This window comes from Salvia hispanica, chromosome 2, assembly GCF_023119035.1.
Source record: "Salvia hispanica cultivar TCC Black 2014 chromosome 2, UniMelb_Shisp_WGS_1.0, whole genome shotgun sequence".
Lineage (NCBI taxonomy): Eukaryota > Viridiplantae > Streptophyta > Magnoliopsida > Lamiales > Lamiaceae > Salvia > Salvia hispanica.
Genome location: NC_062966.1, coordinates 30,487,982 through 30,630,067, shown reverse-complemented (window position 1 = coordinate 30,630,067; position 142,086 = coordinate 30,487,982). Strand labels below are relative to the sequence as shown.

The following is a 142,086-nucleotide window of genomic DNA, read 5'->3' as shown; positions in this document are numbered from 1 at the left end:
TTACATTCGGACATACTTGAATAGTTGAATTTGATCATGCAGTCAAAGTTCAGCGTCTAAGAAACCATAGCAATGAATAATTGTTAGTTAAATCTCAACATTTCCATTTTCCATCTTGTTGCTAGCCAACTTTTTAAGTGGGGTCAAACTTAAAATTCATCCAGGTTTTTTTCATACATGTGTGTGTGTAACTTCGGAAAAAATGTTTTATAGATCCTTATAAATTTTACATACTAAAATCAATAATGTTTCTATGATTCATTATTTTCTAAAAAAGATATATACACATAACATGTAATTTGGGCCTAAATGACTCCCTTAAGTGAAAAATGTTTGCTTCACGAAAATATTACTACTTCACAAGGGCAGCCCATTCTCGACTATTTTGGTACTGCTTAATGGGCTTTGTAAAAAACTAACTGATACTAATAATGTTAAAATGGCCCAAATCAAGAATTTAATAGTTTATGACTGAGTCCAATGATTACCTTTACAAAATTTCGAAAATTTCTTAAGATTTTTACGAAAATTATGATAATTCCAATTTTAGGTATTAGGGTTAGAAACGGAGAACCACATAATGAGATACAAACTTTCTAAATTATTAAATAAAAATGGAAAATGCACGCTATAATGTGTTAAAATGATTGGTGTTTAGTGTGTGTTTGCTAATCTCATTAATCTGATTACATATGTCACTATGGATAATAAATTAATATTTTATTTGGCATGATTGCAATTATATTATTGACGTAGTCAGAGACCGTATGACACGTCGGAGGCCAATAATTCTTCTTGGAAGTTAGAAAAAAAGTGCTGTCAATCACTTGTTTATTCATGATTTAGAGCAGAGCACCCCAAATTATAATCATTTTGTACTACCACCCATAAATTACCTAGGAATTTAAATGCTAAGACGACCAAATTTTTTTTTCACTACACAATATAAATTCATTTTTTGTTACCCCGTCTACAAAATTACTATCTCTACTATCATTATAGACATAGTGGGTAAGTCTATTAGAAATTATATAAAAGAGGCTGAATTATTTAGGCAGCCTAAAATTAAATGTGATAAATAGCAATTATGCGGCATGCCGAAATGTTCAAGTGTTCCCTATTGATGCACGTGGCACTATATGGTCCATGCGGTTACAATTTATTTAATAGCAAATAGTAATAATTATCATTGACTCAGAGCTGTCATTTATTTAAGAAAATAGTTGCTTTTTATGATTTTAAAATTTTTAATTGGATGCATCATCGTTCCATTTTATTACTAGTATTTATTTATTCACAATAAAACAGTCAAAAAACAATACCGGCTGATTTTTATTAGCTACCCATTGAATTGTTGGCCCCAATCCATCCAAAATTAATTTTTACCCTTTTCCAAGTTGGGCTAGGGTTATAAGACTCATTCCATTTCCTAACAAAGAGTGATTTTTCAAGAAATGGTCTTTGAGTTTTACAAAAGTATATAGTGATACAAAAACAAGTGAAAACAATTTTTCCCGATATATAATGTATAAAATCTAGCTTGAATGAGTGATTTGTATCAATAGAGCAGGGCTACTTGTCTAGTATATAAAACATAAATATTGATTCTCATTTTATCCACGAGCAAGTGCCATTTTATAATTAAGAATAATGTTTGTAACTTTTGCTCGAGGAATAAATGCAAAATTATTTATACCGTAGCTTCTTTCAGAAAAGCAGATTTCAGTTAGGGGTCTATACATATTCCCTATAGAAAAAAAGGATGCTAAAACCCCTTAGAAATGGATAGAAATAAAATCAAGATATATCTGTAATTATGATTAGGAGCAAGCATTCAGTTTCAAATTAATTTTTGCCAATTTTGAATTGATACAAAAAAAAAACTGAATTTTGAGGGAATATAAATCGAAGAAAACCCAAAATAAAACATTTAATTGCTATATGTATTAGGTTAGAAATATTTGAAAAAATTCCAATGTTATTTGAACATAATGTTGAAAATATTTAAACAAATTACACACTCCGTATATTATTAAATATACTTCAAATATTTGGATTTCTCGTTTTTAAAAAACCAACCAATCCGAAATTTTGAATTTGGAAGAAAAATCTAATCCGATTCGAAAATTTGAAAAATCGAACCGAATTTAATATTTGGGTTTGATTTGGTTAAATTATTCAGGTGAAATTGCTCACTGCGAGCATTTATTATATTCCTACCTATATTATACCGATGCCTATTAATAATTAAAATTTTATCTACTAATTACTTAAAGACATGCGTCTCTCCGAATCTCTTTTCTCTTTAAGTTTTCTCTATAATTTAATTAAAAATTTTCATATTAAATTATAATTATAAGAACTACGTAGTACTTATTTAACCACAGCATCAGCATATAAAAGAATATCTTAATATTCTATTTCACTTTGGCAGTGCCTTATGCTTTATAGGCTAATAACGGAAATGTATTTTAAATACAATAATTATTTAAATACGATATTTATCTTAAATTAATAGTGTATCCACGCCTTCGATGAATCTGATAAATAAACTACTTACTCTGCTAAGACAGACGTAGAGAATTGGAAGATTTCCGAAGATGTAACTTAATTATGGAAAAAGACTCGGATAACTAAGTGGTTATATATTTGATGTAGCAATACTTATTTAATCCATTTTCTCAATAATTGACGTGACATAAAACTAATGACAATACAATGATAATTTCCCGAAGGGGAGTTGGAATTGTATATAAATGATCAAATTTTAAGATTTGACAGTTGGTTTCATAATCAAATCTTGTAACCTCCAATTAGAAGAAAAAGTATCTCATTCTCCACTCTTAATCACCATTTATTCTAAATTTCATTTTCTCATCCTCTTTATATTACAATTTGTTTATCTTTTCAGGTGGGATAAACTCTGACAAGCTGAGCGTATCGTATTATTAACCAAATAATAGTTGGAATAAGTTATTGAAATCAATGAACACATCCATAAAATCCATATTTTGATCGTTTATCATGCATAGGAAAGGATCCATCATATTGCCATAATTGCTAGTACAACTATAAAATATTCTCGTTCATTCACAATAGATGTTTCATTTTCTTTTTAAGTTTGCACTTAGAACATGTTATATTTCCTTTTTCGAAAAAAGTTATCTCACACGTTATTATATATATAATTAGTAGTAGTATTATTTTTTCTCTATCTACTTAACACACAAAACAATATCTCCTTTAATCTCATGCTATTATCTGAGTATATCATCTATTATGAATAAAGAGAGTAGTAATTTTTTAGAATTTGAGAAGGAATATTTAATCAAACTGCAAAAGAACATTTGCTCATCCTATTCCAAAGGCCTCTAAGAATAGATTTTTGCGACGAGCAAGACGAATGCAAATGAGTTTGAATATTATTTACAACAAAAATAATAATAATAATTTTTTTAATGTAGCTAAGTTCACAATGAACATAGTTATGATTTTTTATGTTTGATATATTTCAAAGCACGGCCTGAGAAATATACATCACATTGTAGTTGTTATACCATACTTTAAATAATCACATAGCAAAACATCAACCAAATAGTGATGATTGCATATTTGCATTTTTAATTTATATTTGGGTGATGATAGTAAATAATGAACTTGGCCTTATATTCCCTAGACCTTAAGTAATCAAGAAAATTAAATGCATTACATGCATCACCCAACTAATTTGTCATATCATATACTATTTCAAACACTAAAAAGATTCCCCACCTTCGATGCTACCCATAATGATTAAGATGAATGAATTTAGCTAGGCAGTAAACCGGAATTATTCATCTATTTTAGATTTTTATTGAAAAATTAAATTTAAGTAAATGGAATTCGACCACGCATATGCATTTTCACACGAATAAATAACAGTAGTCAGTACAGAAAGAATAAATGAAGCCCTCGATATGGAAATGATTAAAGATAGTTATTGAATATAAGAGAAAATTTTAGGTGCTTGGTGAAGTCAGAAGTGAGGTCTTTTTCACGAATAAAATATTATTTAAATTAAATTCACCTCACGTTTAATTATGGGTTTTTCAATCAAAGGTCGGTTTTTTAAATTTCTTTGGTTTGCCGAAATTCACGGATTTCTTGTGAAGAGGGATAAAGTTGTATGTATACACATGCATTGAAAATTTGAAATATTAATAGAATTTTTGATTAATTAGTCCTACGCTTCTTAAAGTTATTAGTAATTTAAGGTTATATACATGCAAGTGTGTTATTTAAATTAATGTTGTTTTACTTGCAAAGTACTATTGTTTAGATAATTAGACAAAGTATCGTTTTTATCGAGGTAATAATCTTACAAGTTGAATTATTATTTACTACTTCTAGAGGTTAATTGGTGGATTCTTTGATTTGGAATTGCGTATTTGTTGTAAAACTACTCTATTATGAGATTCGAGCAAATGGAAACATAAAGGTGGGAATGACCTTTTTGATGAGAATACAAAGGTATGGTGGATTTCTTTCAATGTCTAGCATTATTTCAAAGGTGGAATAGTAGTTGAATAGTAATTACTTTTTATAATTAAATGAAAATGCAATGTTTGGACTTTTAATCTGGTCGTTTTGGTTAAGATGGGCTAACACTTGCATCTACCTCATTTCTCTACACATCACAATTGAATAAAAGGAATATGAATCGGACATGACATTGTTAGCTCAAAAAAGGGGATAATCGAAGGTGACATATGCCTAACATTGCAGTTCAAATTTGAAAAACACATCCATTTCACTTAGTTGGAAATGAAAAGAAAGAGGAAGAAAAAAGAATTAATATCACAATAAATTAACACGTCTCTTCCATTGACCATTTCACTTGGCTTTTGAGGCTAATTATTGACTTCTTCTCTTAACTTAAGAATCAATCACTACAACTTGCTCTATCCTCTAATTAAAATGGTGCGAAAAAATAAGCCAATTACACCTCTGTGTATAACTAAATTATGAATTTAATATTTGCATGTGCATCACTTTTTGCTCTATTAATAAAAGAATCAATTGAATAAACGGTTGCGTATGAAATCAATATTTCCGTGAACTTCCCAATAAAAATTCACAGAATAATCTTTTTGAAAACAGCTCAAAAGATAAAGGCTGAATTGAATTTTAACTCATTCCTCACAAACATCTAATTTTATGAAAAGGATCAATCATTTTTTGTGTACTTCTTTTTATTACTACAACTATTATTTACAATTCTAGTGGCAAAAGGAAAACAGAATGGAATTTTGTTTTTAACTTGTGGGTCGTTTTTTCTACTTATTCTTTTGTTTTTCGGAAAATAAAAAATTGGCCTTAAACTTACTTTATATGTTGAGATGGGACCTTTTGCCAATTCCCAAACTAACATGGCAACATGTCAACTAAAGAGCCATACATGCCACGTGGTCAAAGTCCCACATCATTTTTCTAATTACAAGATATATAAGTATATATTAATTGGAAATACTTAAATTTATTAAGAATGAAGAACATTTTTTACTTATCCAATTGCAATACATCACCTTGTAGGTTGAATGCGTCCACCCAAGTTCAAATTTCATGAGGGGCGAATATTTCAATTTTTTAATATAATTAATTTCACGCCGAATTAATTGATTTTATTTATCTGGTGCAAAATTATTGTATTAATATTACGAATATTTAGCATACTATGTGTTTTTTTTAATCAAAGTCAATATTCAATTGTAAATTATTTTCCGCTACTTTTCCATAGTCGTCAATGGAGAGAAGGAGAGTTGTGACATCTTCTTTAGCATTATTTGTTTGGAATTAATAGTTAGTAAAAGTCGTGACGGCAATATAGTGTGTTGTATGAGTTTTTCGCCTTTTTTTATTTTTACACGAATATATATATTTTTTAATTTATTTTCGAAACAACGAGTTTTGATTAGTGCGAAATTATGCAATTAGTCCAAATAAACCTTTCTCACGTCGCCCAAAAATAGGTCACATGATGTCGCCACGTGGTGGAAGGGGATTGGAGGGGTGGAGCCTCGAGATTAATTATTAAGTAGTTAGTGCACGCCAGAATCTTATTTGTGTGTGTTGAAAATATTAAAATACTAATACATCTAAATTACATAGTGGGAATTGCTTGGTTTTGAAGATTGTTTTTCATCTCATCTCATCTCTTTTCTTTTCCCCAAATTTTAGTGTATTTGTTTTTTCTCTCTCTTGTAAATTTTGGTGGTAATATTCTATCATTTCTATGTCTCCCAAAAAAAGTTGTCTGTGCACGTGAGCCCTGTTTTTACATTAGGTAGCAGGTAGCTTCTCCTACTTTTTACTGCAAAGGTTAAAAATTTATCGAGTGGAGTACTAATATTTATGGAGACAAAATTAAAATACAGCAAATCTATGTGACCAAATTTTGTACAACCAAAATCTAGTTTATTTGACCAAAAATAGGTTTATTTATGCATTTAATTAAAATATTTAGATGCATATATAATACATGGAAAGTGCATAATATTATGGTCATATATTTATAATTTTTGTATAATTTTTTTATTTTTTTAGAATCATAAATATAATTAGTGCATACTTTAATTTAAATATTAAAAACAATAGAAAGAAAATTCAAATATAAATATAAAAAATGAGGTTAAAGGCTAATAAGTCTTTTTAACTTATCCACTTACCATATTTATAATTTTAATATATAACTAATCCATCAAATTATTAATATAACCTTATTTTGGTTGTACAAAATTTGATTGTTTATCATTACTCATTTAAAATAATGTACACAACTATAATTTCATGAACTTATAGAAGCACGTTTCGATAGTTACTAGGATTCTTCCTATTGATTGATTGCCGTCTTACTATTTTAATGTATCTTCTCATCATACATTTTTGGAATTTTGACCTTTTGATGTAAATTTTGACTAGGTTGAATTAGATTGGGAGGGTAGAATATAGATTATTTAATTAAGATAATGTTAATGGATTTCAGTGACGGTGCAAGTCTTTATTTAGATAATACTACCTACGAGTAGTGTTTTATGTTGAAATAATATTATATTGATGTAAAAAAATTGTTCACATTGGGTTGGATAAAGCGTCTTATGTTAAAAGAACAAAAAAGGACTAATAAATTTAGAATTAAAAGACATTATGATGAAGCAGTGTATCTAATTATATCGAAATGAAAAACATGATATATAGTGATAATTATAATGCCTATGCGTACAGTTAGAGATCTAAATTTCAAAAAGTTATTGTATATGTGTAAAAATCAGCACTTGAATTAGATTAATCTCTGGCTTTGGAAATATGTTCAATTAAATAAATCTAATACTGATATAATGTCAATCTAATGATGCTTTAAAAAAGAGACGTGCTTAACAAATGTCACTTCCGTAGTGCTATAATCACATGATAGTGTAGTAGTACTAGTATTAGCTAAAGTTAAAGTATAATTAATTATATAGTCGAATATTAAAATTATAATTTATATTCAAATGGGACTTAAAGCCGGCTCAGGCGGAAACTCTAACACCTGTTATTCTTACTAATTATTTTACTCTGTGCTTGGTTATGCAAAAGTTAATTAGGGATTAAGAGAGGCGACCATTTATTTAATACAGTATGCCTTCAATGAAAATTAAATAAGAAGGCTAATAGTTTCTGTCGGTATTGTATGCTTGATAATAATATTCGTGAATACAAAACTAAATTTTGTTTTCTTGGATAAAAAAGGGTGGCACAAATGAATTTTCCAAGAAAAATTTTTCCTTCGGAAGATTTCATACAAAATACTCAAACAAAATAAAAAATTAAATCCAAATTAATTGAATAATAGTATAAATAATAGTACTGTATTACTCATATTCTTAGGGCTCGTTTGATAAGAAAGATGGGATATAACAAGATTTGTTAAATAAGATAAAAAATGTGGGCTTCGTATCAAGATAAACTCGGATGAAGGTTTTTTTCATTGTTGTTTGGTAGACAAGAAATTATCTAGATTTGTATTAATAAATCATAATAAATGAGGTAGAAATGCTATCCGACCAAATTTGTGAGATACATATCTTTGTATTTTAAGAAAAAATTTGCGGCTCGGATGGGTTATAGAGAAAACCACGGGCTGACATAATAGGTTAACTATGATATCAAACACTTAGAAATAGTCATATAAGTATCTATATCTAGGCATTACTACCTTATCAAACGGACCCTTAGTATATAGGAGTAGAGTAGTATATGATAAAATTTTCTTTTCTTTTTTATGACATCGAGAAATGGCTACCATCATCGCCGTGTGTATATACAAGGAATTGGTTGGAGTAGATACAATTTGGAGACATTAAGGAGCCATATTAATTTTTAAAATATAATAACATAAGATACTGACTTAAAATTCAAATTAGAAATAAAAATGGTCCTCAGTTTATGGAAAATTCAAGGAAAAGGCTGCATGCGTACTAATATATATCTCGCAAATTCATATATGTATCAAAAATTGAAAATTTAAGTTATTTTAAACGTGTTTTTGTCCCTTGTTGGTCAACCGCTTTATAAGTCAGACAGTTGAATTGAAACACGTTTGTTGATTTTTTTTTTCTTTTTTTGTAAAATGTTTAGATGTTATTTAAGCAAAAATAATACTCACTCCCTCTCTAAAAGAGTATGGACATTTGATTCGACAAGGGTTTTAATGCATAATTAGAAAAATAAGAAAAAATAAAAAGATAGTTTTTAATATATTGTTAGTGGAGAATGACTTTCATCTCACTAGAGAGAAAGGAGTTTCCAAAATTGGAAAGTTCATATTTTTTAAAGACAGACTAAAAAAATGTAGTTCATACTTTTAAAGAACGGAAGAAGTATTTAAAACCCTAATTTCTCTTATTTCATGCATCATACATAATGTAACGATTGATCATGCGTAACATATAACATTAACATATTTTAATTTTGACAGCAGCAATTATTATAGACTATTCAGAATTTATTTATCTAATGGGAACTAACCCATACATAAATATATATAGATGGAATTAATCAATAAATATCAAAATCCTATAACTAAAACCCAAATCAAACCATTAGATCAAAAATGAATATTCTCTCAATCACATGTTCTATTTTTAAGACACATAAATTAAGAAAAGTTAAGAATATGTGGAGTAATATATATATTAATAATTATTTAAAATTTGTACATTGACTTGCAGGGTTTGCTAATCATGACAAATTAAACATTAATTAATATTTATTATTAATTCCAAAAAAAATTTATATTTGATTAGAAATCTTTGGATTAATAAAAAGTAAATACTAATACGTAGTTCTAAAAAATAATTCGTTAAAATTTAAAGAAAACCCCTTCTCTTACTGCTTTAAATCGCAAAGTTCAAATTGGAGCAACTATAGTCGTCTGAATTCTGAATAGTCAGGCCACAAAAAATAAGTGACAATAGATACTCCATACTAGTACTCCTACTAAATTACTAATTGTGCATTTAATATGTCGAAATTCAAGATATAATATAATTTATTTTGTAATGAATGATTTATAATAAGAATTGGTAGGACCATAATCATAAAAAAAAAAAAGATAGAAAAGATTGCTTGGAACCACATTCACAACTATACATAATCGTTGCTATCTTTTCTTGTTTGCTTATAGGTATATAATATTGGATTAAAGTTGTAAAATAGCCGCTTTCACAGTCAGATTATCGTGATATACACAAATAGATCACATATCCAACCATATGTACTTTTAATACTCCCTCCGTTCAACTTTAAGAGTCCCGATTTACTATTTTTGGATGTCCCACTTTAGGAGTTCCGATTGGAATAGTCCATAAATGATATTAGACCCCACATTCCACTAACCTTTTTCCACTCACATTTCATTATAAAACTAATATAAAAAACTATGACCCACGTTCCATTATCTTTATTCACCAACTTTTCTTTACATTTCGTAATACTCGTGCCGAACTCAACCGGGACTCCTAAAGTGAGACGGGTGGAGTAATATTTAAACATCATATAAAAAGTTTCAAATTTATTACCTACTTCTACGTCAATGAGACTATAAAATTTACAAATATACTCCAATGATTCTACATTTTGTCACTCATTCATTAGTGATTGAGAGAGCAAAATGTGCATACGTCCCTCGTGAAACGAATAATGCGTCCAGATATACACACTTTGGAGAAATTATATTTTTGCTATAATATTGAATTGTATATTTTGTAATTTGTAGTATTAAATAATTTAGATTAGTCATAGGCCATTTCAATTGATTTGTCACATTTATTCATATAGCATAAAGTTTGGTGGACTTGACTAATGGACATAAATTCGATATAATTATATTTTCCATATATAAATTTTTACTATTTTCTTTTGTACTTTTTTATTTAGTTGGGTGGGCGGTTTGGGGAAGGGGCGCCTAATAATACAAAGAAAGAATGTGACGCATCAAGCAAACCAAACTTTTTAATTGGTTCAATTTCATGACCAAAATATAATTACAATGGATAATTTTTCTTATGCAATGCAATGCTATTGTGCTGCAATTTTAAAAAAATTATATTTTATTTTTCGTTGTTATAATTCTTTTTGTTTGTAGTTGTGTCCTTTTCGAGTATTTCAATTATTAATTACCACAATGTGAAATCAATTTATTAGGAAAAGGGAGGGAAGGAAGTAAATGGCAATGTACCTATAACATTTATGACTGTTATAGTGAAAAGGCAAAAATCATTTTCACCACCCATATGTGTATATATATGTATAGAATATAATACTGGGAACAATCAAATTGAATGCATCTAATAGGAATAGACCAATTACCGATATAGTGTCCCTTGTCCATTCAAATATTTCTTAACTAGTTAGGCAGATAAGATTGGAAAAAGTAAAAAAAAAAGTTTGATTTACTAAATATACATTCAATTTTGATTGATAACATAAATAGACTTAATGGTATCATATTGACCATATAACTATTTATATATAGGCTGATTATAACATTGAAATGATTGATTGAGAATCCGCATCTACATCCACCAATGAGAGCTGGCACATAGCTAAATAATCATACATATCTCAAAAAACTATCTCCATTTATTTGAAATTCATGATTCCAAATCTTCCCATATTTATCATATTCCTTCTAATACTTCTGGATATTTTACAATTCAAATATGCATGAAACTACATAAAAAATATAAAATGACATTGTCATACCCGTGTTAGAAAACCTTGAATTTGTTGGGCTGTGATTTATTTTGTTCTAGAGTTTTGAAGTTTGAATGCACATTTTAGTCGTTACTTAATTATAGCATTGACCTAGCTAATTAAGTAGCGTCTAGGATTTGTGTCCTTGGACAGTGAGGTGGTCAAAATTATGTGCTGCTTTTATTTTTCTTTTTATGACTTGGATATTTGATCTCATCTATTAAGATTTCAGAGATTCTTTTTTGGAAATATTCATGGTTTGAAAAAGGTAGGATGAACTATAACCAGGTGAGGAATTCCAAGAAAACAAGTAACCGATACAATTTAAAAAAAAAAAAAAAGCTTTTAAGTAAAAAACGTGTAAATTATTATGTCACATTTAAGATAGTATAGTAATTTGGTACAGGAATAATTAAAAGTCTATGTTAATGTTATGGGGGTGGACGTCTGCATTAAGTATTTGAATCGTTTGTTCAAAATATAGTACACTATATTTAATTAGAATTTATATCTTTTTATTATAATTTATTAATTATAATTAATATTGAATTGGAGCACTTGGCTGTAAGCGTATCTCTAAATATACAATATTTAGTGCTTAATTATATTGCGTATGTAGTGTATAAAATTAGGCTCATTAAACACAATCAAATAAAAAAAATATTTGTAAAATACTTTTGGTTGGACGAAAATAGTGTCGAAAGTAGTACAGAGGTGTCGAACCCAGCGGAAGGTTGCTACACTGAAAAGTCCGTAAAATAAGATAAAATATGAAAGAATTTGAGTTAAACCAAATAAAAGTAAATTTAAAATCAAGAAGAACATAAGTATATGGAAAACTATGGCAAAACCTAGGCGACGAGAACTACTCCTAACATGCTTCGGATCGCTTCAATACATGCACTGATCGCTTCAACACATGCAAACTGATTGATTAACATGCTTCCGATTGCTTCAACACATACCTAAGTTAATTACATGCAATTGAGCATCGTGTTTATTTACCGTTTTCTCTCCGCTGAAAACATCAAGAAATGTAGTTGTATGATTAACCGATTCCCCTTTCAATTGTGCAATAGACGTCAGACTAATTTCTAAAACGGATAAATACTATGATTTGCCCTAAACTATCCAGTGAACTATATTAAATCTAGAGTTTATAATCTTTATATTGCTCCTAAATCCAAATTAAAGAGGCATAAGATTATAGGTAATTACTGTAATACTATTATATTGCAAACATAATAACATAAATAAAATAAGAACCATATAGAGGAATTAGTTTGCAAGAGTGGTACACGAACATCACACGCAAGTTTGTGGTACGATTACAAGACACACGGCCCAGGTGCATTTGTGCGGCTGGGAGACACAAATGAGACACAATTCGGTGTGGCTCGTCAGTCGTCATCTAGGCACACAATCTGTGTCATACTTCTAGACTCAGCTCACATTGCGCGGTGACATCACTTTTAATCAGGGCCGTGTGGTCTGTCTAACATTCCACATGGTTCGTGTCTTAAGACTTAAGTATGTTTTGGGTTTTGGCATTTTTCTTGGTACAAACTTCATGTACTCTACATTCTCAGGCCACGACTTACTAGATTAAATTGTGATAAGAATGAGTCCATAAAACACTAAAAAACTAGCATAAAATCTAAGAGAATTTATTATTTAACCTTCTAAATGAATTTATAATTTAATGATAGATGACAAAAATAAAATGCCTGGCATATAATGGAGTTTTTAATAAGTTGCCATTTTTGCCTGTTCATTACAAACACTTTTGAGTTTCTTTCACATTGTTTTTCTTCATATTGCAGGTTTCATGTGATGCAAGTTCTATTTCTTCATTTGGTCACATTCCACCAAATCTTTATTATTATTAGTTATTTTAAGAGACACAAATGTTGTTTTGAGTCATGTGACGAGCACGTTAGCACAGATAGGTTGTTCGATCAAAATGGTAACTAGCATTCGCCAAATCACATTGTTAATGTGCCACAAAATTAAGTCACATGCCTAAATTGTAAAGCTAAATCTTGTAACCATTGATACAGTATATCGAGCATATAATTACATCAACACAACACTTTTACAATTCGAAAGAACTATGAAATTTAACACAAGAACAAATCACAAAGTCTATATGACATAGAAAATACATTGAATTATAATTGTACATGAGAATTGAGATTCGTATACTCCTATCAATCATCTTAAAAATAAGAAGCTCAATATATAAAATATGTTTGCACTATGAAAATACTATTACTATCAAACTACGTTAATAAATATTATTATAATACTCTCACAATGCAAATGCTGTATACATTAAAATATTAAATACAATGCTCTAATATTTTTGCCATAAAAAATCTTGTAACACCAAGCCATATGTATAATCTTAATGCCTATTATGTAGTAGTACTATATTCTTCATTTTTGAACCCCTTTTCCCAAAGAATATAAAATCTACTAACATTTGCAATTCAAAAACTATACAACGAGCCTGAATTGGAAAGATTGATTAAATTAGAATCATAATCTTTTAATTAGAAATATACAAATGTTCAATGACCCATTGAACATTTTTTGAGAAAGTAGAACAACATTATAATAATTTTTTAAATCAGAAATATACAAATATCCCATTGAAGGTTTTTGAGAAAGTAGAGAATATTATAATAACTCGCAATTTTTCTTAAAATGTTAAGTCAAATAATATCACAAACTTTTCTAAATAAATTTCTTCACCGATTATTACTATCAATACAATATTAACAAAGTGAAGATGTGGAGAAAATGGGTTCAAGCGAGTCGATAACACCCGTGTGGCAATCGAGTATCGCCGGACGCCGGTAGCCTATGGAGAAGAAGCAAACCCTAGCTGTAACGGCCCCACACCACCTCCCCTCATTAAAAACAAAATTACGAAAATAAAATAACGCAAACATAAAGAAAAAGAGACGAAAAACAATCTACAACGTACACATTCAATAATATTAAATGAAAAGAATCTAAAAAACTTGATTGCAATAAAATAGAAGCAAAATTCTTCATGCTTTGCTACCAGTCAATGCACAAACTATTACACTTGTATATAATATAATAATTCTATTGTGATTTTGCGAATTAGGTACAAATTTTCTTTGCTATTAAAACCTGATTAATAATTGGGTTAAGTCCTTGCATCCTAAGATAGAAAGATCCTCTTTTTAGCCGTTTCAGATGTAAATTAGATTTTTTTTACCATCTGCCTGAATAAATCGCCTGTGTTAAATCGGGGAAATTTACATATATAAAGGGAAAGGGGAGAAAGAGAGAGAGAGAGAGGAGAGAGGGGGTCCTCAAAGATTATGCCCCAAAGCCAAAGCCCAAAGCCTTTGCTTTGATTTTGCAGAGAGAATCCAAAGGATTTCTCAAACAAGAAGGCCAAGAACTCAACTGCTTCCACACACCAGCTTAAATACAGATAGATAAAGAAAGAAAAAAAAAGAATAGTATGCATAGATACCTCTGAAGGGAGAGAAACAAATTTGCTAGTTTCTTCTCTCTGCTTATCCAACACACATGTAAGCTCTCTCTCTATCTCTCTAATTAATTGTGTTGTTTTGAATTGTTATGAGGACTATTTTGTTGCCTATATTGCTTTATTGTGAGTTGTGATTTTTTTAGGATGTGGTGAAAAAATTCATCCCCTTTTATTGGACTGTTTGATAGATCTAATTTTGATTTTGTAGTAAGTGATGTAGGGAAACCAATGCAAGATTGAATGCCTTTGCTTTTGCTTTCCCTAAAATTGGAGAAATGGGTATTGGTTGATCTAATTTTTGAGATCTAATCTTAAGTGGTTTCTGCTTTGGGGTTTCTGCATGTTTGTTCAATTGATCAAAGTTTGAATCTTTATGGTGTTCTTTAGTCTGGGCCTTTTCTATTTCTTGAGTAATTTTTCTGCTTCATTATTCGTTTGGATTAAAGTTTGAATCCTTATGGGGTTCTTTAATCTGGGCCTTTTTCAATTTTCTGTAATTTTCCTCTTTCATTATGCATTTAGATTAGTTATATTGTAGCTTTTGTGAAACGATCAGTTTTTTAATTTGTGCGTGTGAAATTGAGTAGCTATTTTGACCCTGATTAACCGGTTATGATTATTATTGAAATTGGTTTATTGAAGATAAGTTATCCCCCCTCAGATATTCCTTCTTGAACAATACTTTTTGAGAATTTGAAGGGATGAATGAAACAGAATCTTGGTAAATATTTCTCTATTTCTGTATGTAGATGAGCTCTCTGTAAAAGACTGTTTCTTTATTTTTTTACATTCTGATTAGGGATTTATGGTTTTTTGGTTATTTGACAGTGGAGTGTTTTCTAGTCTAAGAAAAGAAAGGAAGGAAGGAAGAAAGAGGATTTGTATTTATTTTAACTGAGGAAATTGCTCCTTTTGGGGGTTTGCATCCAACGATATGCTGGAAAACCGGGCTTGTTTGGTGTCGAGGGACTATTCACGTAGTTGTGAGCGAAACGCCAGTTGGCCTTTCGTGAGTTTGAGGTTGGAGAAGGCCGAGATTCCGCAGACAAAGCGGCCACTGAGCGATATAAATAGAGGTGAAGAGATTGAAGTTGGTGTTGTGAAGTTTCCTAAACTCTCCACTGATCAAATGGATTCTACTTCACCGATCGGTGGGATGGTAAACGCTGCCCTGGCTCAATCTGCCTCGGAGCCTAGGAGTAGGCGTCACGCAGGTGATAATTCTGACACTACTTCATTAATTGGTGCCATTGGTCGCGACCTCTCCATTAGTTGTCTGATCAAGTGCTCGAGAGCTGATTATGGGAAGATTGCATCCTTTAATCGGAGCTTTCGGTCGCTTATTAGAACCGGGGAGCTGTACCGACTGAGGAGGCAGAATAAGGTGGTCGAGCATTGGGTCTACCTGTCGTGCCAGCTCTTGGAATGGGAGGCGTTCGACCCTAACCGTTGCAGGTGGATGCGCTTGCCAAGGATGGATCCTAACGATTGTTTCGTGTTCGCAGATAAGGAATCTCTGGCTGTTGGAACTGAGCTTCTTGTTTTCGGGAGGGATCTCATGTCTCACGTGATTTACCGTTACAGCTTGCTAACCAACACATGGACTACAGGGATGAGAATGAACGCGCCTCGTTGCTTGTTCGGGTCTGCCAGCCTCGGGGAGATCGCCATCTTGGCCGGCGGCTGCGACTTGAACGGCAGCGTCCTCAAATCCGCGGAGCTCTACAACTCCGAGTCGGGGACGTGGACAACGCTCCCGAGCATGCACAAACCGAGGAAGATGTGCTCCGGGGTGTTCCTCGACGGGAAATTTTATGTCGTCGGAGGGATCGGAGGAGCGGACAACGCGCTTCTCACATGCGGAGAGGAGTACGACTTGGCTACTCAAACCTGGACTGAAATACCTAACATGTCCCCGGTGCGTACAGGTGCGGCAAGGGATAACGAGCCACCTGTTACATCCGAGGCGCCACCATTGATCGCTGTTGTAAATAATCAGTTATACGCTGCGGACTATGCGGATATGGAAGTTCGGAAATATGATAAAGAAAACAAGATGTGGGTGACGGTAGGGCGACTGCCTGAGCGCGCTGATTCAATGTATGGGTGGGGTTTGGCATTTAGGGCGTGTGGTGATCGGCTTATGGTTATTGGGGGGCCGAGGAATGCTGGTGAAGGATTCATCGAGGTGAATTCGTGGATTCCGAGTGAAGGTCCACCAGAGTGGCATTTGCTTGATAGGAAGAGGTCTGGCAGTTTTGTGTATAATTGTGCTGTAATGGGCTGTTGAAAACTTACGATCGATCGACTCTGGGGACTCTTGTGCTAGGAACGGGCGAGCTGCATCCATGGCTAATGGGGTAATTTATCAAAAGTTTTAATTTGGTTTCTGTTTTACTTCTTTTGAATGGGAGGAGGATAGGATGGATTATCATTATCAGATTTACTCAAGATTCAATTGAATGTTTTCTTTGGAATAGTCCTTCATTATTACTGTTTCTCTTCTTTCTTTCTTTGTTCCATTTTTTTCTTACTTTGTATGAATCTTCTCCCATCAAATAACATGATTTTTCACATATCAAAAGATTTTCTCATTCTCTTCATTATACTTGTTCTATTTATCTTCTTCTTGTGTGTGCATCGAACTTTCCGTATTTCCATTGTAGCAGCATCGTTGGATAACTTGTCTTGAATTTGCTTTCGCTATGTGGCATTGGCGATTCATGTGATCAAACGTTCGCACATTGTTGACCGGTGTTTTAGATAATTAGAGTGGTAGAGGGCTACTTTGATTTGATTTGTCTTGTCTGTTAGATGAACGCTAATGCAATTTTGGATATATAAAGTAGCGATTTTTCCAAATGATAGGTAGCTAGATGGATTGGAGTTTAGATTGAGTGTTGGATGCTTTGGCTTTGGACCTTAATTTGGGTTTTATCTTTTCTTGATGAATGCATAGTTATTGCTGTTTGTTTATACATAATTGCATTAGAGGTGGTGAAAGTGCTCACCTAAATCTATAGAGTGTAGCAGCATAGTTTGATCAGGAGTTTGCATTTGAATTATCTATGGTTTCCTACTCACGTTCTTACTCCTGATTCCTAGCATTTCCCCCAATCATTTCTAATAAGTCGAGCAATAGCTCATTAGCATAGGGCATGTGCAATGCACCTGTGGAGCCCAGTCAGACTGGAGCTGGAGGGGAGTCGTCGGGCCAGGATCAGCGGTGCAAACCTAGCTAGTGCGTCACCTGCATGTCCACTTGTCTAGGGCCAATTTTATTTTTTTTTATTTAATTTTCGGCAGTCGGCACAGTACATCTATCTAACATCCACCCAATTCATCACTCTTCTTTCCTATTCCCTTTAAAACCATACCCAATTACAATCCCAGCCTTTCAATTTCAACCTAAATTGGCAACAAGAATTCATGTACTAGAAAAATTTTCAACAAAAGGTTTTGATCCAAATACTTTGATGACACGAAATTTCATGGCTAATTCCCAATCTATTGCCAATACGGGCTCAAATGAGTGATAAATTGTCCTATGGTATCTACGTTGGTGCGACGAGCGTATGCTATGACCCGCAAACATTTTCTAACTTGTCTGAAAAAAAAAATGTGCGGTGAGAGAAGCACTGATATATACATAATCTACTATAAAAGTGTAGTCTAAAGACAATTGAATATGCTCAAAACCCAACAGCAAAGGCACCGAGCCTTAGTCGAGCACCTTGGATGCAAACTAGGATTTATCATTTGTGGTCCAATATGTATATTTACATTTTTAAAATTATATAGTTTCTTATTATTAAATATATGTAACTTTTTTGTGTTTTATTTACGTAATTTTTTTAAAATTTTTATTATTTAAATTTCAAAAAAGTTTAATCTTTTACTATTTTTTTGGCTTCCATCTTTTATCTATATGCTGAGACAAGTAAAGGCTCAAGGATTAAAAATGATACTCCTATATGAAATTGGAGATTTATAAAAATGATGAATTTAAAAAGTAAATGGCGGGACTATGAATAATTCATGTGGCTAGATTATTGGTGTTTGTATTAATATTTGAGAAACTGACATAACACTAAAAACAATAAAGATCGAACTGAAATTTTATGGTTGCGTGGAATGTCTTTATGCAAGGAAAATTGATCTCGATTTAATTACCGCTGTTCATTATACTCAAAACTTTACAATAAAAATATAATATAAAAGAGTGAGGCCATCAATATGCATTGGGCCAAGAAATTCAGATATGGCCGTGTTTGGGTTTATAAGTTGTGGAATTATATTCAACCTTTTAGTCTCAGAAATAATGGGCCAACTAAGTTGTAATATTGAGCTCAATTGTCATCATTTGTATTTCTTTATCTAATACTCTCGCCCCATCTCATAAGTTCTCTAGTATTTCTTTATCTAATTTTGCCAGTTTGATTAATCCAATTTTATTCGTGGAAATAAATGTAATTTTTCTTGGAGAATCTATGACATTCTTTATAATAATTAGACAACCATAATAATAATGAAGACGATGATAAACCGAAAATAAATATCATTCTAAAATTTAACTGACGATTTCGATTCATATTTATCATATACACGTTTTGAGTTTCGGTTCTATTACATTTTAATTTCCTAGTTTATTAATATATGAGTAACACCTACATAATTTTGATGAATTTAGTACTCTCATCTAAATAAACATGCTGATGTGTGAGATCTATAAGGAATCATTCCAAGTAAGAGCATCCACAATGGGGCGGACGATGGCTTAACCATCGTCCGCGCTCGATCGATCATCCGCGGACGAAGCGCGGACGATGCTCATCGTCCGTCGCATCGTCCGCCACTGTGGTATCGCGGACGATGCGACGCGTTTTTTATTTTTAATTTAATTTTATTTAATTTTCAAAACCTGTGTATATTCTCACTTTTTTCACTCATTTTTCACTTCTTTCACTCTCAAATTCACAATACATATTCTACACTTCAAACAAAATGAATCCAGGAGATTACCCAAGTCCGAATAGTCCGATGTTCGGTGGTGCACGATGGCCGGGTACAGAACCCGACGACTACCGGCCATTCGACACCAACGCCCAGTACGATCCCGACTTCAGCACGGACTCGTACGGGCTGTCAGACATGGAGCCTTCTCCGAACCGCACACCAGACATGGAGCCTACTCCTCGCAGCCGCGCCGCCGCTGCCGCCGCCGCGTCGGGATCCGCCACCAAGAAGAGGCGTCCCAAGGCACGAGCCCAGAAGTTGCTGCAAACGGCGGTTTGTGAAGAGTTCGCCCCGGGAAGGACGACTACGCCGCGGACGAATCCTTAGTCTTGACAAGATGTTGGATTGATGTGTCAGAGGATCCGGTGTTCGCCAACAACCAGAAGGTTACGAAAAATACAACGAGGGCAAACCGCCCCACGCCTACAAGCGCCATAGGGAGCAGCTACGCAAGCACTGGGATCAAATAAAGAAGCAGATCAATCTATTCGCGGGGGAGTACGACAAGTGTGAGAGGGAGCAGGCCAGTGGCGAGAGTCTGTCGGATGTGCGGGACAAAGCGGTGAGATCGTACACGTCATTGTTAGGCGAGTTCAAGCACTACCAATCCTGGGCGATCTTGAAGGAGAAACAGAAGTTCGTTGGTGATATGATTCCACAATCGACGGCAGCGAAGAAGAGGGCGTCGAAACGCACCTTCGCTGATTATATAAGCAGCGAGAGCGGCGCATCTCCAATGGACCTCAACAATCTGGTGTTCGAGGATGAGAGTTCCGGCACTCCGATATCACGACGTCCCTCTGGCATCAAGGCTGCCAAGGCCAAGGGCAAGGCGACCACATCCGTCGCGGCGCCGCCTGACCATGCCGCAAGCCCGGCCCCGAGTTCGACCCCGAGCGCGACCCCGACCGAGACTTCGGCTTCGTCACATGCCTACACCGATTTAGTGGCCTCCTCCGACTATAGGACGTTGTTGGACGCGCACAACGCTCTGATGCAGGCGACCAACCCGGCTCAAATCGAAGGCATCCAGCGGACGATTGATGGCCTCAGCCGCAGGTTGGGACTACTCTAGACGAGTCGGGGTTTAGTTTATATGTAGTGCACTTTTTTTTTTATTTCTTATTTTGTAACTTTTTTTTTAATTAAGTAAATGTAGGATTTTCCTTAATAATTGTGTTGTTTTTATTTATATATTTTGTTTGATATATTTGTTAAAATTATATAAATACAAAATAGAAGTAAAATGCTTAGGGTGGGCTATAGTCCGCCCCATTGCAGGTGGAAGTGGCGGAGGATAAAATTCGGTGCATAGGGCGTCCCACTGTGGATGCCCTAAATAATTATGCAGGTGAATTATATGTGAAATTGTGGAAATAAAAATAGAAAAAGGTTATTGAAATTCAGATAATTAAAGGCGAGTGCTAACTAATAAATTGTTTTAAATTATATAATTTATGGATGGCACTTTCCTTTTAATTTAAACCCCTCATATTGGAACCCACAAATCTCACACTTTAAAATCAACCTGAAGTAATGGGTATCCAATATGTAAATCATTGGTCATTAACGTATGATCAATTAATTAATGGTTTTACACGTATGCAAAGCATAATAAAAATAGCTTTCTTTAAGCTAATCATGAGTTCATGACCCCATAATCATGGATTGAGTGGGATGGGTTGTCAATGCTGACCCTCTCCTTTTATCCCAAATTAGGGAATAGTTAGAGAATAAAAGAATCTTATTTTGTAAGATTTAAATCAAGATTACAATCTAAGCAATGAGGTTAGCTAAAGTAGTTTTATTTGGAACAGCTTAATCATCTTGGAATGAACATGTTGGCAGTTGGCTTTAGTAATAAGAAATATACTAACTTGCATTGTGGAAGACACTAAGTATAGCATTTGATGGTTTTATTTTATTTTTTCCTTTTACATTTAAGTCGATGTGTGTATCACTACAAATTTGGACTTTTAGAGATATTGTTTAACCAATAGACATACTTTAACTTATACAACACTAATTTATTATAAGTTGAGAATGATATGTGCAAATATCCTTTACAACATATAGTAGTTAATTATAGGTGTGCTTTGAATAACTCCAATTAAAAAATGTTGGTATGTTATTCATATGAAACTAGATGAAATTATGTTTCCTATCTGACTATCTCGTCATGCTTAGTTAGTTGCTTACCAAGTAGCCAACAACATGCTTCCTATCATGGCTAGCCATTGTCTTTTGCAAATTTGACGGAAAGTTATGAATCTCTCTATTTTATGTTTTACTATGGTCGATTTGGAATATTCGGAATAGAATGATCTTTCAATGATTTGAACCAAATTAGAAATTGGAGAAGAAAATATTAATTGTTCGTCTTTGCTCATAGATTAGAAGTTGGGGCCACAGATCTTGGTTTTCAACTAACTCTAATTTCTTGGCAAAATAATACACGAGCATTTATTCCTTTAAACTTTGATTTGGTATGTTCCGAATTTTATTGTGATTAAATAACTTGGTTATCTGGAAGCTTATGTGAAATTTGAAGTGATCGCTGGGAAACACTCGATGAAAATGTCAATAAAATTGAGTTTTAGTAACAGAAAGTAGCTTGAAAATCGTTAAAACTTGTTTTAATAAAACTATTTTTTCTAAAAAATATTTATTCATGAACCACATCATAAACCACTTTAGTAAAACTATTTTTGTTATTGGCTAACAAAATTTTGACTCAAACCAGAATAAAATTCACATGTAGTATTATTTTAACCAAAATAATAAAATTGGTTAACATCGAAATGGAGAATATATGAACATGACTGAAATTCCACTAGACCATGCAATGATGCAACCGACATATATTTGTTAAAAATATAAAATGAAGAAAGGGAGCATATGGAGATATATAGTGGTTGAGGAGCACAAGGCACAATATCATAATGGTAACTTAAAACAGAATTTATATGCTTTTTTAGGGGTATGATTTCAAATCGACTTTATAGAGGAGATCAATCATAGTGGTGCCATTTCAATAGTAGTACAGCAAATTACAACACAATTAAAATATTGAAAATAATTAATAACCATAAAAGGTGAGTTATTGTAGGTGAATTAGGTCAAGTGACCACGTGCATGCCTGTTTTAATATCTAATAATAATGTGTGTTTATGGTACCACCATCATCCATGCCCCCCATTATTTCATGTTTCCCCATCAGCACATGCGACATGCTTCTTCCCCCTATCAAATTATCAAATCCTATTGTGAATGATTGTGACCCCAATTTTGCAAATGCTCCAATAATAAACTACTCTTTTTTTTTATCACATTTAATTTATTTATATTGCGTGAAATTAAATTCTTGAGTGGTTATCGGCTATAAAGTAGGGTGACCAACATATGGATTATGGAGAAATTGTGTCAAGCTTGAGTTTATGAGAGTGGAACAACTGATTCGAGAAGTCAAGTTGCTTATTGCTACATATTTATTTCTAAAGTCAATGATTAACCTCATAATATTTGGATAAGGATGGATGATCAGTCCCTACCATTCAACTACACCATATTCTAAGTTAATGATCGATTTCATAATCTTGGTTAAGAATGGATGAGTTTCTATGACCTAACTACACCCCTTTGAGTTCAATGATCGACATTCTGAAAGCCAGTTTTGATTCAATTGATGAGAGCTAAATAAAGATCAGATATCATTTATGTGCGAAAGTGAAAGATCATGTATCATTTATGTAGTTCACTCTTTTTATATAGTAGTATTAGTTTTATAAAAAAAAATATGAATGAATAAAATGAATGGAATGTGAGGTCCATTACCAAAAATAATAAAAAACAAATAAAAAATTTATTAGTGCATGGAGTATAATTTTTCTATTTCCATGGGTGTCAAAAAATATACTACTAGTATAATTTTCCAATTTTAAAGGGTGTCAATAAAATATATACTCCATAAGAATAAGTTATAAAAGAATAAAACCTTTTATAAAAATAATGAATCAACTCATTAAAATGATTCAAAAAAAAATACAACTCAACTATCTTCAAAAATAAATACTAATATTGTACTGTTTGAAGAAATGTACTTAACATGTTTGTGGCATAGAGGCCACCCTAGGTGCAACAATTATGCAAGTATGACTTCTTGTTCCCCTCTTTTATTATCCACTACCCCATCATCATGTCTATAAGGGTATTCAAGTCTTTTCACATATTATTAGATTTTCTATTTCAATTATTATAACTACTTCTTAGTGATGGATGTACTTTGTCCCACTTAAAGATATTTTTCTTTCCTTTTATTTCTCATTTAAAATATTTACTTTCTATATTTGGTAATAAATTTTTCTCTGTAATCTCTCCTTGTTAAAATATTCAACTATACTTTTTTTCTTTCTACTTACTCCACCTAAAATCTCGTATCACTCAAGAATTTAGACATCTTAAACATAGAGAGAGTATATCAGTATATGTAATGTGCAATTATAATATTGAATTAGAAAAGTTATAAATAGTGGGAAATAAAAGAGTATAATCTACGGAAAGAAAGACTAGTGTAAATTGTCATCTTATAAAAATATACTTGCTCTCTTCCATGTTAGTTGCAATATTGTATTTCGGTTCGTCCCAAACAACTTACATTATTTTAAGTATGAATTACGATATTTAATTAATATATTAGAGTTAATTAAGTATTATCTCATTAAATTTTAAAAACTAATTTAACTAGGCTATAAAATCAATCACAAATTAACAATATAAAATAAAAAAATGAAAGTAACATGAGACAGAGAGAGTATTACTTTACTTTAAGAAAAATAAAGATACGCAAGTGGTGTGCGACTATCTTCTATTATTTCCATCCTATTTAAAGCGCCATATTTTTTGGAAATATCCCACTCGATGTTATACTTCCTTCGTCCATAAAAAGTAGTCTCATTTGTGGATGACACGAGTTTTAATTAGAAATTGGTAAAATAAGATAGATGAGAGATAAAGTAAAAGATGAAGAGAGAAAAAGTAAATGAGAGAGGAGAAAAAGTAAGAAAGAGAATTAGATAAAGTATGAGAGAAAATTTCCACTTTTGAAATTGGACTATTTTCATGGACATCTCAAAATGGCAAAATGAGATTATTTTTCGTGGACCGATGAAATATACTTTTAGAAATGAAAAAGAACTTTTATATTTATTATATTCCACCTAACACATTGAATAACACTATATAATATTTCGTGCCAAAAAACATTTCACTATAAATAAGACGAATGGAATTGTATTTAAAAAAGATAAGAAGGGTTAATTTATACTCCCTCCGTTCCATAGTAGTAGAGTCATTTTGTCATTTTTGGTACGTTCCATAGTAGTAGGGTCATTTCCTTTTTGGTACGTTCCATACTGGCGTGTGGGAGCTTCCATCTCTCAGCACAAGTGTGAGGCCTTGGGAGATGGGCTCCGTCAGGACAGTGGGTTGAAGGCCTCCTCTCTAACGGGCCGCGTAATGCACCCTGATTGAACCCCCTCACAAACTGTCGGGCCGGGGTGTGGGGGCGGCCAGTGGGGTGACCGCATCACCTTTTGCTACAAGGGTCATTTCCTTTTTTGGTGAAAGTCAACACATTTCTTCCCACCTACTTTAACTCTCTCTTACTTTATTCTCTCTATATCTCTCTACCTTTTTCATTTCCTACTTTATTCTTCATTTACTTAACTCACCTAACACAAGTTTTTCTTAATCTCCGTGCCGAAAAGAAATGTCTCCACTACTATGGAACGGAAGAAGTATTTGAGAAGAAGAATAAATATGGATGGGCTTACAGTATACTGTTACTTATCTTGAATGGGTAGATTCCTTGTAACTTTTGTACTATCTGAAAAATAATTCAGCTAACAACATTCCGAATTGACATCTCAACGAACTGCAATAAATTTGATTGAAAATAGTTATTTGAAAATTGAAATTTCCAATTTTACAATAAACTAAAATGAAAATAAGAGAACCTTTCGCGTGTGGGCCTCCTAGGCCCTAGCCCTCCTCAATAATTATTTGCCTTTTCGGTACATAATAATAACACACAATTGATATATACTCCTTCCGTCCCACAAAAAATGTCACCCTTAAGGGACGGCACAAAATTTTAAAAGGTTTTATTTTGTTTGTTAAATACAGAGAGAAAATATTTTTCAAAAATAAAAATGTAATATTTTTTTAGGGACAAATTAAAAATGAAAGTTTGACATCTTTTATGGGACGGAGATAGTACTTACTTTTCAAATAGAAAAAAGAAATTTTGTTTTTGTCCCAAATAAATAATCTCAGCTGTGGACGATATTAGCTTTAATATACAGTGGACGATATTAGCTTTAATATATACAGTAGTAAATGGTAAAGTATGAAAGAAAGAAAAAAAATTGATAAAATAAGAGAAAAAATAGAAAAAGAGGTGAAGAGTTTTCATAAATAAAAATAAGATTAATTGAAGGACAAATCCAAATAGAAAAATAAATTTTTTTTTGGACGAAAGAGAGTATAAAAAATCTCAGAGAAATTGAGGTTTTTAATTAATACTCCATATTTAAGATATAAAATAAATAATGATCATGAACTTAGGAACGTGAATATCCAAAATAAATTCATTGAACATGTCTTAAGCCTTAATTACTGATCGGATTCGTAAGTAAATAAAATAAAAAACTGATTCAATAATTAAATTCGATATATTGTGTTATATTAGTCACGACCATGCAATACTCTGCCACAAATTTGTGTTTATTATTATCATTATTATATTTATAATTATTATAGATTTCGGATCCGGTTTTAGAGATCAAATCGACAGAGAGATCAGAGATACATCCCTAGGCCAAACAAATATATTATTTCCGATAAAAATAAAATTGTGTGCATATTTTGAAAATTAAATTGTACTGCTCCTACTAGATAAGATTTAATGTTAATTACTAATATTTTAATAAAATCTTATTTTGCGGGTTTGACACAGGAAATTTTATCGAGGTGGTCAAAATTAGATCTCCAAGGTGTACTGGATTTGGAGATATACCAAGTAAATTATAGCCAATAAATTAGGAATTTTGGTATTCACGTAATCTAGAATTAACATAATAAAATTTTGTCCATATTGGTGAGCATTGTCTGCCATCTACTAATTATTTTAAATATTAATTCGATATATATATACTTGTAGTCAACTGTCGCATCTTCGTGATAAGAACATAATAATTAACGATGTAAAAACCACCACGTACGTTTAATTCAAAATAGTTGTCCATTTAGTATGAAGCTGATTAGTCCAATTAATGGAGATGAGTCAAAATTTTAAAATAATCTATAGTAGTCTTTTTCATATTTATCTCTTTATTTTTAGAAATATTGAGAGGAGAACAAATCATTGAGGAAGAGTAGAAGAGGAGGAGATGGTGCCACATTGTAGAATGATTTTTATCCAATTATTTATTTTGTTTTGAATTTAAGAGAAATTATAAATATATAAGTGCGTCGAACTCAGTCTCACCATCCTCCAAAGATTATCTTTTCAATTTATTTGACATTATAAAAAAAAATATTACATCACAACGACTAAATATCTTGAATAAAATTAAAATTCAACCACAAAAAGATTTATAAATTCAAGAGTCATTGAACTGCAATTATGAAAAAAATACATTTTTAAGAAAATAAATAAAGGGAATATATTTGTGATTTAACAAACAACCAAAACTCATGCCAATATTGAGTAAGACACACATGGCTTGTTTACAATCATGAACACAAAATTATCATGTAACATTGTAATGTAATAATGTTGTCAATGTCAAAAGCTTGTGATTCATCTAATTATCAATTCATAAAACTATAGATAAAACGTGTTTATGCTATTTGAGATTATAAAATTGATTTGACTAAGAACACTCTAGCAGCTATATATACCTAATAACTACTCAACATATAAAACTATTAAAATTTATATAGAAATTCAACCTGCTTATACTCCCCACTTAATTATAATCATGCACATATCATGCATCTCTTGCGACTTGCAATCTTTGAATATTTATATGATTTAAACTTCGGAACACGTTTGACGTTACATAGTAGGAGTATATTTTTTTCAACTAAAATTTCCAAGTATTTTTGTTGTGACTTTGTTCAAGCATTTACTAACTGGTGTAATATCATGTAGGGTGTAAATTTATAGATAGAAAATATAAAAAAAAAAATATGAGGGGCCACATGCGTAATAAGACAAAAGTAGATGGAGGTGAAGTAGAAATATAAAGTAGAGCTCAAGCAAAAAAAATTATTTTTCCCTCAAATAGGTGAATGCAATAATAACAAAAAATGGTGTGTGGTACTAACTGTTGATGGAAACTAGACTCATTTATCAACTCATCATGGCCATTCATTTATAATTAACCCAACAGTACTACTCATCCATTATATTCGAGAAATTGATTGCTGCTTGGATATTACTATGGTACATTTTCCTATTTTAGGATGGAGCTTCTTCTTGTTTTGATAATATTATTAAAATTAATTTTTACTCATAAAAATTAACAAACCATAAAAAAATATGCATATTTTTTAATTTTTACATTAATATTAAAAGAAAGAGAATTAGCAAAGACATAGAAATGAAGTAACAAATTTTCAAAAAGTTGGAAATTTTGAAGAGCTGGAGACAACAAGTCATGAAAAACCTAAAGGGGAGAGAGTAGGCAAATTATATTAGTAGGCATTACAAACAATGATTGTTTATCACAAATGATAGATTGTGTGGATTGTGGTCTCGTGCTGAAGTCGGATTTGGATTTCAGATCCCATTTTCGCCCAATTGGAACAAAATTGAAAATTTAAAATTTTATGGAAAATGAATCTATTGATAGTTTGATACTATTCCAATTCGAATCGTTCAAAAACTTGAAATCCAAACTATAAAATCCAATCCAGTCTAAAAAATTTAGAATTGCATAAAAATTGGATATCAAAAATCCAAAATTTAAAAATCTGATACCAAAATCTGAAAATCTAATATACCAAATATCTTTAGAATTGTTACAGGTTTTATATTTGTTAGGCTTATAATTGTAATAAATTTTTATTATGTATATATATATAAATATATTTTGGATTACTTTAAATTTTAAAATATATAATAATCTGATCTGATCCGAACTGAAAATAAAAAAATTAAAATAAAATTTGAAATTTGAATCTAGTTAGGATTGTGGATATTTAAGTTAGTCTTTGGAGGAAGCCCAGGCGGCGGGACAGCGAGTCGCAGTGCGGGCTTGGCTTCACCCTCCGTCGTTGCGTGACCCAACAGACCTATCACCTATGCGTGTTGTTGGAATTGCCGACTAAAAAAACAGAAGTTAAACTTTTTACATATAATTAATTAATAAGTAGATCTTGTAAATAAACATGCTCACACACGTACTAGTACATTTTAGTTATTCCTATTTACAAATTTAACAGACCTCGCTCATTTGACTAATTGCCCCACTCCCCCACTTCTATTTAAACCATTCAACCCCCATTCTCTCTCCTCATCTCCTCTGCAATTCTCTCTCTCATTTCCAATGGCACAACCTCCCTCCAATTCCAAACGCCTCACAGAAACCCCCAATTTCGAGGAATCAAATTCCAAGCGCCACAAACCCTACAACAACGACCACGAACAAGAGGAACCCCTAGAGCAACAAGATCATGACTTATCCGCCATATTCACCACCCTCGAGCAAGAGCTCTCCCTCGATTCCGACTCCCCGCCGCCCGCCGAGGAAGACGACGGCGTGAAATCGATCATGAGGCACCTTCTACAAGCCTCCGACGACGAGCTAGGGATTCCGAATTACTCCTCCCAGGAATTTAATACTAATAACAATGATGATTTCGGAATTATTAAATCTGAGGAAAATAGCATTTCCGTTAATTTCTTCGATAATGGGCTCTGGGAATTTGACGACGAGGCGGCCAACTACTACGCGATTATGCAGTCGGAGCTATTTATGTAGATTTTTATTTGGAGTTAGTGGGGAATATAGGGGTGAAAATGTTATTAAGGAGGAAGACGGGGGGTTTCGGAAAAGAAAACATTGGATGCGGATGCGGTTTTCGTTATGCTCCCCTCTCTTTGCTACAATTGGATATGTTCCCTTTTTTCTTTTATTTAGATTAGAATAAATTTAAAGATGTAGAATTGGGAAACCGAATAAATAGTTATTCCTTTTTATTGCTGCTACAGAAATGTGAAATGACAGGGAATCGATTTGCACTCCTCGTATTTATTTATTTGTTACTATTATTTATATTGTTAAGTTTATTTGTAAACTATAATTTCAACCCTTATATTTTTTTTTATTAAAAATTTGTATTGGGATAATTTAGATCACTAATAAGGATTTTTTGCGTAATAATTTATAGGAGTATAAAATTTGGATGGTTTAAAATAATTTATTAAAGAAAAGTACTCCATAAAAAGCTTCATGTAGCCTTCAAGTAATTCCACCATTGCGAATCAGTCAATATTCAGTAATCAGATCGCAACTCTGTCAATTTTGCGTTAGGGCCTAACTCCAAGAATTCATACTCCAAATCAAACTTCAAATCCTACCGCAATTTAACTTTTTTTATTGTATCCAATTTCATATTTATTTTTCCATAAATAACACTAAAATAACAAAATAACTCCATAAAATATGCTCCCTCCATCCAAAAAAATAGTCTCATTTTGTCATTTTGGGATGTCTACAAAAAATAGTCTAATTTCTAAAAATGGAAAATTTCAATCTCATACTTTTTCCATTTTTTCTCATTTCTTATACTTTATCCGTTTTTTTTTTCTCCATTTTTCTCTTACTTAATCAATTTCTCATTAAAACTTCGTCGTCTAAAAACCAAAATATGGGCTATTGTCTAACCCCATCAAGAATAAGAAGTCACGTTATCGGGCTTTGTGGTTTGTGGCCAGATCTAGGGTTCAGGACTTTGTGTTGGTCTACCTGTCACTAGTTTTTTCTTAAGATTTTCAGTAAATAATGTGTGCATCGTGTTTGCCTAGCTAGTGTCTATGCTAAACCGAGTTTTCGATCTTCAATCTATTACTCCCTCCGTCCCTCTTAAGATGACACGTTTTTCTTTTTAGTTTGTCCCAACTAAGATGACACATTTCCTTTTTTGGTAACTTTCTCTCCCCAATTAATACACTCAACCACTTTTTCTCACTCCTATTAAAATATTCATCTTTCTTTATCTCTCTACTTTAATACTTACACCCACTTTCTCTCTCTTCAATTAAGCACTTTAATCAATAACTCCTAAAACCCCGTACCAGCTAAGCAATGTGTCATCTTAGCCGGGACGGAGGGAGTACTTATTAGTGTTTCTTGTCATGTGTTTCATTTTCAAGTTTCAACCAATTAGATAGATCTATTGCGATTTGTAACATTTGTTGTATTTTTGAATCGTACTATCATTTTATTTTTCGTTGTAATTAATTTGTTAGTTGTGAGACTTACCATATTATGTTGTTCCATATAAAAGAGGTCTCAGTTATACAATAAAGTTTACAAGTTTGATACTTTCATCTAACCCGCAAACTAATTTACACCAAATCGTATTAATACAGCTTGGTTGATTTGAAATTTTGAATATATGTTTATGGAGTAGTACAATTCAATTTGATTTGCAAATATTTGATGCCTATCACATCAAACCAATTTGATAAAACATTTATGATATAATTTAAACTAAAACAAATACTACTATACAAAGTTGATTGGTTAGATTCGGTTTTCAATGTCGTTGGTCGTCTTAAAGTTGAGGGAAAAATGATTCCTTCTCCTTCTTTTTACATTTATTGTGTTAAACGTCACAATCGTTAGAGCATTTCCGATTTAAAAATATCTTTGTCTTAATCTTTTTCTTTAGACAAAAATACTTTGTTATTCTTCTTTCTGTTTTCAATCTTTGGCATCCTTTTTTATATATAAATCAATAAATAAAAATAAAATAGCCGGCTAAGTGGTTGCAAGTTGAAATATCACAGCCCCTTCCCAACTTTTTTACGTCATAATTTTTATTTTACCATATTCGACGTTAAATTTTAAGCATATAACTTGTAATTTTGATGGAAATTTTTAATGACCAATACAGATTTTTTATGGTGTGCTATATTTATTAAAACAGAGTAGTGTAAAATGCAAATTTATATATTGTATAAACTCAAAACTGCTCAACACAGCTTCAACATTGTTTCAATACAATATCAACACAGTGTAAAATTTCAAGATTTTAATGTCAACACAGTATCAACACAATATCAACACAACATCAATCATTAATTACCATTGAAATTCTGTTGACATTTTCCTGTTGATGCTTTTTTGTGAGCTGTTGACATTTTTCAATGGTCCAGATCATAGTTTGAGTTTGTACGATATTTAGAATTTTCATTTGATCACATTTCTGGTAAAACAACTATAAGTCATATTATAAGGAAAATGTATTTAATTAAAAGACAAGAAGGAAAAAGCGGAAGTTGACTTGTAGTGGAATGATGGTTTTGAGTTAGTGCTATGAGTTCATGCTGTCTGCTTCTATATGGTGTACATATAGCCGATTAAAATTCAATAGGAGTAACTATGAGGACAATCATGATACGAATCGAAATAACTTCTTTATTAATTTGGTAATAATATTTGTTTACATTGTGATTTAGAATTTCAATTGGTGACGTATTGAGTGCAAGCGTAGTTGTGGTCTATCTATTAGGGAAAATATAGTGCATGAAAGAAAAAGAATGCAACATTTCTTGATTGGGAAAATCCTTTCAAATTATAGATTTAATTTACTCACTATGATAAAAATTGATAAAACATAAGATTCACTATTTGGGTAATAGTAAAAATTATAAAATGGTTAAATAAACTCAAATTAGTCGATCTATTACAGAATTCACAGCCTATTTTTATCAATCTGTCATATGAGCATATGATTCGATTATGTCAAATGTGATAGTTTGATAAAATTAGGATTGAGTATTTAAATGATAAGATTATCAAATAACATAAAAAAAAAATTGTAATTACCAAGGGTATCCAACAGCAGGTCTATTAACTTGGATATATCAACCTTAACTCCCCAGGTTTACTAGTCAGCTTTATTTCAAACTATAAAAACCATAACCCTGTGCAAAAGACTTCACAACAAAATGATGATTTTACATTTTACTACTCCACTTGTTAACTAATGAGACTGCTCGTGGAATATCATTGGAAAATATGAAAATTGTCAAGTTAAAATGACAAGAGTTCAAGCATCGTACGAGAAAGATAGAATTTGTTGCCTAATTCACCAATCATAGCTTTATACTCTAATATCACAAAGATGGAGAACAGCAGAAGTTTTAAATTCCATAAATGGCAAAATTTAACAATAATTGTCAAAGACAATTTCATCCATACTATTAATATCTCAACAAAACGACTGATAATGTAAAGAGAATTTATCACTACAAAACAGCAAAGAAAAGCACATTGAACCTGCTCCAAACCAGTAAACTTAAAGATTAAGAGAACCTACAACTTCACTCCTCATCATCCTCATCTCCGTCACCACCAGAGGCCTTCTTTGCAGCTGCCTTCTGGTTCTTTCGCTTCACTCTTCCGGGGCGACCACCACCGAAGGGGCTTGTGAGAGAGAAATCAATGTGCTTCTGGGAGTCCACTCGCACAAGGAAAGATGCGACATTGACAACCTGCCTCCCGACCCTGAATATGCATATAATTAGTCAGAGGCAAGAACAGAAGAGGCTAACATTGTAGACAAAGGTGATCTGTAGATAAACAAGGGAAGCATCTAGAATCAAATAAGTGCATGAGTACTTTGCAGGTATCCTGAAATACCATCAGCTACAATCTAATATTTAAAACATGGGTGAGTTATGGTCAATGAAAAGTGCATATTCCTGCACTTCTCTACAAAGTAATGTTCAAGAATATCATATTTCATATAACTGCCATAGTGAATAAGACTAATGAGAGCATTAATGTTAACTTAAACATGTTCAAAATTGATTATTATAAAGAACTGTAAAAACAGAAGTATCTTCAATACCTAATGTGCCTTTGCCTGATCAGGACTCTAGCATGGTGAATAGACTTGGCCATGCCTGCCTTGAAGACCAAAGTTTGGAGTCGGCGCTCAAGGAAATTCTCCACGGTGAGGGACAAGACATAATCGAGCTTGTTCTGGCTCTCATCCAGCAGACCATACCTGTTCATCCTCCTCAGAAGAGCCTCACCCTCAAAAATACGACGGGGATCCTTCTCATCAAGGGTCAAGAGATTTCTAGCATTGTTCCTAATACGACTCAAGGCATACTGAACCCTCCATAGCTCCCTTTTGCACCTCAAACCATACTCTCCAACAAGCTTTAGCTCAGCATCAAGTCGCTCCTTCTCATAAGGACGACGAGGCTTCTTGAATGTCTTCCCATCTGTGACAAGGACATGTTAATAATGTTTTGCACAATCACATTCACTCAGTTTATTTTCCATATTATATGTGCATTACATTCACCAATAACCGTCATTTACAACAAAATAAATGAATTTCATTCTAGCTCAGCAAACATTCCCAGTTGATTATTAGCATCTATCAATAGTAAAACTTGCAGCTAAATGAATGAAGATTAGGGAAAACAGGGAGACGACACGCTATTGTTATAGATATCAATCAATAAGTTTGATCCTACGGTTTATCAACTATTGAGCTAACATTCTCTACAGAAAGGATAAATATGCAGATCGGTCTCCTTTTCATCTAGCAACAAAATCATCCACCATTACACAAACACACACATCTCTCTCAATTACATTTGTCAAATCTAACATCGCTATTCATCGTGAACACGAAAAAACTACATACAAAGTGGCAATCGGAACAATAAAGTAGCACAAAAATAACAGAAAAAACTGCGCGAGTGTCGCGTGTGCATATATCGATAGAACTATAAAGAGGTGCTATAGCAGCTTACAATTGCGGTAAAACGAGACGTGCACCATGATTTCTTGGCTACTCCCCCGCCGCTGCCGTCAGTCCGCCGATCTGCTCTCTGCTCTAGCTGATGGCTGTTGTAATGGGGGACTAGGGTTCGGGATCAATTGAGGTATCAATTTATACTCTTCTCTTTTGGGGCCAAAACCCTAATGGGCTTAAGTTAGTTATTACCGTTATTGGGTTTCAAATTTTAGAGCAGCCCAAATAAATCACTTGTGCATACTTAGATAAATACTCCATCTTTTAATAATATGGGGAAAAAAATATTCAAAATTTTACAAAAAAAAAAAAAAAAAAAAAAAGAAAATTAACTACAGAGTGAAAACTACACCCTCTTTTCATGATTAGAAGTCCTATTTTTCGCATGAATTTTATGAAATTTGAATTGAAAAATGAGTCGAAAGTGAAGTATTACCTAGTCTACAGTACTAAAGACTTCATTCAGAAATGAGGATTAAGGTAAATTTTTTTATATAAAATATATCAGTAAAATAAAATTGATTGAAATCACTAATAAGAGAGAACAAAAACGAAATCAAGATCTTGCAAAATCCTTGATTGTTTATTCGTCACTATCTGAATCTAAAATTGCCGACACTTAGAGAAATACTATTCCAGTATATAACTAAAAAAAATGGCACCACGAAATTAAAATAATCAAATTTTGATTGTGACAAAGCGTTAATCATGAATCGGATTTGTCCGCAAACGTTACAATGACAAATTACAAACATCCACTCAATAAGGGTTCGTACAAATGTGGAGTATATACTAATGAGAACATATTTTCAAAATGAATTATATTTAGGAAGTTGGGACCTGGAAATCATTAGTAATTTAAAATTGAATGCAAAAAATAAAAAAAATATTTATTTATTTAAATTAAAAAAAAGCGACAAAAAATGTGGAGTATATACTAATGAGAACATATTTTCAAAATGAATTATATTTTGCTTAGGAAGTTGGGACTTGGAAATCATTAGTAATTTAAAATTGAATGCCAAAAAAATTAGTAATTTAAAATTGAATCCCAAAAATATAAAAGTATTTATTTATTTAAATTTTTTTAAATAAGCGACAAAAATGTGGAGTATATAATAATGAGAACATATTTTCAAAATGAATTATATTTTGCTTAGGAAGTTGGGACTTGGATATCATTAGTAGTTTAAAATTGAATGCCAAAAAAATTAGTAATTTAAAATGCCAAAAAATATAAAGCTATTTATTTAGTTAAATTTAAAAAAAAAAGCGGCAAAAATAAGTGGAAAGGAAGCTACTCTTATCAGAGCCAGGTTTCGGTCCTGGGACCTGTGGGTTATGGGCCCACCACGCTTCCGCTGCGCCACTCTGATTTGTTATCTAGGTTTACAAATAAAATTTAATATAGCTTATTTTATCTGAAATTCTGGATTATCAAATGGGCCTCTAATGAGTAATCCAATTATTTATTGATATGCGGCCCACAATTGTCGTTGAGTAGATTATTGAAAACCTTAAAATATCCCAAATTAGAAGAGCTTTTATTATAAATAATGATAATGATACATGCTATCAACATGTAAGAAAATTAAAAAGACATTGTTATAATTACAACATTTCAAAAGTGATACGAGAAAACAAATCCAAATGAATGCTATTACGTCAAATAATTGAGCTCTTATTAAATTACATATTCACTTATGATGCACAGTCGGCTAAGTGAGGTAAAAAGATCACATTGTCTCCTCTCTCGTCTATAAGTTAATCAATAGTCACAATTTCATTGGCACTTCATTATTTTTAAATATTAAAATAAAATGAATACGTATATTTTTTACCATTTATAAATTGAAACCAAATTTGCTCTACTTTTACACACGAAAAAATAATAATCTTTTCTATATGTATATATTCTTTTTTTTATATAATATGTTATTGCCTTAGCATCTATTTTTATTTATTATGGATGATAAGAATAAATTATTCTCCAATTTCCAAAATTTATACTCTCCTACTAGAGTTACTAAGCCTAACTTTTTTATGCAAGTTTTAATGTGCTATTGATAAAATATAAGATGAAAGAGAAACAATGATGATCAAGTTTCTATAAATAGAGACGAGACTAGCCAAATGACAAAATAAGATTATTTTTCGTGACTAAAAGGTACGCTTTAAGCACCAATCATGTATTTTCAACATTAATGTTGGCACATTTGTATCGGATTAATTGGAAGAGGGGGAAGACAGCTTACCATTGTGCTCGTATGTTCGGAGCTTATTACTTTGTCTTTGACGTGGGTCGCCATCAACCCCTCTGTTAGCATAACTAAAACTAAAAAAAATCCAACAATATTATGTTAGAAATAAGTAATCCGAGTCAAGGAGTCCTCTATTCACAAAACGAGATACGTTGTGGTAGTGTTCTCAGATTTGACATTTCGTCCCCAAAGATAAAATTGTTTTGCCTATGATGTAGTAGCATAACTAACTAGACGTTCGCCTTTTATGGTTTTGAGCCTTTCTTAATGCATCAAAAAAAAATGTTTGGTGAACTATATGATGACAATGACAAAGCTTCGATAAAACGACTTGTGCCCCTACGATCAACGACTCAACAGTCCTTAATGTACCCAAATATTGGCATCGTTGAACCTTAATCAGCGGCGCATCATGACCGCAATCCTCTGTTTCACCATGCTTCCGCTTCCCCATCCCCTTCTAATCTTAAGTCGTCGTTGTTTAATTGCTTAGACTTCTTCTCCTACGATTGATATTTTATTGTATTTTGATTAGGGGTTGGTTTGTAGCTGGGATCGGGATTAGGGTTGCAATCAAATCTCTTTTTTATTGGTTTATTTTTGCTTAAGATTTCTCAAATTGTCGTTTAATATTAGATATATTTACTAAAATTTGCTAATCCAGTCGAAATGTGGCTTAATTACCATTTACCAATAGGTTTTTACCGTTCTGTAAAAAAGGACGACTTTGCAACATGTTCATTTGTTTGAGACTTGATTTTCGAAAAATGAATATTCTTAACCGAAAATGGTCCATAGGACCCAAAAAGTACTTTAGTCTTCGTAAATGATAGAGAGATTGTTTGAGCTCTAGCTGTGATTAAAGAGGAAGCACTAAAGGACGAGACAATCTCATTCGATTTTAAATTTGTCGATTTTGAGTACACATTTCTTTTTGAAGAATTGATATCATATTTGGAGCAGATTATGTATCAATAAGTGTAAAAAGAGAGAAGAGAAGGTACAGATGGATTGAAGAATTATTAATATGGAGTAAGTGGATGATCTTAACCTCTTAATCACACAACATGGTCTTATACTCAAAGAAGTCAAGAACCAATCACTTATGCTAAACTATATACGCAATTAATATAATAAACAATCCATACGAAAATCTAATATGGAAAAGGAATTTATCAAATAAAATAAAGAGAATTGCGTTATTGCGAAACAACCTAAATTTTAATCCCTTCCTTCCCTTACAAACATTTCATTTCTTCACTCCCAAACAATCCCTAATGGGTAAACCTATCAATTCCAGCTAAGGCCCTGCAACTTCAATAATTAAAATCAAAAAGAACATAAAAAAAGAGAAGAAATTGGTTTATACCTTCTCTCATTCAAAATCGAAATTCATGGCGGATCAGCTTAACTTGTAGCTCAAACTTCCTCCATATTCGCTCTCCGAATTCGAGTGTTTCACCTTATAACGGAACCACAACTGCATAATCTGAAACCAGAAATTACTAAAAATCGATTAATCGGAGAATCAATTTTCAGATTTCGAGGAAAAACAGGGTAAAACGATGAGTAGTGGACAGAAGAAGAGGAATTTTCAGATTGAGGCGTTCAAACACAAAGTAGTGGTGGATCCGAAGTATGCTGAGAAGACTTGGAAGGTTCTTGAGCATGCAATTCATGAGATTTATAATCACAACGCCAGTGGACTGAGCTTCGAGGAGTTATACAGGTTTTGCTCGAATTGTGTAATTTTTTCTGCGATTCATTTCGTGCTATTTTGTTTTATTGAAATTAGTTTCGGTTTCATTTGCTGCATCTGTTGATGGTATCAGTAGTTAGATGAGTAGCTAGATGGTTAAAGATCTTGTGGGACTTAGCTGAGATTTAGGTGATTTTGATTTGAGCTTCAGGATTCCTATGTGTAGCTAAATTTGACTTCCTCTGTTAGAGATGAGCAGCTAGTTATGCCGTTTGATTATTTGATTACACCTGTTGGCTTCGTGTTTAGCGGTAGGTAGAAAATATGCTTGAAGGAATGAGGTTTTGTCTGAATTTGTGTGCATTTCAGTGATAAACCAATAGCTACTTGAGGTAGAAAGAGTGCTTGGTGGGATGAGGGGATTGTAAATTGATCTTTTGACATTTTGATGATGGACGCCTTTTTAAACTCTGTTTTGTGGTGATTGAGGTTGTTGTGATATGATTCTTTCAAATTGCCTCGATTTTAGTACTCTAACCTATGCAAAATGGAATTGAAAAGAAGTTTTTTTCTATGCTGAACTGTTGTAAATGGATTGAGTCATATGTAGAGCGGTTTAGTGCGAGGACTATGAATTTTGTTGTATTGTGTGTCTGGTAGATTTCTGAAGGAACTAATGAGTATAAGTTGCTTGATAGTATGATGTTATTGGAGTTGCAAAACGGAGAATATGCAATTTTTAGTTTATGCTTCTCCACAGGTTGCATTTTGTGATGGTGAATTAGCACGGAATTGTTTGAAATATTAGTGTTTAAGTTGAATGTTACCCTTGTTTTGTCCATTGCTTCCATTCTTTGTGATGTTTAAGTTGGTCCATGAAATTGTAGTTTTATGTTGTCATCTTTCTCCTAGCTATGAAATATGTGGTTTTTGATTTGGAGGTTTTATTGTGGATCCAGAAATGCTTACAATATGGTACTACATAAATATGGGGAGAAGCTTTATTCAGGACTTGTGTCAACAATGACATTCCATCTCCAGACAATGTCCAAAAGTATAGAGGCTGCCCATGGTGGCTCATTCCTTGAGGAGCTTAACAGTAAATGGAGTGATCACAATAAAGCTCTGCAAATGATCCGTGATATATTGATGTACATGGACAGAACTTTCATACCAAGCACGCACAAAACTCCTGTTCATGAGCTTGGGCTAAATCTTTGGAGGGATAATGTAGTTCACTCAGACAAGATCCAGACAAGGTTGCTGAATACGATTCTTGAATTGATACTTAGGGAACGTACTGGTGAAGTTATCAACAGAGGGTTGATGAGAAACATAATCAAAATGCTGATGGATTTGGGCGCATCAGTCTACCAAGAAGATTTTGAGAAACCATTTCTTGATGTTTCTGCTGATTTCTACAGAGTAGAATCTCAGGAGTTTATAGAGTGCAGTGATTGTGGGGATTACTTGAAGAAAGCTGAACGGCGTTTGAATGAAGAAATTGAGAGGGTATCTCATTACTTGGATGTGAAAAGTGAAGCAAAGATAACTAATGTGGTGGAGAAAGAGATGATAGCCAACCACATGCTTGGACTTGTTCACATGGAGAATTCAGGCTTGGTAAAGATGCTTCTTGATGATAAGTTTGAGGACTTGGGAAGAATGTACAACTTATTCCGCCGGGTTCCTAATGGGCTCTCGACAATTAGGGATGTAATGACATCCCACATCAGAGATACCGGAAAACAGCTTGTCACAGATCCTGAGAAATCAAAGAATCCAGTGGAGTTCGTGGAGTGTCTGCTTGAGAAAAGAGATAAATATGATAAGATCATAAGCTTGGCATTTGGCAACGACAAAACCTTCCAGAATGCCTTGAATTCTTCTTTCGAATATTTTATCAATCTGAATCCCCGTTCTCCGGAGTATATATCATTGTTTGTAGATGATAAACTGCGGAAAGGACTGAAGGGAGTGAAAGAAGAGGATATCGAGCTGATTCTGGATAAGGTTATGATGCTGTTCCGTTACCTCCAGGAGAAAGACGTCTTTGAGAAATACTATAAGCAGCATTTGGCAAAGAGACTGTTGTCGGGTAAAACAGTATCTGATGATGCCGAGAGAAGTCTAATTGTTAAACTGAAGACTGAATGTGGGTATCAGTTCACTTCAAAATTAGAAGGCATGTTCACAGACATGAAGACCTCTCAGGACACGATGCAAGGGTTTTACGCAACCTATGGTGCCGAGTTAGCCAACGGACCTACATTAGTTGTCCAGGTTTTGACTACTGGATCCTGGCCCACTCAAACTAGTGTCACCTGCAACTTGCCATCTGAAATGTTGGCTCTCTGTGAGAAGTTTCGTTCGTACTACCTCGGGACCCACACTGGTCGGAGATTGTCATGGCAAACAAATATGGGTACGGCCGACCTCAGAGCTACCTTTGGGAATGGTCAGAAGTATGAGCTGAATGTTTCAACTTATCAGATGTGTGTCTTGATGCTGTTCAACGGTGCTGATTCTCTCAGCTACAGGGAGATTGAGCAGGCCACTGAGATTCCATCTTCTGATCTCAAGAGGTGTCTGCAGTCCTTAGCTTGCGTAAAAGGGAAAAACGTGCTGCGCAAAGAGCCCATGAGCAAGGACATCGCGGAAGATGACGGGTTCTCTGTCAACGACAAGTTCACCAGCAAGCTTCGCAAGGTGAAGATTGGGACTGTTGTTGCACAGAAAGAATCCGAGCCTGAAAAGCAAGAGACGCGGCAGAGGGTGGAAGAGGACAGAAAGCCACAGATCGAAGCTGCAGTAGTCAGAATCATGAAATCACGGAGGGTGTTGGATCATAATAATATCATTGCAGAGGTCACAAAGCAACTGCAGTCACGGTTCCTGGCAAACCCCGGGGAGATCAAGAAACGAATAGAGTCCCTCATCGAACGAGATTTCTTGGAGAGGGACAATGCAGATAGACGATTATACCGATACCTCGCCTGAAGAAAGAAAAGAATTCCAGTTGCTGTACTTCCTTTTCAAGGTAGCTTTCTGCAGTGGAAATGTAACTTATTGACAGCTGTTGACATCAGTTTTATTTCTGCTGAATGCATTTGTTTTACTAGTCTTCATTCATTTCTTTTGCCCAAGTTTTCTATACCATTATAGGAAGAACAAGAAGCAGCAACCAATTTCTCAACTGATTTCTGCATTTTATTTAATTTAGGATTTGCATTATACATACACCACAAGAGTATGGCTAAGTTAAGAAACTTATTCCTCTGCTAGATCACATTCTATACTATTTTTCAACTCTCTTGACCAATGTCTCACAAGTTCAAAAGGAAAAACGGGGATACAAGCTGACTCGTTGCCCGGGTTAGGACTGCAACGCTCTCGTTTCCCTGCAAGCTTGCACAGTGTGATTTTAGGGCTCCGATTTGAGGATGCGATTTTGTATATCTGAGAAGCTATTCACATCCTTCCCCCATAACCTGCACATTCAGTAAGGAACTGTGTCACAAGTAGAAATGCATAGGAAGTTGAGTTTTGTAAAAAAGGCTAAAACGCCCACCAGCAGTCAATTCCGACAGCATTAGCCCCTGCTTTGTCGGCCGTTGCATCGTCTCCGACATGAACTGCTCTGCTCGTCCCTACACAGATTTGATCTACACCATTGCCAATGTACATCACTAGGAATTTTGTAGAAAACTAGTACTCCCATAAAATAACATCTATTGGTAGCATTTGGGAGCCCTACCTAAAGCTGCTCTAAATATTTTCTCATCCGGTTTTTCGTATCCAACCTCAGATGAAATGATGACGGCGTCGAACCTAGAAACGCAAACAATCAGGATATGATAAGAGAAGCCCAAATTTAACCATGATCATAGAGGTGGAAATATAGATCTATATCTCAATCACCAACAAATACATTTTGAAATAAGAGGTACCTAGAAAAGCAAGCTATGCCACTCACAGATGTAATACATTGAGGTCCTTGAGTAACTTCCTCAGGCGAGAGTCAAAGTTGGAGACAACGGCTAGTTTTACTGCACCAGCCATTCATTTCAGTAGAGATGTATATAGCAGGTATAAAGAGCAACAAGACCGTTTATATAGAAAGTGGTTGTGTAAAGTAACGAGATGACCTCCAGAATCTTTCAGGGATACCATAGTCTCATGAGCTCCTTGAGGAAGATGCCAAGCATCACCATTGGCATAGTACTGGTGAAGATATGATGAGATCAATCAAATAAATTAATACAGCCTTGTTCCTGTCCTAGCCATTCTTTCATAAACCATCAAAAACAAGATAGAAAACAAATAGGGTTGTTTAGATCAGCCAAACTGAAGAAGTATACCTCGTACACTTCTTCAAAATAGTCCACACTGTCGCAGCCAGTGGCTTCAGAAACGACGTGTTTCCAAAATGGCTTCCCATCACCCTGCATAAAACACATATCGGAGCCCAGTTAGCAAAGGAATGCGCCGCCACAACCATTGTTTCGTTTCTTGATTGAAAGAATGCCCAATACACACATTAAACCAACCATATCATACACCTAATGTTTGAAAAAGCAGCACTTTCACTGCTTCGTCCTTTAAAATCAACAAAAACTTAGACACTAGACTGTTTGATTGATCAAACACAGCAATCACCCATTCCTTTCAAAGTGACACACTAAAACTATCATATGCTAACGTTACAACTTTGGTGAGCATTTCGGTCTCTAAAATCAAAAGGCACTAACATTCATTCATATCAAGAATGCCTATATACACACATCAAAACTACCAACAGACACTCAATGAATCAAACACTGCAATCATTCATACTGCCTTTCAAGAATGCCCCATCATTTGAAAAATCTAAAACTAAGCACCTGGTATCGAAGTTTCTGAGGCCATGTTGCAGAGAAAGCCCTTCTGAAACCTTGCTTTATATCAGCTGCAGTAGTCTGCAAACCTGAAAATCAGCACAAAACCATAAACCCCCCTTTTCACAATCGCAATGTACCAATTTATAGACACCCACTATTTCAAGATTTCATCTTTATCAACCAAAACAACAAACGAATTCGAGGAAATCAAAAGGGGCTGATCTCACACCATATTTTGTGCCGATGGTCAAGTAAATTTCTTCGACCGGCTTCACCAATTGCAGCAACGTGCCACCGGCGTCCAATAACAATCCGTCATACGCCCTCTCGCGCTTTCCATCATTACCTGAATTGTGGAAAAGCAATCAAAACTAACAAGGCAATGAAAGAATAAGAGCAATGCGAAATCGAGATGAATTATGACCTCTGTGAACTGTGGAGGCTGACGAAACGGAGGAGAATCTTAGAGGTGTGGGTTTTGGGAGCTTGAAATTGAAGGGTTTAACGGCTCTGAAGAGATTGGCGACCTCCATTGTTGCACTTGCAGCTGAGCAACAAAATATCATCAACAAGAAGTACTAATGGTTGTTGTATGCTAATGATAGATTTTATTTTAAATTATAGGAGTACTTGTATTAAATATGGCCCAGCCCATAATTATGAGCTACTTATGGGTTGGGCCTTAAACCTCGCAATTAAATTTCTATGAAAACTCATTTTCACTAAATTCGTTGGAGCAGCAGCCATGGCGACTGAGCTAGAAGAACTCATCGGATTTCTCTCACATGATTCTCCACCTGTATCCATCTCTCCTTCACTTTTTGTTCTGCTAATTTCGTTTTTTTTTTCAATTGATGAGGTTTTTATACTGTTTTTGCATATAGATTAAAAAGGCTGCAGTAAATATTTTTCGGGATTATACGGGTTCAGAAGATGGCTTACAGTCTCTCGGGAAATATTCTGCCGTCGCTGTTCCGTCTCTGTGTCGCCTCCTTGCTGAGAAAAAGGTTTCCTTTTCTTTTTTTTCCGTTGATAGTTGACGAGTTGAATTCCTTGAATTGTTTGTTTGATGTATGATTTTTGGGAGAGGCTTGAGGAGATTGTATTCACTAGTTAAATTAGGATGATATGAAAAATTAAAGGTCATTTTGGTGAAGTTTCGAAATTAGTTAGGGAGTACTTAAAGTGGCTGAATGGAAAATCAAGGCATGGTAGAGACGTTAATAAAGATTTCGAATGTTACTTAAATCCACCTAAATAGTCAAGTCAAATCGTTGAGAGTAGCCTGTTAGCTGAGAATATACTGCTAACCGTTTAACTTTTCTTGAACTAAATGGAGTTTTTGCCTCTCTAGTTTGGATGTGTCACCAGTAAAGTCATATGAACTGTTTGTCATGTAGACAAGATGGACTGAAGTACAGACATATTTGATTGCTATTTGGTTTCTCATCTGAATGGAAAAGTTAGACAATATTGTATCTTGGATTGCTGCTAGTTCTTTTGTAACATTTGACATAATTATTTGTTTAGGAAGTGTCTGAACCTGCTGCAGAAGCCCTTGTTAATTTGTCACAAGTACCAGATTTGGCAGGAAAGATGGTTGAGATGGGTATTGTCAAAATTGTGATGGATATACTTTACAAAATACACTGCGACATAAAACACTTACTGGTCATGCTTATTGTCAATGTAACACAACTGGATGCTGGAATTGAGTCTTTACTTCAGGTTACCATTACCATCTCCTTGGCTTTTCATTTTGTCCTTTTATTTCTGGTGTTGTACTATATGAAAGTTCTTTAGTTGAATAGTTATCGGCCTTTTGTGCATTTTTTGTTGAAATGCTGTTGGAGTTTATTGTATCCTAGTTTCCAAAAGATTGGTCAACAAAAAATTAATATAGTGAATATTATTCTGGATTCCAGAATGCAGATGAGAAGATGCAAGGTCTGTACGTCATGAAGCTGGTTCGATCATTTTGTGCTTCATCTAGTTCTAGTGAAAGGAAAGGTCAGTTTTCCTTCCATCCTTTATGTATTGTATCATTTCAATATCTTTGCAAGTATTGCAGGAACGTCAAACAAGTTGTAATCCTATTCTGGTAGTGTATGTGATTTATCTTATGTTTCTGGTCATTCTTTAGGCAGTTCAGGATCCAATCATCCTACAATTATATTTGATGGCTTAACCTTTGTCATCTTTTTTACCCCTACTAGGTGATGATCCTTTTGAACATGTGGCTTCTATACTTGTAAACATATCACAGAAAGAAGCAGGAAGAAAGCTTCTACTGGAACCCAAGCGAGGGCTTCTGAAGCAAATTATCAGGCAATTTGATTCACCAAGCCCATTGCGAAAGAAAGGGGTATTTCATCTTGTCTTTCTTATCTTACTTCGTAGATACTACTACTAGATTTACTACCCTGTTTTTTGTTTGATATTGCTTGAGTATGAGAGCATGGACATAAATCCATAGAAACAATCTAACCTTAGTCCCTCATTGTTTATCTATCATCCGCAATATTAATGTACCGGTCATATAGGGATCAACTGTTTTTTTTGTCCATTTAATTTATCTACATCTCTGGTACTTCTCCTTAGTTCACTTTACATGTATTTTTATTCTTATTTCTTTCTGTTTTGAAAAGGGGTTGAAAACAAAAAGAAAGTAGATAACAGCTAGTAACTGAAACAAGTTTCTCCATGTACCTGTCCAAAATGCTTGTGTTGCATTCGAACCAAAACTCTAGGGGTGTCTTTCTGAAGGAATAGTTTGGATTGGATGATTATAGAACTAGCAGCTAGAAAGTAGAATGGCTTTATATGCTCTAAGACATTAGGTTAGCACCTTTGAAGGAATTATGGAATGTTTTCTGATACTAGTTATATTTTCTTTTTACAGGTTTCAGGAACTATTCGAAATTGTTGCTTTGAAGCAGAAAACCAGCTGCAAAATTTGCTTCTTGTATCAGAGTTTCTCTGGCCTGCTCTACTACTTCCAGTAGCTGGAAACAAGGTAAATTTTCTTCAAAAACCAGCTTTCTCTTTCGATTATTTTTTCTTGTTTGCCCTTCCCGTTATTTTTCTTCTCTCCATAACCTCTGATATCAGAACTCTTGTGATTAGTAGTAGTAATCTTTTGATTTAGACCGAAGTTCTTGTACCAAACGAAGAAGCACCTAGCCAGATATGTATAGCCCTTGATGAGTTACCTAAAGTGATCTAATGAAAATGATAGTAATCTCTGATATCACTTATCAGAACTCTTGTGATTAGTAATAATCTTGATTTAGACTGAAATTCTTGTACCAAACGAATAAGCACCTAGCCAGAGATGTATAGCCTTTGATGAGTTATGTAAAGTGAACTGCATATGATAGATCTAAAATATCTGGTAAAGTATTCTGTGTGGTTTGGCTATGTAGCCCGACATTCATGTTGCAGAGTAATGGTGAACCATGTAATCTTTATACATGCATTTGATCACCCATCATATAATTCTGCATTCCTTTGATCTGTAACAGATATACAGTGAGCAAGATACATCTAAAATGCCCCCTGAACTTGGGAGTGCACTCTCAATTGAACGTGAAGCAGTAGATGATCCCGAAATTTGTGTTCAAGCCCTTGATGCCATATACCTGCTCGTCTTACAGGTGAATTAGCTTAACCCTCCGCTTAGACAAAAACTACCCGGGGACATTTTTAATGGGCGATTTATTTAGTGGATTAGCCTATATTACCATCGTTTGTTCTTCTAGGAAGCCGGCAGGAGAGCTTTCTGGTCCATTAACGGTCCTCGAATACTACAAGTAGGGTACGAAAACGAGGAGAACCCTCAAGTAATGGAGGCATTCGAACGTGTTGGCTCATTGGTATGCCTACTTCCTCCCTCTTCCCATAATAGCATCAATTTTGCATTCAACTGAACTACATCATCACGATTGCATCTGCCAAGTCCTTACCTTACGTTATTCGTATTTCACCAGCTGATCCAAGAGAATGGCGTGGAGACAGACACCACGCTGGCAACATAGGAGCACCCCTCCCTTTGTTATGCTGCTGTTGGTGATGAAGTTCCGGTTGGGAGGATAAGTCCATCGGTTTGATCGAACAGGGGGTGATGGAGCACTGCAGTGAGCTCTTGGCATCAGCGTGAGCACAGGTTATCAACAGCTTAGATAATTTCTTGAATTGTGTTGTATTTTAGAAATATACTATATTTTTGGCAACAGGTGGTGTGAAATTATGTTTAATGGATCCATCTCAATTTTTGGAGTTTTTATCGATATGGAATTTAAGGACAGAATATTGTGTTCCAAGTCTAAATGAGAAATCTAAGTTATTACTTGAATGATCACTTTCGATTCAATCTAAAAAAGACAATGTTAGAAAATAAAAGTAAATTTGATTAATTTTCAGATTCTAAATTCACAAAGATCGTATGATTATATCTTTCGGACTTGCTACTAGTTAATTAAATCTCTCCACTTTTGAAAAACAGGGGTTTATTTCTGGAGGAAGAAGTACTCAAAGAGCTTCTTGGTATGATGGAATGAAATGAAGAAGGAATAGAATGGAAATATGAATGGAATGAAGATGTGGTATGGTGGAATGAAATGAAGAAGGAATAGAATGGAAATATGAATGAAATGAAGATGAGAATGAAATAAACATTTTATTCTTTCGCTTGGTGAATGTAAGGAATACAAATGGAATGAAATTGAGTAGTGTGTGTGGTGTGTGCAATGTGTATATTCAGTGTAGTGTGTAGCGTGTGAAGTGAACCATTCCATTCTAAACTTTTATTAATAATTAATAATTCTAAAATTTTAATTTTATTATAAAATTGAGTGATATTAAATTTAAATATAATGTAATATTACTATGTTTTATAATTAAAATTTAAATAAAAAGAAAAGAGGAAAATAGAATGGCCATTCCGAAAGAATAACTATTCCCATATAAAATGAAATGGTGATTCATAAGAAGAAAAATATCAAACAAATGATACCAAGAACGCTTAAGTTTTGAAAATATTTTGTAACAAAAATGTAAAGATCGAAATTAGTAGTTTGACACTTGGAAAGGAACATGGGTCCGCTAGACGACACGAACGAGAAAAGTAGTGGTCAATAATCAAGGCCCACGCGTAGGAATGTTACAGGAAAGCGGCACTAGATATTTCAAGGGCAAAATGGGAATTCCCAGGTTAAAAGTCAAAGGCGAAATCAACGGTAATTCATTAACGCGATTTAGTGGGCCCTACGCATGTGCTTTATAGGCTCCTACAAATTCAATAGCATTGGATTCAAATTATTATCGATAGCTGCAAGCCTGGAACGAACTTATTGATTATAGTGACTGAACAATCTAGAATTGTTTAGCATAGGATGATGATATTGTGACAACTTTTTTAAAGTTAGATCATATAACCAAATATATCCATTAGATATTCATCCAATGTCCAATCATCCACACGCATGCCTTATTAGTTATTTATACTACCTCCGTCCCCTAAATTTTAACACACTTTGACTCGGCACTCATCCCTTAAAAAGCCTCATAAGGAGTAGAGTTATTCACACTTATATAGAGAAGCTAGAGTCATCACCAAGTCGATGCGTAACAGAATTTAGAGAATTTAACAATGTGGGTCCTACTTTTAAAATATTAGTTTTATAATAAAATATGAGTAGGAATGAATTAATAGAATATGAGGTCCATTATCAAAAATTTGGGGGCAGAAATAGTACTTCTTATTATTTCAAAGCGAAAATGACATAGTAATCCATTAAAGCAAAGGTAGTTATGAAAGAAACCGTTAATGTGTATACTATATTTTATCATTCATGTGTATATTTTATTTATATTTGTGCTATGTATATTGTACCAGATCATATGAACAATTAATAGATAAAATTCCTATCAATTAATTACGCCCTTTGATTTATTCTGTGAATATGAAGCTTCTGACATTGTCTGTAATTTTTAAATTTAGAAATGATGCTCAAATAAGCATCTAGTATCTGTCATCTGTAGTTTTAAGAACTTTTCATGTTTGTCTCTGTCGATATTACTTATGTAATGTTGTAAAACACGATAAATCACAATGGAAACAACATGATTGTGTATAAAGATTCTAATGCTGCAGGCCATATTCACATAGCAAGTACAACTATTTTAGATTATGTATAGAATGTGCTTGAATTTGTTTGAACTATTATTAACAAGTAAACTTAAGAATCGATCAGATTGAGAGCCTGATTTAATATTTTCGAAGTTTGTTGTTTAATTCAGATTTGTAAGTCTGTGTACTAAATTCATAATTGATTACTCCAACAGAATAAAATACACAAAAGCAAAACTGGTAAAAGACCCATAGAATTATTTTGTTGAGTCAATAACGACAGCCACACGGTTTATCTTAATCAGATTTAGAGTAAGATATTTGTGATGTTGAATTTGATTCATGGTGCGAAGAGACACATATAAATAGAAAGACATTGACGAGAGAAGAGAGAAGAGAACAGAGGTCTTCAAGTGTGTGTGATTATTACTTTTGAGGAGGGGCGATTGACCCCAAATTCATCCATCTCTATCTCTATCTCTATCTAGGGTTTGTTCATCGGAATTTCGATTCAATTTCCCGTCTCGCTCCACGCAAACCCGGCATCGGCGGTGTTAGGTATGGAGATGATCAATGGTGTAACAGTGTCGGACGAATTGCTGGGGACATTTGCGCCCATAATCGTCTACTGGATATATTCCGGGATTTACGTCTTGCTTGGCTCACTCGACGATTACAGGCTGCACACGCGCAAGGATGAAGATGACAAGAATTTGGTCTCCAAAAACCACGTCGTCAAAGGTGTCCTCCTCCAGCAGGCGGTTCAGGCCGTCGTCGCCTCCCTTCTCTTCGCCGTAAGTTGTGTTCTTTGCTCTGTGTCTATGTTATGTGTTTCGCCGATGATTGTATATGATTTTGTTGACTTTGAGGATGAGAGCTGGTGAATTTTGTTGCTTGTGTGAGCGTGTGCAAGCTGCTTTGCTGTAGATTTGGATTCTTTCATTCTGCGTTTTGGGGTTAAAATTGCTTGTGTTTTGTATAAAGGTAGGACTGTTGTATTTGCGAGATTTATCGCGAATTCGTGATCATATTAAATGGTTGATCAAGGGGGTGTAGTAGGTTATCCTTGTTCTGTTGTATGGAAATTGGAATTGGTATTGATCATTGCTGTTGCCTAATTATCTGGAGCGATCATTGGTTGATAGTACGCTTGAACATGAGACACTGAAGCATCAGATACTTGAAATATTTTTTCTGTTGGATGTGCTTTGTCTTCTTTCTGATGGCATTTTACAGCGATTCAACTGCCTTTTCTTTTGCTAGCAGTAGACGCGATCCATGATTACACATTTCAATTTATTGAATGCTGACAACTAAAATTTTGGACAATATTCTTGTTGAAATTCTCTAAAACACTTTGGCAAACGAGCTTATAAATGCGGCTTAAGTTGTTGGGCTTGAATAAGCCAGACGTCAAAGCATTTTCTTCACTGGAGGAAGAATTTATGGGAGCTGACACATATATATGAACTATGCATATTAATAATCCCTGATATGTCAAATCTTAGTATGCATTCAATAATTGCCTTGTTTTGGCTAAATGAGTTTGAGCATATATATGCCTTCATAAAAGTACAGACATTAAATATTTTGTCCTACTAGTGATTTCTTTGGCTGATTCTTATGAAAACACCCTATAAGTATAAATTACTCCCGCGTATCTAACTTTTTCTAAATTTCCACATCTCCAATTCAAGTCTCACATCAATATTTCTGTTTCCTCATGTATTCTTAATCTACTGGTCGTAGATAACTCAAAATGCAATTGAGTCAGCATAGTTATTTAAAAAGTTTTTTAAGGGATTGTATCTTGTTTAAGCGGAAAAGTTGCTTAGGTCTTACCTACTACTCCATTACCTTTAGAAAGAAACCGCTAGACATTTGAAGTTGCTTAAAATGATACTACCATACCAATTTGTCTTCTTCCGACGGTTTTTTCTAGTTGAACAGATCAAATGTGATAACATGCGATTCATCTGTGGCACAACCCTAAACTAAATTGAATGTGAAAAAAGCAGTTGATTATAGAGTTTACGCTAGAAAAATATTATACTTCTCTTCGGTGGTTATATCTAGAGTGTCAGTACTCTCTGGGGATTGTTTCTTCATCTCCAGATTCTACCAGGACTTTTAGAGACATGCTTCAGAATTATGATATATTATCACATAACATCGATAGATGGCCCATCTCATAATTATTTTCCCGGGTCTGCTGCCATTAATTTCATGCTAGTTCCAGTGGCGGTAACACACTTTGATGGCTGATGTGTTGTTATGAGGATTATCATATCTGATACCTAGTTATGGATTCACTTATGGATTGTTGCAACTCGCCTATTCTAGGAAATTAATGCTTGTAGGCTGTTTATTTGTCGAATGACGGAATGAGGTATCTCATTTTTTATTTAGTTTGTCGATTAGAGTAAAATTTGTCCAAAGCTATTGTAAGATGCTCATACCCTTTTCAGTCAGTCCGCTTCAGTTAACATCTATTCTTGACATGCTGTGATGCATTTTTTAAGCAAAAGTCTTGCATACTGGAACTTCCCTATGTGAGATAAATTATTAGTAATCAGTATCACCTTAGAATATTTGCTGGTGGAATCTGTTTCTTTAACCATGTAATCGGGTCTGTTAAAGTTGTGTGGCCTACCGCCTATGTAGACCAGTGTCTTCTCAGATATGTTAAAGACTGGATATTCGTAATAGCTTTCGGGCTGTGTAGTTTATGATATTTTCTGACTATTAGTTTTCATTTAATTTATCGTGCCTCTTGGAGGTTCTAACTTTATTTGGATACTTTTGTAATTTCTATGTTTTCCTGATCCTGCCTAATCAAACTGAACTAGTGTTAGCTTAATCATCAATTTTACATTCGCATAATTATCATTATGCTAGTAATCCGTTGTTCAGTTTATAATGAAGTATGCCATGCAGATTACTGGAAGTGACAGTGATCCTGCGGATGCTCAGCCGACCTCCCTCATTGTTCTTGCTAGGCAATTCTTGGTTGGGATGATGGTGTTAGATACCTGGCAATACTTTATGCACCGCTACATGCACCAAAATAAGTTCTTGTACAAGCACATTCATTCTCAACATCACCGGCTGGTTGTCCCCTACGCATATGGAGCTCTGTACAATCACCCCATTGAAGGTCTGCTTCTGGACACAGTTGGTGGTGCTCTATCCTTCCTCGTATCAGGCATGTCTCCTCGAGCTTCTATCTTCTTCTTTTCATTTGCTACCCTCAAAACAGTCGATGACCACTGCGGGCTATGGCTACCGGGCAATCTCTTCCACCTTCTCTTTAGAAACAACTCTGCCTATCACGATATCCACCACCAGCTCTACGGCAACAAGTATAACTTCTCGCAGCCATTCTTTGTGATGTGGGATAGGATCCTCGGCACTTACATGCCGTATTCGCTTGAGAAGAATGTTGACGGGGGCTTTGAAGCACGGCCCTCGAAAGAATATAAGGAAGAGTGATTTTAACAATAATCACTGGCTGTAACATTTGTGTATCACTATAGGTTTTTGTTTTTTTTTAAATTGTTACGTTTACCTTGTCTAGTGATTGAGTGCTTTTTATATTCGTACATATACATACTTAAATGTGCGTGTACTACGATTAGCTCTTCTCAGTATAAGCATTTGATAAATGGAAAATGAAAAAAAAATGTGGATGTTTCTTTGTTTACCATTACTACTACTTTATTTTATGTTTTCTGATTTTGGTTGCTGTGATATACTGTAATATCATTTCCAAATGTTTCAGATTGTTAGTTTTCTAGTGAAGATCATGTTGTGGGATTGATGAAATATTAATATATAACAATAGGTCAAAACTATGTTACAAGAAGCATTACAATAAGGTCATAGCTTAACTTCTACTACAACACAACATAACACAACACCTTGAAAACTGGAGCTACAAAGCATAACAAAATAATGGTCTGTTCTGTTTTCCTACCTCAAGGGACAGTACACACCATGCTCGAAATTTCCCAGAAAGATCGATCACAAGCTGCAACTTACAAACCAACCCTCCTGGTTAATAATGAGGCCATCCCCAGCAAGATAATCATAGACCATTGTGGCGTTCAGAGAGCGAAACAAGATCTGTATGCGCGACCAAATAATTGGTGGCTGAAATCATGCAGCCCATCGAGTCTATGCAGAAGTGGAGTTGCCCACCCAGTATTGCTTGACTGCTACCATTATCTTCTGAGGTATGAGAGGACCATCTTCATGATCCATCATTTTGGAATCCCACCTCATACCTGCGATGATCTTCTTCACCTTCACAAGCACATCCACTTCGTCACGGAATATGACTGCGCCTTCAGGCCTCAAGATCCGGTCCATTTCTAACAAGATGTCCTCGAAGTTACACCTGAATTCATGTTTTAGTGTTACTATATAGCCTTGAATGAAAGAAAGATGTCAAGCATCCCTACAGATTTCATCTCGGAAAAAAACCAATCCAATTTTCTTAGAGTAGTGTTTTTTTCTAGGCCTAATACCAAAAAGATGAGGCGTATGCTTACTTGTCCTTGTACAAGCTGAAAACTCCATTAGCATGGATGAGATCATAAGTCCTTGGATATGTAGAGAAGGCTTCACACCTAGCAAGACAATTATTCATTACAAAAACCCGTTATGTCTTGCAGAAAAAAAAGTAAAGGCGTGGGGAAGAGCAGCGTAGAATGCAATCAGAGACGGAAAGAGAGAGCACAAAAGGTCATCAAAACGAGCACCCAAAGAAGCAGACATCTTATTTACGAGTATAACAATAGAACACAACATAGATTCCAAATAAATGCATATCTAGTCTAAACTTGGATTGGAACAATAGTAGCATGCATTCATCACTAGGTTCATTTTATAACCCCTGTCCTTAGTAACTCAATTCTAAGTTAAGAACTTGTTCTGTTGGTTACAAAAATTAATGTAGGAACATGAACATCTATCATGTTAGCTTCCTAAATGCTTAATAGACTAACAAAGATAGGCTTAATCAACCAAAACAACAAAAGCTTAACTCAATCCGGTGGAGCAAACACAATCCTTATTGACATACATCGACGAAAAGATGAATCAAGAAGACTGAGCAAGTGAGTTTAAGTGAGTTTTAAGTGAGTTTAAGAGCATGTGCAATAGTAGGAAAATAATCTCATATAAAATCTAAAGACAAGGGAATACCAGTCGTGATAGATGCCAATCAACCCTCTCTCAAATATGACACCGAGGGTGCTTTTCTCAGCAATTGTCGGTACTACATTCATGACCCACAGTTTGGGAGATTGAAGAGCAGCAGCAAAGCCTCCAAGGCCAGCATTCATATCCATGATATTGCGATACCTTCCAGTGTCGAGAATCTTGATAATCTTTCTATAGGCATTCACATGCTTTTTCCATTGCTTATTGTCCTCGTGATATGCCTCAACAGAAACTCCAGCAATTGAATCACTAGCAATTCTTGGTGGGATGGCATAAAGCCTCTCGGGGAATGGCCTGAGTTCCCCAGACGGTTCATTGTTACCATTGTTAGTCTGAGTAATACATGACTCCATTTTCTTGTACCTGAAATTTGAGGAAAGTAGGAAACATTATGACCGGATAGTTTTGAAGCTTCGGTTAGAGCCCAAATTTTTGAATGACTATCTATCTGAATAAGCACCAACAACATGGACTTGGTCATGACATCTTCCATTATGTACTTGCAAAATGAAAGATTCATACCAGACATCATCAGCATCTTCAGATTTACAGATAGTGGCTCCTGAATTTTCTTGTGCAGCACGACAGGAATTGACATCCTTTGATTTCTGCCATACTGCAATTTCACCAATCTCGGCCTTCTTCTCCCAGCAGAGAAGCTTAGCAACCTCTTCAATCTTTCTTTGTTCCTCCTGGAGATCTTCCATTGGGCGTTGCCATGCCTTATAATTAGTCTTCCAATTGATGGGAGGCCCCGAAAGCACCCAATACCCACCAGGTCTAAGCACACGATCGACTTCCTTCATATAAAGTCCGTCTGTAAAGAGAGAGGGAGAGAGGGAGAGAGAGAACAAAATCACTAAGTACCATAGGTAGCTCAAATATAATAAAGATCATTCTCCTTCGTGGTGCGGGCACAGGACATAAACAACAAATATAGTAAATCTTACCATTGACACCCCAAGGTATAAGACAACGCGAACAATGAGCCATATCAAATGCACTTGACGGATATGGAGTCTCAATTGTTCCAAGAACACCAATGACAGCAGGGACGCCCCTTTCAAGAGCAAACTGAACCTGGGCTTCATGTGAGTCTCTTGGTGCAAACGACATTGCTATGACATTTCGTTTCCAGAGATATGCACCCCAACTAGCAACCTGAAACGTAAATTACAAAATAAAGTTAACCCACAGATATTTTACAGCATTGCAATAAGAAAATACATAATATTCAAAAGACAATCCATTAACAATAGCCAAAGAGACTATAGTACACTTTTGTAGCGCCCAACATACCCCGCAACCAGTGTCCAAAGCCGTCCTAACTGTTCCATTTGCAATTGGAATGACCGAAGCAAGCTGGTCGATGTACTTATCAGCTCCCTGAGGAAACTGTGTTCCTCCACCAGGAAACCTAAACACATTTCCCTCGTACTGGATCCAGTTCTGAATGGCCTTCTCGACAGTCAAGCTTTTGTATGGAGCGTTAGCATAGGGAACGTAATCACGACTCTTTGGCCAAGGGAACGGGGCCACATAGCCTTTAGGAGCCGGAATAAGGCAATGCAGCTTTTGTTCTTGAGAAGGGCAATGTCTCTCGCGGTAGAACATGTTCTCCCTAGGGAAAGACATCGCACGTCTTTGATCTTGGCAGGGGGTATAATCAGTGTACTTAGAAGGACAAGGTTTGAACACCGTCACCTTGGAATCAGAATCATCGATTACCCCAGCTTCACCACCATGATGGGTTTCAAAATTGAGGTTCGAGAGGATATTGCAATCTGATCCACTCTCAGCCATCCGGATAGCTATCTTGTCCCCTTTCCCAAATCCACTTCTCTGCCATGCTCCTAGTATGTAGAAGAAACAACACAAACCAGCTACAATAAAGATTGACACCGAACTCCTGGTCCTACCATCCCCTGAATGATACTTGTTTGCCATCACGGGACCTGAAACGATTAGCACTACTCAAATTTAGTGAAGACAAAAAAAAGAGTAGCATCAATCCAAAGAGGGGGGTATTTTTTCCACATCTACTATGAAAAGCTTCTGCATTTGACTAATGATAGAAACAAGCTAATCAAGCAACTTTAAAGATTATTAGCTACATCTTTTCTGCAAAGCTAAAGCAATCGATCGTCTGTGTGGTACACTGTCAAAAGTTTCATCTTGAATGTTCAATGAAATGGAAGTGGATCCATCGATCAGTTGTACAAAATGCAACAACACATCATCATTTCTTTGCTATAACTTCAAAGAACAGTTAAGGAAAAGCTCAACAGTCTAGACCCTTAAAAAAGATTAGGGACTACAAACTTCAGTTAACCTATATAACATTACAGTTAATAGAAGGGCTCAAATGATAATCAATAATTCTTTAGGGCAAAAACTGAATAAATCATCAATACCTTAACAAGAAGCTAATAAATATGCAACTTAATCAAAGTTATGAGCACCCAAAATATTTCCCACAATAAATATTGAAAGGACAACCCAACCTCAAATAAAACTAGTATTTTTTTTCCTCTTCTTTAGCTTCTGTTCATCCCCAATCCCAAATGAATCCTTAAAAAAAGAAAACAATAGCCAGCGCGTTCAGAGAAAGAAACAACCTTTACTAAGCCCATCAACAGAATTAAACAGAAGGCACACGATTAGGTAACTAGCGTAGACAAAAAAATGTAAAAAAACATCAGAATTCATATACCAATGGCATCGGTTGATAAACTGACGCGAAACGCTGATTCAATAAAAGCTTGTATCTTTCGGCTTGTTGGCACTCAGGAAATGCAAAAACCGGATCCAATGCTCAGAAATTTGGGATAAAATAAAGAATTGTAAAAACCCTAATGATGGTAGCCGAAAAAGTGCAACCTAGAAATAATCGAAATCGTTCGGTTATTATCGCCGTGGTCGGATTATTAGGCCGTGTGTTCTTCTTCGTATATATAAATGGACCTCGCCCAATTCAAAAAGTATTTACAGACAATCTTTGTCCGACAAATAGATTTCTGGTGTTTGTAAATTCTTAAAAAGGAAAAAAAATGAAAATATACAAAATGAAATGACGTTTATTGGTAATAATTCAAAATAGGATCTCGTGAATAGTAAAAAGGCTAATAGCAATAATTAGCAACCAATTTTATTTATCAATATAAATTTGACTTGAATTTAATTGTAGTCCAACTCTTTTCAATCTTCTACTAGTATAATCAATATCAATAGAAAATTAGGATTCAAAGCATTATTCTTGAATATCGAAGATTATGTGGACCGTGATTTACCAAGAAAAAAATCCATGGTCTAGTTATACCATATAAGCAATATGACTTGGTGTGTCTCATCAATATTTCTTTGCCAAATGGAATTATATTAGGTCCCACTTCCAGCTGGAGCATACATGGCCAAATGAATTTTAAAGGAGAAAATGTGATTATTTATGGAAATTTCTATAATTTCCTTATGCTAATAGTACTATGTATACAAACATATATACATACTATATGCACAAGCTTCATATTTATTCATATTCTATAACTTAATAGTAAGTTATAACTTGAGTACATATTTAGTCATATTTTTCACTTCACCACATAATTTTGTAGAATAGTGTGCATCAAAATTTGGTGTTCATAATTTTAACTAAACAAATATGTTATTGAGTATGTCTTTGTGCATGTTCTAGTTTTTTTTTTTTTTTTTATCTTCGGTACATTTTAATTATTTTTTATAGTTAAGTTACTATAAAAGACTATATAAATATGTCTACTGGAGTTTATTTTCTTATAATTGATGTTGCATTGTTAAAATTATAAGACTGTTATCCTTATATTTGAATCAGTAATTTTAATTTCTTTAAATTGATGTTAAAATATGTAATGATTAAAAAAACGTTGTATAGTTATTCGTATAGTTAACTTATTAATGTATATATCAAGAAAAAAGAAAAAACAATCCCATCAAATAAATAAATTTAATTTATGTATATATACATCAATATAAAATAAAAGCAGTCTCAAAAAAAAATAGTGGTGGAATATTATAACCATTATTTAGATAAATTAGTGTTCACGATAAGTCTATATACATGCCCAAAAATTTGGGATAGTTTCCATAATACAGGAGATTGAGATTGTGATTGCGATTATATGTGCAAGCATTAGGCCGGGGTGCAAAATGACCTCATCAAGTTCATTAGTAAATCAGCTTAAGATATGATCTAATGGCCATACTTTTGCCGATATTCTCCAAAATCAAATGAGATTTTCTTTGACGAAGAAAAAATGACGTTTATGTCAGTTTGGTTTCCCAAAATAATCCCAAATTTTGCAAGGGTTCTGAGATTACTAGTGTCTTCCCTCTGAAAACCAACACGATGGAGGAAAATCTCAACTTCGCATTGTCCCCATGCCGGAAAGTCGCTCCATTGGGAACTAAAGCGGCTAAAAAAGAGCGAAGGGAAAAGATCTGAGCAGTGAAACCACCCGGTCCTTTCCTAGATAAGTAGAGCATCTCCAAGGGGGAGGTAAATGAAAAGGTAAACTAATATAACTACCATATTTACCTTTTCTTTATGAAAAATCATTCTCCAAGGGGAGAGGTATTTGAGAAGGTATTATACATTTTCCCATTTTGAAGAGGTATCTTTATCTCTCCACATATAACCACCATATTTACTTTCTTTTCATAAAAAATCATTCTCCATAGAGAAGGTATTTGAGAAGGTATTACACTTTATGTTTTTTTAATGCTTTTGTACTATTATTTTATTTTTTTAAATGTTATACCTTTCTATATACTTTTTATCCTTGGAGTTGATTGATTTTTAGAAAAGTATATTGCACTTTTTGATAAGATATAAACATGATATATCCTTTTCATTTACCTTCTCTCCTTGGAGTTGCTCTTATAGGCAATTGGGCAACCTCTATTGCAAACTATCGTGCTAAAGCTGCTAAGATTTGCATCAAGCTCTACTTGCTCATCTTAAGGAAGAAATATTGCCGAATCAAGGAGTAGAATTTTAATAATGTTTTTTCTTGTTTTGGAATTTTAATTTCTAATATTTGCTTTGTAGTGTTATCTATTTAAATTTATAAATTGGATGATGGTTAAATAATAAAAATATAATTAAAGTTATAATGTGAGTAGAGATATATACAAAGCTATAAGATTGTTGTTCTGGGCCTGTGCATAAATTGTAGAAAATAATAATGTAATAAATTTATTGTATAAGTTGAAGCATGAGAGATATGAGTTATAATAGATTACCTTATATCAACAAAGTAGCTAAAAAGTTGACGTTTAATTTATACTACTAATATATTTATATTTGAATATTTAGGGCATTAGCAATAAAGGCCCTTCTCCAAAGCCCATCTCAGAGTCTATCTTCATTTTTTCCTGCCACGTCAGTAGGCTCATCCCAGAGTCTATCTCAGAGCCTATCTCATTTTATTTCAAAAACTAAAAAAAGCATAATAAAATTACATAATAAATTCATTCTTCGATGTATTACAATATTGGAAAACATAATACAACGGAAACGAATTTAAATAAAACATCAGCCCCTCAGTGACCAAAGTTCTTCAACCATATCAAGTTGGAGTGCATGATGGGCTTCAGCTTGACGCATGTCAACGTATGTGGGTGTGTGAAATGAAGAGGATTGAGGTATTTATATAGGAGAAGAAAATTAAAAAATTAATTTAAAAAAATAATAAAATCGGCTCTACCGTCGGCCCGAGCCTCCGCAATATAGGCCTATCACGTGCCGATGCAGAGCCAATAGAGGCATCGGCTTGGCCGATTTATCGGCGGAAGGGTGGAGGCGAAGAGGAAGAGAGATGGGCTCCCTCCCCACAATGGTGACCCATGGAGCGATCTATCGGCTCTGGGGATCGGCCCCCAATTGCTAGTGCCGTTATGGATCCAAATATGAGTATAGGATCCACTGGACATCGATGAAGATTTTTCTATCGAGTACTCTCATTAAATTATTCCATTCTACTATTTTTTATGGAAAAATATAAAAACTTTGAAAAAATTAGTACAAAATGAATTTTATTTTTTTATAAAGGGAAATGCGAATGAAATGTAAGATTCAGTCAAAAAGAAATAAGACAATAATAAATGTTCTATATAAATAGTGAGACACGTAATAGTTGTAAGAGATAGAGTATGGAGTACGTTTTTATAATATCGTATTAAAGCATTTGAAATTCCAACTACCCTTATAAAGTCACATAGTGATTAAGGATTTGTGGGGACCAATTATGAGAAAGATTCATTCCCGAAAACGAAAATTTAGTGTATCAAATCATAACAAATATTGGGAAATACTAATAATTTGTAGGAGTACAATAATAGCAATAATAATAAGCATTAATAACAAATAGGATAGGAGTATGTATCAATAACAACGCGTTTGAATGAATATCACTTGCCAGCTGGTAGTCAGTCAAACGGCAGACGGGCCCACATGGCCATAAAGATGAAGTGGGCCCCAGCCCGCCATATGGATCCAATATGGGCTGGTCCATCCTAGAGTACATGAAATAATATCGTCGGTAAGATTAACGGCTCTGATTGTTACCACACTAAATTATTTCTCTTTCTTGTAAAAAACATTCGTCATAAATAGGGTTATCGAGAAAAATAGTACACCATCCATCTCATAGTATTTATCTCTCATATTTAGTGTTTGATACGAGATTTTAGGAGTTATTTTGTAGGCTAAGTGAAACGAGAAAATAATATATTTATATTGATGTGAGAGATTATTTTTTTCAAAAAATAGAAATATGACATATTTTATGGATTAAATTGGAAAAGAAAGTGTGACATCTATACTATGGGACGGAGGGAGTACTAAACATCGCAATAGATATCTCATATTTTATTGATGTGGATTTTAAAATTTTATTTTTAACTTATTAAATAAAAGTGATGGGAAACAAATAAATTTTTACAAAATTTCGTGATATTTAAACAAAAGAAATTGAGACCTTTATTATAAAAAAAAAGAAAATAGCAGCTTGGAACGAGCCACATAAGATTTTTTTTAAAATCAATGATACAAATAGAATGATACAGATCACAAACTGAGATTTCATTTAGTCTATACATTCCACGTCAGTTATTCTCACAATCGATCTGGAAATTGAGTTCGTAACATTCGACCTTCTTTTAAGGGCCAACGTCCTCGTTGGTCACAGCTGGTTTTTTGCTAGGCCACCACTCCGAGTTCTCGTTGGTCACGGCGGATTCTTTGTCCGGCCACCACTCAGTGGGTCATCACTCCGAGTCGGCTCCAAACGTACTCGTTGGTCACAGAGAGTTCGTTGCCCGACCACCACTCCGAGCCGTTTGAACTATCAATGAAAACACGCAATTGATACCAAACCAAATAGGAGAACTCAGCCCAAAAACAACCAATATTCTCACAGCAAGTGTGGAAATTGAGTCCCCAACATAGAAACAAAAAGATCTTTAGTGTTATTGATTTTTTTTACCACTTGTTATTTATTTATTAAATTGAACATATATTTATGTGGAGAATAAATATGGTCGACATGAGAATGTGGACTACTATGAGTATCGTCAGTATCGCACACTATTTTGCAGTGTAGGATAAAAAGTGGGGTATTATATTGTTTCATTTCATAACCAAAAGTTGATTTTAAAAATTGAACATATATTCATGAACACAAATAAACGAAAAATAAAATTAAAGATCTTAATTTATATCTCGCTATTGCTGCCTCGAATAAAAGAATATTCTCATTTTAATAGATACAAGATGAATATGTACATATGTTTATAAGGTGACAACAAAAGTTATGAATATAAACAAAAATATCGATAATCTCTATAGTGGAAAGGCCAACTATATATCAATCGATTTTACTTCTTGAATTTGTAGATTTTAAATGGTGTCCTAAAACCATCTCCAATGGTACTCAAAACCTAAAATAATTAAGAAAATACTAGTTTCAATGGTATCAAAACCCAAACCCACTCCCATTTTGGATTTTTGACAAATAAATTGGGTTTTACACTATAAGATATATTATGCTACACATCTAAAAGCTATTTAGCTAAATTAATTTAGTTTATTAATTATTAACACACTATTGGCCATTTAAGCACTATGTTTATTAGTAATTATCAACAAACTATTGGCCAAATATATTTAAGCACTGTGTCTATTAATTATATCGCCTCTTCTATCTATTTCATGATTTACAAGATATTATTGTGACACATCAATTATGGCCCAAATTTAGGGTACATGGACCAAAAAATCTATTATCCAAGAAAATAAATGTTATTATTACTAAATATTTATAGTTGTCTTAAATATTCCCACACAATAAATGAGTTGGTGGGAGGCAGCATTAGGGCCACTGCAATGATAAAAGTATCTATCATTTTTAATAACAAATGTATTTTACTGGGCCATGATGCTGAATGGGCTCGGCCCAATAATAAATAAGCATATTAATGTTATGATTTGTGATTTGTCACATGTGTTAGACCTATACCTCTCTACCTTAACCGTGAAATTCTACATTTCTTGTGAGTGATAATTTAAGGCACATATATTCATTTACTGACAATTTCAGGTATTTAGTGATTTATAAAGTCTAGTTGGCAGATAAATTTTACACGTGGCATTTCCACTTGTATATGATTCATGACATGGAAAATAGAGATGAAAAATGATTTGTTTATGACACTCAATAAGTTGCATTATCAATTATTTTTTTTTATATTATTACAAAAACAATTATGTAACAATGGTAGATTATACAATGATGAATAATCCAATTTGAATTTTACATGCTACAAAAGAAAAGATATATGTGTACCTGATCCTGCTCCCCTTTCTCTCTCTCTCTCTATATATATATGTACTACTCCATATACTAGTAATATTTTGGGGGAAAGAGTACTTATTATTATTGAAAACTAACACATATTTAGAGATCGCACGTTTGGTAAGCAAAAACCTAGGTTAAAAAAAATAAAAAATAAAAAATAAAAAATTATAGGTCAAAACAAGCGACAACAATGAGCTAGAAACGAGGATTAGGTTTGTGGAGTTGGGCATGGTTTCGCAAAGCCCGAGTTTATATGGCATTTGACTCAGTGAAAATCTAAGTCACCATTTAATTTGCATGCCGTCCACATTGAAGACATTGTACGATAAATCCAATTTATTAGTACATTTGCAATAAGGTTTTATGAGTGATTTAACTTGTAATTAAAGTTTATGAATGACTTTTCAAGAAGCAAGAAATTTGAGGAAATCCATGCCCTTGATTTCCATAATCCCCACAATATTCGAGATTATTGACTTCTGCTGCCCTCCATTTAGCTCAAAATCAACGCGTATATCATTTAATATTTCCACCATCATGTCAAGGCCAAATAAACGAAGGCCACAGATTTAGTCATTCACTAGTTGAATACATTTTAACACTACAGTAGTAATTATAATTGTTGATTGCGTTTGAAAATTTATATAGTCAAGTTTTTATGAAATTACTAAAGGAGGTTAATTCATGCACTAACCTTTTTTTTCCCAGCATATATTGGTGGAAGCTATATTTTAAAAAATAGTATCTTATCAAATAATTTAGATCATTGATATGGACTTTTGCATCAATTTACATTAAATTTGGATATATTTAAAGATTTTACAAAAGTATTTAAAAATAAATAAAGTTGATAGAGGGTTGGTTTGTGTCCACGGATGCCCATATCAACGTGTGCCACTATAGTAGTCTGTAATTATAGTAGTCTGTTATTACTTTGAATTTTTTTTATTATATCAATATTTATTACACATTATAACTAAAACTAAATAATGTATGACCGAGAAGAAAAAAAAGCCATGTTCGCTGATTACAAACAAGAGGTCAGTCACTAATTAAGATTGGATGCCATTCGTAAATTAAGTTTAATATAAAATTCTAAATTAAGACAGTATACTAATTATATTCATGTTTTATTAATCATTTATTGGGTCGATAGTTTTAAATTAAGACACACGCCTGATTTTATTGACGAATAATCTACTCGTGGGTAGAGTCGTAGACTATGCATCAGCATTAGTATATGTAAATGTCTCAAGTTTATTAATCTTTTAGAGTTTACAATAAATCCAAAGTAAAGATGCTTGGGAAGTAAGTATATGTGTCAAATTACCTTCTCAACTAGACTAAAAGCCACATAATTAATTAGTAAAATCAAGTCAGTTTAAGTAGGAGTCAACTTAATTTGTTTAACCAAACTAATTAGATGATATTTTTGAGATTCTATAATCTTTATCCATTAAGGATAAGTAAACCTACTTTAGATCAGCTACATATATCACACAAATTATTCAAATATCTCAAATCTGACAAGTCAGTGGAATAGAAACTGTGGGGAATGGAATTAGAAGTGTCAATTTAGGATCCTGAGACACTGACTCCAAATACAAATTTAAATTCAAAACAACAAATAAAAATTAAAAAATCTGACCAAGACTAATAGACTAAACTAAAAGACAGTATAATAATCTCATGGGAATTTGACAGCTGAATATAATTTTGAGTTTTCTGCATTGGTAGTTGTTTTCCTAATTTCTATGCAAAGATTTCAAACACAACCCCATATGGAAACCATGCACTCAGAAGCTTGCTTTGTCTTCACACGAAAGATACATACATACATCCATACATATATATCAATCAAACCTCAATATCCATCTAAAAACCTTAATATTTTACAGTCCTCAGATTCCTCAATTTGGACATAAACTACTCCAAACAAGGTTAAGTTCATGCGTCCTAATCAAGGAAATGGAAATTTAGTCAAAGCCTACACCACATATATATTTTTCTTCACTTAGGGTTTTCTTAGTAGCTCTCTTTCTTAATCTCTCTCATACCCTTCTCCATAGCCACCACGAAAGGCGGCTGATCCTCCTCCTCCTCCTCTGTGTTGTCTTCGCATCTAGGGTTTCGATTTTTTACCTAGCAAACTCAGAGAAACTTTAGGGTTTTCTTTTGCGCCCGATTTTTTAGAACAAGTAATCAATGGAGCAAGAGTGGAATATTGAAAATGATAGCAATGCAGAAGTGATGCTGCCTGGCTTCAGATTTCACCCCACCGATGAAGAATTAGTAGGGTTTTATCTAAGGAGAAAAGTTCAACACAAGCCACTCTCCATTGAACTCATCAAGCAGCTTGATATCTACAAATATGACCCATGGGATCTTCCAAGTAAGAAATCAACTTTTAATTTTATTTCAATTTTTGATTAAAAAATTTAGGTTATTTATTGATGTGTTGGTCAACGTTTGACCAGAGATGGCCACTACTGGGGAGAAGGAGTGGTACTTCTACTGCCCTAGGGACAGGAAGTACCGGAACAGCGCCCGGCCGAACCGCGTCACTGCGGCCGGGTTCTGGAAGGCCACCGGCACCGACCGGCCGATCTACTCATCGGACGGTGGCGCCAAGTGCATCGGCTTGAAAAAGTCGCTTGTTTTCTATAGAGGGAGAGCTGCGAGAGGAACGAAGACCGATTGGATGATGCATGAGTTCCGGCTGCCCTCGGCCGCGCCAAAGAAATATTTGGACAAAAATATCCCCACACATGTAAGTGCAGGAATATTAAGGTCTCAGGTTCAAATCTCAGCAACACTTATATCGAATTTTGACTTTATTGACTTTTTTTTAGGAAGCATGGGCAATATGTAGGATTTTCAAGAAAGCAAGCACGAGTGCACAAAGGGCTCTCACTCACTCTCACCAATCTTGGATTTCAACATATTCCGACAGCACTACGATGAATCCATCTTCTTCTTTGAGCATGAGCTTCTCCACCGATTTGCAGCCGTCGAGTTTCTCTCACCTGAATCATCAATGGCCGTCAAATGGGATCAATCCAAATGCGATCTTTGACGAAGCAAGTCATCAAGAACAAGCTCCAAAGATCTCCATCAATGACGCTTCCTCGTTGTTGCTTGACATGTCGAATTCCGTCCTTGGAGATGGGGCGGGGGCGGGGGCGGAGATGGTGCAAGAAAATGGTGGAAGTGTGAATGTGGGAGAGGGGGGTGAAGAGTGGGGGATGATGGTTAGGTATCCGAGTTATGGTTTTGCATTGAGCTCGAATTTGGTGTGGGATTCATCTCCTTGTCCAAGTGAATTGTCCACGGCTTATTCTACTAACAATTGCTACACTTGATTATTAGATTTTCATATAGCTCTAATTCCAAAGTTGTATCTCTTCTCTTCTATTTATTTCTTTGATTTTGGTGAGAAAAGTGACTAAATACTAAATTTGAAGATGGTTTGTTTTTCCCCTTTACGATAATTGAAATATTTATTGGGTTTTTTAGAAAAATCTAACCATGCATTCACAATCTCAAAGAGAGGAAGATGCAATGCATCTAGGGAAGAAGCATCTCCCGTCGCCTAAGAACAATTATGCATAGAGAGAGAATTGTTATGTTATCTATATTACCAATAGTACTTGTATTGGCAATCTTTTTATCTAGTTGATTCAGTTCTGATATTTTTAAATTGAATGTATAGAGAAAATTGACAAATAGGACTTTAATTTTTATGAATTTATTAAATTAATGACATCAATAATAATTTTTAAAAAATATTAAATGGATAAAACAATATAAAAAATTAATGTCAGCGTGACTAAACAAGAATGGTGCTCGCAAAAAAAAAAACTAAATTTTTACCTTTTGTACCAAGAAGAGGTAAAGATACATTTTCAAAATAAGATATAATACCTCGTCAAATACCTTTTTTATTGGAGCATGAAATTTTATGAAGATATGATGGTTATTTTTCTTTTACCTCTCCATTTACTATTTCCCTTGAGATGCTCTTAAAGCATCGACAACTCAAGGCATGGTGCATGTCCCTTCATGCATGCACAAAGGGACTGCAATGGTGGACCCTAGCTCCTAGTGCGTTGCATTTTAAGGTGTGCGACGACTCACCATGCATGCGGGCATCGCACGTAAGCGTTGTCTTGGCCAATAGACATGCCTATTGTGGTATTATGGAGGTTTCTTATTCTGACAATCGGTGAAAGGAGTGTGTGTATTTTGTCATTGATTCCGTATGTGTAGAGATTTATTCATTCCCATAACAAATACTTGGCGGCTTGTGATAAATTTTTCAAGCCGTGGTGTGGTTGGTTGGGATACGACAACAAGGACTTTCGACTTTACAAAAATGTACATTAGCAATATGACATCTCACAATTGGAAATACCAATGAATTCGACTAGTACTTACATGCCGATTAATAGACGGAAAGAAAATGCTTTAGAGGATTCTATTGCATCATTCGATACTCGTAGATTATTTGAAAGGGTCGACAGACCAAGATTTCCTACATTCAGCGTGTACTAGGTATGGAAAAAATTGTTTTAACAAAATGGATAATAGATAACAGGGAATCGAGTAATTTATTTAAGAGTTAATCCTAAATCGTATTTTCTGACTCTCGTCTTTCTTTCCAAAAAAAAATGTCCCCAACTTAGACATGTAACTGGTGTGATTCAAACATCCTACTATGATACTTAAATCTCCTCAATAGATGAATTACGTAATAAGTTTTGACAAATAAAACTCCACGGAAACGTGAGAAAATTATAGTATCAAAAACAGCCATGAATCGCGGATTAACTAGACACTTTGAAATGACAAAAGGAAATCAAAATGAGTTGGTAGAAGTGATATTCAAAATACAGATCAAGCTTAAAACTCCCAGTATATTTTCATGATTCCTCTAGGCTACTCATGTCCAAAACTAAGTCAGCACATGACTCAAACTTAACTCTTGCCAGCAGCCTTTTCCTTTGTCTTCTGTATCTTCAATACCTTTTTAACGATCTTTTGTTCTTCCACCAAGAAAGCTCTAATGATCCTACAAGATCAAAGGAGAGACAAATGAGCCTAAACGAATGGCAGAAGCACACAGAGCTGAATGGTTGTAATCAAATGCAGGAACTAAAATATTGAACTTGTGAACAAGACAGTTAATGCACACCTTTCTCTCACAGCACCACCAGACAACACTCCACCATAAGCACGGTTCACAGTCCTCCTGTTTCTGGATAGTCTAGACCTCTTGTACTCAGCAGGTCTCAAGTGAGGAATCTGGTGAATAAACGGCAAATAGTGGGGTAAATTAATCAGAATGCCAACCAAAATCACAAAATGAATGTTTCCCAACATGATCTGCTCAATGACTTAATTCTGGTGTATTGTATGTAAACAGCGCTTTAACTAAACATAACCTTATTTTGTTAGAAGCACAACCAATTGTAAGTGACATCCACTATTTTGTGGGAAATAAGCTTTCAACTTTAATCTTCTTAGTTAAAAGAGCATACAACTCAGTTTACATTTCCTTTTTTTCAAGCAATGAAGAACAACAAATGGGAGATGTAATATACAGCCACAGCCTCTCACTTGGATTTTATATATGATACCTCAAAATGACTATTTTTCAATTTAACCGAACCCTATGTGCTTCAAACTTATCAATTTAACAAGATATGAGAAAATATATCCATCAATCATAAGCTGTGGTTGCAAAATCGGAGCAAATCTAAGAGTAGATAGCATAATCCAGAAACAAAAATCATGGCATTTCACATACCCCTTGGATTCTCTTTCCCGTGACAGGGCACTTAGGGCCGCTTGCCCTCTTCTTCGTGGTTTGATACACTAGCTTCCCCCCTAAAATTCACACACAACACACTCTATCAATGATAAAACAAAACGAATCGAAAAAAAAACACAAGCGATGAATCAATTAACGCAATCATTGAATCAAGCCGAAGTTAGAGCGCACCGGGAGTCTTGACGACGCGATGCTGGTTGGATTTAGTGGCATAGCTATGACGCTTCCTGTAGGTTAGTCTTTGCACCATTTTTGGCGTGAATTAGTATTCGTAGCTGCTGGGGAAAGAGAAAATGTAGAGAGAGGAATATATGATGTTGATCTTCAAACCCTAGATTGAATATCTGATTGCTGCTTCGCTTTTTACATGTGAGCCCAAATTCTTCTGGCCCACTACTTACTCTTCAAAAACACAAAGATTAACTTAATATGATTAATTAGGTATATACTACTTCGTCCCAAGAAAAATGATCAATTTCTTGGGTGACACAAAATTTTATACAATTTTATTTTTTGTGTTAAATGGAAAAAATAAAATAAGTAAGAGATAAGGCATGAAGTAGATATAAAGGAGTTTCTGTATTTGGTAATGGATCATCTTGAATGGATCGAACTAAAAAAGAAATCTTCAATGAGACGGATGGAATATTTAAATTAGCCCCTAAATTCGAACACAAACTAAACTTGAGAAAACTTAATTTTGCGGGTGACCAATGCTCAGGTCTGCAACCTCTCTCCCATTCTCCTACTAGACATTTTCTCGTACATGACTGGTTAGACCCAATAAATTGCAACATTATAAGTGCTTTTATATTTTGTTTAATAGTAGTATGCCCATTATTATACTTAGATCTAGTTATATAGCCTAGTTAACCTCAAGAGTCAAGGCACATAAATGTATTTAGTGACAAATTCAGGTTGGAGGAATGATATGCTACATATCTTATATGAGCATCTCTCTCGTTTCATGAACGTTTAATGTTTTTCATTTCGATTTATACAGACACTTGTGGTTCTAATACATTAGAAAATGTTATTGAAATTTTTAATATCACAAAATTCATAAAAATCAAAGTTCGATTTACTCGTTTACTCAAATATCAAATGTTATTCAAGACATTTGTTGGAAATCTTGGCATGTTGGTTCATTCGATATTCGTTTTAAGAATATTTGAATGTATATACATGCCAAGATTTCCAACAACAACTTGCGCATCCCACATAGTATTTGATAACATTGATTGCATATACTATGTATGAAAAAAATTGTCCAACGAAATGAGTAATTTTACTATGGTATATGGAAAAATATCGTCCCACGTATTTCTGACTCATCTATTTCAAAAAAAAAAAAATGTCCCCAACTTGTGTCTTTTAGTTAAAATCCATAATTTTCCGAAAATTCACACTTAATATATCTAACGATGGAATCATGGAACGATGAGTCAATTTTACCAAATTATTATGCGCCTATATAGAGTATGTTGATGTGGTGTAAAGCATAATATTAATCGAACTTTTCACAAAGTTTAGGCCTTCAAAATAGAGACCGTAAATTGGGACATAAAACAAGATAACCGTTTATTAATGCGAAAGAGAGGGATGAAAAGCCCATGCTCACTAGCTCAAATGATATTTTCTACCGTTATTTTTTTTCATGATTTAGTTTTATTATTGAACCATTTATTTTTATATGAACATTGTTACTACAGTATTATTCATTAAGTTCTATTTATTTTACTATTATTTGAACAATATATTCATGTTACAAGCAATGCTCTTGATTATACAGGTACTAATACTAGCTTGGGCCTTGGGACTAGTTGCATTTTACAAACAATGCTTAGTACTAGTATATTTTATCTTCATCTACTTCTACTTTTATATGCTCAGTGATGCTATGAATAGCAAATAACAGAGAAACAATCAATAATGATTTATATGCTCAGTGATGCTATGAATAGCAAATAACAGAGAAACAATCAATAATGAAAACAAGGTTAGGCTTCACTATCACATATTCATATCACTTGACAATAATTAGTGTGATTCTATTATCCGATGATATTTAAACCTCATCCGCTAGATTCCACTAATTATAAGAGTGTAGTTTGTTGAACGAATCCCTCTGGAAATGTGAGAAAATTATAGTGACAAAAACTAGAAGAAAGAGAGAGCACAAAAAAATGTGAAGATGGAAAGGGGAAGAAAGAACATAAAGAACCATGAATCACAGATTAACTCAACAATTTCAAGTGACAAAAAGGAAATTCAAAATGAGTTAGTAGAGGTGATATTATAAAAGAACCCAATGAAAAATACATATCATGGGTTCCTCTAGGCTACTCTAATCCAAAACTATCTCAGCACATAACTCACTTAACTCTTGCCAGCAGCCTTTTCCTTTGTCTTCTGTATCTTCAATACCTTTTTAACGATCTTTTGTTCTTCCACCAAGAAAGCTCTAATGATCCTACAAGATCAAAGGAGAGACAAATGAGCCTAAACGAATGGCAGAAGCACACAGAGCTGAATGGTAGTAGGAATCAAATGCAGGAACTAAAAACTTGAACTGGTGTAAAAGACAGTAAAAAAATTGGGGGAAAAAGCACACCTTTCTCTCACAGCACCACCAGACAACACTCCACCATAGGCACGGTTCACAGTCCTCCTGTTTCTGGATAGTCTAGACCTCTTGTACTCAGCAGGTCTCAAGTGAGGAATCTGATGAATAATCGGCAAAGAGTGGGGCAAATTAAACAGACTGCCAACCAATATCACAAAATGAATGTTTCCCAACATGATCTGGCTCAATGATTCAATTCTGGTGTATTGTATGTAAACAATGCTTTAACTAAACATAACCTTATTTAAACTTTTTAGTTAAATGAGTATACAACTCAGTTTACATTTCCTTTTCCTCAAGCAAATGGGATATGTAATAAACAGCCACAGACACTAACAATTGGATTTTATATATGATACCTCAAAATAACTATTTTGTCAATTTATACTCAAATCCAACCAAACTATTGGAATTTTTAAAAATAAGGGGAAAGTCAGAAAATTTTCAACTACTAAAGCAAAAAAACAAAATCCGATTGAGTTCAACACAAATTATCAGGATTATTCTTAGAACGTCTTCTTAACCGAACTCTACATGCTTCATCTTATCAATTTAAGAAGATATGAGAAAACATATCCATCCATCATAAGCTGTGGTTGAAAAATCGGAGCAAAATTTAAGAGAAACTAGCATAATTCAGAAACAAAAATCACCGCATTTCACAAACATTATAAATACAGACGGCTAAAACAAAATAAAAAATCAAGCTACATACCCCTTGGATTCTCTTTCCAGTGACAGGGCACTTAGGGCCGCTTGCCCTCTTCTTCGTGGTCTGGTACACTAGCTTCCCCCCTAAAATTCACACACAACACACTCAATCAATGACAAAACAAAACTAATCGATCAAAAAACAAGTAATGAATCAATTAACGCATTCAATGAACCAAGCTTAAAAGCAGATAGGATCAGATTAAAGAGACACGTTAGAGCGCACCGGGAGTCTTGACGACGCGGTGCTGGTTGGATTTAGTGGCATAGCTGTGGCGCTTCCTGTAGGTGAGTCGTTGCACCATTTTGAGGTGAATTAGTATTCGGAGCTGCGGGGGAACAGAAAATGAAGAGAGAAGAAGATGTTGATCTTCAAACCCTAATTGAATATCGTCCTTTTTTTAGTGACTCTCTGATTGCGGCTTTGGTTTTACATATAAAAGCCCAAATTCTTCTGGCCCATTACTAACTCTTTAAAAACACAATAGATTACATCATACAATATGATTAATTAGACAGTACCTATTTAGTTATTTAACTTAGGCAGTTTAATTTTATACTATTAAAACTATGGTCAAATATGAACCTTTAGATGAAAATAGATACTATTAGAGATCTAGGGTTCTGTCCTAACACTATAATTTAAGGAGTAAAAAATAATTTAATCGAAAAAGTAACTATATAAAATTTAACATTATATTTTTAAGGATTGAATTTGATTCTCTAAGTTAACTTTGCTACATAAAATAAATCATATAGATATGTCACAAGACTTAATCTAAGCGGTTGATCATCCTAATTTAATAACTTTAGTTTAGCCTAAGGTTTGACATAAAAATGAGTTCAGATATGCTAAAATCTAAATTCCCTAATTACATAGTAGTATTTTAAATTTTATATGTTAAATTGCATTTAAAGTAACCCCAAGAGTCTTTATAATTTTATATCTTAAATTGTATTTAAAATAGCCCCAAAATCTCGTGACATGAACATCTCCAATGATACATATACTTGGAGGATTAAATTCAAACACAAACTATTTATTCAGAATCTTGACACTTAGAAAATTTAATTGCTAAACCGCGCTATAATCTGCACTAGTAGCCTCAGTCATGCTTTAGGTTCGACCCAATAAATTGCATTATTGTGAGTGCTTTTATATTTTGTGTTGGGATTAATGGTCCACAAATATTCAAATTATTGGTTTGGGCCGTTGGTAACAAGATGGGTTGGCTGACTCATCAAAGGAGCAAGTTGTTGGGCAGTTAATTTGTTGAGCCCACAATATAAAGCTCATTGAAAAGTCAGAAGAAGAAACAGTACTCACATACTTACTCAATTCTATTCTCTCTCTCTCTCTGCAATAATTTGAGCTGGGCAAAACTCAAAGGGGGATCATCTGGATCTTGTTAGCAACCAAAGTCAGAGAAGGAAACAACCATGGAAGTTTGGTTAGTTTTGATTAGTTCAATCGAGCTTTTGAGCTAGGTGTATTGGAGTTTGTAGTTGTGTTGATCCTTGTTGATTGATCTTCATCTTGTATCGTTCCAACATTGAATAAATCGTAGCTTGAGTTTCCCGTGGATGTAGGATTCATCCGAACCACGTATATGCTTTGAGTGCTTTACATTTCTTGCATATCGATTATTGTTGTTCCATCCGATCGATTCACAAATTGGCGTCGTGTTGTGGGAACTTTTGTTCGGATCGATTGAGATGGCTGCCGCGAAATTTGATATGGAGAAATTCACGGGGATAAACGATTTTGGGATGTGGAAGCTCAAGATGAAGGCAATTCTGATGCAGCAAGGGTTGTGGGAGATTCTGAAACAGGACAAGGTTGAAGCCGATGAGAAGGATGATGCCAAGAAATCAGACCTTCAAGATAAAGCCTACAACACGTTAATCCTTAGTTTGAGTGATAGGGTTTTGAGAGAGGTCTCAAGGGAAGAGACTGCTTCGAAGGTGTGGGCAAAACTTGAGTCCATCTACATGACCAAGTCCCTCACCAATCGGCTGCATCTGAAGCATAAATCGTTTACTTTCAGATTCTCTGATTCTAAAGGCATTGGAGAGCAGCTTGAGGAATTTGCTAAATGCGTAGATGATCTTGAAAATATTGATGAGTCCATCAAGAATGAGGACAAAGCCTTAATGCTCCCGAACTCTCTTCCTAAAAGTTTTGATCAGTTTAAGGATGTCATGCTCCTTGGCAGAGATTCTAAGGTCACTTATGAGGAGGTGTACTCTGCATTGAAGTTGAAGGAATTCCAGATGGCAGCTGGAAAACCTATTGATCAAGCAGCTGAAGTAATGAATGTAAAAGCTGCTGATAAGTAGGAATTCAAGAAGAAAGGCCAGAAGAAGTGGAAATCTGGAAAGGAGAAAGAAGAGAAGGAAACCAGATCCTGCCATCATTGCAAGAAGCCCGAGCACCTGAAAAAGAATTGTTATGCATGGAAAAGAAAGCAAGAAGAGGGTGAAAAAGGGCAGAACACAGCAGATTCTATTCAAGAATCAGAAAATGAAGAAGTCTTGAATGTGATGGAGTATGACATCAGTGAGTCTTGGATAATGGACAATGGATGCAGCTTCCATCTGTGTCCTAAAAGGGAATGGTTCCATAATCTTGAGGATTCAACCGGTTCTGTCTTACTAGGGAATAATCAATCTTGCAAAGTTGAAGGGATTGGGAATGTCAAGTTTAGACTTCCTGATGGATCAGTGAAAGTAATTACAGAGGTGAGATTAATTTCAGAAATCAAGAGAAATTTGATCTCTCTTGGTGTTCTTAAGAAGAAAGGGTATTCTTTCCAGTCAGTGGATGGAAAGACGAGAGTTCTAAAGGGATCAAGGGTGGTCATGGAGGCTGTGAGAAAACATAGCCTATATTATTTGTCAGCTGAAGTGGTGATTGGAGAAATGAATTCAATCCAGAAGTCAGATGTGAGTTTATGGCATTTAATCCAGAGGTACTTTTCTGTCTTCCTCCATATCTAATATCACAAAGTCAGCTGGGAAGACGAACTCATTTACCCTCACCAATATATCCTCCGCAACCCCCACTGGATAGTATACTGATCTATCAGCCATCTGTAACGTGAAGGAGGTGGGCTTTAACGGACCAATCTTCATCTTTTTATACAAGGACAATGGCATGAGGTTAATGCTAGCTCCAAGGTCACATAAGGCATTCTCCACAAAGTGATCTCCAATAGTGCATTCAATAGTAAAGCTTCTTGGATCTTGCATCTTGGCCGGAAGCTTCCTTTGCAAAATTGCACTACAATTTTCCGTCAAGTTGACGGTCTCATGATACCCCCATTTCTTCTTTTTGGCGACAACTTCCTTAAGAAACTTAACATATCCGGGCATTTGCTGCAGTGCCTCAATCAGCGGAATGTTAATCTGCACCTTCTTGAAGATCTCCCAAAATTTGGCGAACTGATCATTCTTCTTCTTCTTTTGGAGCACTTGGGGGAATGGCACTCTGACCTCTGCTGGCTTGACTAGTGTGTTCACCTCAGTGTGAACTGCAGGAGATGATGTCTCAAGTTCCTCCTTTTCTGCCTCGACTTCTGCTTCTTTCTCTGGCTCAGCTGCAGACTTTGGTGGGGTCTATGGCATAGAAGGACCCTCATATCTCGTCCCACTCCTCAAGTGAATCGCCTTGCAATCCTTTGGATTTATAGTAGGTTGCCCTGGGAATTGCCATGGCTTATGCTGGCCGCTCACAGATTGAGCGATCTGACTCATCTGCACCTCTAAGTTCTTCATATGTGTTGCCATGTTGTGCACATCATTCTCTACTTTCTCGAGCCTCTTGTTTGAATGCTCCATATTCTTCTGCGACTGTGTCATGAAGGCATTCAGTATGTCCTCTGAACTCCTCTTCTGCGGCTCATTGATCATTCCTTGAGACACTGTAAACCCCGGAGGTGGCTGCAAGGCATTGTTGGGGTTTCCATAGGAGAGATTGGGATGTGGCTTAATCCCAAAGTGGTTGAAACCTCCACTCCCTTGATTGGGGCGGGAGTTGCTATAGTATCTGTTGCCCCCTTGGTGTATGTAGTTGACATCTTCTACACCTTCTAGGTTATCTTGCACCGATGATCCCACTCCCATAAGATCCAGCTTCCTGTGGATGAGCTCCAATTGATTCGCCAAGCTACTGTCGGGACTGACTTCTGAGGCAGAAGCTATTCTGTGCACCTTGCTCCTCTCATTAGTCCAAGTTCCATCATTCGAGGCAACTCTCTCGATCACCTCTATTGCTGCCGCCTCACCAATCTTTATCAGTGATCCTCCTGCGCTCCAATTTAGCTCGCTCTTTGCATCAGGCAAGCACCCCTTGTAGAATGCGAGGACTTGATGGGTTGGATTCAAACCATGATTAGGACACCGCTTCAAAAGGCTCTTGAACCTTTCCCAAGCTCCTCGGATACTCTCTTGAGGAGTCATCTCAAATGCTAGAATCGTTGATTGTCTATTCAAGGCTTCACTCGGAGGGTAGTATTTTTCTAAGAATTTGGCCACCAATGCATCCCACGTACGGATGGAGTTGGGCTCCAGACTGTCCAGCCAATCCCGGGCATAATCCTCTAGAGAGAAAGGAAATGCCCTTAATCTGATCTGTTCATCCGGTACTCCATTGATTTTCGTCGTGTTGCAGATTGAAAGGTGTCTAATCTGCGTACAGTGTGTTCAAAAGGGAATAACAGGTTTCCTAGATCCAGCAAATCCACTAGATCACACGGTCTAGGAACTCGTTGGTCGCAGGAAATCCCGGTCGTCGGACACACAGAGCACTTCTTTCAAAAACCCTCAACCACTTTACTAAACCTAGTATAGGGAAGTAGGGATCGATCCCACAGAGAAGGATGCGTAATACTCATGTTCAAGGATTTGGGTGTGTTTTTGGTGTTGGCTGCTGCCACGCATTTTCTTGGGTTGAGGAAAACAAATTAAACTGACTTGGGAAACTTTAAAACTCTTAAGCTAACAGCTAGACCTAGGCGAAATTATGAAAGAGCGTCGCAAAGGAAATTAACTGTTCAACACTTGATCTAAGAAAACTACTTCACTACTAGACCTAGGAAATAAACCTACTGTGGGGACCATGACTGAAAAGGCAAAGTACGAACGAAAAGCTGGCAGAATAACTAACTCTCGTACTAACTAACAGCGACATCGTCTTCTACAACCAAATTGCGTAAAACTCATAAGAAATTCAACATGAACGAAATCAAACAGAGCAAACTAATTTAAAATCAAATTAATGCATAAACCACGAAGAACTAAACAGATCTGCAGACACTAGACGAAGCAAAAACAGAATCCATCTAACAACTATCTTTCCTCACGTCGAATCCAACCTCAGACGCTAAATCCACTCCGGATCCAAGCGTCCAACACGAACTCCAACCAACAGAAACTCTTCGTCACTTCAGATTTGAACAAAAAAAAACTCCAAACATACAATAAACCACAGATCTATCACCACATTCCCATATCAAACACCACAACAACAAAATAAAACAGAGATCGACATAATACTTGTAGATATAAACTATCAGCAGAGAGATCTATGTAAATCGACTTGAAATTCAACTGCTAAACGCAGATCAACAAACGGAAAGACAATAAGTATTATCAACAGCCAGGTCGACTCCCAAAAGTGAAGTTCGACAGTAAAAACGTGCAAAACAACTGAAATTAAAAGGAATTGTATCTTCGTCCACACTCGGACGGTGTTGCCAACCGTGAAACTTCTAAAGAAAGTAACCTTTCGTACCCGACTACCCCAGATCTCCCATTCCCAAGTGTGTGTAATGTGTGTGAGCTAAGAAGAGTGAAAAGTGATCTTCTTTGCGTTGCATGCTCTTCTATATATAGGCGTTGGAGTGGCGCCCAGCGAGGTATAGATAAGACTTTGTTGCCCTCAGCTATTGACTCCTCTGTCACGCCAATTTTCCTTGTAAATCCTGCTCACTTCGTTCCTTTCCTTTGCTAGACCATCTCCTTCAGTACTTCCTCGATCTAGCGATTTTCTTCACACACCTGGCTTAGGAAACGTTTCAGACCCAGCAAATTATAACATTTTTCGCACATAACCGATGCATGAAATTAGCCTTATCACAGATCTGGATGAACTTGGTGATGTGTTTGTTAGGTTCCTCCGTGGATCGGCCTCTAAAAACATTATTCTCTACCATCTGAAGGAGCCCTCTCCTGATAAACTCGTAGTTTAGCAAGTGTTTTGGATGGTTTACAGTGCTTAATTGAGTATATTGTAGCACATTACTTGAGTTTTCATCCATGATCCCTTAGTTAGAGTGCTCTGATAAGTTTGTCGAGTTTTTGTAGTCAAAACAAGTGGAAACGGACGAAATGACAGCCAAAAGATCAAGCCGGGCGTTTTCACAGAACTAGCCGGGCGTTTTGCCACCCAGACCGGGCTGGGCGTTTTGCGCAACTTAGCGATTCAAGAAGAACGCCCGGTCGGGCGTTTTGTTGCTTAGAAATCGCCCGGCCGGGCGATTTGCTCGACTGCAGCTTAATTTCTATTTTTCGCCCCGGGTATACATAGGACCTAGGGTTCGACTCCAGGAGATATTCCACACGCCCCAGAAGCAGTTTCCACCTTTTGAGAGCAGATTGAAGCGCCAAAGAGTCCGATTCATCAACAAGTTTGAAGACGAAGACGATTTGCCCATTCAATTCACCCTTGGGAGTATCTTTATTAGTTTACTATGTTCAAATCTCTTTCTATGGATTTCTCTTGTGAATTTGCTTTGGATATGAGTAGCTAAATCATTTGTAGAGTTTTGGTGAAGACTACAATGAATGCTTTGGATTAATTCAAGGACTTCTGATTACCTTTGCTCTTGTGATTTCTTTGTTTCGTTCTTGTGCCTTTTCAATTCAATTGTTTAGCTACCAATTGGGTTTGTTGTCCTAGTTTGAGTAATCGAGAGATACCCAATTAGGATTGATAAAAGAATGAACAACACCTAGATAATTTGCATTCGAGAGAAGAAATTCTAGAGTGAGGGCTTGAGCCTTTTGTTTTAAGGAGTTAATTGTGACGTATTAGAAGGAGACTTCAATATTAATAATTAATCAACTGGTTAAGTGCACTCGAGAGAGGGCTTAGTCTAGACTAGCGGCTTTCCTAGTAATCCTAGAGACTTCAAATGGGTAATCGAAGTTGTTGAGTTGTTCACATCGTGTTCGTTGTAGTTGGATCCAAGACTCTATCTCGTTCTATTATTTGAAACTCGTCTTTTGTTGCATACTTGTGTCTTGTTTATGTTCAATTGTTTTTCAAAAATCAAAACCAACTCTTCCGGATTTTCTAGATAGTAGTCAAAATTAGTTCGTGGTACTTGAGCTGCACAATTTGTCTTCGTGGATACGATACTCATACTTGTTTATTGCTACACTAGCCCCGTACACTTGCGGGTATTTCTCGTGTTTAAAATAAATCGAGTCATCTCCTGAGCTCAAAGTTGTTAGCATCCACGTTGTTGCTAACGATTGCTGGATTGGACACCCCATTATAGGCAAACATATTCTGCACTGGTATCCCATTCTGCCCTTGATCTAACCGCCTCTGCAATGCTGCGAGTTGCTCTTGAAGTTGAGCATTCGTTAGAGGAGGTGGTGGATTGTTATTCCTATTGTTCCCCCCGTTTCCTCCGTCCATCAGAAAAGGAGGATGTGGCTCGAACTGAACTGGTTCTTGAACTGGTGAAGGTGACCGTCTCTGGACCGGAGAAGAAACTCGGATCCGCTGGTTTAGCCTCTTCAAAGCGTTTCTCCTTCTGTTGGATGCTTCGATCTCAAGATCAATAGGCTCTAAAGGTAAACCCTTAGAGCGTGTTTGCATACAACCTGAAAAAGACAACACAAATCTGAGAGCTCAAAAATAAAAATAAAAATTAAAGCAATAAAATCTAGAGTAGTAATCTCTATCTTTACCACGATATTAAGCTAAAAACACAATCTGTCCCCGGCAACGGCGCCAAAAACTTGACTCGAATTATTTTAAACACGAGAATTACCCGCAAGTGTACGGGGCTATCGTAGTATAGGCAAGTCAAGAGTATCGTATCCACAGAGACAAATTGTGCAACTCAAGTACCACGAACCGATTTTGACTACTATCTAGAGAATCCGGAAAGGTTGGTTTTGATTTTGAAAAACAAATAAACATAAACAAGCTAAAAGCACGCAACAAAGAAAAGTTTCAAATAAGAGAACACGGTAGAGCCTTGGATCCAACTACAACGAACACGATGCGAACAATTCAACAACTTCGATTACCCAATTAAAGTCTCTAGGATTACTAGGAAAGCCGCTAGTTTAGGCTAAGCCCTCTCTCGAGTGCACTCAACCAGTTGATTAATCATTAATATTGAAGTCTCCTTCTAATACTTAACAATTAACTCCTTAAAACAAAAGGCTCAAGCCCTCACTCTAGAATTCCTTCTCTCGAATGCAAATTATCTAGGTGTTGTTCATTCTTTTATCAATCCTAATTAGGTATCTCTCGATTACTCAAAACTAGGTCAACAAACCCAATTGGTAGCTAAGCAATTGAATTGAAAAGGCACAAGAACGAAACAAAGAAATCACAAGAGCAAAGGTAATCAAAAGTCCTTGAATTAATCAAAAGCGTTCATTGTAGTCTTCACCAAAACTCTACAAAAGATTTAGCTACTCATATTCAATGCAAATTCACAAGAGAAATCCATAGAAAGTGAATTGGACATAGGAAAATTATAAAATACTCCCAAGAGTGGATTAAATGACAAATCGTCTTCGTCTTCAATCTTGTTGATGATTGTGACTCTCCGTCTCTTCAATCTACTCTCAAAACCTTTGAAAAACTCTTATGGGGCGTGTGGAATCCGTTTTGAAGTCGAACCCTAGGTCTTATTTATATCCGGGGCGAAAAATGCAGCAATTGCAAGGCATAAGCAAAATGCCCGACCTGCAGTGTAAAAATGCCCGGCCGGGCGTTTTGCTCGAGATCCCGAAAATGTGACAAAACGCCCGGGGACAGTGAGAATGCCCGGTCTGAGGCTCGATTCGCCCAGTCTCGTGTGTAGAAACGCCCGACTGGCTGTAGTGAAACGCCCGACCTCCGGTTTGGTGCCATTTTCGTCCATTCCACTTGTTGTGACTACAAAAACTCGACAAACTCATCAAAACACTAAAGTAGGGGATCATAGATGAAAACTCAAGTAATGTGCTACGAAATACTCAATTATGCACTTTCAAACAACCAAAACACTTGCTAAACTACGAGTTTATCAGTATGACAACTATGTCTACATAAAAAAAGAGAATGGGAAGTCAGTAGCTTTCCTACTGTTATATGTTGACGATAGGTTGCTGGTTGGTTCAGATATGAATCAAATTCAAAAAGTGAAGTATGATCTCAAGAGTAGGTTTGAAATGAAAGATCTCGAGGAGGCCAAGAGGATTTTGGGAATCGATATATTCAGAGATAGAAGAAGAAGAATATTGTGGTTGAGTCAGCAGGATTACATCAACAAAGTCCTATTAAGATTTCAGATGCATGAAAATCGAGGACAGTATCAACTCCAATGGGACAACAGTTTAAGCTGTCAGCTGAGCAGAGGCCGAAAGATGATGAAGAAAGGAAAGAAATGAGCAAGATACCCTATGCAAACATAATTGGAAGTGTGATGTATGTCATGGTATGTACAAGGCCATACATTGCACATGCCGTGAGCTTGACAAGTAGATACATGAGTGATCCAGGAAGGGTGCATTGGCAAACACTAAAGTGGATACTAAGATATCTAAGAGGGTCCAGTGATTATGGGATTCTATCCTCAGCAGGTCAAGATCAGACAAGAGATCAGTTAGAGGGATTTTGTGATTCGGATTATGCTGCAAATTGTGAAAATAGAAAATCACAGACGGGGTACATTTTCACATTATTTGGCTCAGCCATTAGCTGGAAATCGAATCTACAATCTGTGGTTGCCTTATCCACAACTGAGGCAGAGTATAATGCTCTCACAGATGCAGTGAAAGAGAGTTATTGGCTCAAGGGTTTGCTGAGTGATTTCGGGATAGTTCAAAAGAAGGTTGTTGTCAATTGTGATACATCAGTGCTATTTGCCTATCTAAGCACCAGACTTTCCACAACAAGAGTAAGCACATGGATGTTAAGCTTCATTTTGTGAGAGAAGAAGTGAGCAAAGGGGGAGTGGAGGTGAGAAAGATTGGGACAAAGCACAATCATGCAGATGCCCTAACAAAGGCCCTACCAGCTACTAAGTTTGCCTATTGCTTGGAGTTGGTGAAGGTGCAGAGGAAATAAGGAGTTGTAAATGGAGACAATGAAAGCTGATTTGAAGATGTTGGGACCAAGGCGGAGATTTGTTGGGATTAATGGTCCACAAATATTCAAATTGTTGGTTTGGGCCGTTGGTAACAAGATGGGTTGGCTGACTCATCAAAGGAGCAAATTGTTGGGCAGTTAATTTGTTGAGCCCACAATATAAAGCTCATTGAAAAGTCAGAAGAAGAAACATTACTCACATACTTACTCAATTCTATTCTTTCTCTCTCTGCGATAATTTGAGCTGGGCAAAACTCAAAGGGGGATCATCTGGATCTTGTTAGCAGTCGAAGTCAGAGAAGGAAACAATCACAGAAGTTTGGTTAGTTTTGATTAGTTCAATCGAGCTTTTGAGCTAGGTGTATTGGAGTTTGTAGTTGTGTTGATTCTTGTTGATTGATCTTCATCTTGTATCGTTCCAACATTGAATAAATCGTAGCTTGAGTTTCCCGTGGATGTAGGATTCATCCGAACCACGTATATGCTTTGAGTGCTTTACATTTCTTGCATATCGATTATTGTTGTTCCATCCGATCGATTCACATTTTGTTTGATAGTATATCCATTATGATACTTAGGTCTCTTTTTTTTTAGCCTAGTTAATCTTAATATTAGCTTAACAAACTTTATTCTAACTCTAATACACGACTATTTGGTAAAATTCACTATAGATTAAGAAAGCTACCTGTTAAAATGTTCGGCCCATTCCAATTAATATATGGGCTATATAGGAAATGATACAACTGATGCCCGGGTAATTTGGCCTCATTTAAATACAGATATTCATTACTGTAGCCCAGTTTTTTATAAATTGAGCCATTTGCATAATAACATTTCTTATACTTTTACTCGGATTATAAACAATTAAATTAATAAAAATCTCGTCGATTCTAATTTTGTTACATTTATGATATACAGTATTTGAAGACCACATAGTTAATTTTAAGAGGAAATTCTTTATTATGTTTGGCAAGCATATATTTATGGAAGAGTTTGCTTAATCACGCGCAAGACGTCATAAAACTTATTAATTCACTCTTAAAATTCGTCGATTAATTTTTATTAGGAAAAAGTAAAGCGTGAGAGATTTGCCGCCAAAGCAACCAACGAAAACTTGTAAGGTGGAGGGCCAAAAATCCCTTACCAAAAAGAGTGTGCTCTCCTACTCTCTTGCCTTAAAAGTTCAGATTTTAACAACAAGATAATCTTTTTTATTTTTCAATGGGGACATAATATTTGAATTAGCTGATCCATCCGATTCCATCCATCTCATTTTACTACTTTGCCCCTCCAACTCATGCTCGATTTCTTCAAATATAGTATAATCTTGCAGGGACAGAACCGTCTTTTTCACTAGTTTAAATGATTAATCGTCGACTTCACCATCCAACTACTATATTTAGGAATTTCAGATACACTGCCGATAAAATTTATTCGATATTGGATAAGGTCTACTGAATAAGAGGTAATAATGGGGTTTTCTTTAAATTAAAAAAGCAATGATTGTAAAATAGAAAATCAATTTGTGGTCAGATGTGGCATTACTTATAAGGGATGTGCTATTTTTTTCCAATCCTATTATTGGATCTTACTGTTACAGACACATACCCTAATTAAAATTATCATATTTTTCACTCTGCATAAGAGCCTTTTTTTAAAAATAAACTATTTCATCGGATTTACATGTCTGGCAAACTGCCATGGCACATCAAATTTATCAATAATTTCAAACTAGTCATTTAAAAGTTAAAACCCCACTCATTTTCAGTAAAAATAGATAATTTTAATTGTAAAATCCTTTTTATTCTCAATTAATCCTAAACATTATGAGCCATTAAACGCAACCCCCATGAAGCCACGTGTATGTAACACAATAAACATCCAGGAGATAAATACGAAAAAAAAAAACTATCCCCCTTCCACATATAGCAGTTTTCGTTATCTCCAAATTACATATAAATATAGTATTATGATGATATTTTAATGAATATAAAATGAAATTATAACAAGACAAGTTTGCAGACAGCAAAGTATGGCCCATTCTGACAAAGTCATTAACAATAATCAATTATCGTAGATAACACAACCACAATCTCAGACTTCATATGTGAATTCAAAAAAAGTGTCCGTGTATAATTTGCATCCATTAACACACTATTTGACCAATTAATACTGCATTACTCCATATATGTAATTAAACTAGAGAAAAAGATTAGGAGTAATAATCACTAACCCTTTATTAACTGCTAATTAGGAGTAATAATCTATTCCATTTCCAGCTTTGGATCAGCGGTTAACTAATTACCGTTAATCACCAGGAAGCGAACAAACAATTAAGCACCATTAATTAATTAATTAATCTCCCTAAAAATGTTACATCACGCCGGCGAAGACGACGAGCCATCGAAATGATGGACTCCGTTTCCATTCTCAACGAAATTATTACCGTTACCGTTATTATCCTCCCTCTTCCGTTCCTCTCCTCCGCTCCCGCCGCTGCCGCTGTGCTCGTAGCTCATCACACTCTCATTGTTAACGCCGCCGCCGCTGCTCGATTCCCTCCTGCATATGTTTTTATTATTGTGCATCCACACCTTCAGCACTCCTTTCGAAACTCCGATTTCGTTGCAGAATTCCTTCACCGCCGCATCGTCGGATTTCTGCATTTTCCAGCCTAATTTCACCGAAAAGGAACGCATTTTTTCCTTCTGAATTTGGCTGAATTTCGTCCGGAATCGCTTCCGGCCGATCGGATTTTCCACGGTGGGGGTCACCGGCGCCGGGTGGTGGTCGTCGGCGGCGGAGAACCCGAAAAAAACATGCGGATGGGCGGCCGCCGGCGGAGGCGGCGGCGGCGACGGCGAGAGGGAGAAGCGCTTGGGGAGGGGAGGGTGGCGGAAGTCTAGGAAGGGCGGGGTTATGGCGGCGGAGGTGGGGGACTCGGGGTCGCGGCGGTGGAAGTTGCGGTGGCAGCCGCACGCGGCGCATGTGAGCGCGGCGGGGGCCACTGCGGCGGTGGACGGGGGCGGGGGCATGAACTCGCCGCAGCCGTCCACCGCGTGGCCGCCGATGCCGGCTGCATGGTTCTTCATGCATTCTTTGTAGGCGACGGCGACGGGGGGCGGCGGCGGGTGGCGGCGCTTGGCGCCGTTGGTGGTGTGCGGCGGCGTGTCGATTTCGGTGTCGTTGGTGGAGGTGGGAGTGGGAGTTGGGGTCAAGTCTATATCCATTGGTAGTGTGAGGCAATTTTTGGGGGTTAGGGTTGTTAAATAAGGGGGGAATTGGGAATGGGATCTTGATTTTGATGATTTGGGATTGGCACGGGGTGATTTAGGAGATTGGTTAAAGTTGGGGGTTTTTATTGTGTGGGGTTTGGGGTTGAGGGGAGAGATAACAACTTGACAAAAAAGTTAGTGTTTCCCAATAATGTCAACCACTTGTGTTATGGGAAATTGAAGGTTGGATTCATAAGGTTGTTGCTCTATTAACTTGCAACGCCTTCTAAGTTACACTCCACGCACCATTGGTGGTTGCACTCAGATTAATATTCACTCATTCAACTATATTTGGTATTTAATTCAATTTGCCCGAATTCATTAATGCAATTTTGATATTCAAGTTTCCCTCCAAAATGATTTTAAAAATATTTAGTGTTTTACTAATATCAATTTTTGTCCATTTTATTTTGAATAACTTAAAAAAATACTTCTTTCATTAATTTAATTAATTACATGAAAATTAGTTTTTTTATATATTTAAATAAATGAATGAAAGAGTAAATCTGTTTTTATTAAACATAGGTAGCAGTAACTCATGTTTTAAAAAGGTTAAAAAGTAAAAAGCCGAATGAGGCGGAACGGGTTGGGCCTATTAGAGAAGCCCATATTGGAGTTGAACTGTTGAATTTTGAATTCTTTTAATATTTTTTAGATTTTAAACTTTATGTTTCTCATATATTTATATTTTTAGTTTTTATGCGAATATGACCATAAAGAATAAAAAATATATAAATAATTTTTTACGGTTAGTGTTTAGTATTCTTGTCCAGCTTAAAATTCGATGGATTGCCCCGATTAAGATTTTTACTAGTTTAGAGTAACCATTTCAGCAATGTGATGACAAATAGTAAGCATTGGCTGTGTAACTTATTATTCGCCAAATGTTAAAATATCTACTTAAAAACAAATTTTATTTTCAAACATTACACTTTTTTAGAGAGACAGAGCACTTTAAGGAACTGATGAAATATACTTTACTACGCAAATTCAAATACATCCGACTTAGTGGTTATGGTAAGTTCTTTGAATTTGAGGTCACGATTCTCTCTATACATAACATTTATTTATTGCAGATTTATGGATCATGCAGTCCAGTGTAAAACATAAATACACACGTGGCAGCTGTACAATACTCGGCCCCCCCTTATACAAATAGTAATCCATGTGGTGGTTGTACTGTTTGGGTGAGCCATATCGCACAATATAATCAACCTTCATTCTAATCACTAGTACTATTAATTAATTAGTAGTAGTTTTTTGATATATATAATTAGTGAGACAATTTCAGAATCGGTTTTGTAGTAATAAGATTGTAATTTTATTAGACGTGTTGTGGAATGCTAAAAGTCCAGTTTATAAATTATTTGACTGTAATTATGTAACTATGAATTGTTAAATCTTAAGTAAAAAAAATAATTAATTGAAATTATTCAGGATTGATAATGAGATTTATTAATTAGGGGTTAATTACAGGATTTAGGCCGGGCGAGTATATCTGTCTTAATTATTTTCTATAATAAGTACTACTAATTAGTTTAAAAATCAACCAATATGTTGAAAAAAAACTGGTAGTGTTCTAGCACTAATTGATCTTATAGATATTGTAAATTAGCTTTCACTATTTACTTTTGGATTGGTGAATTCAATAAAAATATCTGCACTTCTGATAAGCTCTGAGATAAAACACATGTAATTCGTGAATATTGAAGCACGCAAAAGAAGTAAAAGAAACATACACATACTCATTAATTGTTTGTTTAGTCAGATATAATCCTAATGACATGTTTAGGTATAGGGAAATTATAATTCTAAAGTATCAAATAATTAGTTGAAAATGGATATATACATCATTAATCACGTTTGCGGTGTTAGATTGATGTTGTATAATTCATCAGTTGAAGTTTTACAAAAACAGATGCATTAATTAGGTGTTTAGTATTAATCACATTTAGCTCATTAATTTCATTGGTTTACAAAGTCAGACTTTTCTACTAATACAATAATTGATTAATTGAACAAAACACTTCCTAGCTAATCAAATAAGAAATTAAGTGGAATCTTGATTATCTTCACTTAATCCAAAGTGAGGTATATAAAAACAAAGATTTAGAAACAAACAGTTGAATTTTGTAATTTTTTAATGTTAGTATCATTTCCAAAAATAGGCTGGCTCGATAACCTAATCACATTTCCAGATTTGGGATGACATTAGATTTGCTAAAATATTTAAATATTTTCCCTTGGTATTGACATGATTACATGATTAAGATAATAATATATTTGGAAAAATTGTCGAGCACGCTGAGGTGTTAATCACTTTTTTGAATTCTTTAATCATCAGATTAATTGGACACGTTGTGTATGTTATAGCCATAACTTAAGCATTAATTATTTGATTAGCCCTTGATTAAATTCCAAAGCTTGCCATAATTCCGAGATTAAATAATCTAGTCGATAGCTAAGTGTCGACTAGAGAGAAGAAAGTTTACAATAGATGAATAGAGGGAATAGATTATTCGAAACACAAGGAATCTCAACTTGTTTATCTACCAATCTATGTTCTTTAGTGAGAAAGATTAGCATAAACAAAAAAGAATTTAGGAAAAATTATAACAAGAAATTAATAATCGACAATCGACCTGAATGAGGATAAGTGGATAACACATTTTCAGTGTGAGGACAAAGATGCTAATATTTTGTTAAGACCAACTCTATCCTTTTAAATTGATAGATAAATCAAACCTTTGGGCCGTGATATGACGAATTTAAATCCGATCTATTTGACCTCTGATATTAATTAATTTATCTCTAGATCAACACATACACATATAAATCCAACTACATAAGCACATTGTGCACAAAATGAATGTGAACGCGAGTATAATTTTTTGATGGAAATTAATTTTATGAACTTTTTACATATAATTAAATTATTATTATTCGGATGAAAGTTCAACTCCGATAGGATAAACTTTTTTTTATGAATGTAAAAACACTCAAAGTCAAGAACTGACTAGCAAAATCAATAAAATATGATAATAATACAAACCACATATAATACACGTCAAATCAAAATAGAAACAAGAAATTTCTAATAAAATACAAGAACCGGTGACAAACAATAAAAAAATACAACAATAACATGTTCGTTCTCTTTTAGCAAATGGTTCGAACTCGCACCACACAAATGACCCAAACAACTGTCTCGACAACACTCATCAAATGAGTCCCTGACTCATTTGAAAAACCATGACGACAATAATAACTAAAAATATTGAATCCCTGAACAACATTGGTCAAAATATCTCGAGCAATTAACTACGACATATATTGCGTCAGTCAGCAACAACCAGAGAATTTAAACTGATGGGAATTTATAGTAGTATGATTTTTCATAGCAATGCCTAAAATTGAGGCATCGACATATGTTACATACATGAAGTGAACGAACTCCCATAACATAATTCATCCTTTTGAATTTTCAAGATTTGCATACTGGAAAAAAAAAGTTATGCATGAGCCGAATTTGCAGCACATTAAGTAAGATATTATTATCACTTAAAGTTAAAAATTAAACATGTTCTATGAATTTATTTTAATATTTTTATTTAAAATTTTGGAAAAAGAAATAAACAAATGTGATAATTAGTGGTCTCGTACACAGACAACACTTACTTAGTGCAAGATGCATCAGACCTGAATAAAAGGACTGCAACATAATGTTCATGATTGATGTGTCAATATATTGCTCTTTGGTAATAATATCCGAAAGAAAGTTTGAATTATCTAATGCTATTATTTTAAAATATGATAAAATTTAAATGCAATGGTTTTAATTTTTGAATACTTTTATTGACCACGGCGCGAATTCAATTTCATCACAGCATAACTGTTAAATAAGTTAGCATTTATATGAATTTAATGTGATTTATTGGATTCTAAAATACCTAAACAAACCACTTACTAAATAAATAGAAAATATGGAGTATATTTTACAATACTAAACATTTTTTCCAAATTAATTAAGTCCCGGTTTTTTTCTTGTTGCAGATTAAAATGGATCTTTGTCAAATTAAACAAAAAATCACTAAATTTGAATTTCACCAATATGTTTATGTATCATGTGTACGGTAACAGGTTACCGATCTTAACTTATCAAATATTAGTTCCAAACTCAAAAGTGACGATGTTAGATATGTTTGATCTACTTTTCAAATAAGTCTCAGATATTTGAGATACAAAATAATTCAAATTAGAAAGTTAGTGTTAATTGTGTTTTATTAGGGAGCCATGCGTGTAGTGTAGGTAGCATGAGATAGGGGGTTTTGATCAAAGGTTGGAATTATAGAAAATGACAAACGAATATGAATAAATAATGAGGTCTACAAATTTAGGTGTAATTAGTGGATTAGGACAATGTCATTACCATTTGTCATATCACGTACGATACCACAAGCACGCCTTAATTACTTCACAAATTATTTCCACCCACAATATTAGAAATTTTTTAATATAAATATTTAAAGGGATAATTGCAAATCGAATATTTTTGAAATTCTTTGTATTGTTAGATTAAACTTGATTCTTGGATAAACATAATAAAACTCAATTTGGTTAATCCTTATCCATCTATACCTTTCTGTTTTCATTGCTCACTATAAAAAAAGCAAAAATATAATAGAACATGTACAGCAATAAAAGAAAACAAGGGTGTAATGACTTATTAATAACGGCAATAAATATTATTTATTGAAATCAATATATATGTTGACTGAATGTTAATAGTCATGGGATTCATAGTGGTGGTCGACACCCCCAACTAATTAGAGTAATTGTACAATTAAATTATGTCAGATCCTTTGAAAATGGACACCAAAGAATTGAATCAAGAAATAACACTTGTTCAATAAAGCAGATATCATTCAATAAACACAATATATACAAGATTTTTTTCCTGTCAAATTTGGTTGTTAATTAGTACCTACTTTTTTAGGTTTGTATTGCATAATACTATCAAATTAAATAGCAATTTTATATCAATGCAGGTACAATCGACTCACACAATTAGTAAATTTGTCTATTATACAGTAACCCATACATTAAACAAAATTAAATAAAAATAAACTGTATTAGGAAAATCTAGTATGACTTTCATCATATATCATGTTGTTAGTTTTATTTAACACAAATACTAATCATACATTACTTTTTCCTATAGCTATCTAATATAAATTGCAGAAAAATAACTGGGCTAATTAATAAAAAAAATTGTATTGCTAAAAAGTAAAAGTGATAATATCCCATTCAATATTTTCTAAGATGTCCACACATGATATCCATAGATAGATAAACTATTTTCTAGCATTTTACCTGTTGAAATTAGGCTACAAAAATTATTGAGCAAATGTTAGGGACCGGATCGCTACTTTACCGAAATAAGAGCCCCAAATAAAACTTTGTGATTTGTATTATTAAAGAAAAAATTAAATTAAATACGGAGTATGTGATTTGTATTCTTCGTGTGTTTATTTTTGACTGACCTTGTGGTGCTGCTAAATAATTGAATTTAAGAAGCTTATATTATTATTTATAATTCTTTTTAATGTTAAATTATATTGGGAATCAATTATTGTTGGGTGCTTCCTTAAAAAAAACTGGTGGACACAACACATTAATGAATTGGACGACTATTGGCCTAAAGAATGTTAGAGTTTATATGAGAATAGTAGTTGTGGACTTTTGCATTTAGTGTTTGAATTTAAAAATATCATTTTCAAAATTTAAAATATTGAACTGAAAGCTTGTTCTGTACTTAAATGTTTAAAATAAACTACTATATATTTTTTAAATTGATCATATTTATGACACAAAAATACGCTGACTAAGAGAGTGGTAAGCCAAGAAAAAGATAAAGCAAACTTTGGCTAAAGAGAACCTAAAGAAGTGAAGCATTCAAATTCCAAAACAAGGAGTTTCGCATATGTAGAATGTCAGGATAGAGTGAAACAAACTTAGATAATCCAATTATGCATACACACTTAATACCGTGTTAATCAATTTATAAATTACTATACTAGCTAACATGATCAATTTAATCACTTGATTAAGTACTTAACTGCGTTTAGTCAATTTTCCTTACACAATTTTTTTCAAAAAAACTAGAATTTTTTTTTTTATAAACAATTATTTGTCTCCTTTCTAGGATAGTGCTTTTGGATTTTCTTTATTTGGGATTTGGGCTTCAAACCAACATTGTGGTTCCAATTTGAGTCGTATTTGAAATTTTCTCCAAAAAGTTACATTTTGGTGTAGTGGTTATCTTATTCAGTTATACTCCATTTTAATCAAATTATACTGCTATACCATATAGGGTACTTACTTTAGAAGCAAACTTTGATTACACTCGGTTATCATGCACCGTTTTCTCAAAAGATAACCAAATCAACACATTTCGTATGGCATCAAATAATTTGAACTATCTAAAATTAGTAATACGCCAAAAGTATCAGTTCATTAATAATTGAGCTTATGACATAAAATGTCATTAATGGACAACTTTCCCCATGATGCTTTTTAAGATAACATAAGTTACATAATCATTTGGTTTACTTCTTTTCCCTTACTTATTTTATACTGAATAATTATTTTTTCGAATAATGCATAGTTAAGGGAAATGTCTCTAATCATATTATGACATATTCCAGAACTTTGTTGTTTTTATTTAAGATAAGGACACGTTTTTAATTACGCTGAACCTATTGATATGCGATATTTCGTACTTCAATTATTTTAGCCTCTTCTTTTAGGATTATTGATCATGAAAGATGAATCACACATTTTTTTGGATTATTATAGGTATATAATATCAATTAGTATTATATTAAATTTTCATTTATTGTAATTTTGTACACGTGTATATGGTTTTCGGTCTCTAAAGTTGGTGAACTTAATTAATGAAATGAACTCAATTAATTAAGACCTTTAATCTAATTCCCATATAAATCCGATTTTGTAAAAATTAACCAATAAAATTTTAAATTAAGATATGTATAGTTACTGCAGAGAATCTTGCATGCGCATGATTATTAAGGGTTTCTATAAGTATTTGCAAGCAAAATAAAAAAAGTAGGAATAATTGAGTTTTTACGATATATTGTAAGTGTAAATAAAGGGATCCAATGCAAATTTTTGGGACACGAAAGTGGTGCCACTGTTTACTGATTCTTACAAATCAGATGCCTTACTTTCATAAATATGGAATATATATATCAATCATTAATTACTTAATTGGATAAATTGAAGAATATGTCTGCCATATTTCATATCAACAAAACAAAATTAGGATTTTTCCACTACAAAACGAATATTTGAACACGCTGAACTTTCGATAAGTTTTTTATCAACGTGTCACATAACTTTAAGCAATGTTTTTTCCATGAGATTAACTGTAGCAACATGTGCATTTTACAATTTTCAAAATTTCCAATAATAATGCTCCATAATTATAAAAAGCAACAGATGTGACTGGAAGAAGATTTGAACACTTGGTTTTTCTCACAACTTTTATGGCTTCAAACATGTGACATGGAACAAACATATAATTAAAACATAGAATCCAACATCCTTAACATATGCTAAAACTAACCTAGGAAAACAATAAAATCCCAACTAACCAAATCAATCTCTTAGGCATTGATCTCTTCTTGGCACGCTTTCTTTTTCAATCTAAACTATATACATCAAAAACATTGATTTCATCCAAAACGAAGCATGCATGCACAAACCTTGAAAACAACCTAAGACATAAATCAACTTCTATTATGGATAGGATCTGATCCTCTGTTAACCTTCCTTTTGCTGGATTGGTTTGAATCAAATCCCATCTTTTGAGCTTCTCCCTTATCACCTACCTTCACCTCCGCTGCCTCAGGCTCGCTTTTGGGCTCATCTCTATTGTCCGGTCTTAGAGCACCACCACGACCACGGCCTAAATCTCTCATGCCAATAGCTATGTGCATTTGAGATGACACCAACATTAATACTACTAAGCAAATGATTGCTAAACACCACCTATGGATTTGCACAACCATAGCTAAGTAGTAATTCAAGAAGGCGGAGAGTGAGTGAGAGAGAGAGGGGTTGAGGGAGAGAGATAGAAGTGTTGCTTGATGTTGTATGGTGAAGGAAAAATTGTTATAGCATATAAGAAGGTCTAAGGGGCCGGAATTGGTGAAAGAGTTTCGGATTCACCTCAATCATGAAGCCTCTTATTTAGAAAAGAATCTCAATAGGATAGTTAAAAGGTGATTGGAACAAACATTAACACCCTCAAGAAGCTAATTAAGCATCTTTGCCCTTTTGTTTTAACCCTAATTGTAACTATCACCAACATATATATATATATACTCTCTCATCCACTATACGCCCGGGATGAGTCATATTCGTATATTTGGTATACTTCGTCTGGTGTAGCATCTACGAGACTCATGTTTGTGCATGGCTATTGGTTTGAGTATACCAAGCTAGTTCTTTAATTTCATGATTTGAGAAATAAAAGTTCTCTAGTGAGTTTATGACCTAATCTGGGCCCTCTGCATCACTAAACATCTTATGTTAACATGCAAAAATCTTATCATTTTCTTCATTGCAGATACAATGTAGAGGGTCACTAATTAAGTAATTTGTCAATGAGTAAACCAAAGTATGTATTGATTGATTAATTAAATCCCTCCAATTGAGGATATATTTATTTTTAAAATTTGTATATGGACATCTTTTGCTTGATCTTCACTATAAAATTGGCAGTAGTGATATCGAATATGAGATGCAAGTCGATTGGAACATTCTTAAGCACACCTTGTTGTGCTTTTACTTTTTACAATTGCCATTGATCATGAGATTCGATTAATGTGTGTTAAGATGAAGGAATAATAGAGTGGTCATGGTCCAAACATTGAAACCTCACATTAAATGAACTTATTCCTTGTCTTAAGATCTTCCATTTTGAGTTCCAAATATGATCCTAATCTTCCAGAAGGTACAACATTTCAGCCATGAGGTACACCTGCAAAGCATGCACAGCAACCATATCTAAATTTCTTATGCATATCACTACAGAGACGATGATGATGAGTGGATTTTATTGCTCGGTTAATGGGTTACATCTCAAATAGTAAAAGAAAAAATGTGTTTAGTGGTATTCTAATTTCTATGCTCGGCACATTTTAAATTAATTGGATTTAAGTAACACTCCAAGATCAAATTTACCAACTTTTTCGGAAAAATTGAAAGAGTGAAGAGGAGATTAAAAAGATTAAAAAAAAAGGCTAATAAGCAGATATGCACACGTGAGAAGATTGCTAGGTTTTCAAGTGCATTATATAAATTCAAATACAAGAAAAGAAGCCTAAAAGATTCAGACAATAACATTGGTTGTTTGTCAAGAGCAAGGGTGTCTTCTTGCATGAATTATACAAACATGCCAAGCAGGAGGGCTCCCACTTAAAATTCAAAGGCGTTCGAGGTGAGGAGTCGCCTGTGAAGCGATTGCGGGTGCGGCTGAGGCGACAAGGAGACCTCTGCTTTGTGCCGCTTGAACGACAATAGCAAACCGAGCTGCTGCCAGAGCCGCAGCCTCCTGTGCCAGAAAAATTGAAGAATTTCATAAATAGAAAGCTCAAAGAATCGGAACGACGATTTCTTGATTCTTTTTTTTGGCTTAGAAGTACTTGCCTGTCTTTGCCTGCGTCGCTGCAAGATACTGATGGCCCAGATCATGATGTAGCAAGGCAAGAGAAAACCGACTGCTCGGAGCAAGAACAGCTGCATTAAAAGGGAGATTAGAATGACCATTATATAGAGATTGCACGGTTACAACATAAATGCAAATTTGTTTTGCAAGCATACTCACAGAGAAGAAGGTGGAAGCGTCATCATCTCCCTCACCATCTCCATCATCGGTGATGGACAGAGCATGCCTCAGTAGCAGAAGAGCCATCAACTGCCAAAACGACAGATACAGAATTACATATTTTCTCTAGTTTAGAATCATATTCATCAAGAAATTGAAGTACACAATAGTAAATGACAATCGTAGAGATAGTAGTAAGACTTACAATTAAAGCAGCCGAACGACAAAATGCTGTGCCACTGTTGCTTGTACCGTTATAATCATCATAGTCAGCTTCAAACAACTGGCGCTCAGCCTCAGCAATGGCCAGTAGTCGAGGGTCGTGCATATCAAGGGTAGTGCCGATTTGCCAGACACCCCTAGACACCGATTAAAGCGTGCCAAATCAGAAATTGTAATTACAGAGATGTTAAACATTGCCTTCAAAAGGCATTAACTGTTAAATATCTTAAATTGTCACTAAACTACTTTTGTCCGTCTAGCTGGTTCTCGATATGGAACCCATTACGTACCCAATATCAATGCTGGTTTCATCCGATGGAGGCCGTGCGGGAGCAGTGTAGCCCGATTGATATGGCTGCATATTAACACCAATCATCACTAAGAGAGAATATTATGCTGAAACCATATACACTGCAGGAAACCGCTAGAATTATAAAACAAAATCCATCAAATTTTAGAATAAGAAAGCATTATTGAACAACACACAAGCTTACTGTTGTTTTCCTTAGAAGTTAAGGCAGAGAGTGAGGTAATCACATCAAAACAAAAAACTAGAAAACTAATGTGATTTCTACTTGATCAACAGAAGCTTGAATATCTCAAGTAAAAGAAAACATTCTCTACGGAAAGTATCATATATAACGCTGTCTAACACAAGACAGTTTGAAATTGACAAAACCACGAGGAACAGAATAATCGCATACCTGATGGCAGATCTCACAAGTAATGTCTCCTTTCTCGTTGCACCAGTACTGAACACATTTGCGGTGAGCATACTGCAGACAACCAGTTAAAACAGTTAGGCTTTGAATAAACAGGGTCTTCTATTAAAGAGACGAGCAAAAAGCATCATCATATACAAGAAGCTTTATCTATAAGACAGTACAAGCGATGGAATAGTCACAGAAAGTAGTATAATCCCCCGCATCAAAGAAATTTTTTTTAAAAAAAATTGCATGCTAAACAGCTCACCGAATACCCTTAACTTTTCTAACAAACATAAATTTTATCAACCATTATGCTTTCACAACAAAACATGCTTTAGTCTTCAAAATGGTAGTAATGCTATGCAATTTTAGAATCATTGGAGGATAGGAACAACACTGCAAACAATATAGTGAATACTCGAGTTCAGAATATCAAGAACTCGACTTTATCCCAGTTAGGCTTTCACATCATTTCACTACAAGCATTTGAAAGTCGATAACTACTCCTAGAAACACATTTCAAGAACATGGTAAAACACTCAAAATCAACAAGAACAATACCAAAAAAGTGAGATAGCATTCACCTTAAGGCTCCCACTGCAAGCACAAGGGCTCTCCAAATTACTTATCGAATCCTCCTCCTGGCAAATTCGGCACTCCCCCATTCCTATCAGGGGCGCCTCCTCGTCTGCATCCTCATTCCCCACCACCACCACCACCACTTTCTCATCCTCCGGCGCTGATGCTGATGAGGATCCCACCAATTCAGACTTCTTCCCCGAGGAACCACATGAAACAGCTTGAGCAACCGGCTGGCTATGCTCAACTACCTCAGGCTTCGGCAGCTGCTCCATATTCACCACCAAATGCTCACCCATTCACAATTTTTTATATATATATATTTTTCTTCTAACCACGCCGCTACCTCAATCAACAACCACAAGTATCCCTAAACACAAAACTCACCAAAATCAACCCCTCAAAAAATGTCAATCAAATATTGCCCCTTTTATACCAGTCACATAAATGTCAACTCTTCACCCCCAAATTTCAACCTAATTAACACAACGCTCAAAATCGTGCCGTTTTTTAATCTTCAATTTAACAAAATCACCTCAGCGCAAGATTCTTGGAAGCAAAAAAACAAAAATTTCACATCAATCAAGAATCCAAAAAACCTACGGAGATACCCAAATTGACAATTTTTTTTAGCTGGGCAGAATCAAAAGTTTCAAAGAAAGTGGGCAATCCAGAAAAAGAAAAAAACGAATTAAAGAAAATCAACCGATCGCGCTGGAATACGCAGCGGGATCAGAGAAATTCTTTACTAATTTCTTAATCTTAGAAAGCCAAAACAAACTCAATAGATAACCCAAAAGCAATGAGCTAAAAACGAAATGGAAAATAATGCAAGAACAAAAAAAAATAAAAATACGAGGGATATAAAGAAGAAAATACCTGAAACTGAAAGCAGAAGAAAGAAATGGAATTGAGAGTGTAAAAGAAATCGCGAATTTGTTGCCCAACCAAGAGAAAATACCAAGCTTTTCTCCTTTTTGTCTTTTTCCCCTTCTTATGTCACGTTATCTTTTTCTATTAATATTACCAAACTCTATTTCTTTCTCTTTAAATGATGGTGTTCCAAAAGATCTTATATATCAATAATATCTACTAGTCCTACCTTTTTAAATCATAAATCCAACATTTACTATTTCTGATTAATCAAGTTAATTTTTGGATAAATTTCAAATTATTCAATTCCGCATATTATCATTAGTAGTAGTACTATGAAAAAAACATTCACATTCTTAACTTCATCCTGCCATTCTTAATTTATTGCCTAATGGAATAGCATCCACGAGGATTAACATTAAAAAATGCCACAATGATTTGCAAAAAAGGGACGATTCAAATTTTAAAAATTGAGGACTTTTCCAAACCTTTATAAGTAATTAAATTAAATTGTATATTCCCTTTTCATCTTTAAAGTGGTAATTATTTTTATTTTGGTCTGTTTCTCAATATAAAACCTTTTATTTTACCTTTTTTTGGTAATTATTTTTATTTTTGTCTATTTCTTAATATAAAACCTTTTTTTTTTCTATGAGATGGAATTCTTTCTTCATTAGTAATATTTCAATCAATTTTTCTATCTATCTATCTTATATTTTATAAATAGTACATCAAAATTCGTAAATTATACAGTATATTAAAACTTGAATGTTTTCTCTTAAATTTCTATTTTGAAAAAACGAAAAAAAAAAAGTATTATATATAATAAGACTCCGGTGAAATAATAACCCCATTTCAAACAAAAAAAAACCAACAACCCCATTTCCTTGTCATAAATGCTAGAAACATTAATTTCTTATTCCGATACTTTATTATATCTATGATTTAATGACTGTATGTACATTGACGACAAATACAAAATAAGATACCGTTGTTAATACTGTATTAAATTAAAGAGACTATAAGCTGTCTTATACTTTATGATACTAGCTAGTAGTTTAATCTTAAAATGAAGATCGACGGTTTTAACGAGAACATGAATGTAGTAAACAAGGCAATGTTTGTCTATTTCTAAATTGCATGTCACTCTATGATACTTTCAATATTCCCCAAAAAAATTAACTTGAACAACAAACTTTGAATATCTGTCTCTCGATCTATTGTTTATATGTGCTGCAATTCAGTAATTAGTCTAAGAATGACAAGACCTTATATATATATTGAGTTATTTTGAAATGACTGTTTATTGATAATATATAATTTTTTTTTCAAATGAATATAATTAATACTCAGTGAATATTTGTTATTTATTTTTCAGTCATTTAAATACTTCAAAATTTATTGTCGCACAATTGTACTCCAGGTACGAATTGAGCAATTATTGGAGGCCCATTTCAAAGAGCCCAACTCTTACATGGGCCTGTTCCTTCAATGGCGGCTCAATACTTTAATGATAAGCGAAAATCACAAATAAGAATATTAAGTTGAAAAAACATTTATAGATTGGAACTCAGAATACTTTTTAGAAAACTATACGATTTCCGAATATACCTAAACTTTAATTTTTAAATAATTATCCTGTTCCAGCGCAAATGTCCACTCATTGAAAAACGAAAAGCATACACCATTAATTAAAATTTGGGATAATTCTTCTTTTGTTCTAGCTTGGTAATAGCATTCCATTTTAATGAAAAACAATAGATTTGTTCCCAGTTAGGAAGTGACGCATAAAGGTTATGCATCTTTATAAGTAAAACGCATATCTGTTATGCGTCTTTATTTAATGACGCATAAGGGTTATGCGTTGTCAAGTAAAAATGCACATAAAATTAGCGTTTTGGAGTGACGCACAACAATTATGCGTCTTTATTTAGTGACACATAAGCATTATGCGTCTAACGTTAGTGACGCATAACCGTTATGCGTCTTTCATTAGTGACGCATAACCGTTATGCGTCTTTCATTAGTGACGCATAAGGGTTATGCGTCTTCCAGTCGCGATTTAAACCCAGCAGAACAGAGGCAGAAACACATTTCGACAGAGGCACCCGAGCAGGCAGCGAGCAAAGTCGCGATTTTCCATCTTCTCCGGCGCAATTGTCCATGTTTTCCGACGAATTTCAAACATATTCGGTATTTGTTCTTCAATTTGGCTACATTCATCATTATTCATGTTTATTTTGCTCTACTTTGTTAGTTTTACCCAATTTATTAAAAATTAGGGCTTATAGAAAAAATGTCCCTCATTGTTGTTTTTGGAAAATGTTTGTGATGCAGAAATCATGCAAGTATTTGTGAGTTTGTATTGGGGTGGTAGAGTAGTTCAACTACCACATATGGGTATTGGTTATGATCCACCTCGTGCGAGGAGCTCCATCGTATTAAATTCGTGTGTTTCCTATTCTGAATTGGTAGCAATGATATGTGATGCGATGAGAATAGATGTGAACCAACACACTATAGAATTATTGTGGAGACAATGTATAGTGTTTGCTTCCGGGATGAGTTATACATGTTCTGTGATTTGCAATGATGAAAGTGTAATGTTTATGTTCAACAATGCTCAAAATTCAAGTGGGTGTATTGAATTATTTGTTGAGTATTCACCTGTTAGAAGTTCAGAAATCCCACGAGTTGTTGATTTTGGTAGTGGATCATCTGCGAGGGTTGAACTTTTGAGCTCTGAATGTGGTATTGGATCATCTGCGAGGGGTGAACATATGAACTTTGATCATAGTATGAATGAGCAGAGAGATGTTGTAGATGCTGTTGATGTTGGTGGTGGATTGAATGATGAGGTAGATGTAGCAGATGTTCTTAATGAGCCAACAACACTATCTGATACTGAGCCAGAACCCGATCTCTGTGATGGTGATGGTTCTTCTGATGATGGTGATGGTTCTTCTGATGATGAGCTAATACCATGTAAACCTGTTGTACAAGGTGAACAACCACTTCCGGAATACAACACTAGAGGGTTGAAATTCTTTCGCGAATTACCAAGTCGTCCTTCTGGAGTATCTGATGATGGTGTTGATAATGAACACATCAATTTGTATTGGGATGAGAATGAGCCGCATCGGATTGTGTTGGGAACAAAATTTGATTCGAAGCTTCATGTGAAGACTGCTATAACTATGTGGAGTTTGTGGCAGGAAAAACAGTTTAAGGTCGTCGAGAGCAAATTAAGAAGGTGGCATGCCGTATGCAAATTTCCTGCAGGAACGACAGCAACAGGTATTGGCATCATCAGCACCACCGACGCTGAAAAAGCAAGGGAATGTAAGTGGGAGGTTTCAGTTACTCAAAGGGCGCATGACGATATGTGGGAAGTTAGAAAGTGGGTGGGGCGACATACTTGTGTAGGCCATCGTGCTAACAGAGATCATGCTAACTTCTCATCGGCAATGATTGCTCTGTGTATTCGACATCATGTGCGACAATGTGCCGATTTCAAGGTCTTCTCAATAATAGCTGATGTTCAAGACAGATTTGGTGTGTCAATCAGTTATAAGAAGGCATGGTATGCAAAGAGAAAGGCTATAGAGTTTGTATATGGTGGATGGGAGGAATCATTTAGGCAGTTGCCAAGCTACATGTTTGAACTCCAGTCACAGAATCCGGGCACAATTGTTGAGTGGAAGCACAATGAGCTGTTGAGTCAGAGACGTACAAATGTGTTCAACTATGTTTTCTGGGCATTTGGGCCTGCAATACATGCTTTCCAGAAGGCTGCACCGGTGTTAACAATAGACGGGACTCACCTCCGAGGAAGATTTAAAGGTAAGTTGCTTGTTGCTTGTGGTTTTGATGCTAACAAGACATGCTTGCCTATTGCATATGCTGTGGTGGATGAAGAAACCAATGACAGTTGGTCGTGGTTTTTGGATCATGTAAGAACTCATGTGGTGAAATACGAGAGGGAGGTGTGCATTATATCAGATAGGCATAAAGGAATCTTCAAAGCAATGGAGTCTGAAATCATGACAAGAGCCCCGCAGATACACCACAAATTTTGTTTGGTCCATGTGAGGGCAAATGTGTTGAAGAAGCACAAGGGCCCCAGTTTGAAGGCCATGATCTGGAAGTTGGGGGTCAGTACTCAGGTACGTAAATTTGACAGAAGAAGTCGAGCACTATCTGATGTCAGCCGTGGTGCGATGCGAATGCTTGATAGGATTACAAAAGAATGTTGGTCACTATGCTACGATGACACACTTCGATGGGGGGTGGCCACAACAAACATGTCGGAGTGCTACAACAACGTGTTGCGGGGTGTTAGAGAGTTGCCAATTAGAGCTTTGGTTGATTTGACATTTTGGAGGACGGTGAAATGGTGGGTGCAGAAGAAGACAACAATTGAACACACTGAAGGTGAGTTAACCCCGTGGGCGAGGGACATGCTTGCTAGGAATGACTCAAAGGGGCGAAAACATTACATTACTGTAGTTGACCGAGATACAGGGAAGTATCATGTCCGAACTCGAGGAAGAATAGAAAATGGAGTGTCAAAGGGCAACAATGTACAAAAAGTCAGGTATCTGGAGTCGACGTGTAGTTGTGGTAAGTGGCAGACGTGGAGAATTCCTTGTTCACATGGTTGTGCAGTTGCTAGAGACAGAGGTCACGTCATGATTGACCTTATAGATAAGTCCTACTACCTAAGTACATGGAGATCACAGTACTATGGTGAAAATTCATTTGATGCACCAAGACACGAAGATTATTGGGTTGAACCTCCATGGAAATTGCGCATCACCCCCCAGCAGTTGATTCCTAGAAGGCGTGGCCGAATTAGAAGAAGGAGGATACGTAATCAAATGGATGTCCGCGAGGAAGATGAACCGAGGGCTCCCCGCCGTTGCAGAAATTGCGGGAAAGAGGGGCATGACCGAAGAAATTGCACAGACGGTGCTGTTCAGTAATTTCGTGGTATATATTTCCTTGCTTTTGGCATTGATTGAGTTGTGCATTTGAGAGCTATTAGTTTTTTTATTGACTATTTTTGTTGATTTGCAGGAACAGCTGACAAGAGAAGGCATGGCTTCGAAGCTGAATATCGTTGATGTTTGTTTTTTGCTGCAGAAACTGATGGTGGATCTTATTGGACAGTTACTATGTTTATTTATCAACATTTTGTGGTAGATGTTGTTGACACTTATTATATTGACTTTTGTTGACAGTTATTATGTCAGATGAATATTGTTGTCATTTTTTTTATCCAGGTGGAATGATTATTTGACAATCGATACTTTGTATTGTCAATTTTGTAAAAAATTTCCAAGAATTTACCTTAAAATTGCAAGAATTAAAACATATAAGTTCACACTAAAGATACAAATGAAGCCCCTATCAAACACCTATTTCCCCGAAGGCGTGAATTTTGTTGGAGCTTTCCCTTTGTTCTTCCTTGTTGAAAACCCCCTCAATACATTATGCATAGCCTTCCCAATCTTACTTGATGAACTCTTCACTGTTGGTCGTGACGATCCCTCGGTGGGTGGTCGAGATATTACTACTTCATCATCTTCCTCACTCCCTGATTCCCCACCCTCTTCTTCCTCGCCCTCACCCTCTTCGTCCTCGCCTTCTTCTTCCCCAACCGGATCCACGAATTGATAATTCTGGAAGTATGGATCACGTCCTGCTAGCGCTGCGTTCCAATCAGACCCACCGCCAAAGAATGAGTCACATGATGATCGTGCTCCCCATTGCGAGTGCTCGTGGCTTGCACCACTCAACTGAGACTGTGACCCTGGGTAGACAGTCCAACCTGGGGGATCGTATTCTGGATGCAGTGGCGATGGTACCGTATACTCGGGCTGCGGCTGCGACAACCTATGTTGTCGTGTCCACCCGTGTCCACCCGTCCGAACACCCGGCAATCCATGACGAAGAGAAGTTGGTGGGCGTGGCGGCATGGCCACATTTCGCCGTTGCGAAGCTGGATACTCCATCACATCAGTGTGGTTCGTCGCACGAAGGGCCTCAGTAGCAATTTCTCGGATCTGCCGTAACCGAGGGTCGTTGTCGTGTTCAGAGGTCAAATGCCATATCCCCTGAAGGGCCTCAACCTAGATAATACAAATATATAATCATATACAATCAATCTATACAAACATCAAACTAAATACATTTTTATATACAAAAACATAACATACCGTCAACTTCAACGAAGAGGCTGACTCGTTCATCCCAACTGTTGACTGCGTCCCAGGTTGAACTAGGTACGACACTGTGATCCTATTGTACCAAGCCATATAGCCCGGATGACAGGAACCTTCCATGGACGCCGTTGCATGGTGAAAAGTTGATTGGGACCTGTCGTGTCTCAAATCCCATTCATCTATGTAGAATTTATGTATCTTTGCCCAATCAGCACCCTTCCTCCCACGGCGGTGACTTTTAGACAAATGTCCCGCATTACCTAGCATCCTATCACGATACTCAGGAATACCTTGGTAGCGGTTAAATTGTCGGCAAACTCGTCCAGCCTCGTGTGCCTCGACAAATGACCAACACACCAAGTAAGTGTCGCACAAGAAGGATGCAGTCGAATCAATGCAGTAATCAGGCAGGATACAATCTGTATACGGTGTCCACACAAACTACAAAAAAATAATATAAATATCAAAATTAATTTCATAGTTTAGAAAATAGTAAATTCATTAACTAACCCAACAAAAATAAATTTCACCTGACCGGGACGAATCAGTGATAACTGATCACGATAATGAGCTACTGAATATCGGGGAGCATTTCCAATTTCAGTAACTCCGTGCCACCTATACAAAACATTTATGTCAAAAGTTAACAAAGAAACATAGTTAAGTGAGTTAATGTAAAAAATACATTACTTGGCTCCAGATGGGGTATACGGCGTGTGCATAGGCGATATCAAAAAGGATGGCCTCAATGTGGGCATTCTTTCCCACGCCCATAGCTGCAAAAGAACCATAGGTCCACCCACATCTCTTTTCTGTCTGCCTATAGATGCCTCGCATAAATAATGATACAGAAACGCTAAGGCAGCGCTACCCCAACTGATACTAGACACGTCAAAGGCATCGTCAAAGGCATTCAACCACATAAAGGGGACCTTGCACCCTGTGGTGTCCGGTATAATAAGACCCCCTAACAAGATCAGCGCATGAATACGTGCCCTTTGCATGTATACATAATCATACAGCCCATCTTCCAAAGGTATCGTCGTTTGGTGGATAAGAGATGTCATTAACAAACCGCCCTGCTTCGTTTCATTTTCTACGTCAGGTATCCATCCTAACATATCTCGACACTTGCTGGGCCAATCGTCATATCCGATAGGGTAGTCACGGCCAGTGAAAACACGACCGTCTGCTCTCAAGCCCCACAAGCTTTGCACATCCTGTAAGGTTACAGTAACCTCTCCAACTGGTAGGTGGAAACAGTGTGTCTCAGGCCTCCAGCGCTCGATCAAGGCAGTGATAAGCTCGTTGTCTATCCTCATCGGCCTTCCACATTCCAACAAGCCTTTGAAACCCCATACATCAAGCCAATGTTTCACAGTTGGATGTATTTGCACTGTCCAGACCTTACTTTCCGTCCGACGAACTCTAAACACATTTGATGTGCCATTCGCCAACAAGGAGGCTGAAATGTGTTCGGTTTGATGAAAGAGTAATGATGGATCCTCAGGTCCATAACATAACTGTTCTTCAGAACTTGAAGATGCCATCTGCTTCAAAATAATAACCCAAATTGAATCAACATTCCAACATAATCATAAACTCTAAACTCAAATTGAATCACCATTCCAACATTCTTAAGTCCCTAACTGGGAACAAATCTATTGTTCTTTATTAAAATGGAATGTTATTACCAAGTTAGAACAAAAGAAGAATTATCCCATTAAAATTTGGTATGCAAAAACCAGTAAACTGAATTTTAGAAAAATTAGGTGCTTGGAGTCACCTAAAAATCGACCACATCTATAAATATATTAAAGGCGAGTTTTGGAAATAATTACATGAATGCCATTAATAATATAAAAAAAAATTTCTAATATATTTACTATATTATTAAATTTAAATATCAGGTTATGTAATATAAATGAAATATTAATACTATGACTCTTCATTACCACTTACCCACTAATCTATTAACTTTGGGATTTATAAAGAGATTTTTCTTTTAATACTACTACTCTTAATAGTTGATCATCAATCGTGTGGTTTATGTTGTTCTTGGAAGCAGAAGACGAAAACAACTGCCTTCTTTTGTCATGAACCTTGAGGTTCTGTTGAAGACCAAGAAACACAAATTGTGTTAGTAGCTATCCAGGAGGCCAGGATTACAAAGGTTAGTGGTGAAAGCATTGAGATATGGATTCACCTCTGTTCGCATATTGTGAAGTGTCGAATGTATAATTTTTTCATGTAGTGCTTTGTATAAATATTAGGTTGGTGGCACTCTTATTCATTTATCTTTCCTGGATGTGGTATGGATGGTAGCATCTACACGGGAAGTAGGCGATGCGGGTATACTATTAGGGTATACAACCAATTTTTATTTTTTTTCCGGCTAAATGCATGCATATTGATATGGTTGTACATTCCATGCAATTTTGCTGTATTTTTGTTGATGATTTTGATCGATTTGGCTATCTTCTAATATATATTTATACATTATTTTTATTGACATGTGTTTGTGATTGATCTTTTGTAGTATAGATCTAAAAGTGATTTGATTTGTGTGCAATTTTTGGTCTATAAACTTATTTGGTTATATTAGTTTTTATTGGTACAATAAATTGCTATTGTATAAAGAGTATAGTACTATTTTGGTCCTTTACATATGACCGATTTTTGATTTTGGTCCAGAACATTCACTTTTCAAAAAGTAAGTCCGAAACAAATGAAAAATGATATCGTTTGCATCCTTTTTTTACGGCACCGTCAATTCTCGACGGTCAACCATCAATTACCGAAAATTTGACCCGATTAGACTTAATCTCAGATTATTAGTTGGTTAATATTATGTTATCTATTTTGCTAATAATTCAAATTTTTTAATATTTTTGAATGTGACTAATCAAACAACATTTTTCACTAAGTATGGAGTTGGAAAATCAAACGACACTCTCTCTCTTTTCTTTCATCTCTCTCGTCACTCTCTAAGAAGAACCCTAGTTCTGAATTCCGACCAAGAAGCCCGATTCTGACCAAAGCCACCCGATTCCGACCGATTCCAACCGATTATTGTTGATTGCCATGAGTTGGAAGTCGTCGTACCCAAACCACCGTTACACCGAAGGTCTCACCGACGTGAAAAAATCATATGCGAGGAAGAGGAAGAAGACTGAAACGAGCGATTCGCGTCCGCCTGACACCGAACAAGGACCGTCGGCTGCATCGGGATTTGTGGGTTCTAACCCTAGCTCCGACGCGGATGTCCATTCTTCTCCGAAAATGAACCCTACTTCTTCAGTCGGTGACCGTCGAGCTTCTCCAGAAAGCGACCCCGATTTTGAAAGGACGAAGAAGGCCCGATATCCCCATCATTTTCACCAGAAGCCGCCACTCCATCTACTTCGTCATTCTAAACGGAGAATACCTTCGCCTTAAATTCCAGAACGTCCTTGAAAGACCACCCACTTTGGTTAACACACTGTGTGCACAGAAAGAAAATGACAGGCTTCCTCGGTCCAGCAAATCCACTAAATCACGCGGTCTAGGAACTCGTTGGTCGTCGGACACACAGAGCACTCCTTCAAAAACCCTCAACCACTTTACTAAACCTAGCATAGGGAAGTAGGGATCGATCCAACAGAGATGGATGTGTAATAATCATGCTTAAGGATTTGGGGATTGTTTTTGGGGTTGGCTGCTGCCACGCTTTTTTTCGGGTTGAGGAAATTAAACTTAACTTGAAAATTTAAACTGCTACGCTAACAGCTAGATCTAGGCGAAACAATAAAAGCATGCACGGAAATTTAACCGAACAATCACTAGATCTAAGAAACTACTCTAATTACCTAGATCTGGGAAACAACCTGACGGTGGGGACCATAACTGAAAAGGCAGACTACGGACGAAAAGTTGGAAAAACAACTAACTATGGTACTAACTAACAGCGACATCGTCTTCTCCAACCAAATTGCGTAAAAACTCAGAAGAAAAACAGCATGAGCGAAATCGGAACAGAGCAGACTGAATTTAAATAATTTTGATGAGTAACAATTAAGAACTAAACAGATCTACGGATGCTAGACGAAGTAAAACAGAAAGCAAGCGGAAAACTCAAAATCTATGCATAACTCGACTTCCCCTGTTCAGATCCAACCTCGGACGCTAAATCCACTTCGAATCCAAGCGTCCGACACAAACTCCAGCCAAAAGAAACATTTCATGACTTCAGATTTAACCAACAACCTCCGATCAATCGACAACACCACAGATCTACCACCAAATTCCCAGATCAAGCACCACAGCAGCAAAAACAGAGATCAACATATAACTTGTCAAAATAAACTCTCAACAGCAGGATATACGTAAATTAACTTGAAATATCACAGATAAACGCAAACTAACAGAAGTGAATAGATAGTCAGTAACATCAACAGCCAAATCGACTCCCAAAAGTGAAGTTCGACCGTAAGAGTGCAAAACAAACTGAAAATAAAGAGATTGTATCTTCGCCCTCACGCGGACGGTGTTACGACTGAAATTTCTTAAGAATGAACCCCTTCGGAACCGAAACTACCCCAGATCTCCCATTTCCCAAGTGTGTGTTGTGTGTGAGCTAAGAGTGAGCGAAAAAGAGTGATGATTTGTGTGTTGCATGCTCTTCTATTTATAGGCGTTGAAGTGGGGCCCAGCGAGGTATAGATGGACTTTGTTGCCCTCAGCTATTGACTCCCTTCTTCAAGCCTTCTTTTTCCTTAGATTCTGCTCATTTCTACTTCATTCCTTCGCTAGACTGTTTCCTTCAACATCTCTTTGATCTAGCGACTTTGTCACACATCTAGCTTAGAAACCGTGTTAGACCCAGCAAAATGTAACGCTTCTCACCATATAACCGATGCATGAAATTAGCCTTATCAGTCCTCCTTCGCCTCAAATTCCAGTTCCTCCTCCTCCGCCTGAAAATCCAGTTCCTGAATTTCATTCAGAAGGTAATGTTGTTTGAAATTTGTTTGAAATTTGATTGAAAATCGTTTGATTGCATGTTTGCTTACTAGGGTTTGCATTTATTGGTTGTGGTTTATTTAATATGGTGTTGTCTTTATTAAGTGGTCCCATTTAGTATGATTTGAGTATATGCCAATGATTTTGAGAATTTGTAGGGTTTGGTGTTATGCGGAAAAGGGTTTATTTGTCTGCATACAATTTTGACTTGTGAAAGGGTGTTATGTGGACTGGGTGTTGGGGAACCAGACGACAGGGGACCATTTTTCTTGTCTGTAAATGTGTAGGACTAAGCTGATATGTAGAGCATATATATGGGACCAATATGTTATCTTATATTGTTTAGCTACGATGACTGATATGATTATACATGTACTCATGCAGATGGGACCTTCGTTACAAGATTGCACTACAATGGTGTCCTTGAGGAAGGGTTTGAGAAGAACTATGTCAATGCTGAACTTCAATATGTTCACAACTGCGATCCAGACTAATGGTCGAAGCTTGAGGTTGATGATGTGTTGGAGAAGCTGGGGATGGATGTGACTGGGTTAGAGTACTTCTATCGGATTCCTGGGATGAACTTCGAAGATGGAATGGTGCGGCTTTTTGACAACAAGTCTGCAATAGACATGGCAGAGTTAGGGGTCAGGGCTGGGGTAATTGATGTATATGTCATTCACCCCGGGGGTGTTGGTGAGGTGTTAACGGGCTCACAGCCTGTTAGTCAATTAACACAGGAGAAAATTCAAAGTCCAGTTAGAGTTAGAGAGCGTATAGATGGTTTAACCGGAAGTGAAGACGGTCAGAGCGAAGAGGAAGGTGATGCTAAGGGGTATGGCATTGGTGCTGATGGGGGGTCTGGTGATGGTGATGATGAGGGTGATGATGAGGGAGCTGATGATGGTGAGGATGAGGGAGGTGGTGATGGAGTAGGTGAGGGTGAGGGAGCTTGGTGGAGATGATTGGTTGGTACAGAGTTCAGCCAGTGAGTATGAGGTGGAGAGTGAGAAAGAATCTGAGGAAGAGAGTCTCGTGGCTGTAAAAGGCAAGGGGAATGGATCTGGAAAGGGGAAAGAAAAGGCTGGAAAGGGGAAGGGAAAGGCTGAGGCTGTGAGAAAGGGAAAAGGGAAAGTTAATGATGTTGTGAAGGGAAAAAGAAAGGGAAAGGGGACCTGCAATGAGAAAGGAAAGGAAAAAGAGAAGGTTGATTCTGATGATGACAATGCGGGGCAACCTACATTTGTGGACAGCGACTATGATCTAAGTGATAAGGAAGAGGACACCATAATGACTTCTCAAGTTGAGGGATGGAAGAATGTTGTGAATTCTATGAGAGTTCTTGGTGATTTATATGATGGTGGGGAATGTGACATTCTTCGAAGTGATTCACCTAGCTCGGACACCAGTGAGGCTGACTTGGCGGGCGAGGGTGACTGTGATGTCGTGCAAAATATGAGCCGAATATATAAGCCTACCAAGGACAGAAATGATCCAAGGTTAGAAGTGGGGTTGCGGTTCAATACCAAGGCCGATTTTACAGACCTTATACGTCATCAAGGTGTCCAGTTGGGTAAGAAGTTGAGGCTCAAGAAGAATGACAACATTCGTTGTATTGCATACTGCAAGGGGTTGCTGCGAAGTAAGAAGGTTAAAGCAGGTTGTCCATGGACGGTTTCCTTGTATTATAGGAGTGAACTTGGCTGTTGGCAGATTGGAGCTCTGCGTGACATACACAAGTGTGGGGGTGCTTCTTACAACCACGGTTGTGCTAATGCCAAGTATTTGGCACGACTATTCAAGGAAGATATGAGGTTATTTCCTGGGATGACAGTTGGGCAATTTGTGGAGAAGGTGCATGTGGAGTTGAAGATAACAATTTCGGTGGGAAAGGCGAAGCGTGCAATGGCACGTGTGAGGAAACTGATCGAGGGTGATACAATCAAGCAGTACAAGAGGCTACATGATTATAGGGCAGAGATTTTGAGGACAAATCCAGGGAGTACCGTTGTCCTAGCAACTAGGCGCCTATCGGATGGAACTGACAAGTTCAATGGAATCTACATAGCTTATGAAGCTTGTAAGACTTCCTTCAAGCAGCATTGCAGGCGTATGATAGGATTGGATGGTTGCCATCTAAAAGGACAAGGGAAGGGCATACTCCTCACTGCCATTGGATTAGACCCGAATGATCAGATCTTTCCCGTCGCCTACGGTGTTGTAGCCATTGAGAATACGGATACTTGGAGTTGGTTTTTACGTTTGTTGGTTAAGGATCTGGACATCAAGGATTCGAGCAAGTGGACATTCATCTCCGATAGACAAAAGGTACACAATTACATTGTAAATTAGTCAGTTAACTATTAGCTAATCTTCTTTCTTCGTCATGGGCAGGGCCTTATCAATGCTGTCCGAAGCTGCTGCCATAATGCCGAACACCGCTTCTGTGTGTGGCATATGCACAACAACTTCAAGAAGGTGTTCCCATCTCCAACGCTAAAAGACAAGATTTGGGAAACAACCCGTTCAATAAATGCATACGCCTTCGAGAAGGTGATGGAGGAGGTGAAACAGCTGAACACCGCTGCACACACGTGGCTTACCGTGCACACTGCCAAGGAGAGCTGGAGTCGAGCTTTCTTTGGTTTTGAGGTCCATTGTGACATTCTAGTCAACAACATTTCAGAATGTTACAACAAAGTCCTATTGTTTGCGCGGGACAAGCCCTTGTATGGCATGTTGGAATGCATCCGAATGTATTTGATGGACAGGTTCACCACCCGACGGAAGATGGCTGCAAAGTTGGAGGATTGTATCGGACCCAAGATAAGGAAGAAGCTTGAGAAGCTAAAGGAAAAGGTTGGAGATTGTATGGTGAGAGAGGCTGGTGAATGGGTGTATCAGGTGAACACCAAATTCAATGAGCAGTTCGTGGTGGATATACGGGATCGGAGTTGCAGCTGTAGGCGTTGGATGTTGACCGGGTTACCGTGCCCACATGCGATTGCTGCTATTCAGATGACTGGGGAGGATGTGGACTCCTTTGTAGCTAAATGCTACTCAACGGAGACGTTGCAATTGGTGTATGCGCCCATCATCTACCCGGTACATGGACCAGATATGTGGCCAAGGACTCCTCATGTTGGAACCGGCAGCGGAAGCGGTGTTGAACTTGATTATCATAATTTTACAATTATTAATCACACCAATAAATCACATAATAATCAGATCTATTTAGCAGATTATTTAGACAAAATCTATTCGCGCAATTATCACATGTATCATGCTCATAACTTGAATTAATCATGCTTTAAGAATATTGAAACCTAAAACATGCTTTTCTATGGAGCAGAAAAATACCTAATTAATTCTCCAAAGAATTGAAGATGGCTAGCTCCTTCTCCGCCCAACCGCCGCCGGCAGGTCGCACCGATCGCGGCGCTTTGCTTCCTCCTCCCTCGGCGGCGATTAGACGCCGCGACTCCCTTCGTCGCGTCAACAAGCCACGCAGCGAAAGCCGCGCAACACCGTCGAGCTCCCACTGCTCCGGCGGACTCGCACGAACCAACAACCGCCGCCCATGGCGCGGCTGCTCTCGGTCGCACGCCTCTAGTCGCGGGCGAAGGGTTAGGGTTCTCGGCGCCTCGGCAGCTCTCCGACGAGCCACCGCGCCTATCTTCGCGCGACGCAGCGGATTCCGGCTAGGGGTCACGGTCTCGACCGGCGGCGCGCACGAGCCCTTGCTCGCCAGCGCGTCACCGCGTGATCGTCGGCCCTCGGCTCCCACTTCGACGTCGGCGATGCTCGAATTTGATTCGGGCGCCGGCTAGGGTTCTGTCGGGTTTGGCCGGTGGCGCGCGCGAGCCCTTGCTCGCCGGCGCGTCGCCCCATGCCCGTCACCCTCGGCTCCCACTCAATTCGATAACCCTACTCCGATCGCATGTAGCGCGATTCGTCCAAGCGCAAGCGCCGACGAATCACACATCTCATGCGTTCGAATAATTCAAGTTCTATGATTCGAATGTTCTTGAGTTGATCATGCATAAAATAATAACAAAAACACAAGAACATGCTTCGTAATCAAATAAGACATGCATACATGAATTTCGCGAAATTTAAATCCAAATAATCAGAGCCAAAACCAATTGTTGGAACCGGCAGCGGAAGCGGTGTTGAACTTGATTATCATAATTTTACAATTATTAATCACACCAATAAATCACATAATAATCAGATCTATTTAGCAGATTATTTAGACAAAATCTATTCGCGTAATTATCACATGTATCATGCTCATAACTTGAATTAATCATGCTTTAAGAATATTGAAACCTAAAACATGCTTTTCTACGGAGCAGAAAAATACCTAATTAATTCTCCAAAGAATTGAAGATGGCTAGCTCCTTCTCCACGTGATGCTTTGAATACTAGACCACAAATCTGTTGGGGTTTGTATACTAAAAGATGCTTCGAGCGTACATGCCTTTGTACAGTCAGCTTGTGCATGTATACGAGAAACGCCACATCCACTTGTTTACCTAATTATGAGAATAAATAATATAATATAATGGTTTATTATTGAAATATGATAAACAAGTCTAAGGCTTTTTACTAAGAAGGTCAAGTAGGGAAATTCGATGAATCTCCTCATGAGTTTTCCAGTAGGGGACTTGGCCAGATCTAGTAAGAAGAAAAACGTATTCACAACCTAGATAGGCTTTGGCTACCTATTGGTACGGTTGCGGTGTTTGTGATAATTCTCTCTTACCTAAGAAGAGATTAGTAACACCGGTGTGGTAAAGCACTGAAAGGATCTAATCCGAAATGTATTCTTTATTGCTATCTACTGAAAGAATATATTTCAGAAAGTTTAGTATTTTCTAGTCTATGATATTAATATCAATATTGTTTATTCAATCAAACGCCACTTTGACTTATCAATATGTGAGAGTTTGTACGTAACTCAAGTTCATGATATCTTGGGTGGTAGTAATTGAATAACATGAAGGTATTGGAATATTATTTCATAGAATTCGCGTGCCCAGTGTGGTATGATTAAATCCCTAAGGGGTGATCCCCAAGAGGTGTTTGAAAAAGGAATTTATTATTCAGAAAACTGCGCAGTTGGAATTTATTCCACGAATAATAAATAAAGTTTCAAACTAGAAAAACTCTTTGGAGAATTAATTTAATTCTAGTCACATAGCAGACAAAAGAATTAAATTGACGGATCAAGATAATCTTAAACGCGGGAAATATTATAAAATAAAATGGACCCAAGTTATTTGTAATTTGGTGATTTAAGTGGGAGTGCAATATTATTCTTTAGTGGAATAAAATAATATTCCATTGATAATATATTAAATCATGGGTCATTTGATTTAATTAGTAATTTATCTAATGGGTGAGCCCAACACTTAAGTCATTCCATGGATCCCCAACCTAGCCCAACAAGTCCATTATAAATAGTGATGAGATGTGGAAACCCTAGCACACCACAAGTCACACCTCTCAACCCTAACCCTAGCCGCCACTAGCGTGGCTTCTCTCTCCCTCATTTGGCTCGATTTTCGAGCCTCCAAGTAATAGGGAGCTAGGGTTTTTGTTTTGATCTTGTCTTGTTCATTCTAATCCATAGAATTGAATCGAGATAGATAGATTGGTGTAGTGTTCCTCCTAGATCTCATCAAGACTATTTTGGTTGTTCAAGATCCGCCCACACGGATGAATAGCCAAGGACTAGGGAATAGGTTGGAAGATTCACGGTCGATAAACCAAGGATCTCCGGGTGGTGCAGCTAGCAACTTCGATCCTATGATGGATCAAAATGAGGTAACAATCGAATCTACATCAAATTGCATGATTATGTGTTTATTTGATGTTATATCTATAGATCTATGTAAATTGCATGAAATTGGAGTCGAATGCATAATCACCTAAATAGATCCGGTCAAGGACCTGTTTGGTTTCCGTGTCTTCCGCTGCGGTAGTCCCAACAAAATCTTCTCTCTGGTTCCCGAACTGTATTCCAATATCAGTGTGGGTTGTTCTTACTAGAATACTAGGACTTAAATAAAGAAGACAGAAGAAATCCTTTTGGGAATAGGAGTGGAATTCGAAATCTCCTTCAGCTAGGGGGCCGAAAATTTTTGAAAATTTTATGAAATAAAATTGTGTTGTTTCTGTCTCCTTTATTCTCCTATTTATATTAAGTTCCTTTTGGGTCCAGACAGGGATCTATGGAAGGTTTTGGATATGGGCTCATCCAATTTACTTTTTACTAATTAAATTGAACCCACAATTTAATATAAGTTATAATTGGAATATTACGAGCAGCCACTACAGAAGTAATATTGAACTCTCCCCATCCAAATCCGAAATTACAAGTAATCCGGGTTTCCGTTTAACTTTCATTTCCCGCGCTTAAGATTAAAATGTCCATTAATTAATTAATGTCTGCTATGACTTAATTAATTAACTTCTTATTAATTCCAAAAGTGGACTTAGCATGGAACGCTTATTTATTATTCATAGAGTAATCAAACTCCAACTAGCTAGGTTCCGAATAATAAAACCTTGTTTCGTGCTACTCTTGAGGACATTATCAAACAAGACTCACCTCACGCACGATTCAATATAATAGCAATCCTAGCACCGCTAGATATTGATCACCACTACCCAATATATCAGGATAATTGGGTTACGAAAAACCCGCACCATTTGATAAGTCAAAGTAATGCATAATCAATACCGTATGCTCAATGCTAACCTACATTGATTAAGAAACAAATATTATCAAGACCTCGCCTTTCAGTAGATAGCCCAAGGACAAATCTTGCTGTTAGATCCGTTCAGTGCTATACCACACCAATGTCATCTTATTTCGGTAAGGCTTAGAAATATGTGGACTGACATTGCAACCTTTCTCGATGGATAGTCAAATTCCATCTAGGTTGTGAAATTCATCTTTTTCTTTGTTTAGAACTGACCGTGTTACCTTAAAGTGAACGACGCCCACAACCGGTCTACTAAAACAAAGACTTAGACTTTGTTAAGTTAACTTATACATTTAAACATGCATTAACATCCATTAAATGTAAAACATAACAATATTATGACAAAAATAATATGTTTTATTCATTGGAAAATAAAATAAGAGTTTTATAGTATTCAATCACTCGAAACGTGATTTCTAGTATACAAACTCTAACATCCTCATCCCGATATCGTTCCACCAGACCTTACCCAATTGCCCGGACGTCCGAAGGGAGCAAGGCAAAAAACGGCTGAAGAACTGGCTGCAAGAAGCAAGGTCAAAGCAAAGGCAGCAAGGATAGCCCGTCAAGTTGTCACAGTCCGAGATGGGGAGGATGGACGCCAGAAAATGTCGAGGAAGGGGCTGATGCAAGAGTACAAGTGTCGGCTTTGTGGTGAAAAAGGATACAACAAAAGGAGATGTCCCTAAGGCATTCAATTGGGCAAATCGAAAGGTATAACTTTTTTTTGGAACTATTTTCATTCAAATAATCAATAATCAATGACACTTCTTTTCTAAACTATTTGTAGGGTCAACGGTTAGGAGGGAGCGTAATCGTATAAAGAACAACAGACTTGTACATTGTGCCACCAACCCGGCCACAATAGGGCAAGTTGTTCAAGTGCGGTTGCGGATATGTTTGCAGAACCCGGCTCCTCATATACGATTGCCTCTGTTCCCACGAATAAGAAACCACCCAGCAAGAAGAAGGGTGTTTGATGTTGGCATTTGACTTTAAAAATCGTGTCATGTTGTGTAACAAATACAATGAATATTTGGTGTTGATGGTTTTGTGGTTTTTGATGGTTTTTGGGGTGTTGATGGTGTTAAGGTTTGATAGTGTTGATGTTGGCATTATGACAATATTTTTTTGTGGATGTAACATGTAATTGTGGCTGTTTTTGAGCATGTATCAGGTGTAAATGGCTTATGACATTACCTTATAACATAATCAGGTGTATTTTGTTATCCATTTATTGGTTCAATTTGATGTCGATTTATTGACATAGTCGACGAAGAAACAATCACATAGAGGCTTTGGTGTGCTTAAATGTCCAGGACCAAATGGAAGTAAAAAAATTATAGGAAGGACTACTTTGACTTATACTTTACGATTCTCTAATTAGGGCTTTCTGGCGATTTAGAACATCATTGCAGAATTCAAATATGAGCAACGCAACAACAAATTCAAATCTACTTCAACATTCAAAAATGATTCACAAATACTACATCAAATTACTTGAATATACACATAAGTGTTGCAACAACAACAAAACAAAGAACAACAAAGCTCAAAACATTGATTAATTTCTGGATTTTTTTCGTAATTACGGTCAAATTCAAACCCAGTTCCTCAAAATCGGCACCACCGACCGAGGATGACGAAGAAGAGGCCCGATTTGGCTCGTAATTTCGACATCACGATTTGGCTCGCACCACTTGAAGAAACCGCATTCCTTCGTCTCACATGTGAAGTAAAGCTTCCCCCTCGACGGTTTGCCTTGTCCGATGACAATACGGAGCGCCGCCATCTTCTTACAATAGCAGAAAGGGTAGCTAAATCGGAAGTCTCCGAAGTCAAGGACGCGGTCGCGGTCGACGGAGACGACGTTCTGGCTACACGACGAACGACCCATGTTCGAAGGTGTTTAGTTGTTGCAGAGATGGAGAAAAAGAATTAGGGTTCTTGGGGAGGAAGAAGAAGAATGAGCGGGAGAAGGGGGGGAATTTGAATGAAATGAATGTTAGGATTTGTTTATTATTATAGTATTTTCATTTTTTTAATTTAGGGTTTTAAAATGTAAATGCGGAAAATAGAAAAAAAAAATATTAAATTATCTACAGTAATTAAAATAAGCTAATCGGGTCAAATTTTCGCTAATTGATGGTTGACCGTCGAGAATTGACGGTGCCGTCAAAAAAGGATGCAAACGATATCATTTTGTGATTTTGTCCAAATTGGTGAAAATTTAAAATTTAATTCAGTATCGTATCAGTCACTGAAATTACAGTAAAGCCCTCGACACAGAGTGAAGAAATAGTAGAATCTACAGAAATCCAGAAGTTTCCACAAGCTTCCAATCATCTTCAACGATCTGCTCCATAAAACCTCCACACAAACAACGCCGCCCAATTCCATTAATTCCTCGCTAAAATTCTCTCAAAACTTGAAGAAATCACTCAAATTCTGAATCAATGTCGTCCGAAGCTACTTCCCCCCGTCAATCTCAGCCATTTCCTACCGACGGAGCCCTTCCCTTCTTCCTCCCCTTCATCCTAGGCGTTGCCGCCCTAAATCCGCCGCCCGACGCTGACGATCACGATCACCACAGCGATCGGCTCGTCCTGATCAACCCGATCACTCAGACAGTGATAATCCTGGATGGATCGGACGCCTCATTCTTACCCCCAAAATCGGGGCGGCGGCCGGCGTCGAAGGCGTCGATCGACGCGCTGCCGGCTGTAGAGGTGGCAAGCGAAGAGCAATGTGCGATCTGTTTGGAAGGATGGGAGGAAGGGGAGAAGGCGAAGGAGATGGCTTGCAAGCATAGGTTTCACGGTGGGTGTATAGAGAGATGGCTGAATGTGAGCGGCTCTTGCCCTGTCTGCAGATATGAGATGCCGGAGGAGGAGAGAGGGAGAAGGGCTGGGGTTTGGATGACCTTTAGTTTCGGCGCCCAAAATCAAACAGAGGATTAGGATCACCATCATTCTTGATTGCACAGTTATTTTTTTGGTGTTTGGTTGCCACTTTCTTGTACAGAGTTTACGTTGCAATCTTCAATTCTCAAGATTTGGAAATTGGATTCGAGTTCAAAATTTCCTGTTAATTTAATTCTGCATAATAGATTTTAAAAAATACTTATTCCCTTGTTAATTAATTGAGCCATTTTTCTAGATTATCTATTACTACTACTATTAGATGGTTACATTAATTTGAACATGAGTTACTTATTTCACAATTGATTTGAAAATAGAATTCCACCAAAAACATTCCAAACGATTCATAAGATGATTTCTTCCTACAGGTTTCATTTGTTCCGTATTAAAAGAACCAAATATGTGAATATAAAATAAGAACAAAAATCACATGCACGCAAGTCTAAAGTCTAAACGGAACATTTTATACATTAGAAATTAATGGCTCCCACACTAGTCTAACAAAATACTACTAACACAGTACTTATGCTTACATCAGCTGTTCAAGTTCAACAACTTGGATTCCTCATCCAAACTCTCTCTTGCTGGATGCAGAGACAGACTCAGAAAGCTCTCATCCACCGCTTCATCATGTCCCAACACTTGGTTTCTTGCATCGTTTTCGGAAGAGTCCACCATTGATACCAGATCAGCAAGCTGAGCTCTGGCATTCTCTGCTTCAACGGAGCAAGAACCGTATTCGGATATTGTTTCTTGAGCTTTTCTCAACACTCTTTGCAGGAACTTGCCTTGAGCTTCCACTCTTTGCTGCAGATGCTTCTGAACCTTCAAAATATATATACACCGTTCATTACTGATCAACATTATAATAAGATTTGTTGTTTTGTACCTCGATTTGTTCGTGTAGTTTCCTCTGCACCTCCATTTGCACTCGCAGAGCCCGACTCATCTGCAAATTTCTGATCAATCAATTGGTGTTAGTATTTTCCCTTAACAAAATATACAATAAAAGTATGTTACAATGTGTAGCGAGTATTACTCTTTAGCAGCGCTGTGGCAGGTGGCCTTGTTGGTGGAGTGACGACTCATTTTCTCATCACATTCTGTGTGGAAATGAAAAGAATTATGAATGTTTACTAGTAATTATGGAAAAATATGCTTACTAGTTTCTTGCTTATTTTGGTGGCTCCTTCCAATCCTATATTTCTGCAAGTGAAACAACTCTCATCACAATGAATGAAGAAATTGAACTGCAATTAAAATGAGAGATAATATTACCTGCAAATGGCTCTTGAGATGGTACAAAGTGAGGCCATCGACGCCCATGACCCTCATCAATGATTTAGGTGTGGCTTCTGCTACAAACAGGTGGTGGTCAGGTATTAAAATGAAGTAGCAAATCAAAAACAGAGAGAGAAAGGTCTCAACTCTCAACGCCACCGAGCTGATCGATAGCAGCTAAGAACTGGTGGTGCAGCTCCCAAGTCCATCTCAGTCTCGGTTTCGCATCACCTGATAGAACCAGCCTCATTTCCTTGCTGTGAGAAGACATTGGTTTTTTTAAGGATGAATGTTTATAGTAGTTTGAGACATGTATGTAGGTAGTATGTTTATGGTAAGAAAAGTCAAGTGTGAATGAAGGAATATATGCCGTGAGGCTCTTTTACTTTGTCTCTCATCTCCCATTTTTGGATTCTGTACTTTGTTTATTCTGTTTTGTTGTTTGACTTGGAAGATTGAAGGGAATATGTGTTGCTTCCAAGAATGGTTTGTTTTTATCCATCCCTTTCTCTCTGTAGTGTTTGATGGAGAAGCTTACTGATGATATGAAATGGGATCATCAAATGGGGTAAAACTCAGTGTGGGTGTGATAAGGAATCTAGGTTAGATTTTAGGACAAGCATGAGCAAACTGATGAAGTCTTTTTTTATTCAAAAACTGCATCAGGATTCCAGCTAAACAAGCATAGTATATCTATGTATGATTCATTTTTCATTACAATGTTACAAGGTTTTTGCATGAGCAAACTGATGTAGTCTTATTTTATTTGCTTCAAATTCAAATAGTATTTGTTAAACGTCATTCTTGATGAAAATAGAGACTTGGATATGGTGGTTGAATGCAAACAAATGAAGAATGCTAGCTGTTTATTGGAATGTATTATAAGGGAATCTCCATTTTTCTCTTTCACATGGTACAAAGTCTCAAAACTTAATGATGTTCCTCCTTAATAATTGGTGCATGCTTATAGACTTATAGTTTCAGCAAGAAGAGGATGATAATATGTGGCCCAAAAGGTTGTGGACATTTCAAAGAAGGAAAATTAAAACCCAAAAAAAGAAAGATAAAAGAAAAAAGAAGAGCAAATGAGTTAGCTTTCTCTTTAGCCAGCGGATATATATGTACTTGAAATTCTTTCATACTTTAAGAAAGGAGATTCAAGGGAATTTTCAAGATCATAAAGAGAAGGTTCGAAGAAAAAAAAGAAAAGGTGGACTGTCACTCGATGGATTATTATTCTGTTTTGGACCCTATCAAAGAAACATCCTCTAACACGAAAGCATCGATCATTTTAGGATTAGGGCAATTTTGATTCTACAATCGGGTAATGTGCAACAAAATAAGTGTTGTCATGACTCACCAATGAATTAATATTTATCCGGAACAGATTCGCTGAGAGGAACATTATAACAAATGATGGATTTAGGTAGGGTCGATGCACTTCATCGTTGGTCCATGAGGGCCAGGAAAATCAATTTTTGGAGCCGACACTCGTTCATTGGTAAGACAACTTCATTTCGAAATCTTTGAGGTTGAGGTTCACTTTCATTCTTTGTTAGATATATTTGTTAGAATATTTATTGCCAATGGCAATTGTGATACTCTCACTTCCTAATAATGATTTTTTTACTATGTCAAATCCCAGAGGGTCCATTTAGGCCATTTAAATATTAATTTTCAAAATTACAGCATAAATCAAAATGCTTCTTTCTATTCTATATCTATATAGGGTAAGGGATATTCAAAAATAATTAATAAGAATTTTAGTTCATTAAGAATGAATAATAATGAAAGTTATTCTTTTTTTCTAAGTTAGGGTCAATTGGATTCAATTTTTCCTTCTTATATATACATATATAAAATGCGAGTTTTGGCCGTATTTTGATATATTTAAAAGTTATGGGTGAATTTAAATTATTATAAAATATGTAACTCTCATTAATATATATTTAAATATTTTAATGTGCGCTTTGACTAATCTTTAAATAAAATAATGAGCATTTAACAAATTTTGTAATCTCTATTATCTTAATTTTATAATTTATGATATTTTAATTCCATGATCTCTCATATCCTAATTTTGTGCCTATAAAAAAGCATAGAGTTGTAGATGAATTACACACCAACAAAGCATTCTCCATTCTCTCTCAAGCTCTCAACATTTTATTGTATATTTTAGAAACATTGTATTGTTCAATTTTTGGAACTCCATCAAGTTCATCGGTGCCAGAGGGTTTGAGAAGTTATACACCTTAGGAGGAAGTCGTTTCATCTTTAAGGATAATACGTCAATTTGAGAGTACTAACCGTGATGTACTTTGTCTTGCAGAAAGAGTGTTTTTCTCCACTAGACTTATAGTTCGGTTTATTTTATAATTTTCGTTGTGATTTCCATTTTATTTATTTATTTTATTGCAATAGTTAGAGTACCGCGTGTGTATAGTTCGAGAATTCTATGCTAATATTTTTTTACAATTCTTAGAGATGGAAGAATTGTAACATCCTTAACTCAAACAAACATAATATTTATCTTCATCTTTACACAATTTATTATTTTATATATTTATATTCTCACTTGTGCTGTAATTATATTATGTGGTGTCTCAAAAAATAATATTTTATGACTTATGAGTGGTGCACAATATGTATATTTGCAATGAAATAATTAAACATTTTAAAATAGAGTTGATCAAACAATTAGTTGTTCAAACAAAATAAAATAGTCTGCTACCAAATTTTGGTTTACTGATAATACTATTGTTGAAATTAGGATTTGACACTTAATTGTTCCAGGACACAACTGATTTTATATAAAGAATCTAATTATCTTATATATAGGTGATCATACTAAGTAAAATGTATACTTATATTAAATATATTTTACAAAAAGAAAATTTGCAGCATTGAGAATTGTAAAGTAGCATAAAATAGTATAGATGTTTCATATTCCAACAAGCCACGTTTAAAAGTACAATAAATATAGATAAATGTTACAACATTCAAAAGGGCTATATTATTCATTAATATAATACTGTTAATTCAACCAACTAATGTAATATTTTTTCTGTAGTTTATCATTTGAATTTTTTTATGGTCATATTTTGACGTTTTGATTATTATGAGTTATCGATTTATTATTTTGTTAAAAGTGTGATTTACATTATTTTCAGTTGAGAAATATGAAGGATTGTTTTAAACATATTTTTTAAATGTGTCTAACACTTGATATAGTCTCTTCGTCGTTGTCCAAATAATTGTGTCTGCCTTGATTCCATTTCAAATATGTTTAATTTTATGTCTCTAGGTGTAAAATGAATCGAAGGAGCATATATTTAATGAATTGTTATTATAGTAGTATATTTTTATTTTTTTAAAAATTTTATATAGTTATTTATTCATATTTAATTAATCAATTAACAATTGAAAAATATATGACAAAAATATATTCTGTGTTAACACTAGTTATTATAAAATAATAGGCAAAGTCCTTTATTTTCAGTTTAATTGATATACTAGGCCCAATATATTGATTTCGAATTCAATAAACGTCTGTAAATGGAAGCATTGCCTGCTGCCTCTGTTATACTAGTATTTTACATGCTATACATTGCCTTCTCCAAAAAAAATCTAATTAAATAAGTATTTTTTTTATTAATTTTGAAATATCGCGCAATTATTTGTATTGCAACTATATATAACACCCCCAAATTTCAGCATAATACGTTTAGTGCGAATCCAGAAATGACACAGTTTAAATATTGAAAACACTGGAGATATTTTAATTGCAACATAACAACTAAAAGCCATGCATCTGAAATTATAAATTTAGATTTAAACCTAGTGTTATTTCGAATAATTAGCTCTTACTATAAAAGGTACATTAAAGAATAAGATGCTTGCATCTTATAAAGTCATGTTTAAAAAGTAAGGGCAGTTAAACTTTTAGTCATTGTCATTACAACTTTGATATTAAACATATCAAAGCTATGTAAGTTACAATGATTACCAGGTAGTACTATATTGAATTTATAAATTCAAAAACATTTCATATTATATTTCAAGAGCTGACCTCTTGCTTATTCGATTTTAAATCAATAGGTGTATATTTTTCTAGAATTAATGGTAGCTTCAACTTTTGTATGTATCATGACATTTCTATCCTCTTGTCTGCATAAAGTGTAACTCAAAATACTTCGAAAACTGGTCTGAACATTTTGAGCAATGCAGAATTGAAGAATATATCTTGATGAAGGTTGTTTTATGTTAAAAAGCTAAGTAATTATGATTATGATTATTTGTAGCTTAAGTGGCTGACACCTCACTTCCACTTCTTCCACTCAAAACATTCTTAATCTTTGTAATAATAATATTGCCTCCTTTTGGATAGAATTGCTTGAGTGGTAGAGACATTTTTCTTGTAATTAATATTATTAAAATATTTTCCAGTTATCAGATTCCTTCACCATTTCCCTCCAAATGGCGAACTTTCACATGATCCTAGATTTTTCTTCTACTTTTATATATACAATCCAAGTAATTAATTTTGGGTTATATGTGAATGTTACAGCAACGATATTTACTCAATAAAAGAAAAAACATCCCGTCCAAATTCACCACTATTTCGAGATTTTGAGTTTTTAATTTTATACAAGTTTTATAGATGAATGAGGTATTTTTCAATATAGTTTTCTTTGATTTAATGAACGTTAATGTTAATAAACAGGAGTACTCCATAGTTTTCTTAGTCCATCATACTAATAAACATAAATAAAAATGGTGCAGACAATGTGTTTCCAATCAATCACAGTTGCATAAAGAAAATAAAAGAAATAAAAAAAGTGGTTTCCACAATTATATTTTGTTTGACACATTATATGACAATATATCTTACCACTGAATTTTTATTCAATAAATAGAACTTTCAAAAACACATGGTGGTTCTCAAATTAAAACCATTTATAAGAATTTATTGTTGCCTAATGAAAAGAGAAACTCCAAATCTTTTTATCAGAGAGAGGTTATGTAATAACGACATGCACACACGTTGCACGAGGATAGATTTACTACAGGGAGGTACAACTGAAATACACTAGGTACAGCGCAAAATGCACAGGGTACAACGTAAAATGCGCATGGTACAACATAAACATAAATTTTATTCTTTAACCGGAGGATTTGGAGTGTGACGATTGTTTGCTCCAGATCCAGGATAATCCCTATTGATCTCCAAATCCAATCTTCTCTCCACCGTCTGACTCTGATCTACCTGTTTTTTTTCATATGAAAACGTTCAAATTAAACAAAACTATTTGATTTTGATTAGTAATGTTCTTGTGTTTTTATACAAAAGAAATGCTGAGTATAATTAGTAATGTACCTGCAATGCCATCTCTTCAGCTACGGTAACGCCTGGTGTTTCATGCATCACGTTTATAGCCCCTAAAATCGCATCAACAACAAAAAAACAAGTCGAATATTAGCATAAACGATTAGTAATAAAATTGATGAGAATGAGAAACAGCCTAGCTATATAAGTAATTTACTTGTGGCTGCAGTGGGGAGATTGATGAAGGAAATGAGGAGAGAGAAAGCTAGTAGAGAGAGAAGGGAATAATTTGGTGACATTTTTAAGCACAACATTGATGTGTTTGGTTTGATGTATGGAAAACCTGTACCATATTTATACAAGAAAATTTTAGTGTTCCAAAAGTTGGGAATCCTGTTGTGGAGGACTACCTAACCTATGTCTGTTTTAATACACTAAATTGTGGGCTGTCTGCTTTTTGTTGTGTATGGACGTAGATTTTGTTCGATTGATCAAGATTAAATTATTTCGACATTACAGGAGATTTAATCGATTACATGTTAATGTTGGGAAGACCAAAACTCATAAACAAATTGATTTGCGGTGCGCATCATTATCATATGCAAGATTATGTATCGCACCGTATCTACTAAACAAACAACATTCATATAATCTTCATTTTCTACTTGTAATAACGAGACTTATGTATACTTAAATTTTACATGGTAGGGTTTTGATCTATTAAGACCAGATTTAAATACAGAAATGCAGAACACGGTCATACGTAAGGCATTTTTAGGTCATAGTTAGTTTATTTTTAGGTCATGCTAACAAAGCATGACCTAAAATGATCTTAACATGACATAAACCCAAATCTTATAATATGACCTAAAACTACTTAATTATGACCTTCCGTGTTTTGAGTTAATTATTGACCATTAGATGGCTGCATTTCTGGATTTAAACACGTACTTGTTTTGATCATCTCCCTTACATGGTATATTTAAGTTTAATTATATGTTTATTTATCTTGAAAAAGTCTACTTAATGTGTCATGTTATTATACGTTCCACATGAAACAATGTGTGGTCTAAAATAAATGCCTCAACTTAGTTGCTACGGAGGGAGTATAATATAATGTGGGATTTAGTAGGATTCCAAAATTCAAATATTGTTTCATGTAATTGATAATGTGGGATTTAGTAGGATTCCAAAATTCAAATATTGTTTCATGTAATTGATTAAACTATGAGTGATTTGATCTAGTTCAATGCACAGACACAATTATGTCATTGTGTGAGTTGTGCTTGTTTAATTAATGGATTATTAAATAATGGAGCACTAGGTGAGAAATAGATTAAGTCAATGGTGAGAAATATGAAAATAAATCCCACTCAAAAAGGTGGAAACTGGAAAGTGAAAGATGCTACAACATTGAAGATTTTGAATTTGTAGTTCTCATGTACTAATAACCTAAAGTCGGATAGTTGAATCGAGTTTGTATCACGAACGGAATGGATTAATAAGATAAACCAAAATAATTCGACACTAGAATTTCTCAGTAATTGAATTAATTAGTCTCCCAAATCTTCACTATTCCAAACATACTTAAACTCATAAATAAAATAAACCCTGAAAAAGCTAAGATTCCTCAATCAATGAATTAACATAAGAGTGACAGATTGGCATAAAATCAGAGTTATTTTATTAAACATAATGTAAGATTGGATTAGTTTTTGTAGCTCTAGCTAGTACAAATGTACCACTTTCTCCAAATGCAAATTAGTGCGTTTTTGTCGGCCAAATATGTAAAGATGATGCTTTGCTTCTCACACACAGAGAGAAATGTGATCATTGTACCATTGTTTTGTTTCAACTTGAACATATTGACACTTCACACTTGAGTTGGAAGATTATATATGATATATTAATTTAAAGGTTGGATTAGATTATTGTGGGATTAATTGCAATTAGATTAGGTAATTGTGATGGGAATGGCGTACAAAAGCACATGTTGGGGCAAAGATTGTATCACAAATCTTGATACGATATTTCCCTTGGCTCCTTTAGATATATACTAATCCTATGTTAGTGGATCCCAAGATTCTTTCTATCTTAGAAAAATTAAATACTTAAAATATGTTTGGTGAATTACTTCAGTCCCTAATTTTGTTTCTTTGTTTTTCCCATATGCTTAATAACAATTTATATGTCATAATTAGATAACGTTGATATCACTGTGGAATTCATTTGTCGAGAGCGATGTAGTTTGGTCAAATATGGTGCAATTTGTTAAAAAAAAAATTGAATATAGTTTTTTAATGTCTCACATTTAATATGTCAAGTACTTAATCTCTTATGTATAATTACATGTTAGTTCAATTTTGCACATAAGCATAGCCATAGGTTCATTCATCTAGTGGAAATACAAAGTAGTTGTTGCCATTAAAACTTTTTCTATAATTTTTTATAAAAATCTTTAATTGAAACCGCTGATACTCTTCATGAATAGTTTTATTCAAGATCTTGGGCCTTAATTTGATTATATGAATTTTATGGTTATACACTTCTTCGTGACTCGTGAGCCGACATAGTCACCTCAAACTTGGGCCTGCTTAAGGCCGTAAATTAAAAAAATGTGGTGATACAAAATCATAAAAAAATACTCGCTCCGTTCTATAGTAATAGAGACGATTTTTCATTTCCGTCCGTTCCATAGGAATAGAGTCATTTCCCTTTTTAGTAAAAGTCAACACATTTTTCCACACCTACTTTATTCTCTTTTACTTTTTTCTCTTTTCATCTCTCAACCTTTTTCATTTTTCACTTTATTCTCTCTTTACTTAACTCACATAACACAATTTTTCTTAATCTCCGTGACGAAAAATTTTGTCTCCAATTACTATGGAGTGGAGGGAATATATATATGTTGACTAAATGATTTGTTATTTCCGCTAAATTTAACCCAAAAAGATCGTAAATAGTATAGTAACTTTGTTGACAAATATTACTGTGGTTAAATACTGATATTAGTCGCACTATAAGTTATTGAAGACGAAAATGTTTATTCACCCCTCTTTTCTTAAAAATTTGTTTGTATTAATATAATCATGTTATGAAAAATGTTATTTTCGAAAAATATTTAACTCTTCTATCACGAACGACTAAACTAAAAAGAATAAGCACAAATTCACAATTCATATATGATTAATTGAATGATGAATTATACTGTTATGTTATGTTAGAGATAGTACTCCATCCGTCAACAAAAAATAGAGCAATTTGTGTATGGCATAGGTTTTAATGTAGAATTGGTAAAGTAAGAGAGAAGTGAAAAAAGTAAGAGAGAAGAAGAAAAAGTAAGTCAGAAGTAGTGTTAGTGGAATAATGTGTAGGGTTATTATTTGTTAAAAACTTTTCATAAATGAATATGCTCTATTTTTTGTAGACGGCCAAAAATGATAATTGTGCTCTATTTTTAGTGGACGAAGGGAGTAGTATTATTCAATCCTCAATTCTATTCATCTCATAGCTCCAATTATAATATAAATAAAATGAAGACGTGTGCGGACAACTAACTGGACAGTGTGATTTCCACTTAATCCACATAGAAGTTTCTTGGAATCTTCGGATTTAATACATAACATCATTGTAGTAATTTCTTGACAATTCCATTTACAGCCTCTGCCTATCAATAACCCAATAAATTTGTTGGAAATTTTGCAGAATCAAATCCTATGTTTCATCTATAGTAGCACTATTAAATATAGCCTATTTCACACCACACGGCACTTCTAAAAATTAATTTGACCTTCAACCTCAACATGAGCCATTTTTTTTAATCTATAAATACCCTTAGTAGGTTATTATCATCATATCCAGAACAAATTCAAACCCCACCTCCAAGAGAGAAAAAATTGTAAAAAACACAACCAATGGAGTTAAGACTAGCAAACATTTTTCCAAATTTGCTTGTTTTTGGGTTCAAATTTATTTTCACTGACATCGATGATATTTTTTCAAGAATCCATTTCTTCCTCCATGATTTTCCACTGATATTATCAGGAAAGTGGGAAATTTTCAGTGGAAAAAACAGAGAAAAGTCCATCATTTAAGAGAAAAACTCTGCAAGGGATGAAAATATTAAAAACATCCCATTTGCAGATATAAACTCGATGTTGAATAGAGTTGGAATGGTGGGATTGGATGATTGTGAAAATAAAAGTAATCTAGGTGAAGAAGATTTAGTGGGGATGTTTGAGGAGGAAGAGCCTAGTTTCGAGGAGATTAAGGAAACATTCAAGGTGTTTGATGGGGACGAGGATGGTTTTGTTGGCGCTGAAGATTTGCAGAGAGTTGTTCTAAGCTTAGGATTGAAGGAATGTTGCAGTTTTGATGAATGCAAGAATATGATCAAACGTTTCGATGTTAATGGTGATGGTTTGATCGATTTTCAAGAATTTGTGACTCTAATGGATAAATGCCTTGCATAGATAGGTGTTTGGAGATGGCACTTTCGTTTAATCGTTACATATGTACAGCGATGATATTATGTTACAAAACTTTATTTTATAGAAATATACATTGAGTTCTACTTAATTGAACCTTATACCACTCACAATCAAACTAGTCAAATTTCTTGAACACTATCAAATTATCAATATAACAAGATTGTATCACAATTTGTAATAATCACCATAGTTATTCATATTGGAATTGGAGTATCTTTTTGTAGAATTTTCTTTTTAAAAAAATGTACTCCCTCCCTCCGTTTCTTCATAATTGAGTCTCTCTTTTATTTTATTCTCTCTACTTTATTCACTTTATACTTTATTCTCTCTCTTACTTTTTTATCTATTTTATTTAACACACTCAACATTCATTTCTTAAACTCCGTGCCGAAAAATTTCGCCTCAATTATGAAGAAACGGAGGGAGTAACAGATTTTCCCGCACGTGTTTATAATTAAATTATCATCTACATATAGATGGATTATAACATAACTAATTTTTAAATGTAAACACATTTATCATTCTAGTAGTTATGTAAAAACATGAATAGTTTGCATATTTTCCTCTCTTGGGCTGTTGGGCAGATACACAAAATCTTCCGACTACTCTATAAAATCTATTCGTCCAGACTATTCAACAATGTAAAATAAAATGCTTGAACGAACGCAAAATTAATCAGATACAACCAAATATTCAGCATAGATGTCTGGGAACAATTTATTCTCTTTGTGAGTAATTACGATTTTATTTCACTCATAAATTTGTTTTCTTTCAATAATTCTTTTTACTATTCTCTCTTCCTTTGTTATTTCTTGCTTTTAACATGATACACATTTTCAAAAAATTTATGCTAAAAATAAAAAGTGAGGAAGTGTTAATACGAAAAAAATAAAATGGTGGACGGGAAAACCATAAAAGCGCATTGAACTACAGTAGTAACGGTTCGTAGAAGGTCATGCCAATTGCCAACACAACAATCTTAATCGAAGTTAAATCTTGAGAGAGAGGAGAGAGAAAAGTGAGAAGACAATAGGGAGTAATATAGTTTATAGAGGAGAGGCATTTGAACATCTGAAGAAAATGATGTTTCATCCAAAAACCCGAGTGAAGAAGTGACAAATTGTGTGGTCTCACAAACCCCCAACACCAAGAAAGTCTATAAACGCCGCCTCCCTCTCCCTCTCCCTCTCCGCCGTCTGTGACACTTGGTAGTAAACATTCCCCTCCTCCAATTTGTGTGTCCTCTGCATCCCCTCACCGCCTGCATACGTTAACCAGTAATTCAACTTCAATTTCCTCATTGCAATTTGTAATGTAGATAGAAAGAAAAAAACCTTGAAAGAAAGAAAGAGATGAGTGTGGGGCCCAGTCGTCGTCGACCCTTTTGAAGACGAATTGCCCCATTTTGCGGCGGCGGTGGGCGGTGGATTGCTCTCTGTATTTCCTAGCCATGATGACATGCCAATGATTCTTGACCGCGTTGTCGGTTCTCCCCGGAAACAAGCGCGCAATCATCGCCCATTTGTTTCCGTACATTCTGTGCGCCGCCATCAGCCTCTCCTCCTCCTCCTCCGTGAACGCCCGCCGGTTTATCCTCGGGTCCAGCTGGTTGAACCACCGCAGCCTGCAGCTTTTCCCTTTTCCAAATCACAAATCAAAATTCAATTCATTTTGAATTTTGTATTTTAATGTTGCACTTAATAAAAAAGAATTGATTAATTTAATTACCAGATCTTCCGTCCAACTTGTCGGCGATGAGATTCCAATTTTGGGGGCCGTAGAGGGCGACCAGCTCCTTCAGTTTGGTGTCCTCGGCAGGGCGCCAATGGCCTCTGGCGCAGAGCTTGGCCTTGCCGTGGGAATGCATGTCGGAGGAGACCTGATCGTCGGATTCAACGGCGGCGTTGAGATCGATGAGATGATCGGCGCCGGAGTCGGAGGAGGTGGAGCCCCAGTTTTCATTGTTGTGGGCGATGGAGAGAAAAGGCATTGGAGAGGCAGGGGAGAGTGGAGAGTAGAAATTGGAAGCGCCATATATAAAGCCACAGCTCTCCATATTTGAACAAAATGAAAATAAAGGAATTTTGTTTTGTGACATAAAAAATGCTACAGTAATGTCAGGATCATCTTTGACGAACCAAAATAGAGCTTCTGATGGGAGAGGGAGACAGAAATTTATGTAAGTAGTAAAACAGAATGGAGTTCAGATTATTAGATATATAGGCTGGTGATGATGATGATGATGTGTGACCTTCTCGCTTCTCTCTGGATAATCAGCAGTAACGTTAATTTATTTGACAAATAATAGGTGTATTTATGTATATTTAATTAAAATATTTAGATGCATATATAGTACGTTGCATAATGCTGTGGTCATATATTTATAATTTTTATATTAATTTTTTATTTTTTTTAAATCATAAATATAATTAGTGCATATTTTAATTCAAATTATAAAAATAATAAAAAGAAAATTCAAATATAAATATAAAAAATAAGGTTAAATGCTAATAAGTCTTTTTAACTTGTCCATATAGTATATTTATAATTTTAATATATAAATAATACATCAAATTATTAATACAACCTTATTTTGATTGTACAAAATTTGGTTGTTTATCATTACTCTAAATAAATACTCTGCTACTTCCCGTTCCACTATAAGAGTCATATTTTACAATTTTCGTTCATTCCACAATAAAAGTCATGTTCCATTTTTATCATAAATGTTAAGTAGGCTTCACGTTCCACTAACTTTTTTTATTTATAAAACTAATACTCCATCAGTCAGATAAAAATATAGATACTTTCCTTTTATATGTCCCACAAAAATATCAACTTCTTTTTTTATAACTTCTTTATCTCTTGTAAAGTGGGCTCTATTATCTACTAACAATAGTTAAATTACTTTTCCTCTCTTTCTACTCTTATTTTAATTCTAGTGACATTCAAAATGTTTTATTTTTGTGGTATAGAGGGTATATAATATATATAGGTGAGACCGAGAGAATGATACCACATTCGAGTACCCGTATATTTTAATTTATGGATTACATTATTATTTTTATTATTATTATTATTATTGTGTAAATAGTACTCCCTCCGTCCTACAAAAGATGTCACACTTTTCTTTTTAATTTGTCCCACAAAAAATGTCATATTTTGTCTTTTGGAAAAAGTTTTTTTCTCACATTAATTATAAAATTATATTTTCTCTCACCACTTAACATACAAAATAACATCTCCTAAAATCTCGTGTCATTTCCTAAGTGTGACATCTTTTCTGGGACGGAGAGAGTACTAGTAGTAACAATTTATAAACAGATAAATTATTTATAGAAATTAAAAGATAAAGGAAAAAGATAAAAGACTAAACTAAACAGATTGGAAGAAGCATAGGGATTGAGGCAGCACTCAACAGATTGGAAGTGAGGATAATGACTTAGATTTTGCTACTACTACTATTTTTGTTTATTGAGTGGGAAAAAAAATAGTAAAAAAAAAAAAGAAATTGGAGTTAATATTTTTTAAGCACGAAAAAAGATGTGTAATATAGAAAGATGTGTAATATAGAGTACTGCTTAAATAAATAAGATAATAAAGTATAAGGGAGGAAAAAGTAGATAATAAAATAAAAGTATTCTACTTTTTTACTAAAATAGAAAATAACTCTACTATTATGAAATCCCCAGAATAGAAAAATGACTCAGGAACTATTGTGCATTTGGTGATTTGGACAAGTCGGATCTTGTAAGTTATAGATTTGTAAGAGAAGATTGAGTCGATTTGCTCTTAAAACATAGATTAATAGTCAAGAAAAAGTTGGGGCATTTGGAGTGTTGGTTAAGTGGAAAATTAGACAAATAATCGAAGTAATTTCTGATTCTTAGTTTCTTCACTTACACACACACTTCATATACAACTGCCTCATTACTTTTAGTTACTCCATATGAGAGAAGGAGAATTAATCACACCTAATGTATAAATAAATATACTAGTACTACAAGTAAATAGGTATTTTCTCTATGTACGTATATTTGTACGTATGGAGGAATGTATGTCTTAATAGTATTTAGATTTACAGACACACATGTCACTCTGCATAAATACAGCCCCACTCTATCCCTATCAATCCAAATCCAAATCCCATATATCTACGCGATTTCCTCTCTGTAAAAAGATTTTAATTACATCATACTATGATAATGACTGCATTTAATTTTACAGTAAATCCATGGGTACAAAAGATTTGGTTTCGCCCCCCGAGACTGATCATACCGTTATAAGTTCTATCCATATATGTTCTGATCGCCAACTCATACTTCATCCGATTGCATTTTATTGAAATTGAGAGAATACCCCAAATGATTTTGACTTTACTTTTTTTGTTTCCGAATGAACTTTCATTAACTAGCACTAGTTTGGTGTGAACTAGCACTAGTTTAATGGGAACTTTTAGGGGTAATTCATCAAATTTGTTTAGATCTAAAATAATAACATACCCTTCATATGATAAATGTCCGATAGTATGTCGATCGGTTAATTCAATAACAAATGGTGCTCAATTGAATTTTATTTTGAGCACGGATTTTGTCGGTAAAAAAAAAAAGAAAAATGGATTCAAGTAGAGTTTTATGGAATGTATCAATAAGCTAGACCCATACTCCGAGTTGTTTCATGCCATAAATAAACACGAACACTCAAAAAATCCGTTGCTTTGTCATTACTCTAATTAAAATGTTTCAAAAACAAATATCGCTCTCAATTCTCTTCGCTAGGATTATAATCCATCGTAAATTGGTGATTTTGTGTCATTTACGAGGAAAATAAGAGCTTCTAACAGCAACGGATCCATAATTTTAAATTATTAGTCGAACAAATTAAAGAATAAATTAAATATTTGAATAATTTTACTACAAAAATATACTCCATAGTATGTAAATTAAGTATTATATTCATAAACTTTTTCTATGTAATTTATCCCAAAAAAATGTCACACACATAAAAAATTCACCTCATCAGTGGCGGACGCAGAATTGAACGTGAGTATGGGCTAAATTTTCGAAATTTACCTTAAAAATAAATTTGTATGTAATTTAGATTATTAATAGGGGCTTTTATATAATAATATGTATAAAATATGAATAAATTTTAGAATTTTATAGTAGAAAAAAGTTAAAAAAGTAAATTTATTAGGGGCTAAAGCCCTCCCCCATTGTACGTAGGTATGCTAGTGCACCTCATTATATATACTATTCCAGCCCGCCATTAAAGACAAAATGCTTATGCGATAAATTTAAACAAAATTTATTAATTGAAGAGACAATTAAGGCTTTAATGTATAATAATATCAATGAATAAGGTTGTAAAGCAATACAAATTCAGTTTATTAATGCATGAGAAAATAATGACCAGATTCAGAAAATTGGGACGAAAAAGTTGTGCCCAAAAATGAGATTCCACCGATACAAAGAAGAATCGGCTTACAAAGTAGCATGGGGAAAGGGTCGATCGAACCCCTTAAAATCCATCCATGGCCTCAAATTATAATTTCTCTTGCTTGTCTTTCATACATGGGATTCATCCTTCGGTCATGATATTTGAATTAAATCATTTTTGTATATCTTCTATTTTACTATTGTATTATATTTACATTAAAACTGATATTGTATATTAGTAAGACTATTAGAAATTGATAGAAGTAATTACTTTATAAAATTTACAATTCTGACTTTCGATTATATAATGGCAGGTATTGAATGTAATTTTAGGATCTAATTAAGAACAACATTAACACTTGTATATAGTAGGGTTTTATTTGGTGCTTATTTACAATTAATTAAGTGTAAAAATAGTACCCACATTTTGTTTATGGGCAGTAGGAGAATAAGAGCATCCGCAACGCTGCCTCGTTGCGGTCTCGGTCTCGTCTCGACGAGACAAGACGGCATCGAGACAGTGTTGCGGCTCCCGTCTCGTCTCGATGAGACGAGATATCTCGACGCCCGACGCGTCCCGGCAGTAGCGGAGCCAGAAATTTTACGGTGGGGGGCCCAAACGACCATTGAAATTTGTGTTCAGTGCTAATGAGACACGGAAACAGCTCGAACATAAGCAATATAAAAAGCCACACGTGAAAAATAGATGATGAATTTGTTAGAATATACTATAACACCAATTTTACTAATAATAATATGTTTACATATTTATAGATCAGATAGTTAATGTTCCAAAAAAAATTATAATAAAAGAAATAAACAAAATTGATTTTATTAATAGTATCATGTAATATTTAAAATATTTATAGAGTCAAAGAATCAGTTTGTACTCTGAAAATCTAATATATACGAATATGAGAACATAAAAAAAAATTACTAAATCAAGAAGAAGAAAAAAAAGTAAATGAACAAGAAGCGTAGACTAAATGATTCAAAAATGTAAGCAGCATATTTTTAAATATGAGAACTGAGAACTACTCTGGGAGAGTTTCGAACCATGGACCTCACAAACAAATGACCGACACTGAGACCAACTGCACTATATTGTTGATATATTAAACATTGCATAAACATAAATATATAGTAATTAGGAAAATGGCTTAGGGGCCCAAGGGCCCCCCTGGGCCCACCGTGGCTCCGCCCCTGCGTCCCGACGAGGCCAGCCTCGAGCTGACGAGACACGCGCCCGGAGCCACGTGGCGCGCGCGGGCGGCTGACGTGACGCCCACTCGCTATGACTTCATAATTCAATTTTTTTTAAAAAAAAAATCAGATTTTTCAAAAAAAAAAATTAAAAAAAAAACGGTAATATGACCGTTGAACGGTCATATTTTTAATTTTTTTTTTATTTTATATTCTATATATACTCTTCTCCATTCTCCATTTTACACACAAACACACATCTATTCTCTCATCTCTCTTTCTTTCCTCTCCAATCACTTCTATAAAATCATTCCTTTATTTTTTTCTTCTCCCAAATTTAATCAATTATGGATCCATTTGAGCAAATGCGTCGAATAATGGAAGAATCGCTAGAAGAAGATCGACGTAGGGAGGAGGAAGCCGCCGCGCCTCCTAGGCGACGCCGGACATACATCCACCGTAACCGGGAGGAAGCCGCCGCAAGGTTGGAACGTGATTACTTCAGTCCGAACCCGGTGTGGGGAGATATCTACTTCCATCGCCGTTTCCATATGTCACGCCCGCTATTTTTGCATATCGCGAGTACATTGGCGGCACGAGAAGAGTTCTTTAGAGAAGGGTTCGACGTTGTTGGCCGTCCTAGCCACACGACGCTCCAGAAATGTACTGCGGCGATCCGTCAGCTTGCTACTGGACAAACGACGGATGCGTTCGACGAATACCTGCACGTCGGAGAATCCACTGGGCGACTTTGTTTGTTGAACTTCTGCAAAGGCATCCGAGCAGCCTTCACCGCCGAATTTCTGAAGAAGCCAACCACCGCAGATTGTCAGTTTCTGCTCCGTCTTCACGAACAAGTGCACGGATTCCCCGAGATGCTCGGGAGTGTCGATTGCATGCATTGGCAATGGAAGAATTGCCCTGTGGCGTTGAGGGGGTCATACACGAGCGGCCACAAAGGCACCCACCCCACCGTTATACTCGAGGCCGTCGCCGACTACCGGCTATGGATTTGGCATGCGTATTTCGGGGTCCCCGGCTCGAACAACGACGTCAACGTGCTTAACAACTCCGACCTCTTCGCTGAAGTTCTGAATGGTAAAGCATCGACCATCAACTTCGTCGCTAACAATCGCCAATATAAAATGGGGTACTATCTTGCCGACGGCATCTATCCGAAGTGGCCAACCTTCGTGAAGACGTTCAACAGGCCTGCGGACGAAAAGCAGTCTCTTTTTGCGCAGAAGCAAGAGTCTGCTCGCAAGGATGTGGAGAGAGCGTTTGGGGTTCTCCAACCTCGATGGAACATTATCAAAGCCCCGGCTCGACAGTGGTTTATGGAGAATATGGTCGACATCATGTATACGTCATACGTGCATAATCTTGCACAACATGATTGTCGCCGACGAAGGACCTGAGGCGGGAAATTGGTTCGACCCTGAAACCCCGGGAAGCTCAACCGCAAGTAGTCCGCCTCGAACGGGAGTGCATCCGTCTTTGCAAGAGCGGTTGTCTATTCGGGCAAGGACACGTGATTCTACCGCCCACGCCCAACTCCACGAGAATCTAATGGAGCACATTTGGGCAAAATTTGGCAACCGTTAGATGATCGTCACTAGAGAACTCCTTCTTCTGCTTCTTTACCTCCATTTTTTTTTATTTGAGTTTAAGTGTGCAATTTGTAATTTCTAGTTTTTTAATTATGCCTTTTTTATTTTTTTAGGTATTTAAATTGTAATTTTATTTTATTTATAATGAAGTGTGTTTTTTATTAATTGAATTTGTTGGAATTAAAAATAAAAAATGAAATTGAATGAATAGTTAAGAGATGGTAAAGAGATGGAGAAATGCAGGTGTTGTCTCTTAGTTAAGAGATGAGCTGCAAAGTACAGTGGGGCCCTTGAAAAGTGAAGAGATGAGACAGTTAAGAGACGGATAAGAGACAGCGTTGCGGATGACCTAAGCATTAAGTACGTCCCTAGCTCTTACTGAAGGAGTAAGAAAAACAAAATAAGGAGCAACATCAAAGGCACCATTTAACAACGGACGAATTCATATGGAACACCCAAAAATCCGCTGTAAATAATCATGTTTACCAACGAACAAAGGTTGCATCTACGGCATTGTTGCTAAACCATTTACCTACGAACGATGGCTGTCAAAAAATTAGTCAGTAATGTCATGTTCTTGAAAGAACGCCTTGACGTATTAACACCAGACATTACCCCGATAAACTAGTGGTTTTTTGTCACAATTCTATCAAGTATACACCTAGTAAAGTAATATAAAGATGAAATCACCTCCGTCAAGCATACACCAAATTTAGACAGTAAATTTACCAATGGATTATTCGTCAATAAATGATGATCTCTTTTGTAAATACCGATTTTTTGTAGTGTGTCCAAGCTCAAAACGTCCCACTAATGAGACCAATGGAGCATAAACTAAGAACTTATGACACTTTGACCATGTAATATGATTATAAGAAGATATGAGTATAAATTAGTGTAATAGTAGTACTTCTAGAGTTTTTCATTATGCTAGCCCTGCCACAGCCAACATGAATTCTTTGTACAATTCTATGAAATTGATTGTACGCCTATTGGAAATCCTGCTGTTTAGACTCATCTACAGACAATTTACATATTTGAACATATGAATTAAATAGATATGCATATATGTGATGAAATGTCATACAAAACTACTGTAGCTGGTCTGACCCATCATACTGTATACATATAATCATATACATAGGTTTCAACTCTTTCATTACAGATATACGACTATATTGTCAGCACTGTTGTCTTACAAATAGCTCTTCAACTCATACTATTACTGTTACTCCCTCCGTCCCGGAGTATTAGACTCACTTCTTTTGGGCACATGATTTAAGGAAGTGATATTTAAATAGTTAAAGTGGAGAGAGTAAAGTATGAGAGAGGGAAAAAGTAGGGGAGAGAAGAGAGAAAAAAGTAGGTGGAGAATAAAATAAGATAGATGCTTTTTGCTAAAAAAGGAAATGAGTCTAATATGTTGGGACATCCCAAAAAAGAAAGTTGGTCTAATACCTTGGGACGGAGGGAGTACTATTTTTGCTGTAACATTTCATTATATACAATACGACACAAAAATATTATAAACCCTATGTATACTACCTAGGTTTAATCATTTCTTCTCTTGGAAGATATGATCGCATTACATTATTGTTTATTTCACATGTTAATTTCATTAACACCCTTATAACCAAACTAATAAATTAAATTCAGATGTTCAAGTAGTACTCTCTCCGTTCAATATTCATTTTTTCTATTTTGAGAAGTTTTAAATTAATTAAATCATTTTTATTTTTTGCAAAAAGTTAACTCATTTTTTACTTTATCATCTCTTCATCCCTCTTACTTTATTTATCTTCCACTAAAATACTATTCTTCATTTTTGTGCTATAAAGAAAGGCCTTAATTAACAAGGAAAAGGAAAGGAAATGAGAGAGTACTAAATTAAATTCAATGTTAAATTAGTAGAAAGTCTTATAGTACATGTTGTTAATAAAGTGTCTATTTTTCCGGTAATTTAATTGTACCTTCAAACCCAGTCACAGACGTTTTCATTTATGAGATTGCAGTGAAGGTACGAATTTGCAGTAAACCTAATTCTTTACTTGGTCAACAACTTTGAAACTGGATTATTATGCCACAATTAATAATACTGTTAAAGAATGAAATCCAATAAATGGATTTGACGTAAATTCACAGCTCCTTTAATTGAGAAAACGTTTAAGATACTCTAATACATGTATTCTATTCCCTCGGTTCCATATTAGCGAAAATGTTTCTTTTCGTCATGGAGATTAAGAAAAATTGTGTTAAGTTAGTTAAGTAAAAGGGAGAGTAAAGTGGAAAATGAAAAAGGTAAAGAGATGCATAGAAAATAAAGTAAGAGAAAGTAAAGTATGTGTGGAAAAATGTGTTGACTTTACTATGTAACGTACTAAAATAGGAAATGGCTCTAGTACTATGGAATATGCTAAAATGACAAAATGATTTTATTACTATGAAACGAATACAGTACTTATTTATAAAAAAAAAATTGTTTTATTAATACTCCACATCTTAGTAAACACTAAAATTCCAAAACAACACCATTTTGTGTGCCGGAGAAGCTGCTTCTCCAACTACAGAAATTTTACCGCTAACGTTGGTTAACGGTAAATTCACTTTTTTTCTTTTTCGATTTAACTATGTAAATTAGTATATTTACATAATATGGAGTACATAAAATAGGTTGTGCCTAGTGGTATAAGACGTGGCTTCGCC

The 142,086-nt window shown here is 35.3% G+C and overlaps 18 protein-coding genes across 25 annotated transcripts; 8 read left to right on the top strand and 10 right to left on the bottom strand.

Moving 5' to 3' along the window:
* The first annotated feature begins 14,450 nt into the window (after positions 1-14,450).
* LOC125205694 (F-box/kelch-repeat protein SKIP11-like) lies at positions 14,451-17,412 on the top strand. Of its 2 annotated transcripts, XM_048104765.1 has the most exons (3): positions 14,451-14,849; positions 15,638-16,023; positions 16,315-17,412. In XM_048104765.1, the coding sequence occupies exons 2-3, from the start codon at positions 15,744-15,746 to the stop codon at positions 17,097-17,099; spliced, it is 1,065 nt and encodes a 354-aa protein (XP_047960722.1). In that variant the 5' UTR covers positions 14,451-14,849; positions 15,638-15,743; the 3' UTR covers positions 17,100-17,412. The 2 variants fall into 2 exon arrangements, with proteins under 2 accessions (XP_047960722.1, XP_047960720.1); XM_048104763.1 differs by having other exon boundaries at positions 15,638-17,412.
* A 12,027-nt stretch (positions 17,413-29,439) lies between these two features.
* On the top strand, positions 29,440-29,874 carry LOC125206779. Its single transcript, XM_048106004.1, has one exon. It carries the CDS (start codon positions 29,440-29,442, stop codon positions 29,872-29,874), a length of 435 nt encoding a protein of 144 aa, XP_047961961.1.
* Positions 29,875-33,252: 3,378 nt separating this feature from the next.
* On the bottom strand, positions 33,253-35,030 carry LOC125207565 (40S ribosomal protein S9-2-like). Its single transcript, XM_048106964.1, has 3 exons — positions 34,899-35,030; positions 33,977-34,358; positions 33,253-33,630 (listed from the first exon to the last, which is right to left on the bottom strand). Exons 1-3 carry the CDS (start codon positions 34,924-34,926, stop codon positions 33,447-33,449), a joined length of 594 nt encoding a protein of 197 aa, XP_047962921.1. The 5' UTR covers positions 34,927-35,030; the 3' UTR covers positions 33,253-33,446.
* A 3,411-nt stretch (positions 35,031-38,441) lies between these two features.
* Positions 38,442-41,992, top strand: LOC125208638 (cullin-3A-like). The gene is made up of 2 exons (XM_048108289.1): positions 38,442-38,890; positions 39,820-41,992. Exons 1-2 carry the CDS (start codon positions 38,727-38,729, stop codon positions 41,858-41,860), a joined length of 2,205 nt encoding a protein of 734 aa, XP_047964246.1. The 5' UTR covers positions 38,442-38,726; the 3' UTR covers positions 41,861-41,992.
* Positions 41,993-42,022: 30 nt separating this feature from the next.
* Positions 42,023-44,339, bottom strand: LOC125208640 (haloacid dehalogenase-like hydrolase domain-containing protein 3). Its single transcript, XM_048108292.1, has 9 exons — positions 44,165-44,339; positions 43,970-44,086; positions 43,744-43,826; positions 43,222-43,305; positions 43,009-43,084; positions 42,837-42,909; positions 42,618-42,691; positions 42,432-42,525; positions 42,023-42,351 (listed from the first exon to the last, which is right to left on the bottom strand). Exons 1-9 carry the CDS (start codon positions 44,304-44,306, stop codon positions 42,285-42,287), a joined length of 810 nt encoding a protein of 269 aa, XP_047964249.1. The 5' UTR covers positions 44,307-44,339; the 3' UTR covers positions 42,023-42,284.
* An 81-nt stretch (positions 44,340-44,420) lies between these two features.
* On the top strand, positions 44,421-48,512 carry LOC125208639 (protein HGH1 homolog). Of its 2 annotated transcripts, XR_007174151.1 has the most exons (10): positions 44,421-44,539; positions 44,625-44,747; positions 45,271-45,468; positions 45,666-45,750; positions 45,957-46,105; positions 46,643-46,756; positions 47,265-47,396; positions 47,502-47,615; positions 47,730-47,905; positions 48,245-48,512. XR_007174151.1 is itself a non-coding variant. In XM_048108291.1 (9 exons), the coding sequence occupies exons 1-9, from the start codon at positions 44,486-44,488 to the stop codon at positions 47,775-47,777; spliced, it is 1,017 nt and encodes a 338-aa protein (XP_047964248.1). In that variant the 5' UTR covers positions 44,421-44,485; the 3' UTR covers positions 47,778-48,029. The 2 variants fall into 2 exon arrangements, 1 of the variants encoding a protein (XP_047964248.1); XM_048108291.1 differs by lacking the exon at positions 48,245-48,512 and having other exon boundaries at positions 47,730-48,029.
* A 1,680-nt stretch (positions 48,513-50,192) lies between these two features.
* On the top strand, positions 50,193-53,573 carry LOC125207310 (sphinganine C4-monooxygenase 1-like). The gene is made up of 2 exons (XM_048106596.1): positions 50,193-50,664; positions 52,808-53,573. The coding sequence occupies exons 1-2, from the start codon at positions 50,431-50,433 to the stop codon at positions 53,360-53,362; spliced, it is 789 nt and encodes a 262-aa protein (XP_047962553.1). The 5' UTR covers positions 50,193-50,430; the 3' UTR covers positions 53,363-53,573.
* Positions 53,574-53,686: 113 nt separating this feature from the next.
* LOC125207309 (probable methyltransferase PMT2) lies at positions 53,687-58,117 on the bottom strand. 3 transcript variants are annotated; one of them, XM_048106593.1, is made up of 8 exons: positions 57,810-58,117; positions 57,601-57,667; positions 56,396-57,051; positions 56,047-56,257; positions 55,619-55,913; positions 55,079-55,459; positions 54,424-54,501; positions 53,687-54,269 (listed from the first exon to the last, which is right to left on the bottom strand). In XM_048106593.1, exons 3-8 carry the CDS (start codon positions 57,041-57,043, stop codon positions 54,047-54,049), a joined length of 1,836 nt encoding a protein of 611 aa, XP_047962550.1. In that variant the 5' UTR covers positions 57,044-57,051; positions 57,601-57,667; positions 57,810-58,117; the 3' UTR covers positions 53,687-54,046. The 3 variants fall into 3 exon arrangements, with proteins under 3 accessions (XP_047962550.1, XP_047962552.1, XP_047962549.1); XM_048106595.1 differs by lacking the exon at positions 57,601-57,667 and having other exon boundaries at positions 56,396-57,066; XM_048106592.1 differs by lacking the exon at positions 57,601-57,667.
* A 7,958-nt stretch (positions 58,118-66,075) lies between these two features.
* Positions 66,076-67,422, top strand: LOC125208604 (protein FEZ-like). The gene is made up of 3 exons (XM_048108256.1): positions 66,076-66,379; positions 66,465-66,757; positions 66,840-67,422. The coding sequence occupies exons 1-3, from the start codon at positions 66,193-66,195 to the stop codon at positions 67,347-67,349; spliced, it is 990 nt and encodes a 329-aa protein (XP_047964213.1). The 5' UTR covers positions 66,076-66,192; the 3' UTR covers positions 67,350-67,422.
* Positions 67,423-68,832: 1,410 nt separating this feature from the next.
* Positions 68,833-70,166, bottom strand: LOC125207153 (60S ribosomal protein L34). The gene is made up of 4 exons (XM_048106374.1): positions 69,992-70,166; positions 69,797-69,876; positions 69,182-69,291; positions 68,833-69,058 (listed from the first exon to the last, which is right to left on the bottom strand). Exons 1-4 carry the CDS (start codon positions 70,068-70,070, stop codon positions 68,965-68,967), a joined length of 363 nt encoding a protein of 120 aa, XP_047962331.1. The 5' UTR covers positions 70,071-70,166; the 3' UTR covers positions 68,833-68,964.
* A 1,870-nt stretch (positions 70,167-72,036) lies between these two features.
* Positions 72,037-73,567, bottom strand: LOC125207154 (60S ribosomal protein L34). The gene is made up of 4 exons (XM_048106375.1): positions 73,384-73,567; positions 73,162-73,241; positions 72,435-72,544; positions 72,037-72,293 (listed from the first exon to the last, which is right to left on the bottom strand). Exons 1-4 carry the CDS (start codon positions 73,460-73,462, stop codon positions 72,200-72,202), a joined length of 363 nt encoding a protein of 120 aa, XP_047962332.1. The 5' UTR covers positions 73,463-73,567; the 3' UTR covers positions 72,037-72,199.
* Positions 73,568-76,118: 2,551 nt separating this feature from the next.
* Positions 76,119-82,333, bottom strand: LOC125206777. Its single transcript, XM_048106003.1, has 4 exons — positions 82,156-82,333; positions 80,695-81,053; positions 76,893-77,846; positions 76,119-76,775 (listed from the first exon to the last, which is right to left on the bottom strand). Exons 1-4 carry the CDS (start codon positions 82,331-82,333, stop codon positions 76,119-76,121), a joined length of 2,148 nt encoding a protein of 715 aa, XP_047961960.1.
* A 441-nt stretch (positions 82,334-82,774) lies between these two features.
* LOC125206776 (secreted RxLR effector protein 161-like) lies at positions 82,775-83,520 on the top strand. Its single transcript, XM_048106002.1, has 2 exons — positions 82,775-83,284; positions 83,335-83,520. Exons 1-2 carry the CDS (start codon positions 82,775-82,777, stop codon positions 83,518-83,520), a joined length of 696 nt encoding a protein of 231 aa, XP_047961959.1.
* A 2,233-nt stretch (positions 83,521-85,753) lies between these two features.
* LOC125204314 (zinc-finger homeodomain protein 10-like) lies at positions 85,754-86,954 on the bottom strand. Its single transcript, XM_048102925.1, has one exon. The coding sequence runs from the start codon at positions 86,769-86,771 to the stop codon at positions 85,920-85,922; it is 852 nt and encodes a 283-aa protein (XP_047958882.1). The 5' UTR covers positions 86,772-86,954; the 3' UTR covers positions 85,754-85,919.
* Positions 86,955-96,159: 9,205 nt separating this feature from the next.
* On the bottom strand, positions 96,160-99,262 carry LOC125203359. Of its 3 annotated transcripts, none has more exons than XM_048101686.1 (8): positions 99,117-99,262; positions 98,243-98,607; positions 97,656-97,727; positions 97,242-97,306; positions 96,935-97,088; positions 96,730-96,819; positions 96,552-96,641; positions 96,160-96,453 (listed from the first exon to the last, which is right to left on the bottom strand). In XM_048101686.1, exons 2-8 carry the CDS (start codon positions 98,534-98,536, stop codon positions 96,328-96,330), a joined length of 891 nt encoding a protein of 296 aa, XP_047957643.1. In that variant the 5' UTR covers positions 98,537-98,607; positions 99,117-99,262; the 3' UTR covers positions 96,160-96,327. The 3 variants fall into 3 exon arrangements, with proteins under 3 accessions (XP_047957643.1, XP_047957641.1, XP_047957642.1); XM_048101684.1 differs by having other exon boundaries at positions 96,160-96,456; positions 99,117-99,261; XM_048101685.1 differs by lacking the exon at positions 99,117-99,262 and having other exon boundaries at positions 96,160-96,456; positions 98,243-99,024.
* A 20,308-nt stretch (positions 99,263-119,570) lies between these two features.
* Positions 119,571-120,074, top strand: LOC125206775 (E3 ubiquitin-protein ligase MPSR1-like). Its single transcript, XM_048106000.1, has one exon. It carries the CDS (start codon positions 119,571-119,573, stop codon positions 120,072-120,074), a length of 504 nt encoding a protein of 167 aa, XP_047961957.1.
* Positions 120,075-120,354: 280 nt separating this feature from the next.
* Positions 120,355-121,763, bottom strand: LOC125203741 (myb family transcription factor PHL8-like). Of its 2 annotated transcripts, none has more exons than XM_048102169.1 (6): positions 121,464-121,763; positions 121,314-121,390; positions 121,199-121,241; positions 121,075-121,138; positions 120,925-120,994; positions 120,355-120,854 (listed from the first exon to the last, which is right to left on the bottom strand). In XM_048102169.1, exons 1-6 carry the CDS (start codon positions 121,585-121,587, stop codon positions 120,570-120,572), a joined length of 663 nt encoding a protein of 220 aa, XP_047958126.1. In that variant the 5' UTR covers positions 121,588-121,763; the 3' UTR covers positions 120,355-120,569. The 2 variants fall into 2 exon arrangements, with proteins under 2 accessions (XP_047958126.1, XP_047958125.1); XM_048102168.1 differs by having other exon boundaries at positions 120,355-120,860; positions 121,464-121,700.
* A 10,243-nt stretch (positions 121,764-132,006) lies between these two features.
* On the bottom strand, positions 132,007-133,301 carry LOC125208295 (transcription factor CSA-like). Its single transcript, XM_048107876.1, has 3 exons — positions 132,861-133,301; positions 132,467-132,769; positions 132,007-132,393 (listed from the first exon to the last, which is right to left on the bottom strand). The coding sequence occupies exons 1-3, from the start codon at positions 133,228-133,230 to the stop codon at positions 132,263-132,265; spliced, it is 804 nt and encodes a 267-aa protein (XP_047963833.1). The 5' UTR covers positions 133,231-133,301; the 3' UTR covers positions 132,007-132,262.
* Positions 133,302-142,086: the final 8,785 nt, after the last annotated feature.

Coding starts and splice junctions, on each gene's coding strand:
- LOC125207309 (XM_048106593.1), bottom strand. CDS start 57,043: ATGGCAAACAAGTATCATTCAGGGGATGGTAGGACCAGGAGTTCGGTG. Junction 56,258..56,395: donor CTTTGGACACTGGTTGCGGG/GTATGTTGGGCG, acceptor TTTACGTTTCAG/GTTGCTAGTTGGGGTGCATA. Junction 55,914..56,046: donor TATACCTTGGGGTGTCAATG/GTAAGATTTACT, acceptor CTCTCTTTACAG/ACGGACTTTATATGAAGGAA.
- LOC125206779 (XM_048106004.1), top strand. CDS start 29,440: ATGGCACAACCTCCCTCCAATTCCAAACGCCTCACAGAAACCCCCAAT.
- LOC125204314 (XM_048102925.1), bottom strand. CDS start 86,771: ATGGATATAGACTTGACCCCAACTCCCACTCCCACCTCCACCAACGAC.
- LOC125207310 (XM_048106596.1), top strand. CDS start 50,431: ATGGAGATGATCAATGGTGTAACAGTGTCGGACGAATTGCTGGGGACA. Junction 50,665..52,807: donor TCGCCTCCCTTCTCTTCGCC/GTAAGTTGTGTT, acceptor TATGCCATGCAG/ATTACTGGAAGTGACAGTGA.
- LOC125206776 (XM_048106002.1), top strand. CDS start 82,775: ATGGGACAACAGTTTAAGCTGTCAGCTGAGCAGAGGCCGAAAGATGAT. Junction 83,285..83,334: donor TCGGGATAGTTCAAAAGAAG/GTTGTTGTCAAT, acceptor TCTAAGCACCAG/ACTTTCCACAACAAGAGTAA.
- LOC125208295 (XM_048107876.1), bottom strand. CDS start 133,230: ATGTCACAAAACAAAATTCCTTTATTTTCATTTTGTTCAAATATGGAG. Junction 132,770..132,860: donor CAAGTTGGACGGAAGATCTG/GTAATTAAATTA, acceptor GATTTGGAAAAG/GGAAAAGCTGCAGGCTGCGG. Junction 132,394..132,466: donor ATCTCTTTCTTTCTTTCAAG/GTTTTTTTCTTT, acceptor TAACGTATGCAG/GCGGTGAGGGGATGCAGAGG.
- LOC125207153 (XM_048106374.1), bottom strand. CDS start 70,070: ATGGTGCAAAGACTAACCTACAGGAAGCGTCATAGCTATGCCACTAAA. Junction 69,877..69,991: donor TCGCGTCGTCAAGACTCCCG/GTGCGCTCTAAC, acceptor TGTGAATTTTAG/GGGGGAAGCTAGTGTATCAA. Junction 69,292..69,796: donor CGGGAAAGAGAATCCAAGGG/GTATGTGAAATG, acceptor TTTATTCACCAG/ATTCCTCACTTGAGACCTGC.
- LOC125208640 (XM_048108292.1), bottom strand. CDS start 44,306: ATGATATTTTGTTGCTCAGCTGCAAGTGCAACAATGGAGGTCGCCAAT. Junction 42,910..43,008: donor ATCCCTGAAAGATTCTGGAG/GTCATCTCGTTA, acceptor TGGCTGGTGCAG/TAAAACTAGCCGTTGTCTCC. Junction 42,692..42,836: donor GACCTCAATGTATTACATCT/GTGAGTGGCATA, acceptor TTGCGTTTCTAG/GTTCGACGCCGTCATCATTT.
- LOC125207154 (XM_048106375.1), bottom strand. CDS start 73,462: ATGGTGCAACGACTCACCTACAGGAAGCGCCACAGCTATGCCACTAAA. Junction 72,545..73,161: donor CTGGAAAGAGAATCCAAGGG/GTATGTAGCTTG, acceptor ATTATTCATCAG/ATTCCTCACTTGAGACCTGC. Junction 72,294..72,434: donor GGTGGTGCTGTGAGAGAAAG/GTGTGCTTTTTC, acceptor TTGATCTTGTAG/GATCATTAGAGCTTTCTTGG.
- LOC125207565 (XM_048106964.1), bottom strand. CDS start 34,926: ATGGTGCACGTCTCGTTTTACCGCAATT. Junction 34,359..34,898: donor CGTCTCGTTTTACCGCAATT/GTAAGCTGCTAT, acceptor TCCTTGTCACAG/ATGGGAAGACATTCAAGAAG. Junction 33,631..33,976: donor ATCAGGCAAAGGCACATTAG/GTATTGAAGATA, acceptor ATGCATATTCAG/GGTCGGGAGGCAGGTTGTCA.
- LOC125205694 (XM_048104763.1), top strand. CDS start 15,744: ATGCTGGAAAACCGGGCTTGTTTGGTGTCGAGGGACTATTCACGTAGT.
- LOC125206777 (XM_048106003.1), bottom strand. CDS start 82,333: ATGGACGAAAATGGCACCAAACCGGAGGTCGGGCGTTTCACTACAGCC. Junction 77,847..80,694: donor GGGTGTCCAATCCAGCAATC/GTTAGCAACAAC, acceptor CACTGTACGCAG/ATTAGACACCTTTCAATCTG. Junction 76,776..76,892: donor TGAGTCAGATCGCTCAATCT/GTGAGCGGCCAG, acceptor TCTATGCCATAG/ACCCCACCAAAGTCTGCAGC.
- LOC125208638 (XM_048108289.1), top strand. CDS start 38,727: ATGAGTAGTGGACAGAAGAAGAGGAATTTTCAGATTGAGGCGTTCAAA. Junction 38,891..39,819: donor AGCTTCGAGGAGTTATACAG/GTTTTGCTCGAA, acceptor TTGTGGATCCAG/AAATGCTTACAATATGGTAC.
- LOC125208639 (XM_048108291.1), top strand. CDS start 44,486: ATGGCGACTGAGCTAGAAGAACTCATCGGATTTCTCTCACATGATTCT. Junction 44,748..45,270: donor GCCTCCTTGCTGAGAAAAAG/GTTTCCTTTTCT, acceptor TTATTTGTTTAG/GAAGTGTCTGAACCTGCTGC. Junction 45,469..45,665: donor GAATTGAGTCTTTACTTCAG/GTTACCATTACC, acceptor TCTGGATTCCAG/AATGCAGATGAGAAGATGCA.
- LOC125208604 (XM_048108256.1), top strand. CDS start 66,193: ATGGAGCAAGAGTGGAATATTGAAAATGATAGCAATGCAGAAGTGATG. Junction 66,380..66,464: donor TGACCCATGGGATCTTCCAA/GTAAGAAATCAA, acceptor ACGTTTGACCAG/AGATGGCCACTACTGGGGAG. Junction 66,758..66,839: donor ACAAAAATATCCCCACACAT/GTAAGTGCAGGA, acceptor ACTTTTTTTTAG/GAAGCATGGGCAATATGTAG.
- LOC125203359 (XM_048101684.1), bottom strand. CDS start 98,536: ATGGGTGAGCATTTGGTGGTGAATATGGAGCAGCTGCCGAAGCCTGAG. Junction 97,728..98,242: donor CTTGCAGTGGGAGCCTTAAG/GTGAATGCTATC, acceptor GGTTGTCTGCAG/TATGCTCACCGCAAATGTGT. Junction 96,642..96,729: donor ACGCTTCCACCTTCTTCTCT/GTGAGTATGCTT, acceptor CTTTTAATGCAG/CTGTTCTTGCTCCGAGCAGT.
- LOC125206775 (XM_048106000.1), top strand. CDS start 119,571: ATGTCGTCCGAAGCTACTTCCCCCCGTCAATCTCAGCCATTTCCTACC.
- LOC125203741 (XM_048102168.1), bottom strand. CDS start 121,587: ATGTCTTCTCACAGCAAGGAAATGAGGCTGGTTCTATCAGGTGATGCG. Junction 121,242..121,313: donor ATCTCAAGAGCCATTTGCAG/GTAATATTATCT, acceptor TTTCACTTGCAG/AAATATAGGATTGGAAGGAG. Junction 120,995..121,074: donor TGCCACAGCGCTGCTAAAGA/GTAATACTCGCT, acceptor TTGATTGATCAG/AAATTTGCAGATGAGTCGGG.